This window comes from Spea bombifrons, chromosome 2, assembly GCF_027358695.1.
Source record: "Spea bombifrons isolate aSpeBom1 chromosome 2, aSpeBom1.2.pri, whole genome shotgun sequence".
In the NCBI taxonomy this organism is placed as follows: Eukaryota; Metazoa; Chordata; class Amphibia; order Anura; family Pelobatidae; genus Spea; species Spea bombifrons.
This window is the reverse complement of record NC_071088.1, coordinates 15475722-15619900: the sequence shown is the minus strand read 5'-3', so window position 1 is coordinate 15619900 and position 144179 is coordinate 15475722. Positions and strand designations below refer to the sequence as shown.

Genomic DNA, 144179 nt, shown 5'->3' with positions numbered 1-144179 from the left:
CTCCTAACTCCTCCAGTAAAAACAGATTTGTGGCTGTGCTCTGAGGGTGCTAGGTAAATGGAACAGCCTTCCATCAGAAGAGGTAAAGGCTTATTCTACGTTACTGTGTTTGATGATAATGAGCAACGTTTAAGAAAGCGAGGAAGTATTCCTAAAGTGACAAACAGTCTAGAGTTATTTTATGTCAGAGAGTTTGCGGAATTTCAATCCATCTCCTGCTAGAGGTAACGAGCTGGACACTTTTAACCCTTTATTTTAAAAAGGGGGAAGCCAATGTGGGTTGTGTCCGTTACGCTGGGTGTATGATTTTTAGACATCTCTCGGCACCCTCAGCAGACCCCCCCCCCCTTCTCCCCGGGACTCTGACCTTCTCTGCCGAACACCCGGATCATACGGTTGGTCACCGTCTCCGCTAAGGACAGCACGTCATTAGTATCGAGCTGCTCGAACAGCTGCCGGCAGCCCGCTTTCTCCCGGGCGCTCAATCCCGCCATGCCCGGGTCCTGCCAACTCAAGAACCTCCCGCGCCACTTGACAGCCGAAGTTACAGCAGACACCCGGAAGTAGGCCACTCCGCTTTTGCGTTCCACCAGCAGGAGTTCACTTCCTGTGACGTAGCGGTATCCGGATTCTAGTGTTTGTGAAGAACGGTGTAGATTTATCGTGATAACCGTGAGCCGTTTGGCGGGGAGTAGCGCCAGCACCCGTTATCCGCACCGAATGGGGCCGCTTTGCACATATTGTGTTTATAAATTATTTGAGAATAACCCTGTCCAGGGAAGCGCCTGGAAGCCGGTGTTCGGACCCCAGCCCCGCTTTATATAACATCCGTGCCCCTTCCATACCCTAAAGCGCTGACAGACCGGCGCGTTCTCTGAGGCTTTTGTGCTGTTACCTGTATATCAGTCCGAAAGGGTTAATTACGTCAGTGCCCATCGAGGCCTACAGGGAATGCTTTGTTAAAACTCACGTAATCGGTCTGCGCTTCACTGGCCTTATCAATAATATCTAACACCCCAGACCCTATGAGGAGGAGATCTGTCCTAACTTTGGGAAGACGTCACCTGCCTGCTATTTCCATTTATTTGGTAGTTACAGAGCTAATTGTTTTTCAAACCAGTTTTTTATCAATGTAATATCCTTTGAGTTTGGCCCCAATACAGCTAGAAAAAGCAAAACTGTTAAACAAAAGTATATATTTTTTGGAAAGCTGACAAGATATGCCTTTTAATCCCCTATTTGCCACTAACCCACTATATGCCACTCTGCCTTCAGAAATCAATTAAAGCCCCCCATATGCCACTCTTAACCTCCCCCCCCAGACTTGTCCCCCGTGCTTCAGATTCCCTGGTGTCTAGTGGGGGCAGCCGGTGGAGGTCTGCACTATGCTCGTAGACTACCTCCGCTGCTGCTAGCTGGTACTTCCGCCAGGGCTTTTATGACTGAGCACCGGAAGGTCACGGCACGCCGGTGCTCTGTCATTGAAGCCCCGGCGGAAGTGCCATTAGCAGCGAAGGCTGTCTATGCGCATCCCGCAAAGATATGCCACTCCACCCTACACAGATATGCCATAGTGCCCTCAGATTCAGACTCGTTGACAGAATCGTTCAGAGCACACTGACAATACTTTTATAAATAAATACAGGATTAATCTTCACTGTCCCCAGGATTTAGATTGCCCTTAGTTTGCCCCCTTACCTCTAGTTGCACCTTAAATTAACCTTATTAAACTTTCAGTCCTCAGCATTAAATTAACCCTAAAGACCCCATTAACCATAACTGCCCTTACATTAACCCTGAAGACTCCATTAACCATAACTGCCCCTAAATTAACCCTAAACACCCCATTAACCATAACTGCCCCTAAATTAACCCCCACCTGCCCTAACTTTCAGCAGCCCAAATATTAATTTTATACTTCCTGTTAGATGAGTTGCTAAGCGGTGTGGACGCTATAAGGAAGGGGGCCAATCTTCAGGTGGGCCTGGGAAGCTTAAAGGGGCGTGGCCAATCGTCAGAGGGACTGCAGGGAGGGACTGTAAGTAGTAACTGCTGTAAGTGACATAGAATGAACCGGATTATAAAAACGAGGAGTATTTGCTATGAAAAATACCTCATCTTTTAATCGATAAAATCGATTCAACTAATAATGAAATTCGTTGGCAACGATTTTCATTATCGATTAGTTGTTGCAGCCCTACTTAAATCATCCACATAAGGAACACCAATTGAAGTCAGATTAATACACACCTGATTTCAACAGGAAATATTTTATTGAACAAATCTATTTACAATACAAAACTTCTTTTCAAGAAAACTCTACTGGTTTATTGCAGTTCATGGCTCAGTATGTATTCAAATTTCTATCAAAAGAGGCAATAAAGATCATTGGAGACCATAACGAGGAAGCACAGATGTAATCTGCAGACTCGGAAATATTATACAAACAGTCTAATTGCAAAACGTGCATTTACACACCCAATTATGTACTTACAATAAAAAATAAATTAGTATATTACATAAATTCATCTTTCAACATTTCAAGCGGCTGAATATTACGTTAAAATAAGCACAAAACCAAAAATCACTAGCAGAGGATAACGGGAATAGAAAATGTGCCAAATGTCCCCTTATCCCCAAAATAATTAAAACAAAACAAAAATAATAGAAGAGTAAAGTGGAGATTGCAGTGCCTGTCTCTCTGATCTTTCCTATAAACGCCGTGGTTTTCTTGTTTTGTAGAATTGAATCACTCGGAACGATTCATACTGAGAAAGTACATGCCTTATAGATCCCCCGTGCTATGTAAGCGGGTTTGAGCGCGACCCTCCTTACCTTTTGTTTCCTTAACCCCTTCATTACAAAGCCCATACATGTACGGGCTCACAATGCATTGTTTTTAATGGGTTTAAGGACAACCCACTACCCTTAAGGGGTTAAATCAAAGTTGTAATGTTATGCAGCACTTGTTCTGTCCTGTTCAGTCATTGAGCAGAGCTGCGGAATATGACGGCGCTATATAAATCAATAAATAATACTAGTTTTATTACAGATTATGAACCGTCGCTGTAATATATATTTCTGTATTTTTTTATTTTCTATAATGCTTCTCTGCCGCTGCCCCAAAGAAGCCATTACCTGTTAAAAAAGCATAACTGTGCCTTTTGCGTTTGGATATGTACCATTAATATCGGCCCGTGCCTACAACAGCCTATTTACCAGCATTCACCCACTCTTACTTTCTATTGGATGTAGTTTAAGGTTTTTCCTTTGCAGTATGACTGTAAAAGCCTTAATTAGATGAATTAATCAGAAAAGGGGCACAAAATGGGTTTAATACTATTTTTTCAAACACGGGTTTAAATTATGTTCTTGTTCTGAGTGTGGAACCATCACCTGGCATCATTAAGTGATTTAAGCGACTTATAGCTTGTGCTTTTGTTTTTTTAATCTGTGTGATCGTTCCAATTCTTAGAACAGCAACGAAACTAAGATTTTTTTTTTCTCCCTCCCAGATTAGCGGCAACATGGGACGAGAGCTGTATAACCGACTTTTTACGTGGCCTGAAGTTACCTTCCCCGACGGCTCTCAGAGCCAGTCAGCTTCTACTAGAGTCATTTAAAATCAGGAAAATCCTGCACCCGCTGCCCACTACTAAATACAATTTCTAACGCATTTCAATTAAAAGCCTGATTTGGGAAAGTTCCGCTAAGTGGTTATCTTCTAGTACGTCTCATGAAGGGGCCACTTCATTAAAATGTAAAGAAAATACTAAACAGAATTTGGCATCTCGAAGATCACATTATATAAACGAATGCAACATTTTTGGCCGATGTAGGGGCCGGGGGCTTTAATGAGGAACCCAAAAATTAATACGCTACTGCTTAAAAAAACAAAAAAAAAAAACAACAAAAAAAAAACTTTAATATATTTAAGATTATAAAAAAACATTCAAGTCCAAACGCAAACTTCTGAAACAAATGTTCCTTTTTAGGAATCCCAAGATAGCAAATAGATACAGTTGGTGTGCAAAATGAAAGGTCATCCACGGTGAAAAGTGCTCTGAATTGTAGAAACGTGGAGGAAAGCTTCTAAACGCAGCGGTGATACAGGGAAAGTCCGTAAGTAACATCACACTCAACCGGTACATCCGAATACGGGATTTAATCGTACGTTGTGCTTTAGGAAGTCAACACCGAAGCATCTTAACGGGGAACTGTCGCCGTTAAGTAAATTAATTCACTTGTGCGTTTTGTTTGGAAATGAGTAATTGTTTTGGAGATATTTAGTATAAATAGCATAAAAGTCCACCTTTTAGGGGTTGAGATTCTTTTTCTCCCGTTTCCTCCCCTTCCCTTACAAAGCCTGCCTGCACCAATACAAAGCAATCGGCAACCTAAGAACCTGGCGTGGATACCTCAATACATCAGCCACATTAAAGAAGGGAAATGCCTTCGAATGGGTTTCTAACACACACACACGCTGGTTATTTTAATCTTTATTTACCGTATAGAACTGTATGGATTGTAACCGGCTCTCCCGCCAAAGCACGGCGTTCAGCATACTATACAGTAACGCGAGTAATACGTTTTCCGGTACAATAGAAGAACATTCTCGGGACCCACCATTCATGCCAGGAACATTGTATAACGTAATATAAGGCTTGACGGCAAGCTCCGCAGATGTATATTTGTTATGTGTGTAAACTTTCCTATTTAAATTGTACATCCCTGCGCAATTTGTTGGCGCTTAATAAAAGATAGTTTTAAATAAAGCAGTTTTGGGATAATCATCTAGAAATATTAAATTTTATTGGAAATTACATGATATATATATATATATATTAAAAAAAAGTTGTTATAAAGTGTTAAACTATATTTTCACACAATGTCAAATTAAACACAAAGAAATTGTCTACAACTATTAAATACATATCATTAGTTTCATTTGTATTTATGATTTGCTGTAATTTTACTCTGCTGGGGAATATGGGGTTAAAAAAAGCTAAAAAGACCTGGTTAACAGAGTGCTGTTCCACGTTCTCTGTAAATGAAAGCATTTTTAGAAACAGGAGTGATGGGAGTGATAAAATTATTCCATTAAAATCAGCCCTTTCCAGCTACAATATTCATTAAACAACACGACTGTATTGTTCTACATGATGTCTACGATGTGTTTCTGATCTATTTCATGTTATTTTAATAACATTTTCTCTCTCTACGTTTCTAAGTGACCCCAAACAGATGCACACAACAGACACGAGGAGGAGAAATGATCTGAACGTCTAATTGATTGGCAGGATTATTCCTCCTCAGTGGTACACGAAAATCGTGCTGTCAAGTCTGAGAACGGAGAGATAATGAAACTTCAGTTCAGGAATGAACAGAAACTAAGGGCTTATTCACCAAGTAATGGGTTACTGGGTAAACTACAGTGATGTTTACAGAGATACAGTAACTGTACATTATGTCTGACAGCCTCAGAGCTTCTCAATGGCAGAGTCGACCTGACATCGGTGGAAATTAGATTTTTCATCCCACTGGTTACTAGTGAAAAAAACCCTTAATTGTGGAGGTTTTTGCCAATGAACTCTGCCAAGGTGACATAGCCCCATACATTTACACTAAATATCTCCATACCAATTACTGATGGCAAACAAAAGCCCAAGCCCAATACACGGGGGCCATGATGTATCAGACAGATCCGTTTTAAATATGTAATAAGCAGGTAGTCTTACTTGGATTGCAGGAAACTCCCAACACAGGAAAGATCAGTACTATAGAAAAGTCCTTTATTTGAATTCAATCTTCAAGGCATTGTACATTTTCACATTTGGGTTTTTTTTTTTGGACTCGGTGGTAAAACATGTTTTCCTGGAATCGAAACACACACGCCTAGCACGCATTGAAGAACATGTGAATCTGACAAGTTTTATCCTCTTAAGGCCAATTTTGAACCAGAAATGTGACGATTACGCTTCTTCTAAAAGCTTTCACCAGGCACCTAGAACGAGAATGGATCGCATGTATTAAATCATGTCTGGCTATTTCGAACCATTACAAAGAGACAATATTGTCAAATATTTGTAACACAAAAGTGACCCTGAATGGGGTCTGCAGCTATCTACTGGCTGTATTTACCCTTTTCCCAGCTTCAGCAAAAACTCAACGCAAACAAATGAAAACTATAAAAAAAAACAAACAAACAAAAAAAAAAAAACTCTAAATACTTTTTTCTAAACTCCCGTATGTTTGCCTTAAGTTTAGCAACTCATTGGAAACCAAAAAAAATAATAAAAATCAATGCTTAGAACTGAAACATATTTCATATGCATAAATTACACGGCCATGGTATTTTCTACTTACTTTCATCATCTGAATCAAACCCAAAATATAGTTGACATTTCTTTTGTGCGAGGTGCTCCTCGAGTGCTTCCGAGCTGCAGTAACTTGTTAGGCACTTCCCACATCTGAATCGTTCCACAGATGCTTTGCAAGCAGTATCTTTTTCGGCGGTGTCCCCCTCCTCGATTTTCCTGCGTTTTGGCATGCTTATGTGCCGTTCATCCAGATAACTTGGAGGCAGAGGCCTGAAGAATGGTTTAATCATATTCAGCCCATAAGAGGTCGTACCGGGGTTAGAGTTTGGCTTGGGGACGCTCTCTACGTCATCAGCAGTGCTTACTTTTTGAGGGACCTCTGGTGCAGAACTGGAAAGGTTATTTAAAACTGGGCTATTTTGTGTAGAATCCCCAGAAACTACCTGCGTTACGGTTTGATCACACTCAGCGTGTCCATTAAAAACCTTTTCTACAACAGTAACCTCTTCAGGGTGCGATTCCTGAACGGGAGCCTGGATATCTTTTGGTTCAGGGATCTCTTGAGGGTCCTCATCGCCGTTCCCAACGCCTTCGTTTACATTTTTCTCCAACTGCGTGTAGGTCTTTGGTTTAGGTATATCCTTTCTCGACTTCCAGCCAGGCACCAGCAAGTCTACAATTTCATTGTCATTTACCGACTGTACTTTTTTACCACCGGCCAAAGCTGAGCCGCTGTGTGTGTTTACCGAGTCCTGAGCGTTGCCTGGAGCTTCACTCCGTGTCGGTTGCAATTCCGTCGCAGTCTCTAGTAAAATGGAGTCTACATAGTGCTGTGCTTCGTGCTCGTAAAGACTGGAGAGATTATCAAACACTTGAGTGCAGTTAATAAAGCCGCACTGAGCAGTTAAACACTTGTGGCTCGCCACGTGCTCCGTCAGCTGAGTGGCCAGCTTGAACGACTTATTGCAGTTTAAATGCTGGCAGAAGTAGACGTTGGGATAAACGTGTCTCTTTAGGTGATCAACGAAATGCTTAGAATTGATAAACTTTCTTTGACAGAATCGACACTTGCCCTTATTCCACTTCATTAAATACTGCTGTACGTTCAGGTCGGCCGGGTGGGCTTTCCTCGCATGCTTATTAAGGGCCCTTGGTTTTTGGAAAACACGATGGCATCCTTCAGCAGGGCACGTGTAGCCATCTTCACGGTTTACAATATGGCCTTTATTGGAAGGACATAAAGATCCGTTCAGTTTTACACAGTCAGATGGGTCTTTATTCAAGCCATCCTCAACTTGTTGAACTTCACCTAGTGTAACATCCTCTTCAGAATGATCTATACTTGTTACATGGTTACTCAAGTTTGTTATGTGATTTTCCATCGGGATCTCAGGCTCAGGAACATCATCCTGAGATGTGGAGTTGGCTATCGGAACATCGGCCAATTCTTTGCTGACAGAATTACCAGAATCACCATTTTCTAAACCCAACGATGTTGTGTCTAAGGAAGTGACTTCAGTAGTATCTGACGATACATGCGAGGGGTTATCTGAAGCAGCCGTGCCATCGATGTTAGCAATCGGTTGTCTCTGTATTTTCTTTATGTGATTCTTTAAATGTTTAAGCATGATCACCCGATTTCTGAACTTCCTGGCACATATAACACATGAAAAGCAGCCTTTCTTCTGATGAGCCTGCGCGTGCCGGAAAATATGGCCACCAAGAACTTCCTTATTACACAGGGTACAATGATGTCTTGGAACGTTATGGTTTGTAGCTGGATTGAGCACTGCATGGTTCCTCTTAGAGTCTGCAGGTGCTTCCGATGCAATGTTAGTTGAATTATTGTGCTCTGGTGTTCCATTGCTCAAGTTTGTAACAGAAACCTCCTCGGGCAAATTTTCCTGGGCCACATCATCCAGTTTACTAGAATCAGACAGAACAATGGCGGCCTTTTCGCCGAGCAAGCTTGCGCAGTTTTCCTGGATCATTGAGAAATTCCAGAATTCCGGATCGAACAGTAGCCCCCTTTTCAGGATCGGAAGCAATTCAAACCGCACGCGATTCTCAACACTGCTTGTGAACTCATTGTAATCCTCGTCTGAACATTTGTATAAACGCTCAACAGCAACGTAAGACTCCGCTGTCCTCTCCAAGAAGAAAACGGACAATGCGCAGATTCTGCAGATCTCCAGGTCCGTGGGCAGAAGGTAAGCAATGGTTTTATAAATTAAAGATTTGGTTTCGGGATCGTTGTTAAGATCCAGCTGCAACGCGCAGCCACACAGTTCAACAGACAGCTGGACGCCAGTTTCTCCAATCTGCGGGGGGAAAATAAATTAGAATTTGCCACACACACATATACATATATATATATATATATATATATATATATATATATATTATATATCATATATATATCATATATACATACACACACCAATTTACTATTACTGCACTACAAACAATACAACATTACTAATTTCTGCTTCAATTTTAAAATTTTAGTTACATATAAAGAATAAAAGGGACGGCTAATGTGGAATTACAGCTACAACTGAATGATTCAAAAAGACGCTCAGACAACCCAGCGCTGACAAAATTATTTGTAGATGAGTTTAGATGAAAGCTAAAGTTTTTTCTGCATTGAAAGTATCTCTATATGGGTACAGCGGATCGCTTTGATTTTGCATGAAAAAGACTAACGAATAATCTCCAAAATCATGGGAGACTAAGTTCCCTTCCGCTAGAGATCTAAGGTTCACTTTCCTAATGTATGTCCCACATAGATGACATGGCACATGAAAAAAAGGAGATAAAATTACAAAAAAAAAAAATACATATATATACATATATCCTAAAACATCTATAATGTGTTTGAAACCCGTACCGCAAATAAAACATGGCACATAGTATTTCAAAACTAACAAATACATTTATTAAAAAACATGGATAATGCGTCGCTTATGTAAACAGCACTTACTTCTTCTGTGATTGCTTTCATGAAGGGAAATATGACCTTGACATTGGTGGCAATCCTTAACATTTGGTAACACTGCTCAACAAATACTTGGTTTAAAGGGTTTATTTTCAGCTGAAGTTTACTCCAGACAAAAATGAGATCCCTAAAAAAAAAAAAAAAAAAAAAAAAAAAAAAAAAAGTCAGCGATTACAAATTGTTTAACTACTATTAACAAATCCTTGTTATATACACGTTTCATCATATACATTAACAAGACCCAATGGAAACATTGTAGACACGCCAAACATACAATTCCTCTTTACAAACCAGATAAAGCAAACAGAAAAAAAAGAACGGAAACTACAATCCATAAAAGAAGGAAAAGATATAAAAGGAAATAGACACCCAAACGCAATTATCAATCCGCTTCAAGGGGCTACCGATCTTTATTCCAGTAATGCCCACACAGCAGGAGAACTATTACCACAGGGCACTATTATTCACAGCTTTGATAGCGTCTAGGTATTTTGTACAAAACATTTCAGCTTATATCATCAGCTCCATAATAAACCGCAGTACCTGACCTATTCTTGCAAGTTCTCAATGGTAATGGTGAAGTGTATCAGTAAACCTGATATTGAGTGTTATTTTACCAGCCCTTACCAGATACAGTACATCTCGCCGGACTGCAACTGGGCGACAAGGAAAGCCTCGCTTAGTTGATACGCCAGCTTAGTTTTACCTTCTTTTTCAGTGTCACATATAATTTGTACGCCGTCACTACAGTCTATCCTCCGGACATGCTGCGTGAATAAAAAAAACGTACAACATAATTAGGTGTACATACGTTAAAGAGAAAAAAAAATACATTCCTTTAACCTACAATGTATCCAATAACTGTATCAGAAATCTAACAATGATGGTATTCCCTCAGCAAACATAAGCTGGTGATCGGAGACTCAAGAAGTCGCATATTTGAAGCCCCGTCTTCTGGTAAGTCTTCATTGTAAAGAAAAAAAACATACGTATGACACCTCTAACGTTTACACCTATGCATACATACATACATACATCCGTACACATATGTATACACCACTAATGCTCTGCTTATTCTTTATGCCTTAGGTGAATAGCTCTTCTTTGAGACAGCAGCTGCTACACAATACTACATTTTAAATAACATCCATTTATATTTTTTATATTTAGCGATAAAAAAAAACACATCATACCAACTGCAAACCAAAAGCTCTCCCCCTCCTGGTAACTCGGTACCATCTATGAGCTGTTTTGGGGTATTTTTCCCCCACATTGGTAAAGCAAAAGTAAATTTTTTTTAATCTGCTCCACCGCATCTGTACTGACCCTAAAATCCCCAAATACGAGGAGCAGAAGTATAATCACAAGTCAACATCCAACACTCCAAGTCTGTACTGTTATTAACCGGCAGAATATCACTTGAAAAGGCTACACAGTTAACAACACAATCGTTTGGAGAATCACCAAACTGCAGTGCTACGGTTTGAATATATAAACACCATAAATATTTTAACACATGTAAGTCACTGAAACCAACAAAGAATAGAAATGAAGATAGAGGATAATGATAAGATTGTCAGATTAAAGCTTTAACAGGATGAACCACTGAGCATCGCATAACATTTCTGTTCATTTAAAAAGAGATCTGGTGAAAGGAAAATAAAAGTCACACCTCGTGGAGAAGCTTGTCCGTTAGCTGCGCCATATGCAGACACGTAAAGTAGGCTTGGTGGTAATAGAGGTTTTTACTGACTTCCGCGTGACTTAAGCAGGTCGTGATTAGGGCCATGGCTTCTGGAATGCGCTCGCAGGCTATGAGATATCTCACTCGCAACTCAAAGAACAGCGGATTCTCAGACCGCAAATATCTGTCCACTGCAATCAAGAAAGAAAAAAAAACACATTTCAAAATCAGATTAACATCAACAGGGCTGGAGATGGCAAGACAGCCCCGACCCTCGCAGGCCAGCGCACCCTGGGCCTGATCATCAATACAGACACATGTATCAATATACAAGGTACCAATACCTGCCACTAATTCACACGGTCACTCACCGATATCTGTAGGTTCAGTTTTCCCTTTGAGTACAGCTTGCAATACGGGGTCTTCCCAAGGACCTCCATCTTTAATTACACCAGTAACTAGTGTTAAGTCTGTGCTGTCATATCTGACCAGAAGATCGTGGCACTCCTGGAACAAAAGCAAAACTTCAAACACAACCCGCTTTAGTTCATCCTCATATATCGATGTAAGGAATTGAAAACGAACGCCCCGGCTGATGCCGCAGAAATATCCCTGGTGGAATATATTACATGGAATTCTTAGGTGTCCGTCCACCCCGGTCTCTTAGGCTCTCTTGTAAATGACATCTTTTGTTGGTGTAAGTTTGGGCTTTAATGAAAAGCAGGTACCAACAGCTGTGATGTCATGAGGAACCAATGAGGTCAGCAAACCAGAAACATTTTTAAATGTAAGGAAATTAGGAAGTCTGCCATGTATGGTTCTATAAAAAAAAGATTTCCTGCTTCCGATTAATCTTTGTAACTATGAATTTACAAAAAGAAAACAAATTACCTGGACAGAAGCCAAGATGTCTTTTAAAGGGGCTTCATAAAATTCATCCTTTCCAAAGAACAGCAGCAACTCAAAAAGACTCCTGAAATGCAAACAATGGCTGGAAATATTTTCCTTTGCAAAGACAGACGTATTTATAATAATCAACAGCGTTTAACGAAAACTTTGTGGATTTGTGTCCTTTGTATAAAAAAGCCTGCAAAATGAGATATCGCTAAGCCTACTTTTCCTGAAGAAATTATATTTGCTGGATTGTGCCATCATGAAAGAAAAAAAAAAGTATCATTAATTAGAAAATTCTTAAGAGCGAAATCTTGGAACTAACGAAAGGTAAACATACTATAAACATTGGAGCAAAGAAGAGAAGGACAATGGCTTCAAATAGATAATACAAGGAAGCTTTGCTTTATTTAGAGGGAGATACATAAATGCAACAGCCTCCCATCAGAGGTGGTAGAAGTTAAAACAGTGAGGGACTTTAAACATGGATGGGGTTGACAAATTGCAATCCTGAATCTAAGATAAGACTGAGGACTGATTAAAGTGAGAGTCGTCACATCAGGAAGAATGGGCCGAATCGTTCTTATCGGCCGTTGAATTCGGTTTCAGAATATTACGTTTTCTCTCGCAGTTTTTATACGGTTGGGGGGGCACTTAGGTTCCTGCAAAAAAGTCAACCAGCAGTCACCAATCATCTGATAGATGACAAACAAGAACAAAGCCAGAACAAATACATGTATTTACAAAATGTAATTCAACGCAGCCAATGAAAGGAAGTACTTACAAAGCTAGTCTACTCAAAACATACTGTACGTGCTCACATCGAGCGGGAAACGAGACGCTGGCCGACGTGAAGCAGCACAGGGCGGTCTGGAGCACTTGGAGTTGGGGTAACGGCACCTGCCACTGGGCCGTGTATTCCTCCACAACCTGTCGGGGACACGAGAACGGCGGACGGTTAGAGAAATGCAGCGATAATGTGCGATTATACATACAGCGACGCTAGACGAGGCTCCCCACCACAACCCGTTAAACATTTATTTCAACGGTGACCGGACCCGCTCCCGGGGGAAAACAAAAGGAACCAACGGGTGACAAAGAACAGACCTATGCGGTCCAAACAAACCAATAAATATCAGGACAGAATACAGAATAGAAAGATAATAGAGTTTATAGTTATTCAGAGAATAATTTAACAGGACAGTAATTAAAGTAATTAGATTGAAGATAATGTATTAATCTTAATAGACATGCGTATGTGTTTATCCTAACAGACATCGTAAGAGGGGGCCGGACTCCCCTCAGCGGAGGGAAAGTTAGTTCCCTCTAGATTGTAAGCTCCTTTGAGCCGGGCCCTTCTCACCTGTTGTTTCTGTAAGTCAAATTGTTATGTTATATACTACTTGATATGTCCTGTCTACCCATTGTACAGCGCTACGGAATATGATGGCTCTATATAAAACACTAAATAATAATAACGATGATGCAGAACATTATACAGTAAATACACGTTGGATGGTTAACACACAGGTTGGCAAACCTTGTTATTAAACTACCGCTGAAGAGAAATATACTCAAAACCTGAAAACCCTATAACCACCTTAAACCGAACGGCCACAGAAATAATACCCTCAGCGCCAGATATGCCCCCTTACACGCCAGTGATCTCCAAAGGTATGACCAGCACCTATATAAAAGAGCAGCTTGGTGGGGGAGGGGAGAGGCACACACGTTCTCTTTTTTATTAATCCAATTATTTATACCGGATAATTTATTCCGGCAGAAGCCAATACAGATGAGATCTGACCAGAGTTCGTGAATGAATGCCTCTACTGACCGATACTTACAGACCGCGGGGACAGATCGGGATTAAAACAAACGTCTAGAGAAATAAAAGTCTTACAAACACATAATAGCAAAAACAACTCCATGTAACTCTCCAAGATCAAAGTGCAAGGAGCGTCTTCAGGACGGAATTCCCTTTCTAATGAAGCGTTTCCCGCAGATGCGGCAAAGAAAGGGAAGAACTCCGACAAACTTCACCCCGTTAAAGCGAAGCCCGCGCAGCGCTGGGTATAAGACATGCAGTAACCATGGCATTCCTCCAAACTACACTGGAGTATCGGGGCAGATAGAACGCTATCCTGATTCCAAAGCAAATCCGGTCAGAGTTTCACATCAGGAAAAGTGGGCCGGTTCTTATCGGCCTTTGATTCCTGTTTTCTGCCCCATATAAAAGGGTTTCAAATCCATCCTACTTGGCATAATCTAGCTGTAGAAGGACTGGATCCGGTGCGGTCACTATCACGGAAGGAGCGCGTGAACCGACAAGGGTCATGTGTGCAAAACACAGCGTCCCGGGCAGGAGTGCTGACGCGAGCTTAGTGCAAACGCGCAGAGCCGGGCGATCGGTCGACTCGCGCCCAACCAGCCGGGTATCAGCGCCCAGAGGGGGACTGCTCTTTGGGGTAACGGGTGATGCCAAGGAAGCAGGAAACACACAGCAGGAGTGGAGCTGAGCTCTAGGCGCTCATGTATTGAGTAAACTTTATAAATGTAACTCTGCGTTACGTGCGCCATTCCAGAGACTACAGTGTAACAAAGTACGGGCCACAGGCGTAGTTTTACTTGTCAGGGTGATAGATAAACGGAACAGCCGCCTTCCAGGAAAAGTGGAAGACATTAGTACAGCGAGGGAATTAAGGCATGCATGGGGTAGGGATGAAGCTATCCTAAACCTAAAACGAGATTAAGGACTGATTAAGGTCTCCCGAGTCTTTCCATCAGGAAAAATGGACAGACTAGATGTGTGTGACGGGTCTGATCTGCCTACAGACCACCTCATCATAACTAGCTGGATTTGTCATAGCAACCACTCAACTTCCCCCTGTACTCAGGGCCCTAACACTCTAAACAGCGCTGCTGTTTCTGCTATGTCTCTATAGACAAACCGCTTCCTGTCTGCTTATGAGCAATAAACACAGAGGTGGCCTCAAAACGTGTTCGTCTTAAAGTCTCCGTCAACGTCTTCGGTAAAGGGTTAAAGGAGGTGCTGAGAAACGGCAGTTAATGAGCTTCTTGATAACAGGTGAGTAACTCGCATATATACGCTCGTATATAACGTTGCTTCAAGGGCCCCCAACACACAAGGCCCTCTAAAAGGCAAGGTTTGGCCCCTGCTGGCCCCAGGGTATGATAGGCCTTGCACGGGTGCAGTAAAGCCACTAACCAAAAAGGCGACAACCCCCACCCTCCCGTGTCGGGCTCCGGCTGGCGTACCCGGGGCCCCTGTTGCTCCCCCGGTATCTCTCACCTCACAAAACCGGCGGCAGTATTCCCGGCTCCTCAGCTCGCAAGACGCAATCCCTTGCAATTCGTCCTCTATGATGGCTTCCAGTTCTTCCCCAAGCCTCTCAGACTCCTGATCACTTTCGTCTTCCGCCATGCTGCCGTCCCCGACCTGCGCGTACTGCTACCGCCGGGCAACCGCCCCCTCCCCTTCCTGCCCCGCCTACGCTTCAAAGCGATTGCAGGGAACAAGTGTCAATCGCAAGAAACACAGTCGGAGAGAAGGCGGAAACAAATAAACAAGGAAGTTCACGGGGATCGCTGATTGGACCATTCCAATATCCGTCAACAACTTGTTTCTAGGAGGCATGACGTCAGGTCTCGGCCGCCCTTGATTGGTTGGAAGTGATGTTGTCATTGATAGTTTTTTGTGTACAGAGGTGAGTCATAAACTTACAAAGGGGCGGGGCAGCAGGCCGTGCTATAAAGGTGTAGTGACCTGATCGCTTAGGACAAGAGCTTCCGCCAGTAAAGCAAGCAGGAGGCAGGATTACCGACATGGCAGAAGCATTCGGCCCAACTAGTCTGCCCAGAAATAAAGACCCGGATCTTAATCACTCATTGGTCTTGGCTTATATCCTGGGGAGCTATATGCATACGTGTTTAAATCCCCTCATTGTATTAACCTCTACCACTTCTGCTGGGAGGCTGTTCCACTTTTTTTGTACTGAATAGTCCTACAAAACATTGGTGGGTGGGCTGAGAATGCACTTATTTTTATTATGGGCATCTCTTTTTATATTTTTTATGCTAACAATTTACTATTGTTCTAGGGTGTCTGTGATCACTTTAAAGGGACATTCCAGCCATCATATTTATTTTAATGCCCATGATAGCGGTGAGGTCCCTTTAAATTTTGATGGTGTTCCTTTTGCAGATGCATTGGGGGGGGTCTGGATTCCCCTGTATTATTAACCCATGATTCACCTAAGTGTGCCTCCTAACTTTAGATCACGTGAAGGGTTCTCCAATGTGATAATATAGCAGACCTTTAATGCATTAAATACAGCGTGCATTTTATGGCATTAACCTTAATGAAATAGAGGCTCCAGTCCCTGTTTTTGTAATGCGTGCAGGAGGCCGTTTTCCATGGACTTGAGGCTTCGACTTGTATACGCAGTCAGGCTGTGTACTTAAGTATGCTACCTGCATTAATAGGAGCAGAAAGCGGCAGAGGTCTTGCTTCTAACTCATAGCTTATAGCGCGCTTAAGGTTAAAAATGTCTTTCATATATGAGCATTGATTAAATAATTAGAATAAATCACTGATTTACTAAACAAACAGTAAACGTAAAAAAAAAAAAAGGCACAATCAGATACCAGTAGGTAGCATATTGTGGATAAGGATAAGTGCTGCTGCTGGTAAAACCTTTAATTTTGGCAGAATGCATTCTCAAAGAGTACTTTAATATGCATTCTTCTTTAGAGGGCGTGTCAGGGACATTAGACTAACTCTTTAAATGTAAATTACAAGCACCTTATAGCATCATTTTTAATAGTTTGCTTTATTACTAATATTATTATCTATTATTATTCTAAAGTTACTTGTTACTAGTTATTTGAAATTCTACCACTAGAGGGAGCTCCAATATTAAACCATTTTTAATATTTGCAGGATGAGTGAATTCTGGAGTTAAATGCCATCTGCACTGGTTTAGGGCATGAGCAGGTATACTAATAAAAAATCCGATGCCAAAATGCAATTTTAGGTCTTCGGCGTGACAAAACAAATCAGTGGAGAGGTCCTATATGTATAACTGACCCACCATTACAGAAAGATTAATATGTGATGTAGTAAGTAATATTAGACACAATCCTCACATAGCTTGCATTGGAAAAATGTGATTAAAAATAAAGATGTATTGGCCAAGATTCATTAAAAATGTATAAAATGCATCTTTTATGAAAGCTGTTTTTTTCCCCCTTTTGCAATGTTTTGTGGGATTGTGCGATAGATCTCTGGCAGTGAATCCAGCCAATTGTCCATTTAGATGCAGAGCGGAATGGTAATTGTAACTACAGTACCGCGGGAACCAGTGGACTGAAAATAAAAAGAGCACTTTAAGGGTGAGCTGATATGTAAGCAAGACTACGTATACAAGACTGTTGCTAGATTGTAGCTCTAAAAGAGAGCTCGGCAAGCTAATCAAGTGGAAAGCAAGCGCGGAACAAAGGACACGTAATAACAGTCCAAACCGAAATGACTTGGCACACCTGTTCTGGGTAAAGTATCAAAATGGCTAACAGTATCCAATACAGAAGGTTTAATATTCCAATCAACCATCTTCTGCTCTTACCGGTCAAAACAACATTTAACAAGCAAACTTAAACGAGAAGTCTTATTGCAAATTAAACTCTCCTTGGCTGTAAAATAGTGTTGCAAACAGAAATTTAGATTAGTTTTGACAAAAAGCTTGGTTTTATGCCTTTTTGCAATAATAATAAACATCTGTTATCTGCAGACCTGGAGGCGGCCATTGTTGTCAGTCATGTGATATTTTGGGTGACCTTCAATGCACAAACACCACTCTGAAGATGCTTTATGGCAATGATAATGAAGTAAATTCCTTCATATACTTTTATTAGTCAGAGTATCCAGCTGGGTGATTAGGACAGAGCCATTTTATTATTAACTACAAGGTATTAATGGAGTAAGACTGTTTGTCAGGTAGATTAGGCCAAAATAACAGAGATAGAACACACGTGAAAGGCCAATATTCATCTGCCTAAAAATATTATATTATACAAAACCCGCGTTTAAGAGAAAATTACACAATATTTTTGAAACGGATACTAGAATCAGTACTTGGCAGGAGTTCCCCTTTAACCCCTTCAGACCTGGGGGTTTTCATAAACAAAGGACCAATTTTTTTACCATATGCGTGTTAAAGCATGATTCCCATTTTCTAGATTAGATGAATCCACACAAATTATACATCATTTTGTTCAGGAGATGTAGGGCCTTCTTTTTTAAAAAAAAATAAAAAAGGAATACATAAAATATAATAATTATTAGTGATATTAGATAAATAAACCTGTGCTATACTTTAATGGGAAAAAAAAATCTAATTTTTCCAATCCAATGACCCAATTTATGTTCAGGAACACAGTCATACTGCACATACATATTTTTTTACGTTCTGCAGGGCCACAGCCATGCTTTACATATTACCCCATTTTACATATTTTTTAATATAAGGGGGTTTGGGGTTTTTTGTATATATATTTTTTTACTTATAGCGGTATGTAAATGTATTATTTTACTTTTTTTATAATATTTTTTTGATGTTTTTGCATTGTCCCCAGTGCAGTATGGCTCGGCATCGCTTTAAGGGTCTCATACATTTTTTATGCCGGTGATGTCATGGTGTTTGCCATGATGTCAGCAGGACATCCACTGATGCTGGCGGGAACGCCCACTGACATCAACGGGACCGCCCGCCGACCTGAGAAATAATAGACGGCAGAATCACATTTTTTACCTAAAACTTACTTATGCTTTAACAGTATGTGAATGGCGTTACGGGAAACACCAAGCAAACCTCGTTTCATCTGTCTTTTTAAATGGAATATACTGTAATCCTATCAAAGGCCGTAACTCCTGTTAACTCCTCTCTGACCCTGCTTGTTTTGTGGGGCTGGGAACTGATTGCAAACATTCAGTGCTTCCAGTATGCGGTTTGCAAGGAGCCCAATATATTAATTAAAGGTATTTTTACCTATATCTGGGGCAGTAATAAGATCTTCTAGATTTGCTATGGTTATGAGCAGCCTCGGGGGCTCCCCAGATGGACGTTTAAACTGATCAGAAAAGTAAATTGTTGTCATATCTTGTCTTTTCCAGTTTACTTGTGTCAATATGACAAAAAAGATAAGGTGCTGTGAGATCATACTGCGTGTTATTAGAGTAAATCTATCGGGGAAAAAAAATATTCTTTCTGGAGCAAAGGAGTAAATCAGTAACTGATAGAATGATCTAATCTGTACGAACCACTCCTTGGTTGCTATGGTGATAAGACTGGCTTTCAAACTTTGCACAGAATCAGTTTTTAAACACAAAAAAGCCTCCATTAGGATCAGAAAATACCCCCAGGTAACTATCAATGTACAGCACCTTGCAAAAGTATTCACCCCCTTGGCATTTTTCCTATTTTATTGCATTACAAACTGGAATTGAAATTGATTTTTATTTGGATTTCATGTAATGGACATTCGCAATATAGTCCAAATTGGTGAAGAAAATATTTTTTTTTGTGAAAAAATCTAAAAAATAAAAAATGGAAAATGGTATGTGCATATGTATATCCGAACATCCCACAGAGCACCATTAAATCCTAAATTAAGAAATGGAAAGAATATGGCGCCACAACAAACCTGCCAAGAGAAGGCGCCCACCAAAATTCTAGGGCCAGGCAAAGAGGGCAACAAAGAGACCAAAGCTAACCCTGAAGAAGCTCCACAGCGGAGACTAGAGTATCTGTCCATAGGACCACTTTAAGCCGTACACTCGACAGAGCTGGGCTTTACGGAAGAGTGGCCAGAAAAAAAAGCAAAGCCGTTTGTTGTTTGCCAAAAGGCATGTGTGAGACTTCTCAGACATATGGAAGAAGGTACAGCTTTTTGGCCGTCAAGGAAAAAGCTATGTCAGGCGCAAACCCAACGCCTCTCATCACCCCGAGAGCACCATCCTTTTCATTGGCAGGGACTAGGAAACTGGTGAGGATTGAAGGAATGATGGATGGAGCTTAAATACAGGGAATTCTTGAGGGAAACCTGTTTCAGTGTTCCAGAGATTTGAGACTGGGACGGAGGTTCAGCAGGACAATGACCAGCAGGACAATGACCCAAAGCATACTGCCAAAGCAACACTTGAGGGGTTTAAGGGGAAACATTTAAATGTTTTGGAATGGCCTAGTCAACTATAAAGGACTAAGCCTCCGCCTTATTCAATCCATTTGAAAATCTGTGATACAACTTAAGGATCTCTGTATACCAGCGGAACACGTTCAGCTTGAAGGAGCTGGAGCAGTTTTGCCAGTGGCTAGATGTGCCGAGCTTATAGTGACGTAGCCCAAAAGACTTGCAGCTGTAATTGATGAAAAAGGTGGCTCTACAAAGTATTGACTTTTTCTTGTCTTATTTCTTGTAACATACGTTTAATGCAACACAACAGAAAAAAATGCCAAGGGGGTGAATACTTTTTCAAGGCACTGTACCGGACTAGGAGGTAAATTGACGCTTATTTATTTGAGATAAAGGAGACCTTTGGCACTGCCGTAAGCCTAAACAAACAGCTACCCCCCCCCATGCTGTTGTCCTAACAGCTTGACACCGTATACCGTTACTCCGTCTTTTAAGGAAGTGCACTGGCCGTAAAATAATATGGAGGCTAGGTCCTTTATAGTGTTAATGTGCTAGATGGGGAGATCAGTAATCTACCTTATAACCGGCCCATTCAGCAATGGCACCAAGAGGGTGATTATACTCTGAGGCCTAGGCCGGAATGATGCCCCTTGAACTGCCCCACTTTGCGCGGGACAGTCACGATTTTGCCTCTTGATCCCGCTATCCCACCAAGTTCCAGCTCTGTCTCCAAACCAGGACAGTGGAATTTGGGACCCCCAATCCCACACCCTTTACTTCATTCTCCAGTGTACTAGCACTGCCAGTTTGAGTGACACTCTACTTCCCAAGCTCTGCCCCGGCAGCTCATAACTTGCTTTGTGTGAGGGTAATTTACAATAAATGGTATCATTTTAACTATACTTTTCTCCGGTAATTTACTTAGTCATAGCAATTTTGACCAGCTAAAGAGAGGTGCAGTACAGAGGGTAAAGATTTCTAGAAATAGAAAGACTGTAAGTTGGAATAACATATAACAGCAGGTTTTATTTGTTTCAAGACTGAAAACTTGTCACTCTATGCATTCAGGTAAAACACCTTCAAGAAATCAGTTCTCCTAAGGCCCCATAAGATCAATATTATTTATATTAAGCTTATCAGAACTGATCAGAATACATTGGGTGCCAGGGAAAGAATATGGCTCTGCAACAGGCTGGTAACTATCTTTCCATGGAATAAAATATATTAATATTTACTTCTTAATGTAACTACAGTAATCGCTTCAAGGACTGGTCAGGTAGTGAAGCTTTAAAGGAAACTTTTTATACTATTTTGCGAGATATTAACGCCTACGTTTACAAACACGCAAAGGCATTTAGAATAAAAATAATGTATTTCGTTCACGCTATAAAATTTAAGAACACATTGGATTCAGTTTCTTTGCTCGTTATTGTGACTTTTACGTCTGTAGAACACTTTGATACAATCATACCCACCAAACATTCGGAGCATCGGGGGGCAATAGCAGGACAAAGGCCTTTGTTTCCTAAAGAGGAATATGGGAGAAATGCTTTACCTTTGCCACTTTTTTTTATACTGTATGTACCATTTCTTTGTAAAAATCATAATAATCTTCGTTTCTTCAGTTGCACTACACCTATAGCAACCGCTAGAAGGCACCATTGGCTTTATTAAATAATAAGACAAAAATGTCCTCACCTTTCTATAGTATTCCATATCTTAAAATCATAGTCACACAGCATACCTGGATTTTTTGTGATTAGAAACATTAAGTCCACGGACATATAATCAGGGTTTAGATATTTTCAAGGTCCGCTACCTTATCCATAGGGCTCTTCTGTGCCCCTCTCTCCGCTTCTTCTCTTGTATCTCCTTGAAAGAGACACCTTTCTGTACCTCTGTTTCTCTGCAATTCTTTCTGCAATATCGGGGCGGCTTATGGTACTTCCGAAAAACAAAAAGCAGCCTCTCCCGTTCCTCCAAGTTGGTGCCCAGAAGATCTCCCCTTTTGCGGAGGTTCAACAGGAGTCAAGACAGAACAAACAGAGGATAAGGTAGGGAGACATTAAGAGAATCAGTGAGAGAGTAAGAAAAACTCTTTTAGCTTTCTAGTAATGTTTTTCTTTTAATTAAATTTTATTTACATTAATCAATTTTTATGGGCGTGGCCTATATGCCGTACAATACGGTACCCGCTTTGTCTGAGTTAAAGCCATTAGGCTAGGTTTCCACTTGGTTTTTTTTGCTAAAAACGCCCATAAAAACGCCAATAGCGCCACCTGGCGGTTTTTTAGTGAAAAAACGCTGTAGCCAGATGTTAGCTGTTCTTCAATAGGAAATCGCAAAATGCCATTTCCACTTGGCGTTTTTCTGTTTGGCGTTTTTTCAGTCCTCTTTGGCGTTTTTCTGCTTTTTTGGGCTCTGTGGCAGTTTTTCAAAATCGCAGCATGTTGACACTCTGGCGTTTTTTGCAAGGAAATCTTGGCGTTTTTCTCTATGGGAGAGAAAAAACGTCATGAAAAAGCCATGTGGGTTTATTGCCTTGGCGTTTTTTATGGCGTTTTTTCCACAGTTACAATGCAGAGGATGGACCCAGTATCTGCGTGTCCTACGAGAAATAGGCTGAAAACAAACAGTTTCACACAAAACAAAGTCCTGGACTGGTTCATATTGAATTTTACACCATTTGGAACAAACATGCCATTACAAACAAACATACCCGACGCATCAACTGGATCCTGCGTGCCAAAAGCAACAGCAAACAATTTGCACCATCATTTGGGGCCAATCTTCCCAGAGGAGCACACATTCGGAATAAAGCATGCCTTACAAACCACAGAAAAGAGACAAAAGGGTCTACCATCTAAATGACATTAGGAGAGGGCAGATACTTGCCATTTATCCTAATCCCTTTTAGCTGGGTGAAACTTCTAACTTGTAAAGGCTGGAAAAACTGCCTAAGGTCAAAAAAAGCAATTTCCACAGAAAGGCTAAGACGCCAGAAAAAAACTCCAGAAAAAACTCCAGAAAAAACGCCAAAACGCAGGTAAATGCAGTGGCAGTTTTCTTGGCGTTTTTCATCAAGAAAAAAACGCAGGACAAAAACCCAAGTGGAAACCTAGCCTTAAGCTGTGTTTTCCTGTTTGTTACGCCAAATGGTAATACAATGGGATGCATCCCAGCTTAGATGGGTAACGGAACATTATTTGTCCTATAAGTGTCTACAGGCAATCTGGGTAGCTGTATCCTTTAAGTGGTTAACTTTATGCTAAATGTATTTTAATGCGCAGAAATATTTTACTTCAGTAACAAAAAATGCATTGTGTTGCTTAGCCAATTCAATACTATGGCCCCATGAGTCCGCTGTCTATGCCTATACAGGATAATTATATAAAGATGAGACCTACTGGGTAATTGCTCAATGGGAGCGATGGCTGAATAGACTATTTTACAAGGTAAGGTTATTTTAGGCAGCCATAATTTTCTAGAGGTGGCTGGCAGATTCATCTAACAAGCCTAAAACCAGTAGGTGATTCATTAAATGCCCCAGGTATGAATTGAGTGCGGATCAAACTCGCAGAACAGGAGTAAAAGATTAATGACATCTGTTCTGTGACATCACATGGGCTAACTCACTCCTCAAGTTAATTAAGAACCTAAGGGGATATTTCATAATATCGATTTTGGGATTGTTTAAAAGGGGGATTGACTCTAATTTGTGTAAGAAAGAACTTCTTTTTACTAAAATGAAGACTTTTTTTTCATTATTTCCCATATTCTGTGTAATGAGCTGACAAATACCTAGGTACATAGCTCACTATTTTAAAAATGACACAATTAATACTTTCATATAATACCCTTTATTGTGTGATTAATAGTTTTTCAAGAAAATAAATGTGCTTTTTACCTACTTTGTTGAACGTAAAGAACTCCCACCATCTTAATTATTATTATCAGATTAAAAATACATTGTGCTGGTTTTTTAATATTGAAATTAGTACTTGAAATACCCTGACTTCTTATCATAATGACATGTCATAAACAATAGAACTGCTCTTTGTAAATCACCCGTCCAGACACTCTGACTAATGAAAGTCTATGGAGGAACAGACTTCATCAGCATTGCCATAAAGCATCACCACAGTGTGGTGTTGGAGCAGAGACAAAGTATCTCAAAATATAACATGAATGACAACAATGGCAGCCACCCAGTCTGCAGCTAAAGCAGTTTATTAAAATAATATGAGATAAAACCAGGTTGTTTTTTTTTTTTTTTTTTATTTCTGCAAAGCTGACCTGCATTACTGTATACAGCACTGGATTTTATGTTCAATTCATAGGGCACTTATTGCACATGCTCAGTATCAATTTTGTCAGCTGCGCCAGATGTTCTATAAAATCCACTAGGGGGTGGTCTTCAGTAGGACTTGTATAGTTACATGGAGAAAACAATGTCTCATTAACCCCTTTTTAAAAAAAGAAAAGATGTGACTGTATTGGACAAAAAGAAAATGGATTCGTGAGTCAAATATTATACAATTTATTAAATAGCCACATAAGCTCTCAGAGGGCTCTTTTTTCAGATGGAATAGAAATTTGGGGGTTTTTTTGTACATGCCACATTGAAAAAAAAAGTTTCTTCACACCTAGTGCTTTTTTGGGTTATCCATCAGGCAATGAATATTCAGTAAAGCAAGATGTATGAAGAAGTATTATGGTGCCAAGCTGCTAAGGAAACCAGCGTAGCCCATATATTTAGTTGCTTTTCAAAGCTTGGGCCCGACTGTCAAACTGAGGTTTATTAACTCAAACAGGAGTTAGCAAGAGTTATTATTTCAACTATCTGACTCTGCTCGGTATTACATAGCTCAGCCCTTCTATAATGTATGGTGAATATGGAAGAATTATTTAACATAATTACAGAGCAGACATAAGAAGCTCATTGGGCATTGGGCTTGTCACGGAATGTGTTAATTTATCTTCTCGTGGTCCCACAAATCACCCCATGTTTTCAGTGATGCACTGTACATTGCTCTTGTAATGACAAATCATTACTTTATGGGGGTATTATATATATATATATATATATATATATATATATATATATAATACGTATTTACACACAACCTAAAGTCAACGGTTTTCAAATAAACCGTATCATAGCTTAGTGTGAATTATTTAAAAGCTCACTAGCTTTATCCCTGAGGCTGGCTAGGTTTAAATCAATTTTGATTTTTTTCCCCTTATTTGCTGTTGTATTGATCTGTAAAGTGAGAACACATGCAGTCAAACCTTTTTGCACAATTACGTTTGCACTGCTGTATACTGAGCAAGTTTAACGCGCGGAGTAATTTATTTACGATGGAATAAAAAACACGGAATACTTGTCTATGCACTTCAGTGAGTATGTCCTCCCTGGGGAATGCAGTTTATCCAACTGGAAGTGTTTTCAGCGGTTAATTTCGAGTCAATTGAGATAGCATCCTGTATCCAAATTTGTATGTAATTACAATACACATAAAGAACAGCTCGAGTACATTTGCATATCTTAAACAGGATTATACATCTGCTTTAACTTCATAATGTCACGGCAGAATGAGCTTGCACGACATCCGGGGAATTCAGGTGAGTAGGTAACCTCTGGCACTCCGGCTGATGAAGAATAAAACAACTTTCAACCTTAGCCCATCAACAGCTGCAAGGACAAAGGTTGCTTATCTCAGGTAGAGAACCATGAGCGAATTTGTTTCACATTGGGCTATTCTTTTCATTTTCTGGTATGTTTAAAAGGATTTATGATAAATGTATCAACGTTCAAGACAATGTTGGGAATAGTTGGAGGAATGATAGGCGATATGAAGAAGAAAAGAAGAATGGATGGTTTAATTGCTCTCTCTCTCTCTCTTTCACTCTTTTTTCTCACTCTTTTTTTTCTCACTATCTCTCCCCCCTTCCCCAACATACAATGTTCCTATGTGAAACACTTATCTGGCATGCTAGCCGTACCAGGAGGCAGCTGGAGTGCTAATGGTAAGGATAGGTTGCTGGGTTATTTACTAAGCCTGGCTGCTAGGAGATAATGTTTTGTGAGCAGGAAAAGGTGTATTCAAAACTAATATTCACTTGTGCGTCTTCACTGACATGGAATCGGTCACCGGAAAGGTAAACAACAGGTAAAGTCTCCCCTTTAATGAACAGTATAAACACAGGCGATGACAAACATCTTCCATTTACAGAAAGACCTAATTTGGGATATTATTAGTCTGATCTACCAGGTTGGACAGTGGGGTTTTTTTTTAATAAATGCTATATATTTTATTAAGCATAAACTATGAAATACAATTCTTACTTTTTAAATGTTTGTAAAAACCCCTACTTTGGAAGTAACATTATTTGGTTTATTCACTAAACTAAGGGTAGACAAGCGACTTGAATAATTTTCCAAATTTGCCACTATTTATCATAAAAGTCCATCCCCAGTGAGCTTATCTTGGAAGAAGGGCTGAGCTGACCCAGTATAATGCATATTTAAATTATATGCATAACTTTTAAGATGGTAATTATGCATGGTGCAGGACCTGTTCAGCCTTATAAAGTGAATTGATCTCTCTTTTTTTGAGGGGGGGGTATGAATATGAGGACTTCAAACAGCTGCTTTACCCGCAAATTTGCAATTCACATATGTCATTGGCATCCAAGTCTAATGATTAAGCTTGTGAGATAGAAAGGTGATCTTTACATAGATCACAGTAAATCTGTAAAAATTGTAAAATATATATATATATATATGTGTGTGTGTGTGTGTGTATAATAACTATAAATCATGAATTTGCTAGAAAAAATGTTGCTCTGGGACTAGTAGAACATTTGCCTTTGAAAACAGTTTCTTTCCTCTGCTCTCTCACCCATGATCTGCATCAAAGTTGTTTGTGATAAAAGCATGTATATACTTAAAAAGCAAACATTAAGATAAGTAAAATTCATATTGAATGTTCCAGTAGAAATCAATGAGGACTCAACTATGGGCAGCTTCTTCAAGTCAGGATAAACGGAACAAGATAGTGTAATGAATTCACTAGCCACCTTGACCTAAGCATCCTTCTGACCTAGAACATTACATTTATTTATATAGCGCCAGCAGATTCTGTAGCGCTTTACAATCAGAGTTGATAGGATACATTTGAAAACAAAACAATAACAAACTGGTACAAAAGGAGAAGAGGGCTCTGCCCTTGCGAGCTTACAATCTAGTCGGTTGAGGGGAAGTAAAACGGTAGGAGAAGACGGCTTGGATGAGGATGAGTTGGTCAAGGCTGGATGAGCTGTTGAGGTTGTAGGTTGTTCAGATGGCTTAGACGGGATGCTAGCTGAGAGTGCTATGAGGAAAGAGGTGGGTTTTCATAGAGCTTCTGAAATTTGCTTACAAGGGAGAAAGTCTGACAGAACAAAGAAGGGAATTCCAGAGAAGGGGTGCAGCACGGGTGAAATCCTGAATACGGGAGAGGGAAGAGGTAATAATGGTAGAAGAGAGATGAAGGTCATGAGAGGAACAAAGAGGGCGGCTAGGGGTGTATTTGGATAGGAGGGTAGGGATATAAGGGAGTTTAGAGTTGTTAAGGGCTATGTAAGTCAGGGTCAGGAGTTTGAATTTGAAGGGATATCACAAGGGGGTGGATTAGTATTTTGGTTGTTTCTTGTGTGAGGAATGGGTGAATTCAGGAGATGTTTTGAGGTAAAGGTGGCAGCATGATTTGGTGAGGGTCTGGATGTGAGGGTTGAAGGAGAGTCAAGTGTGACACCAAGGCGACGAACTGGGTCTGTAGGTCAGATAGTGGACAGAGAGGATGGTGGGATTACCATAAACATAATCTTCGAAATGTTGAGCTTCAGGTAATGCAACAACGTCCATGATGCAATTCCAGAAAGACAGATGGTGAGGCGAGTTAGAAGAGGCAGTGAATGGTGGGGAGAGGGTGTTATCTGCATAAAGGTGGTGTTAGAAACCAAAGAAAGATATGAGTTTTCCAAAATAAGAGGTGTAGATGGGAAGAGTAGAGGCCCAAGAACTGAGCCCTGAGGAACACCAACAGATAGTGGTAGAACATTATTTTCCAGCCGTCGAGGTTTTACAGCTGATTTGTATTATGACATCATTATTATTATTATCTTTTATTTATATAGCGCCAACAGTTTACGCAGCGCATACACCAGTACTTCTTTCTGCCAACCATAAGCATATTATTTAAAAGTAGAACCATTCAGCCCATCTAGTCTGCCTATTTTGTTCCGCTGTAAAGACTTAGACCTTAATCTATCATTGTTCTCATCTTGGATTCAGAATATCCATGTGGCCTATCCCCTGCATGCTTAAATTTCCCCACTGTATTATCTTCTACCACTTCGAATAGGAGACTTTTCAGCTGACTTTTACACTAAACCTCTAGTTTTAGATTATGACTCCTTGTCCTGAGATCGCTCCTCTTTTGGGAAAAAAACCCTCCCCTCTTGTACTTTGTTAAACCCCTTTATGTATTTAAATGTTTCTACCATATCTTCTCTTTCTCTCTTACCTCTCTCTCTCTCTCACCATTTTAGTAGCCCTCCCTGAACTCTCCAGAGGGTTCTCCAAAACTCCAAATGATACGTATTTTGTCCTTTTAACAAAGGTATCTAACTTTTTTACAATAAATTGCCGGATCTCAGGACCTGAGGTTTTTAAAAATAAGTTTAAAGGCAAATAAACAGAATTACTGTATATTACAGTCAATAACCATGATATATTCTGCCACTAAATATCAATCAAGCGTCTATTGTCCTTCTTTTAAATTTGCTGTATGTATACTATACGTAACAAACAAAACCCAAACATATGTGTACACAGTCACAGAGTTTGAAACATATTTTTTCTTTGATTTCTGTTAGTTCTGCCTATGAAGCGTAACTGGGTAATGTACCTGGTATATTACTTTAAGGATACACTCATCGACGTGGATATTTTATGTTGCCAGCATTGTTGGGGGAACTAATAATAGATTGATTCTACCTGACATTTAATGCTTCGGCCAGCAACAAAGCAAAAAGCAGAACAGCGAGCAAGAATAATATTGTATAACCAATTCACTTAAAGGAACATTTTTCACATTATCCCCAATCCTAATTCTTGCACCTGTACAGCGTATTAATTATGATTTTTTTTATATTTAGGTAATAGTGTTGATTGTTAATCTAAATGTTATTTTCTGTATAGCTACTATTTTTCTATCAGTTTTTTGTAACATTTCTGAAACAAAGGCAACTCCAGAAAAGATTAGGAAGTCCAAACATTTTATGAAATGTGCCAACAAAACGCCAGGTAAAATACTTAAAAATATGAAAGCTGTAGCGAGAACTAGGTTGTACATCTGGAATGGCGCCTGTGCTCGACATGTTTCGCCGTTATGGCTTCATCAGGGGTTTCATATGCCAGACTGAGCAAGATGTTGGGTTACCCCCTATGCACTTTACTTGCATCCACTTTATTTCCCTTACGCCAGAGGGCAAAGTCGTTTCCTCTAGATTGTAAGCTTGTGAGCCGGGCCCTCTAAGCTTGGTGGCGCTAAATAAATGATAATAATAATTTCCCTTACCTTTCATTTACTTTCATTTGAGTCGTACAATTTATTTAGGTTCAGCCAAATCAGTCTTCACCAATATAACTCATTATAACAAAATATAAAGCTGTGTATACAGATGTGTACAAATCTCCATTTGTGAACCTTGTGTATATATATATATATTTTATGCAGAAGAAAAGAAACCTCTCCAACTGGAAATTATTAAGTATGTACAACGTGTTTTCCATTTGTTTTATATGACTGGAAATCATGTTAAAAAAATCCAGTTATATGAACTGACTCTGTTAAGCTTGGGGCATAACAGTTGATGTTTCGTGTAGGATTCCTACATTCACATTTTCACAGTAAAAAAAAATAAAGGGGGAGAATTACACGCTCTGTTAACTTTAGTTGTTGCCCGTTCAGCCTGCACAGGACAAATCTTTTTCTTGTCGGCCCGTTTCTATGCCCAGATCCGAAAGCGATACATGACAATCGACAATGCACACTCGCCCCCCCCTGTCATTTGAAGGGTTAAAAGTTAAACTATGTTTGTATGTCTCAGGCATACAATTTTTAAATGCCATGTTTAAAGTTAAAGCCTCCATTGATTCATGTCTGGGATTCTCTGCCTGCACAGATGTGGGTTAGTCGTAGATTTGACTTTATGGCAACGACCAAGCACTCATCCATTATTACTAATATGCAAAAAAATAAAAATAAAAATTACCCAGTACTAAAAATCCAAGTAAAAGATCTTCTTTTGAAACAGTTGACTCGTTACGTTTCACATGACTGGCTATGCGGTAATAGTATAATGTGCTCTGACAGGTGCTCTCTGGTTTTCCCGTTTCACCTTCATTAAAACCTTATTTAAAATGCTGCTCATGAAATACATGTATAGGTCAGCGGGGGGAACGTACGTCTCAATATCTTTTTGCTCTTTCTACAGCAATGCTGGTCACTCCGATGCCTTTCTAGAAACCTTTTTTTAAAACTAGGCTTTTTCCTCTTTATGTATTAAAAAGGTCAAAGTGAAACCATGCAATTTGACATTATATACATCATGAAAAATCTAATAATTTTAAAAAAAAACAAACATCAGAAATTGCAAGCATGAAGGACTCAATTCTGTAGAACATACAGTGCTAAAAAACGGAATGCTGCCAGGTATCGTATCCATAATATTCAGCAAAATGAATTTACTTGCAGTGGGAAGCAGGTGGAAATGATATCCAATACCCAATCTCAAGGTGAATAGGCAGATTCTCAAGGTCACAAAGGCTGGAGATAATTCCTCCCTAATCAACACTGCTGTGTTCATATATAAGATTGCCATTTGTGACTTTTGTCCCCAGTATGTTATGGGTGATATCCCTGCTTGAATGCAGGTTAAGTGTACCTTTAGTGGACAGTCAAGGTTTCCCCGAGGGCCGATATTCGAGTCATTTGGTCAGTGGCCATATAGCAGACTTGTGCATTCGGATTCGTACGAATTTAATCTTAACTAAATTTGCCAACAACGCAACAAACGAGCTTCAATTTGTTATTATTTTTTTCACTCTCACTAACACTCTCTCGTATGACCGTGTAACCTCACACTATGTGATCCTGCTGAATTCCAGCCTCCCGGAGCGGGCCATCCTAGTGTTAAGGGTCACGTTGGGTCGTACTTGTGCAAAGAACTTGGACTGGACAACTGATCCTACGCAAAGGATTTGATACGGCCTTGCAGGCCAGCGCATCCCTCCTCCAAGGTGAAAATGAATATAGTTGCGGTAAATAATCTTGTCCTTTTTAGGGATAGGGTAACCAGACAGCACCTGAAATACATCAATGTATTTCCCATGTTCACTGCATTTAATGTGTCACTGATGACAAATAGCTTGATGTTGTCAACCTGCATCACATCCTGATGACAGTATGTAGGTCACTCACATTTTGATACATATCAGCGCTTAATGAAGAGGTAAATGTGGTACCTTCTGTATTTAGAAAATCACCATTGCTGCATGCACACAGTTCTGATGATACAATATGAGAGTTTTTACTACATAAATTCATTGTCTACCTATTGCCAGACACTGTTTTTTTCTTTAAACATTAAACCTGGCATACAGAAGTGTATTATTTTCAATCAGAAGAAATGTGTTAATTAAGATGCTGTTAAACGGTGCGTTTTATTTCAATTTATGAATTTATCCTAAAAATGAGCAAATGTGATCAGGTAAAATATTAAAGACACAATCCTTTTCAAATACTTATAACAAGCATACATGGTCTAAATGAAAATTATTAAAAAATCTACTAATTAATAATAAAAAAACTATGTAAAAAATTGTTTAATTTCAACTGATTATGCAGATGAAATAGATAAGATCGTTATAAAATAGGTATATGATTACGAATATGGTATCAAATGGGTAGATTTCGACTACAGAATGGTGCTTGACTGAAGCTGTTATCCTGGCCCATAGGTAATCCAGGACTTGCAGTGCCGGACACCATAAGGCAAAGATAGCACAGGCAAGCTCTTTGGGGGTTAGGATGGCAATGGTGGCACTGTGGGACATGTTGCTTGATGAAGTTGGGAGGCCCTGGGACAATTCTTTCTTTCGTTTCTCTCACACTTTCTCTTACTCTCTTATGCTCACTGTCGATGTCTCCCTACCTTTTCCACAGCTCAGTTTCTTCTCTTGCTTCTTCTCGTTGTTCTTTCTTCGTCAGTTTCTCCCTGTGTCTTCTTTCTTAGTCTCCTTCTACATTAACCAGGCATCCCAAAGGACTTCCCCAAAAGGGTTGAGCCTCCAGTAACAGCATCTCCCTGAATTAAAGGGAGGGGGTGAAGCTGTCCCAGTTACTCCTCCCTTTTGCGGAAGTACTCCAAGAGGCCAGGATATTGCAGACGGACTCACAGAGAAAAAGAAGCATCTCTGCACCTCACTTTCTCCACAAATTTGTCTGCATTATTCTGCCCTAACAGAGTACTTCCGCAAAAGTACTGGGGGGCAGGAGAGGGTGCCCAGAGAGGCCTGGTTCACGGAGAAGCCTACAAAGAGAGAAGACATCGGGAGAAATGGAAGAAGAAAGAAGACAGAAGAACAAGAAAAGACAAACAAAGAAGGTATGGAGACGATGAGAGAAAGCATGAGAGAGCATGAGTGACCAGCCCCTAGGCTTACTCAGCTGTGCCTCGTCTGAATAAAAAACCTCGATTATGAAATGTTTTTTCAGATGATTTTTTTCTGGAAAAAAAAAATCATCATAGTTGAACAAATATGGTATCTTATATTGACCCGAAACAAAATACTAGATGATACGGCTCTCAGTTTTACAAGCAAAAGCACACATAGACTCAGTGCATGCTCAACTTTACAGTATATTAAATATGTGAAATTAGATTAACACAAATTTAACAATAATATAAAAAGAAGAGCAGTCAAAAGTAACTTTATGTTCTGTAGCCATCGCGACAAACAAAATTAAACAATGCAAAAATGTCAATCATATTTAAACTTTAATTTTCAAGTTGATCAGACATGATGGCGTATTGTAATAAAAAATGCTAGTGGGAGTTTTTACGACTTTTTTTTTCTTTCAGCCAAGTTGGTGTAAAATGCTGACATATGCAGTGACAATGACACAAAGGGAAGAAAAAAGTGACTCTCTCTGCGACACTAAATGATCCATATGTCCCTCTCAATTCGTGACCTTTATGACTCGGTTATTTAACCTGACAGCGGCGTGGCAGTAACAGCCGCAGTCTAGTGATTTATTTTGTCAGACTTTTTTTAATTTTAGGCATCGGGGTAGCCACAGGCGGGTTGTATCTTCTAGTAATATGCAAACAATTATGCAAAACTCTACTTTTATACTAAGGGGTCAGATTCCCCAAGAGGGGTGAATGTTTTTATAAAATATACATATCCAAAGGAGAACTGCCAGATCTTTCATATAAAATGCATTAATATTCATAGCCTGGACATTTTGTTTGTCAACAAGTGAAATTGTTTTAGAGACATTTGGTTAGACAGTTATAGCGATCGTCTTCTTGGTTTTCATCTGCATTCACATTTAAATTTATCTGCTTATTAAAGCAGTTTTCTCAACACAAAAGTATTGGCAAGTATTGAATTGTTAATTACTGTCTATAGTAAAAATTTGTAGTTAGGGGTCACAAAAGTCATAGGGGTGCACACCATAAGTCTATGCCTTCGCTGGCATGCTAAATGTAAAAAAAACCCGACATTATGTGTGTGTAGGGCAACAGGGAGGGTTCTAGCCTTGGGTGCTATTAGGCCGGGGACTGGCCCTCCAAATATGGCTGCCTGCTGAACCGGAATGGCGATGATGGGGTGGCCCTGGCACTTTAAGGCTAGCAGCCGCCTGATGACATTAGTGTGCCAGATGGCTCAATATGCGGGCCACACATACTATGTTTTCCTGCTGAAATAGTGTTCTCATCACCTCTCGTCATTGTCTTATCCTAAACACGAAGCATCCTTACAAAACACAACTAGTCCGGGATTTCATGTAATAGCCATTTAGCTCATTAGGTTATAATTTTCCGACCTTATGATGAACATATCATTTGTTTAACCTGTTGATCATAACCTTCTTTTGTACATACATTTCACATTAACCTTTAACCCCTGTGTTGTAAGGCTAGAGGAACGATCAAACCCTTAATTTTGTGTTTAAGTGGATAGTTTAATAAGTATTGATGTGCCCTAATGTGTAAAAGAGAAAAATATGTCAAGGATGAGCAGGCACTTGAGTTTCATCAACACGTCTCTCCTTTTCTCCAATTGATTGCTAAATATAGGTTGGGAAAGAGGCTGGAAGGTTTTGACCTCATAATCTAGGTCCGGACTAGAAAGAAAGCAAAGAAATAGATCTATGCTGATATATGCGATAAAATGCAGTGTCTAGGCTGCTTGTCAAAATAGGCACCCTAGAACCATACCTGGGCAAGAGCAGGAGGAGCCCGGGCAAGGAGTATGAATATATATATTTAAACATAGCTTTGTATACTGTGTTAATTAAATTATGACTAAAAGAATATTCTAAGAGGATATCATATTGATGATTACTATATATGGATGCTTCGCTAACTTTTCAGACTTATATAGAAATTTTCTTATCCTGCTATCACGGCACAAAACCACTGGATATACAGTTCAATGGCAAGATGCATCGCATGGAATCAATATCTTTAAAAGAATTTTTTTCACTTGAGATATCTGACCACACCAAGCAAGAACGAGCATGTTACTATCTCGTTAAAAATGAGATTGAAGGAAATAAAGATTTTCTTAAACAATAATGGAAGGCACAGCTGGCAATCCTTTTAAAAGACGTGGATTGCAGAGACATCATGCTGTGAAAAATAAGGAATCATAGGTTGTGACACATACTTCAACTAGAGGCAGTAATTCTTACGAATGGCTGAAGGAGTTTCAGAAAAAACAGATTGAGAATATGCTGGGCTTTGCAAGAAGTAATAGTATTTCCTTAAGCAGACTTCACGGAAATCAAATAAATGATGGAACTGGTCACACTGTTGGCTGTATTGTTAGCCTTGTTCGAATTGAAATGTCACACTTAACTTTGCATGGAAGTCACAAGTGATCATAGAAAACACCGAGGAAATCCCGTTGTTATCCAGTCCCGCCACACACTTCTTCTTCCCAGTTTTTGATATCCCTTATATTTTGTGGCAGTATCAACACCCATCCCAAGCAATACTTGAGGATGTTCTTACCAATATAGCTGATATGTGCATGAAATGCTCTTCAAAATCCACAAAGCTTCAACTTTTGCCATCTTGTCATAACAACATTAACTAGATAACCACCTCACCTAAGTTTTACTGATACCTGTTACTGTACATTTCCTTATCAGATTCCTCTGTCACATCAATGGACTGGAGGGTCCATAATATGTGTCAGTTTCATTGTTATATTGTAACATTTCACTTTACATACTTTATCATTATCATATTTATTTATTAAATATGGCCAAACATCACTCTCTTGCCTAGAGATTCACCCGGAGACTCCAGGTCAAACCTAAAATGTCAAGGTATGTCTATAGGGTGAATCGTTATATATAGCAAGGTTTTTAGACAAGCTGAGTCAGTTCCTAATGAGTTAATGGCAGAATCCCTAGATGTGAATAGAAGCATATAGCATAATGGAGTTTTAGGTTGAAACTCTGGGGTTTTAACGCATATCTTAAAAATGTATAGCCTAACTAATGATAATTTCAATACATATTAAGTATTATATTTAAAAAAATTGGTTTGCTTTAATACATTTTATTTTCATTTTTAATTAATATACTTGCTTCAGTTTGTTCCAATATATGATTTTATGTCAGTGCCTTCTGCATATGTATATAATGCATTAAATAAATACAGCTTTGATTGAAGCATTGAATTATTATCTTCTTGATCTTTGTATTTTGATTATTTAGGCAAATTATATTCATGACTTGATTCATTAAAATGGATAGCTCAAGAGCGATTATAAAAACGAATGACACTGGTTCAACTCGAGCTATCTAAATAAAAAGTCAATATCAATAAAGGATGAGAAATGTTTCTATTAAACAGATGAAGGAAAATAATTAAAAAATGCCAAGTATTTCTAAATTGTAGAACTTTAACCCTTTCATAGATTCTTTTATCACGGAAATGTCTCTGATCGACTTTAAGAGAAACTCGAACGTTTAGGAAATGAACTTTGAAATATGATTTTAAAATGCAGAAAAACCTTTTTTTTTATTTTTTTTATTAATATAGAGAAATGTAGTAGCAGTTTCAGTTGGTACCTGGAGAATTTCTGTAGAAAAGGTACAATTGTTACATTAAAAAAAAAAGACTTGGGATGTATGAAAGGAAAGCTGAACAACGGGGCCTCGTGAGGACCATGCAAATCTGAATAAGGGATTTTATTTAAGATTAAAACCCTTAGCGTATGCATGTGTTCGGGAAATGATGACCTATATAGCTGATATCAAGGATTACTGACGTTTCTCAAATTTGCCTTACAATAAAAGGGGGTTCTCATGGGGAATTGTTGTCTCTTCAGACATTCTTTGCAATGAATTGCTCACATTTCTCCAAAATGTCAACAATTATTGCACTAAATACATTCAGCTCTTCTTCAGGCCAGATGTCACATAGGTCTTAGCAACTGGAATATTAAATCTGCTTCCTAGATTTGCATTGCCCTTGGGTCTTGGCTTTCTGCTTTTCATTTATTTCTTAGTAATTATCAATTTCTTGTGAAGCGCACTTCGATTGTGATTGGTAAAAAAAAAATCATATTATACATAGCAAAGCGCTTATCTTCTATTTATAGAGGTGGGAAATGGTTTTAGGCAGATGACTCATTCATAGAACAGAGTAATTGGAACTCAACTGATGAGATAAATTAAAGCCCATTAATGAGGTGAGAAGTCTTCTTGCTTGCATCCTAACTCTAATGGCAAGCTTTGTCGCTTATCTTTTTTTTCCCATTCTGAAAATACATTTTAAGACGATTCATGTCCAGAAGTATGGAGTATGGGAGCGGTGAAGCCAGCTGATGGCACCAGTAGGATCAGAGAGGTGTAGTCTATGTTTAAAATTTACTGTTCACATATTTATGACTTTACTTTGATTAATTTAAATATCATTAACGCTATTTATATGGCTAAATTAATTATTATTAATTATATATTTTATTACTACTATAGGTTGCTATAGGATAGTTATTATTGAGCTGGTAGAGTGCCCAGAATAAGTCGGGGAACTCTGCTGGCAAAGTTCCTATAATTAATTCTGTAGTCAACATTTGCCGTGTCCAGGGAGTACGCTAACCCTTTGTTTTTGTGTCTTTCCTTTCATCTCTTTGGTGGTTTTCCATGTACACAGCACATGTAATATGGCTGTTTCTGTCTTACGCAGATTTTGGCTGAGGATACTGGTTGTTCTGCATGTAGTTAGGAGCGTTGAATTGTTCCCCACATTTTCTCACTATGACTACATCTGGAGTGCACTGAATCGACCCCCAGGTTTGCACAAAATTTGCTGGATTCACCAACAAACTCTTGCCGCTTATTTTAGTTTAGTTATATTGTGACAATATTTTTTACTAAATTACCATGTCTCACAAATAAAAATATTTCCAAATCTCTCCCATTTCAAATGTAATAATAATAAAAAAATCCCTGCTTAGCAACTAAGGTGTTAAAAACTGTAAAATAAAAATAGCGGTTTTGGCCTTCCAGAATGTAGAAAGCCATTGCACGTGGGGTATTACTGTTGTCTGTGGCTGTTGCTGAACATAAATTGGCTTTCTTGTTTGCAGCGGGTGGAAGAAATACTTAATAAAATTGTGAATACCTTTTTTTTCAGTTTTTCTCCAATTTTGTATTTCATTGCTAATAATTAATAGGTTATATGTAGAAATATCATCACAATCAAAAGCCTTAATTGCTTGGTAAAAAAACAATATTGTGTTGAGTCCACTAAATGAGAAATAGGGAAATTACATTTGAAGAAAGACATGGTAAAAACACAGAAACTGACTGCATCCTTGATTGTAAAATAGCATTTGATTTATTTCTGTGTGTATGGTTATTTTATACCTAGGTATAACACTCACCTTCTGAAACGGGGAAAAACATGTATTATATGTAAAATTTCACAGTACTCAACCATGCTGGGTTTTTTTTTTTAAATGAAAATCAATCATTGACCCAGGAGGCAATCTGAGTGAATTTTGCGCAACTGTGGTTTAGTAAATACAGCATTATTTAGCAGAAATTATTTGAAAGCATTAACAAGTCATTTAATCAAATTATATCAAGCAGTGCCGCTTAAGTTATAAAAAAAACCCTCTAATAATAGTACTTAATAAAACTTAAAGAAAGACCATATAGGCATAAAAAGAATAAATTGGTCACCAGGTCTGCCATTTATGTTTAATAGGTCGTTTTTACTTAAAGGAAATGAACACAGCTTCCATTTTTTTGCTACATATAGCTCAGTTTTAATACCTTTACTGCACATTTACTGCAGTTTTACTGCATTTGTACTTCACTGTACTGCAGTTTTACTGCACATTTACCGCACTTTTTTTTTTATATTGCAAACCTACAGTTGTAGTTCAATGTACTGTAGCTTTATTGCATTTGTACTTCCGTACAAAAATAACTGCAGTAAAACTGCAGTACAGTGAAGTACAAATGCAGTAAAACTGCAGTAAATGTGCAGAAATACTGCAGTAAAAGTGCAGTATTGCAGTTTTTTCATGTCCAAAAAATAGCAGTATTACTTCAGAAAAACTGCAGTAATTTTTTTGTAAGGGAGGCTTCTTCTCTTGTCTCAGCTCCATCTCCTACCAGCCTCCATGTGGAGTGGAAGAGGGTGAACTCCAAGATGGGACCAAAAACCTTCCCAGATATGTCTGTGTATCGGTATAGATGTTTATGTCAAAATGAATGATTCTTCCTTTCACAATAAGGATTTTAAATGTGAAACACTAAGAAAACAGTCTCTCATTTAGTTTACAAATCTGAAACTTAAATTTGTTGTGAAATACTAATTTTTGCAAAGCAGCATGTACAGAATGCTCCAAAATATAAACTTTTTTTTTATATGAAAAAAACACAAGGAACTTGGTAAAGAGGACAACTCCTGTTTCTGTGTTTATTGTATTTCGTTACCAAAGTAACTGATTGGTCGAGAAATAAAACATGCTTTTTATGCAAAATATTTGTTCAATAAAAAAGGTTCGCCAATTACTTTAAGGAGGCATTTAAATTAACTATATTTTATAACATTGCCAACATAGGTTCATTTACATTTTTCATCAAATTGTAAAAAATATTTCAAGTATTTTGTCTTCAAAGGTAATGTCTGCATCGCATTAGCTTCTGGAACGCTTTTTTGAAGTCTTCATTGAAGATGGTATAAATGAGAGGGTTGATTAGGGAATTGAGGTATCCAAGCCATGTCAGAAAGTTTGACATATCATCAGATATGTAACATGCCTGACAAATGTTCACAATAACTTCCTTCACAAAGAACGGCAACCAACAGATAACAAAGGCCCCCAAAATTAATCCTAGAGTTGTCGCTGCTTTCCGTTCTCTTGTGCTGGATATTTTCTGTCTTCTCCAAGCTTTTTCCTGTCTCATTTCCGCCCTGGTGTTCCGCACCGTGATATGAATTCTATCGAAGTCAGTCGAATGATCTGAAAAAGACTTCTCCGCTATACACATGGTCGAACTTTTCCCACAGGCTTCCAGAAGCACCTGTCCATTTTGTTCTCGTTCAACTCTGCTTATGCTCCGTTTGTGATATAACGATTTTGCTGCCTTATAGATTTTGTAATAGAGAATAAGTATCAACACCAACGGGATATAAAATGCCCCGAATGTAGAATATATGGTAAAAACAATATGGTCGTGTTTAATGATGCACTCGTCTTCTCTGGTGTCGCTTTGGTGCCGCCAAAACAAAATTGGCAAAGATATAAAAATGGAAAGAATCCAGACCACCGCGATCATGAAGGCAGCGTGTTGAGGCGTTCTTTTTCTTGCGTATTCCACTGCATCGGTAATAGCTCTATAACGATCAAGTGCGATGGCTGACAGATGTAATATAGAACATGTGCAGCACGTTATATCAACACTTAACCAGATGTCACACACAGCTTGGCCCATAAGCCATGTTTCTTTTATGATATATATAATACTGAAAGGCATCACCAATACGGCAACAAGAAAGTCTGTCACCGCAAGGGAGCATATCAAATAGTTGGCAGGATGATGGAGCTTCCGTGTCACAATTATTGCAGCAATTACGAGAGAGTTTATTGCAGTTGTCATCAATGTCAATATAGACAATATAAGTGAAACAAGAATCTTGCTTGTAATCCCTTTTGTTAGTTGTTCCGAAGTGCAATTATGTTCTGTGGAATTTTGGATATCCATTTTTTTCCCCCCTCTTTAAAACGGGAATTCACGAGGTAAAGTAGATATCTAAGTAAAGCAAAAGAAAACATGTATTAATGACCGATCTGGTATTTCACAAACAATACAGAATCGCATGGGAATCCGCCTCTGATGCTTTCAATATAACATTTAGATTAAGCGGGTTAACGTTTCTTGTTTTTCAAATGCTTCACCAGTTCAAGATTTTTAAATAACACATCCAGGCTACAATATTAGTCTTTTGTGTTTAAAACTCAGAATATTCTCCGTTCTATTCATTAACAGTGCTCTCAAGTCAATGCAAGTGCTTGTGGCTTAATATTTACAAGCTTAGTGTTACAGTTGAGGTCATGCTAGCCAGAAGTCCATTTTATCACCGTTTTATAGTTCCGACTGCTGTTTGGACCATACTTTCTATATCCACTATAATATTTTATTATAATTTCCAATTCAACATTATTTTAAATTCAACAAGAAAAACTAAATGATTGCTTTATTGGTCTATGTATACAATGTCATTAGGGTTACAACCTTAGAGTTATTATTATTATTATTATTATTATTATTATCCATGGGCTAAGTCCTCACCTGCTAAGTAGGTGGAAGCCATACATCTAAGCAATGAGCTCTTTTTGTCTGAATTTTTATAATGTGGTTCGAGTAAACGGCTAAAGAAAACAAGTTAAGCTATTGATGAATAAGCAGTTAAAGCTCTCTGAAACCACTGTAGATAAAATAAGCTACGAGAACAGACTCTACAGCTAGATTAATTATCTCATAAAGGTGATTTTGTTTCTAAGACGCTTTTAAGATTCCCATAATGCTACAAAACAACATTTAGAAAACACATTACAATATGCTTCTGGTATTTTATTACATTCCTGGAAGACACAGCAAGGTGGTTTCACAATCGTCAACAGTAAGAATACTCCACAAAATTCTTCATCTTGTTATGAGCAACGAAACAGGCTGTATTAACTAAATGTAACTGCCTCCAGTTACTTCATGGGGAAAGGGTTACAAAAGTTTCCGCTTGGTAAATCTCTGGCCTGTGTGGTTGGCCCAGTTGGAGTTGTCCTCTGCTGATTGTGTCTTACTCTCCGAGCCCAAAGTGAAAACACTTTAGGTTTCTCATCGAAGTGCTCGAAAAGATCTTACATATGAAGGCGGAAAATTGGAGACCTTTCTCACCTCTGTTATTCATCTCGACTACACCGTCATGTCACCAGCCAGCAATTACATGTTTCATTGAATAGACTCCTTCAATGAGTAGGGTATACACTCAGAGCAGTTGAAAGAGAGGGCTTTGGAATTGGTTTTGTAATTTCAGATTGACTGATAAATCCAAACCGCGACGTGAGAAACCATGCATTTTTTAGTGCTAGATATAGAGGATTATCAAAGCATGCCACTCACAATATCCATGCCTGGAATTCTAAGTAAGTTAGTATTGTCGTCTAAATAAACTCATTTTCTTAGCCAAGGATTCAATTCACCTTAGAGATGCAGTTCCGCTACCATAGTTGCATTCATTTTTGTGTCTGTTAGCACTATTGCTGATCACACAAAAGACCATTCTCTTTCACACTTCTAACTTTACAAGATGCGGTTTTATTATCTGCTGAGACACATGCTATATATATACCTCCTCCGTATCCCTAAATAATTGGAGTCATACAATTTACACATGGCTTACTATTACCAATGACAAACTCACACCCATGCTCTATCTACAATATAATGATCACTCGATCTTGTACACATACTAATCAAGGGATTTCCTCCAAATAATTTTTATGTTAAAACCTACCCAAAATAGTGTATGTTGCATTTATATCTTAAAACATAACACAAATTAACTTAATTAAACAACATTGAGCTTGTGTTTAATACATGTAAATCCTATATACTGTATATAGTAATCCAACTAATTGCACATTTTGTCTCTGTTATTAGCATATCATATAAATCATCTTTCTGATGACTACAGACATAACGAGGTATTCACTATCGTACGTTCTAGCTTGAGAAAGGTACAGCGAGGCTAAAATGCGTTGCATTTGGACATAGATGGTTTTTTTAACTCTCCCGGCCCGGTCCTTATTTTTCTCCATACCTATTCAAGTAAGTTATTCAAATTTACACTCCATCTAAGACAACATTGTCTTCTAAGGTAAAGTTTTTTTTTCCCCCCTCTACTTGCTATGACACTTAAGCAAGCGTTAACATTAAGGTATTGAATAATTTGTTAATTAAGATATTGTAGATATTCTATATACCAATTGGTATTCTTATTATTGACTTACCCACTTCTAATGTTTTATTTATTATTATTATGTGTTTGTTTATTGATTTATGGGTAATAAGATATTTATTTTTATCAAAATATTGGAGAACCTACATATTTGTTTTAATTATTTTATATTTAGCTCTGTCCATTTTTTATATATTTTTTTCTTCTTTGTCAGATCCATTATTAGGAGTTTAGCAGTGGCTGCTAAGTTTGTTTTCAATGTATTTAAATATTGAGGGCCTGGCCCCTTGTGAAGGATATGTCGCTGTGGGGATCTGTAAGGTTTGTATTTTATTAACTTACTTCATTTATTTATCACAGTGGGGTGTATTTAGCGATGTACACTCAGAGGCGTATCTACCGAAAATAGCGCCTATGGCAAGCGCTGAAATTGCGCCCCTGTCCAAATATCTAATCCCTCTCCCTCCCTTATCCCTCCCTAACCCTTCTCCCTCCCTTATCACTCCCTAACCCCTCTCCCCCTTTGTAGTTCTCACCTTGAGGTCCAGCGACGAGAGCACGAGGCTTCTGCCTTCTTGCACTGCTGCGGTGCCTGCTGCTTCACTGCTGAGCGCCTTAATATGACATCATATTTCGGCGCTCAGCACTGAAGCAGCGGGCACCGGGACGGAGGCAGAGGCCTCGTGGAGGAGAATGAGGGGCGCCGAGCGGTTGCTAGGCGCCCCTCTCTCTCCTCCGCATCAACAAAAAAAAAAAAGCCGCCATTTAAAAGCCGCTCGCTGGTGCCGCACCGGGACGGAGGCAGAGGCCTCGTGGAGGAGAATGAGGGGCGCCAAGCGGTTGCTAGGCGCCCCTCTCTCTCCTCCGCATCAAAAAAAAAGACGGCATTTGAAAGCTGCTCACTGGCGCCCCTTTCAAATGGCGCCTATGGCAGGAGCCATAGGTGCCATACCCTAGATACGCCTCTGTATACACTATTATATTTATATATACACACGGTGTTGCATTTAGTATTTAAATACATTCACAGACGTGTGTTAACAAATGTCACGTTGTATTAGTTGAACAGTCACTAAGCACTGTTCAATATCCAAGTGACTTCTAACATTTAGATGAGGTTATTAGACAAGTCATGTGCTTACTATGGGGTGTTAAAGATTTTTCGTTAGTGTTCTTGATGTACTTTCTATCCATCAAATAACTGTGTCCAGTAACATACTGTACAAATCCATACGCATGCTGAATTTATGATATGATGACATAACCCTGAGGTTCAAAGATGAATCCTTCACAAGCTATTATTCAGTTTTCATTATGGCTGATTTGCTTTCTTCAAGCTTGTAATTACGCTGTAACATCTAATGAAGCAATGATTAGCATAGCGTAACTCTTTCTATTTCAAACAAAGTCTGTTTGTTGATGTCATGTTGCATTATTGGAAAATAATGTTTGTACATTGTGTTTAATTTTTGCAACATGAAGGACACTTCAAGGTGATAGAGCGTAGGTGGTCTACCCCGAATCCTCCCCCACAGTTCAAACCCATTCTCAAGAAGGCACGGGTTCTAGAATCAAAAAGCATACAGTTAAAGAACGACTTCTTTGTTTTAATGTGTGGATGCTTGCAGGGCAAAGATATGCACATATTATACTGTATATGTTTATAAATTAAATATACTTTAGTGCATATTAACTATTTTTCCCCAATAAGTGGTATGCATCTCAAAAATGTGGATACAAATTAAATATTTTTTTCACTTACTTCTTTCACACGTTGAAAACCTTTTCCAGGATTGGAGATCGTGGATCATTTATGGAAATAAAGAGATGTTTTTATTCTAATTGTACTATTTATGTATTTCACTCAATCTAGAAAAGTGTGACATTTTCATAATGTGTAGTTAAGTTGGTTCGTTCTAACTGCTACTATTCTATTATTCAAACTTGTTTTATTAACTAAAATAAAAAAATGTTTTTGAGCTTATTATTATACTTTATTGTATTTTTAGGTTTCCTATTAATAAAATGACACTTATAATAGTCAGTTAATTTCTTATTTCATGAGATTTGAAATGCCTCTTTGTGGTTGAAGATGAATAACTAGTGTTCCTTATTTTTTTTTTAAAAAACATTTGAATTTTATTTAAGTAAATAGCGATATTTTGGAGGTGTATAGTCTGGTTGTTTTTTCCCAATGTAACGTATAACAAAAATACACAGATATGGTGTAGTGAACTGCAAGTTTAATTGGAATAATCAGAGCCTCGGTAATCATGTTGTCAACTCGTTAACTCATATTCCATCTAGGTAACAAGTTCATTCTACCATGTCAACTAAAAGCAAACAATTTTCTCTATCACGATGTCAATCTGTCATGCTTAATGCGCCATTATACGAGTGTTTGTATAGAATATATGCTTGACTTAATAATAGTTTTCAGATAAAAAAACCTAGCTTGTTTCATATGATCCTGTCTTATGTAGTGCAGATAAATAAATCATTAACATTTACTAAGGTTAATTAAGTGCCTTTTCCCAGTAGATTACACGCAGCAGGAGTTTTCACTTCTCTGAAGAGTGGATATGCCCTTCTAATATACTGAACAGAATAAAAGTGGATAGCAGGAAGATATATAGGATTACACTGGCTTTTCTAAATTTCATTTAAATAACAGACATGGAAAGACAGTATAACATTATTTTACATTTGTATATCTCTCTTGCTTTCACAGTGGGGTTGTGTGTGTGATTGTCCATCTACACCAGCTAAAGATTGCCTGTTCGCTCCTTTAGTGACTAAAGACAAATGTTCTTGTAGCCTTTCTTCTTCCCCAGCCTGCCATACTCCGTTCTGCAAGGCAGCTTAAGCTCCCCGTGCTTACCATACCTGGTTTGACCTGGAGATTGATGGACGAGCACTGCTTGTCCGGTTCTCCGGGTCAAGACCCGAATCCCCGCCCATTTTTCTTTAAATTGGGGTGGTCCCCCGACATCAGCGGGACCGCCCCCAATGTAAGCGGGAACGCCCATTAACATCAGCGGGATCGCCCACCAACATTGGCGGGAACTCCCATTAACGTGAGCGGGACCTCCCACCGACGTCATGGGACCGCCCGCTGACGTCAGTTGGCATTGCTGGCTGTGTCCCGCAAGGGAAGGCTCCGAGTAGCCGGAGCCCATAAGTTTTGTAAATGTTTGAAAATATACTTTGAATCTGATACTAGTAATACATTTGGTGAATGTTTCCCTTTATTGTAAAGGAACAGTCATAAATGTTCGGACATACCTTTCCTTAAAATACAAATTTACCAGTGACAATATCACCAGTTAGGCGATGGCTATGGATCTATGTATTATATTGTATATATATCAACACAGAGACAGGTCTTGTTTTAAGCACTCGTGATATATAATATACATGATGTATATGAATACCCATTTTGAAAACTAAATGAGGAAGTCTGAATAAAATGGCAATTCCATTTGCACATTTGACAGCTGTTTACGATTATCAACTCATATGATCCGGGGTCTCCTTACTTAATTATTACATTTATATGTGAAATTGTTCATTTTTCATGCATTCTAGCTGCTTTGGATATGCAGCTGCAGTGAACTGTGAGTGCCTCATTCCATCATACTAAATTTATTTGCATATCTTACGTATGTAAAGAATGAAATATGCAGTCGGGGAAAGCAATTTTTCTTATTTTGCTATTAACAGAGTCAGTAAAGAAAACGGGTCCAAGATAAGACACCAGGAGCAGGTATGGTTAGTTATCTGGCGACATCTGTCTATCTATTACATTAATCACGTAAGATAAAACCCATTGCTTTTAGGGGTGACAGCCACAGAAAACAACTGACACGCAGAGAGCTAGCCATACGGAAATGTACCTCGTGCCTGTTATCTCCTGGATCTTTCAGCAGGACAATAATCCAAAACATACAAAATGATTAACTGACCACAAAATTAAGGTGCTACCATGGTCATCGCAGTCCCCACGACCTGAACCTCATAGAAAAACTGCGGGGAGAACTGCAGGTGCACCAGCATCGACCTTGAAATTTGAAGGATCTGGAGACATTGTGTACGGCGGAATGGTCTCAGATCCCTTGCCATGTATTCTCCAACCTCATCAGACATTATAGGAGATGATTCAAAGCTGTTATCTTCGCAAAGGGAGATAACACAAAGTATTGACTTAAGGGTGCCTAGAACCGTGCCATATATATCATATCATATTAACAATCTTTTTTTTTTTTTATAAACCTGTGTTGTGTTTTCAATTGTTTGATATCCAGTTGTTTGGAATTGTTTGATATATTGTTTGATAAAAGGGTGCCGAGAGAGAGAGAGAGATAGAGAGAGAGAGAGAGAGAGAGAGAGAGAGAGAGCCCCCTCTTCTAATATTGGCCCCTTTGGTAAACATATATAATAGGTGAATTTAATTATATACTTATTTTTATTCTTATTTTGAGTGTTAGCCCTATGCATCATTTTCTGAATATCTATTATTTTAAAACAACAAATCATACCTTCATAATAATGACATCCAAATGAATTGATTTTTCTTCTGCTATCGGTGAAAGTTTTTTCTTTTTGGTCTTTTTTTGCTTCATTTCAGGAAAATAATAACCAATTCAAATGTCCTTCAGTTTTCAATTGTCCATCTATATTTACTAACCTACAAAAACAAAAATAATGAAATCATTTCAGTCCTCCGTTGAGGCATACCTCATATTATGTTTCTGCTTGATTCTTACTAGTTTTCAATAACTGAATATTATACACCAGTTCTGAAGAAAAAGTACACAGAAAATATAAATGTACTATAAATACAAAATAATCTAAAAGCACCTAATGAAAAAGTAGTATCTTAATAAAATTATTTTTACTAGTTGAAGTATTATTAAAAATATACAGAATAAATATCCAGATTGTGATTATCATACACAGCTATATAAACTTGATCGAAATCTATATATTCATTAAATATTAACAGGAAAAAAGCAAAGCAATTGCAGCAATCAAGCACAATCCTATGTGTAATAAATGATATCTTAGGTGCAGCTTAAACATTCCTATTCATATGCTAATCATACATTCTTTTACCATTCTCAGAGAGCTGAAACATTTCCTCTCTATAAAACAGTTAAGAGATTACTTAACTAAAACGAGAATCAGAGACCAATATCTAATAGATTTGTGCGTAAGGCCCCAAATCATTTCAGACAATTTTTTTGTAAAATGTATTCCTTATTCATTATTGGACAACAAATTGCTTTTCCTGCCATTTCATCCACATAAATTATTTTTTTGGGGGGGTTAATTGGAACAGAATTTGTTGCCCCAAAAAGTCTCTCTCCCTGTGTCCCCAAGTTCTGTCTGTGCCCTCCCTTGCCAGTTGTTTTCTGGTCTCCTCTGATCTTGCTTTGCAGATGCAGAGACCATACTGACAGGGAGGGGGGTCAGTATGTGAGACAATGCTGCTAAGAAAAGAATGACAGGAGAAAGGGGAGAGGGTGTGTAGTGCACACACATTGCCTGCAATAGAAGCTTCTCTAATTATAATATAATAATACTAAATGTGTGAGAGGGAGAGATGACTATAGCAGGCAAACCAATGAACAAAACTTAATGAAATAGGATCCCAGAAATGTTCTTCCGTTTTTTGGATATAAGCTGCCAGGGGCTTAATGGATAAGATATACAATTATGTCGATCGTTGGCAGCCATGCCTTGTCTCATTGGTTATCCCGAACCAATCCGAATCAAGACTATTACCTACAATTTTCTCTTGTGGCGATGTATATAACCTTAATATAAAATCTTTACATAATCCTGTAAAAACAGATGCCATTAAGACTTCAAAAAGGAAATTCCACCCACTCTACTGAATGCTGTTTCTTCATCAAGAGCTTTATAGAGAGAGGGGGTGGAATTCCTACTTACTTCTATGGACATATTGGACAGTCTGCATATATTGTTGCTCCGTGATCGTCCTTATACAAACCCTGCCAGACCTGAATAAATTAGATCTGAAATAATCCCCTTCAACCTATCAGTACTTTCAAAAATATCTTAATGTCAAATTTTTTTCTCTGGTTTGGGAATTGGAAATATCACTGCCCTCAACATCTCAGTAAGAATGCTACCATTATTACCCATATTGCTGGCTGGTTTAAAGTATAAAGAGATTATTACTGGCTCAAAAGATATCTTCTAAAGTGATAGGGCGATTAAACGTATTCATTTTTTTCTTGTAATTTTGGAAGCTTAAGACATTTTTTTTTAAAAATTGAATTTCAATCAAATTTTTTTTTATCTGGTAAGTTATGAAAGAGATTTATAATAAAAGTAGGACTTGTCTCCAAAGATAATTCTTCTTATCATCTGATTTTGATGTCTAAATTTGAGTTTATCTTTTAGAGACTTGCGAGTTCTATTATTACTCGAATATCATCTTTAGTTTTGTACTAAGATAGTGTTTTTAACTTTTCCAACTATTTTCTTATTTATCTGTACTTGTGTTTCTTTACTTGGATCTGAGAGAGAAGTCAACACATTCTGCTTATTTTCTTTTTTCCAAAATAGCGAAAATTTATGTAAAGGTCTGACAAATCTTTTCCTTTTTTTCTTTTTAATATTAGCTCCAAGTTTAATCAGATTGCTTCGCATGAAGCTTTTAAAACCCAGAACCATTATTATCATTTTTACTACAAAATTCTGCTTGCTTATGGAGATATTCTTTGTTATTATCAGAAGATAGAAGGGTCTCATTTAATCTTTAATGGGGCCATTCTCTAAACTCCGGATTCCTCATAACTTTGAAGCAAACTGGTCCATGATCGGATCAGGAAATGTTATCAACATGTTTTAAATTGTTCAAATTGGTTAGAAACAAATCTATTCTAACTTTTGAAAATACCAAAACTTACTGGTCTTTCTTTAGGATGTTGTACCCTCCATACATCAAATAAATTAAACTCTGAAATAATTTATTGAGCAGCAGCAACATTCACATCGCCCACTACCAGAAGAATACCCTTTTGAGTCTTCTGGAGTCTATCCAAGGTTTTCGTAAGGAACCTCTCAGATAATTCATTTGACCCAGAGATTGTTGACTCCGGGTTCCCCACCCATTTCTCCTTTAAATGGGTGTCTTCCCTGCGATGCCAGTGGGAACGCCCACTGACATCAATAGGAATGCCCAATGATCTCAGCAGGAACGCCCCTGACGTCAGCGGGGCCACCCACCGATGTCAGTGGGCAGTCCTGTGGGAGCCAGACCCCCAAACGTTCCCAGGCATGTTCATTGGGAGCATATATATTTACAAGCGTATAAATCAAATCATTGATCTTGTTCATTAGGATCTTTCACCTCCACGATAAGCTGAAACTTTACCCTGTTTGAACATATTATTGCAACTACTCATGTTTTACATCTGCTAAGCCCACACTTAACATTACTGGATATTTCAGAAATTTTCACAGACTGGGATTATCCCTTTTCCAGTGTGTTTCCTGCACAAAGCATAAACAAATATTAAGGGAATCCTCTTTTTGTGGGTGTTTGTGAATATTGAAGGAGATAACTTTAAAAGGCATAATCAAACACAGATCTATCAAGGTCTCTGTCTCCTCTTACTCAAGTCTATTTCCCTGAAGTGCTTTCATAAACTTTATTCCCTGAGCGTCTCATAGATAGCATCACACATACAAAAACAACAAATAAATCCTCATCAATTCTTTCTCCTGCCATATGGATGATTGTACCTTAGGCTAATTCCCTAGAGCAATGCTGGCATTAGCATCTGGGGGTTCTAATATTCATAAACATATAGTTTCTATAAAGTGCATCTACTAACATCTACTGACTAACTAAATGTATATTTCATTGCAAATCATAACAACAAATATATCACAGCCCTCTTTTCAGATTTTTTCCTCTGGGTTTATACCCATTGTACAGCGCTATGGAATTTGATGGCGCTATATAAAACAATAAATAATAATAATATAGATTTATACCACATGTGTATCTGTAGAAAAAAAACCTCAAACAAACTTAATTTTATATATATATAGTTAATATTGATACCATTCCTTTTCTTTTCCTTTATCCACAACTTTCTCTTCCTTATCCTTATATTAATACAAATAGAATATATACACTCACTGACCACTTTATTAGGTACACCTTGCTGGTACCGGCTGGACCCCCTTTTGACTTCAGAACTGCCTTTATTCTTCATGGCATATTTTCTACAAAGGTGCTGGAAACATTATTTAGAGATTTTGGTCCATATGGACATGAAGGCATTACACAGCTGCTGCGGATTTGTCAGCTGCACATCCATGATGCAAATTTCCCGTTCTACCACATCCCAAAGGTGTTCTATTGGATTTAGATCTGGCGACTGTGGAGGCCATTGGAGTTCAGTGAACTCATTGTCATGTTTAAGAAACCAGTTTGAGATGATGTGAGCTTTGTGACATGGTGCACTATCCTGCTGGAAGTAGCCATCAGAAGATGGGTACACTGTGGTCATAAATGGATGGACATGGTCAGCAACAATACTCAGGTAGGCATTTAAACGATGCTCAATTGGTACTAAGGGCCCAAAATGTGCCTGAACCGCTGATGCAAGGCAGGATGGATCCATGCTTTCTGAATGTCGCAGCTGGAATCGAGAATCATCAGACCAGGCAACGTTCTTCCAGTCTTCCATTGTCTAATTTTGGTGAGCTTGTGCGAATTGTAGCCTCAGTTTCCTGTTTTTAGCTGACAGGAGTGGCACCTGGTGTGTTCTTCTGCTGCTGTAGCCCATCTGCTCCAAGGTTCGACGTGTTGTGCATTCAGAGATGGTATTCTGCATACCTTGGTTGTAACGAGTGGTTATTTGAGTTTCTGTTGCCTTTCTGTCATCTCGAACCAGACTTCCCATTCTCCTCTAATCTCTGACATCAACAAGGCATTTTCATCCACACAACTGCCGCTCACTGGATATTTTCTCTTTGTTGGACCATTCTCTGTAAACTCTAGACATGGTTGTGCGTGAAAATCTCAGTAGATCAGCAGTTTCTGAAATACTCAGACCAGCCTGTCTGGCTCCAACAACCATGCCACGTTCAAAGTCACTTAAATCCCCTTTCTTCATCGTTCTGATGCTCGGTTTGAACTTCAGCAAGTTGTCTTGACCACGTCGACATACCTAAATGCATTGAGTTGCTGCCATGTTAACAAGCAATTAAACAGGTGTACCTAATAAAGTGGCCAGTGAGTGTTTAAATAAATAAATTACATATTATGTTATTTTAATGAGGTATCCGTAAATCCTTGTACAGATTTGAGGTATACAGAGTGTTTCTATTTCCGCTTCTCTATATAGGGGAAAAATCCTAATTCAAGAATAAAAACTCTAAGGTGGCAACAAGAAATCTTTAGAGGCTGTGATCTTAGCACATGGGGACCACTGGTCTAGATTAATTAATAATAATAATAATAATAATAAAATAAACACATTAAGGCATTCTGGTAATGAACAAGAAGAGAGTCCTGCCCTTGAGGTTCAAAAAAATAAGTGAGACAAAACAGCATGAACTAAACATACACATTATTGTATTATTATATATTTATTAGAACATATTTATTATAACTGTGTAAAGTAAGAATTATGTGAAATAAATTTAAATATCTTAGAAGCAACACTATTTTTGAAAGGGTACGTACAGCGATGTGATGAATCATAATTGTATACACCTAACATACTATGCCACGTTATGCTGCAGGAACAAACAGTGACAACAAAAAATTGTTTAGATGAAAAGTTTTTGAGGGATTTCTAATCTCTAAAGTCAGCTTTTCCTCTGTTTAGATCTTGACTTAAACTGACTCCCAAGAATAGCTTATCAGGTATTTTTGTTGTGCTTTTTGCTCTAATGTAAAACTGTCCATGGACTGTGACACAAGATCACAAGTCAGTGAACAAATCCTATCTTTATGACTGAGCCTATTTCAAACGAAGCTTGTCGGGAGGCCATCATATTACAAGGAAGTGTCATGTCCATATCTTCTTGTACTTGTAAGTTTAGCTGTCAGCACAAGTCATCCAACATGAAAAACTCTCTGTGGCTCTTCATCATTAATTATTTTCTTTAGACGGGGAAGATCTAGGAGCTTTCAGGTACAAGGCATGAGTCCAGTCAAAGGTAATAGAGAAGTCCACAACACATCAAAGGGGGACAGCATGCTGAATGTACACATCCTATCCATCACACACATTGAAAGAGGGAGCAGAAGAGGGCTGGCATGGTCACTAGGGATATGCCGTGTAAGAAATGCATTTACACATTGACTGGATCTCTTTGGTGATCCTCATTGAATTTCCATGCTGTCCCTTTTGATGGATGTATGTTGGATATGACTGATTTTTTGTGTGTACTAATGTCTGCTAAATTTTGGTTACTATTATAGTTGGCTTTTGGCCGCATTGCCCTCCTAGGCTAAAATCTGCCGGTCCTCCATGAGAGGGACTGCCACAGATACCCCATCAAAGAAAAAGAGAAGTTCTGGTCATGGTATAAATTCTACCTAAAATATACCTGACAGCTAATCAAGATTAAGATCATTGTGATATGTTTATGAAGAAACACCACTACCATCATAACAATTATAATGGAGTCCAGCCTAAAAAAAACAATTTTATCATATAACAGAATATACTGTACTTGCTATATAACTTTATTCACATACAAATTCATGGCAGATGTCCTGACAACTTGTCCTTGAAGCTTAGACGTGGACAGTCACTGCACAGATGTATTTGTGTGTAAGATCCCCGTCCATATGAGATCTTTCTGAGGCTGAATCTACGCCGGAGTTTACCATCTGGTGCAGAGTCTGTTTTCTCTTAAACAATTAAGAGGGAATTCTCTTTTAATGTAAATGACTAATTCTGATTTAATTATCCCACAGATAAGGATTAATTGTGTAATGACAGAGTATTTCTGAGTATTGCAGGAGAGGGACTGGGGAAGTCATATGGGAGGGCGTTAATGTGTAAGCCTCCTTATGGTAGAAAATGTACACCTACCTGTTTACTGCAGGATGTTACCTTGTGAAATGGTAAAAAATGTTTTTTCTTTATTTACTTTTTATTTCAGACAATTAGAAAAATATGAGAAATTCACAATATTCACAAATATATATCCTAATTAAACCCCCCCCCCCAAAGTCTGCTAGGGAAAGAAAGGAAGAGAAGGAAAAAAAACCAAAAAAACAAACAAACCAAAACCAAAAAAAAACACCGCAAAATTATTACCATAAACCCCACGTGAGTTGGAACTCCTTCTTTTTCTTTTTTGATTCAGCACTTCTATATTGTTCGTATTTTTTCATTTGTTCCGTCATGTTTAACCACTGAGCAAATACGGGGGCTCCCTTATCAAACCATTTCCTCAGAATCAGTAGTCTCCCTAGGAAGAATATTTTTCTAAAAAGTTTGTTTAGCCTGCCAAACTGTTCCACATCGCCTAAGATCCCAACCTTTGGATCCATTTCGCCATACAACAAGGTACGGTTTTTAATTCCTTGACCAAAAATAATTAATAAATATTATCTTCTATTTATATGGCGCCAACAATTTATGTAGCGCTTCTCCCAATACCTATATTGAAGGTGTCTGACAAACTGATACATTATGTGGAGAGAGCCCGGCTCGCAAGTTTACAATCTTGAGATTCATGGTTGAAATATCTTTTTGTCTACTGTTAATTCCCCATTTAAATTGTTATTATTACACTTTTTGTGATTGGTGTAACTGAAGGATTCCACTTTTAACAGATACTGTATGATCATATACTTTGCATCTTCACGTGGTGCATAAACATTAGGCCACTTAGTGTAAGATTTCAACTTGTCTTTTATTTCAACATAAAAAAATTTTGTTCAATTTGAAAACCACTTCAGCTATCGGAGCAATCAGGGATGGAAGAAACAAACCAAGTAAAAAAAAAAGACAGCTTTGGCATTTTGCAATGTGTTAATTCCTACTGAAATTACTTGATGAGCTTAAAAAGGCCACCTTTATACTTATATTATATGCAATTCACAAATGTTCTCTGAACGAGAACACAGAGTGAGTTAAAGAGAAAGTGCTGTAATTCGCTTTCAGATCGCTCTTCCTTTTTAGTTACTATAGAAATGTTTTATGTTTTATATGAGGTGTGGTGTAAAAAGCAAACCAATGATGCTTCACAAAAATAGCTCTTGAGATATTACCGGTATATCAGATCGGAATAACGAGGAAACATCCTCGTCCACGTGTGTTTTCAAAAGAAAAAGGGTTTGTATAACGCAGATGTCAAAACAAAACCGTCAGCACGAAACATCTACTTCTAGGTAATTTGTAAATGTCATAGAAGCAGCCAGTGCATATCTTTTAGATCTTAACCTCAGCCATAAATGCAGCATTCACCAGAGCCGGTGGAAGTGAATACATCGCGTGAATTTATTCTCCTGCACAGGATTTAGCTTGGCAGTGAAAAAATGGCAAATGCATTTTAGGGGATTCTGCAGAATCCCCCTCCATGCAATTGCAAAACAGACCATATGGGAATTTAAAGGGACCACACAGCTATCATATGCATTATGGATGGAAATAAATTATTATTTCATCAGCCATGTCCTTGCACTTCTATTACACTGTTTTGTTCTTTTATCTCCTTTCTTTATCCTCTGCTTCTTGTGTCTTCTTTCTTCGTCCGCTTCTACGTGGACATGGCCTCCTGGTGAACGTCCAGAGCAGAGCCCCTTGGCAAAGCTTGTCCCTCGCAGAACCTTTGGCAGAAGTGCTCAGAGAGGCCAGAATAATGCACACCCTCATGATTGGAGGAATGGAGAGAGGGTGTGCCAGGAGGCTCCGCCATTTTGTGAGACAGTAAATGAGGGTGAATGAAGAATTTTATTTCCGAATGTCTGAAATGAAATGAACAGAAAGGGCAGGAAACTAAATTCGTTGTTCAAAAACGAGTGGTCCAAAACTGAAACAAAAAATGTGTCCCTATGCTTTTTGGTCAATTTGCACAAGTCTAGTAATTATTGATAGAAAAGTGCCCCATTCTGCCCCCTGTTCTACCAGTTGTAAAACCTCGGCCATGTTTTTTATTCAGTTTAGTCTTACACCTACCCCATTAATGTTTATATTCCCTCTGCTTATTTACCTATATTTCTTCTGTTGGAGGGACTTCCTAACATTGCATCCCATACTTTGACCCTATATTTTTTGTGCTGTGGTCTCTCATCCTAACATTTCAATTCCATTAACATTTCTTCTCATTTTACACAATCTACACTTAATGGATTCGTAATGAAAATGTACTGTAAATCTCTTCATTTCTAACTACAGTGGCATTTGAGTTTATTCTCTTGAGTCATATCACTTAATCATGGCACACTTCGATATAATTGCTGTAAGGCCATATGCGCTAAAGAATCCCAAAAGGCATAATAAAAGTATCAGAATCTCTGTGACTAGATAAAAATGTAGCTCACAGAACCTTCACATTGGTTCAATTAAAGCCAAATTTGCCTGAAGTACCGTAACACAGAGGCGGCTTTATCAAGGTGCCAAAGTAAAATACACCCACGTCTGCTTTTCAATTGGCCCATGTGGTTCCTCCAGAGATTTTAGCGCGCACCCTGAGGTCCCTGCCAAATGACATAAACCTGCAATTTCGCTGTGCAACCCCCTTGATATTTCTGAGACTTATTAACCCTTTAATAGACTGTCACAAATATTATGTTGTAGTAACTATAGTGATTGTATTGATGAAAACTTTGACTTGCCTGCAGATAGAAACATAGAAACAGAATTTAATGGCAGATAAGCGCCTATCCTGTATGCCTGGTTTTTTTCTGATACCTTGATACCCAAGGGCCAATAATAAGCTATGATTTCCAGAGCTTCTAGAGAAATCTTGAGAGTTTCTAGGCATGCTTACAAGTACCCAAGACCACAGCTGCTTCCTCAACACCTACAAATGGCTGTTGGAAATGACGAGCCTATCTTATACTCACATAACTTAGTTAATTGTTTGAATGGACTCTTTAACCAGTAACCGTAATTTATAGTTCAGTTGTCATTATTGGACAGGATATGAAATTAACCCGGAAAAGTTCATTTTTAACTATTTTTTCTAGTATTGTAGTACAGATTAAAACTGCCCACATCTAAACCTTCTTAAATGACATATTTTAAAGCATATCGACTATACAACAAGACATGAAAAACACTGACATTGTCTGAACACGTGGATCAGATGTTACTTTGAAAAAGGCCCACACTGGCCATCTGGCACACCAGGCGAAAGATGTACTCGTCCAATCTGCTGCTCCACATATTCCTGGACACGTGCTACGTGAGCATAAAAACATAACGTGAAGCCTATCATACCCAGCTGTCAGCAACACTTACATCATTAGGTGGCCCCTGGCCTTAAAGTGTCAGGACCACCATGCTTTCCCAAGTCCGGCCCTGCTTTCAACTCTCATGGTATAAACTGTGATTTCTTATTTCACTTAAACAGAGACAACTCATTACTAGCAATAGCAATACATTTGCAAATCACTGTCAGTTCATTTGCACATATAATAAACACAATTAGGACGTCATTTATTTGAAGAGAGTGAATCTGCCACTTGTCCAGCATTAAAACCTCTCACCAAGGCAATTTAGTGAATATCGTCCCACAATCACAGGTGCATCTGATGAAATCTGAAGAGATGAGTCATTTGTTCTTATATAATAACCTCACAGAACTAAGATAACCTTTAAAAAGCCTTCTGAAAATTGTTTTATATATGTAGATGCTTTCGCATAAACATTTTGTACTAATATTGGGCTGTATTCAGGAATTTGCATTTGTTGCACCCTACTCTGATTTCAGCAATTGAAAAATGTACCTGGAACTTTACACACTTCCCCGAGGTACAACATAAATCGCATGGCAACAGCTTACATGATGGCCTGCATCAACTGCATGCTTTTGTGAGGATATGCCTATATCTTGCAACCCCCTCCAATACATGTAATAAAAATAATAATTAAAAAATACAATTTTTAAAAATTAAATGAGTATCCAGGACTCTCTATTAACCAAGGAGTATGAGACTGCCACCTATGCACAAGTGGAGTAGGTTAATACAATAAACACAACTGACTTGAATGAGGCCTATGGAACATGCAGGCAACTTGCTGCTTAAATCATTTGTGAGTTGTCTCTCCTGCATGGAGCATATGTCAGTTGCGGTCCTGCTAATGTCAGTGGCCGGTCCCGCTGACGTTGCAGGAGTGTGCCGTTTAAGGGAGAAATAGTCATTTTTTTCAGTCCCTGAGCCCTGAGCGTTCCCAGGTATGTATACAAGGATATTAAGTTGAGAAAGTTCTCAGGTATGCCCATACCGCCTATACTAAAAAAAAATGTTCCTCCAGATTTCCTATTCACTGATTGTGATATTTCCCCTGACTATAACATATAATGCTTTTGGTAATATGTATTTAGAAAAAATATAATGTCCACAGCGGCCTTTCTATTTTATATCAATATCTGGAACCCCTGGGTTTGTCTATTAGTTGTAGTTACTGGGGAGATGTATTGTTTTCTACAAGTTTTTCCCATCTTTGGCAGTAGATTACCAGGATCTATGCATTTATTATTTTATTTAATGATGTTAATGATATTTTTAATGATATTTTATAAAATAATGTCAATAAACATATGAAATAATTGAGCCTGGCATTAATAGGGTGATCACATTAGCCATCGGTTCATCCCACATCTTCCAGGGTGGCAATTTACATATGTTGGTCAGCAACATTTTATGTCACCATAATGGGTTTGAAATTCAAGGGGTTGAACAAATATATTGTATGAATTGTAGTGACCCAGTGCCATTGGAAGCCATCACAATGCCTCCACCGTGTTTTACAGATGATGAGGAATGCTTTGGATCATAAGCCGTTCCAAGCCTTCTCCATACTTTTTTTCTTCCCATTATTCTGGTACAGGTAGATCTTAGTTTCATCTGTCCAAAGGATGCTGTTCCAGAACTAGGCTAACTTTTTAGATGTTTTTTTGGCAAAGTTTAATCTGGCCTTTCTATTTTTGAGGCTTTTGAATGGTTTGCACCTTGTGGTAAACCCTCTGTATTTGCTCGTGTGAGGTCTTTTCTTTATGGTAGACATGGATAATGATATGCCTACCTCCTGGTGAGTGTTCTTTACTTGGCTGGACGTTATGAAGGGGTTTTTCTTTACCATGGAAAGGATCCTATGATCATCTACCACTGTTATCTTGCATGACATCTAGGATTTTTTGTGTTGCAGAGCTCACCAGTGCGTTCGTTTTTCTCAGAATGTACCAAACGGTTGATTTGGCCAATCCTACCATCTCTCTGATGGATTTTTTTATTTTTTGGAGCCTAAGAATGGCCTGTTTCACTTGCATTGAGAGCTCCTTTGACCGCATGTTATGGGTTCACAGCAACAGCTTCCAAATGCGAATACCACACCTCGAATGAACTCCAAACCTTTTATCTGCTTAATTGATGAAGAAATAATGACAGAATAGCCCACACCTGTCTGTGAAACAGCTTTTGATTGAATAGTCCAATTACTTTTGGCTCCTTGAAGAAGAGGAGGCTACATATTAACGATATGTAACTCCTAAACCTTTCCTCCAATTTTAAAGTGAATACTCTTAAATTAAAGCTAGAAAACTGCACTTTAAGCCCATTTTCATTATTTAACTGTAACTTGAATTTATTTTAGTAAACATCCGAAATAACAAAACTTGTGCCAGTGTCCAAATACTTACAGACCTAACTTTATATAACTATTATTAAACCCATCATTTTCATATAAATTTCTAGTTTATAAAGCTTTGTTTTGACCATTATGATGAAAGGCCAGAATCACTGCTTACCTCATGTAATTCTTATCCACACATAAGTCAAAGATGCATATCAAATGCAAGAACCGAATATTTATCTTTGCAATTCAATCCAAGGGTTCTTAACATTCATAGGAAGAAAGCTGTCTAGTCCTATATTAAACGTATATAACACATTATTCTGTGAAAGTATATTTTTGATTAAACATGTTTACAGAATATAATGGTTTTATAGATACAAAAAATCCACCCAGAATATTATTTATATTGTGGGGTTTTGTTAAAAATTTAATTCTGATGGAAAAGGTGATAAGTGCCCTTATCACCATAGCAACCAAGAGGATATTTTTGCTAACAACTAACTTTGTTTCTTTGTAGAACAAAATCACTTTGTATACATTGCTCCATTGCACTGGTATTATATACAGTAATGTGCACACATGTAAGGTAAGAAACCTTTCAAAAATGGACATGTTAATAGTTTATTTTAATCATTTAACAAATTGCAAAGTGAGTTATTTAGACTCTGAAAACAAGCAACTAAGAGGAAAGCGTTAATAATCAGGCCCCAATGTTCAGTATAAGATAAGATAAAAATAATTTTAAATATTCAAAAGTTTAATAGTAAAAAATGAAGTCTAAGCCAAACTGGCTTAGTCCACTGGTAAGGAAGAAACTTTAGCATCAGGATTTTTAATGTCTAGATATAGATAATGTCTAGATACATATTATCACCATGGCAACCAGTGAAACGGTCCAATCAGCAGTAGCACTTCATGGGTTATGATAGAAATAAGACTATTTTTGTTACTTGTATTTCCATACAAAACCTCAGTTGTTTGAATGGAAGAAAGGGAATAATTTTGGGAGCTCATTTCCCTCTCCTTCTCGTTCTTTTCTTAAATACCCCTCTTCTTGTCTTGAAACTTAGAATGATTGTTTGGTACAATTGTCCTACAGCTTTAAAAGTCATTTTAATGTTACAAATGTACATTATAACACACATTTTAATGTACAAATAACACAAAAAGGTACATAATGTATATATTAAATTGTGTAAGTAAGATACATAGTTATTGTTCCATTTCTCACTTGGTTCCATACACTGCCGTAACTACAGGGGCGGCCGAGCCCAAGCCTCTAGGGGGCCCGGTGCGACCCCTTCTTCCTGTCTCCTCGTACTGTTGGAAGGGGGCAAAGGAGGCACAGACCAGTTGTGTGGGGGCAATGATGGCACAGACTAGCTGTTGAAGTTGGGGGGGCCTGGGGGGATTTTTCACACCAGGGCCCCGTGGTTTCTAATTACTCCTCTGATTCCATACACATCACTCAATGCGTCACAAAGCCACACATTAAGTCTTGGTCTAAAGGTCTCCTTCTTTAGCCATCAGAAATGCTGGGAGGTACTATATGTAATAACAGTTTGGGATAACTAGTGTAATTCTTATAGCACATCCTTACAAAGAAGATCTTTTTTTTTAGAGATTTGGTCCTTTACACATGTCAGTTTTCATTAACATCACTGATATTCCACAAAAAGTCCTTCAACGGTACAAAATGTGTCTTTATTAGCATGCACCGCTCCAGGATATCACTTAAGATTTTCTGCCACTTTGAATAGGAAACAAGTTAAAGCTTGCTCTATATTTTATAGTTCTTTTGGCTATATTTCAATGCTAGGAGACTTTGCTTATGTGTTTGCTTTTTTACTTTACAGTTTATGCAACATGCATTACTCATGTATGAATTCCATCCTTTAAATGGTGGAAGAGTTTTTCTTTAAAAAAAATGTCATTTTTTTTAATAATATTACTGAGGGGCCCAGGAGGGTCACCTAACACACATGACGTGACCCTGCTGTTGTAGTGTGGCTGCTTACAATCTCTTTGAAGCTCTGTGGGAGCTAAGAGAGGAAGGAGACCTGTGCAAGCACTGAAGATGTCGAAGAGAGAATAAGAGTGTGTTTAAATGTTTGTATGTGTAAGTGTATGGGGTTTATGTGTAAATTTATGGTGTTAGCGTGTGTGTTAGTGTTAACATGAACGTGTATGGTGTTACATTGTGTTACTGTATGGCATTACTGTGGGTGTTAGTGTATGGTGCAAAGAATAAATGTGTGTTCGTATCTGTTGTTATAGTGTGTGTTAAAATGAGTGTGTCACTGTATGGTTTTAGTGTGTCAGGGGTGATCCTAGGGTTAGTGGAGTATTGGAGAGTAGAAGAGAGAGGACGAAGCGTGGGATAGAGTATGTGTGTGTATGTGTATTGGTATGGTGAGTGGGTGTTAGAACAAGTAGACAGAACCCATCACTGAACCCAGCCCGGGCTCACCCTATCGTACAGTGGAACAAAGGACACCAATCTGTGGGTGAGTGGGCATTTTAACTCCTCTCTTCCATTTGCACAGTTCACTGCAAAGAAATGGACACCCAGGTACTCCTGCAGGCTGCCCATGACACAAGTGGCACAGCTTAAATACTAGGAGGGAGGCCAGAAGCATGTAAATACGTTGCAAAATGTATAAGTAAAGTTATATAAAGCATAGTGAATATCGTTTCTGCTTTTATTTTAGGCCTCATCATTTTTAGATGCAGAATAGAAATACATTATATATGAAATAATATGTACTATTATACAGTGCATTGGTAATATTCACATGTTCAATTATGAAACATGCCTTCATATTTTTCTACAAAAAACCCACCAAGTTATGCTACTGTGATATAGAGGACTCCAGTTCTTTAGTGTGGTTCTGTCACCAAAAATATACTCTATTTTCAAAATCCTACGTTGTGCCATTTAGTACACTAAATAAGCTCATGCGATGCTGTTTTCATGTTAGAACAAGCAATATAAATGAGAAATCCATCCTATGAGTGCACCTTGGATGCAGTTGATGGTTCTGGCAGCCTTTACAAGTGAGTGAAGACAAGGTTAATGAAGTCAGGATAAGACATTGATTAGATATGCGAGTCCTGCTAGAATGTGTTAGGATTTCTGTTTTCAAAATCCTACATTTCACAATTTAGTGCACTGAATAAGCTTATGTGATGCTGTTTTCAGGTTCATGCGTTGATGGCTCCAAACCTTTCGGTTTAGATGAAATTCAGAGGGTTTTTCCATTTGGGAACTACATTTGTTGTCACTCACCCTTTTTCACTGAGAATGGAAAAACAAGAAAATGAAAATTCGGAGCTCTCTGCTTTGTTTTTCATGGTTTTGTTGCGGCCCCTACTCCTTTTCGGTCATTCATACAAATTAACAAAATTAGCAAATTTTGTTAAAATTCTAATTTGTAATAATCCAAATGCACAAGTTTAGTGAACATCTTTTAAAAAAATGACATTGCTTTAAAAGCCCAAACTACAACTTCTACTAAAGATAACTTACTCATGTTTAAGCTCTGAATCTGAGTTTCTTCTTTAGCATTGATTATTGCATTAAAACTGCGTAGATATTGCATTAACATTTTTGACTCATCAAAATATTAAAATAATTGAACTTACATGACTGTTTCTTCTGCTGAGAGCACAATGTGTCTTCCCTCATCCCGAATGGTTGGTCTTTTAACTTTTTAAACCTTTATTTTAGAACTGGCAAAGAAGAACAAGAAACAGGAAAGATTTAGCGCAATGCCTATCATCCCAAAAGCTTCACAGCATGTAGGATGAAAACATGTATTACACTTACACTATATGAGCAAAAGTACACGGACACCTGACTATCACTCTATATCAGCTTGTTGGACATACCATTTCATAACCATGGACATTAATATGAAGTTGGCCCCCACTTTGCAGTTATAACAGCCTCCATTCTTCTGGGAAGGCTTTCCACAAGATTTTGGAGTGTTTCTGTGGGGATTTGTGCCCATTCACCCAAAGGTAAGGGCAGGCACTGATGGATGAGAAGGCCTGGCTCGTAATCAGTGTTCCAACTGATCCCAAAGGAGTTTGATGGGGTTGAGGTCAGGGCTCTGTGCGGTCAGGTTTTTTTGTATCAAACTCACCAAACCATGTCTTAGGTGCATGGGGTGACAGTATCTATAATGTTTTTGTTTCTCCCCTAGTTATAAATGCACATGTATGTATGTATTTAATATGCATTAATTGTTGTTGAGGCTGTTTGGGGCAGTAGATGTTCCTTCTAATTGTACACTTTTTTGTTATCCACCAAGTATTATAAAGAGCCTTAGGCCCATCTTTAAAAATAATGGGGCCTGGGCAATCCTTCACTAGTGTCCCCTACAGTGTCACACATGCCATAGACCCCTCTACTAGCGATCCTTTATGTTATATCCTAGTGCTCTACAATATTAGGTGGTGCACAGTCCACAAATGATTCTTGACAGCTTTGTGCCAGTGGCTGCAGAGACCTCCATTGTCATACACAGCCGTACTGCACACCTGACAGCTGTTGATGGGGTCTCGTAAGGTAAGGTCAGACCTGCTGTGCCTTCAATGTAAGAATGGGCCCTGAAGAGCAAGTAGGTTCTCCTTAGCAGCTGTGCTACTAAAAAGGCTACATTATACCAAACGCAGCCTTGAAGCATAGTGTATATGTTTTTACAAACACTACATCTTTGATTAAATCAGCAATGAGACAACCCTAATGTTACCTTCCCATGTAGGCTAAATCCATATTTTAATAAATGAGTAAAGCTTTGGATAACATGAATACAGCTACTCTTATGTCTCTCCTACAACTCTTGCGTTAACGAAACAAAGAACAAGGAACTCATACCTAGGTCACAGAATTGTTGTCATAATGTAGAAATTAATTGTTGTTACAAATAGAAACAGACAGTCTCTGAAAAATGGGCACAACACAAGTGGGCTGTTAATGGCACTTACTTAATTTGCTAATGGAGTACAACAATTTTATGGAACACAGGAATCTAGTGTTACTTTTCATACAAAATCGTTAATGAGGCAAAATAACAAATGTTGTATGAGTCATGGCTCCTAAGGCAACATTAAGTGTCTTATTATATTTATACATTAAGATGCTGGTGTGAAAATTAATGCAATTACTTTCATGAAACCAATGTAAAGTACTCATTACTTTGATTGTCCCTGTTGTGAACGCCTTCTTGCTGTGAGTGAGCACTAACATATGCAAACACATCTTAACAGCCAAATCAGACCGTGGCTACACAGAGAGCATTTCTACAGCTTCATCTCAAAGTTGACTATGTGCACCGGCGTCAACATAGTTACATGCCGAAAAAAGACATGCATCCATCAAGTTCAGCCTTTCCCATATCTGTTTATTTCTTGCTGTTGATCCAAAAGAAGGCATAAAAAACATGATTGAATATCTTTCCGATTTAAATAAATGTCATAGTCATTAATGTCCCAAGCTCCATTTAGTGGTGTAACTAGGGTTGCAACCTGCACCCACTTATTCCTTTCTCTTTGTGTCAGTTCAAAATTGTTCAGAAAGGGCCCGTTCCACATGCACCGGGCCGGTACAGGTCGTAAGGGTCCTTTCTAAACAATTTTAAACTGGCGCTGGTAGACGCAGAGGGGGCACGTTACTTGATCCCGCGGTAAAACCAAGGCTGCTCATGCATTGTGCAAGCACTGGACCAAAAGCTGCAGGAGAGGTAAGGGGGTACAGGTGGTAGAAGAGTGTATGTTTGCATGTATGTGAGCATAGATGTGTGTGTCTAAGTGTATGTGAGCATGAATGTGTTTGTATAAGTGTATGTGAGCATGAATGTGTATGTGCCCGGCTGGGAAAATCATAGATCTCCCTCTAACCGGCTCCAAATTAATGCCAAGCACAGCGTTATGACTCTATCACTCTATATTCATGTAGAAGGGGGTGCTCTGTCCTGATAGAGATAATGAGAGATGATGGTGAGAAAAGGGCAAGATAATAAAAAGTAAGAGAGATAATGAGAAGTGGAGATAATAAGAAAGTGGGGAAAATAGGGAGAAAAGGGTGAGATTACCAGGTATGATGATTAATAAAAGAGTTGACCAGATGCCCCATATTATATGGAAAAGTTATACTGCAAGGTAGCATCATAATCATTTCATGCTACATTTAGTATATGTGCCCTGGTTAAAGGAGACATCTGCACAGCCTATTTAAAAAATGTATGAGGCACCAATAATTTTACATTAACTCCTTTTACATTAACTTAGCTATATATATATATATATAGGATAATGGTGGGAATGCTTGGGAACATTCAGGCCCTTGGAGACCCTTTTCTTTGGGGGGCAGTGGCTTTGTGAGGGTTGGGACTAATGACATCTGGGCATCACTACTAGCCTAAAACTCCTCACATTCCTATAGGGGCGGGAAGGGAAATGGCGTGCCTAAACACCACTCCCGTGCCGATACCACAAATATACTGCATTTAATCTTGCATTGTCTAGCATTTTCATGTGAGTGCTGTTTACCATTTAACTTAAGGGCCAGGAGTAGATGGCCATTTGAAAGAAGAATGTGTTGCATTAAAAACTTTGTAAGTTAATTATCTTGATGAATATGATCTTTCTATGGGTCCAAAGGACATACCATGCACCCACCAACATACTTTACGACCACAGACCAGAGGCATTAAATTATACATATTTTTTAAAAAAACTGCATTTTTTAAAAAAGGAACTTATTTTTATATGGGCTATTCCATAATATTAGATATGCTATGCATCTTGACCCTGTTAATAGTCACAACACGTAAATATCCGATAACCATTAACAATTCTGCCTTCCAGCAGACAATATGTTAACGCTGCAAGATCTAATCTCTACAGATTTCCATTACACACAGAATCTAAGGCCTGTGTTCTGTGCATTTGGTATAATGCTGAAGGGCATATGGCTCCTTCGGTACTTTGGAAAATCATCTAATCTTAGTCCTGAGATGTATGGCGATTAGTCACCAGGGGATAAAGATGTATGTTCCCTGATGGGGTGTGACAGCAGGGAGGATACACTAATCCTAGCATGTAATCATGACAGGGTGCTCCTAAATTGATTGTGACACCTCTGCTGTAACACACTGGGTGAAATAATGTCAGTTTAGTGATGGAACAAACATTACAATACAAAGAAACTTTCACTGTGTACTGTAGTATATATTCCTTTGCATGTTGAACAATGGCGGTAAAGAGGTGATATTTTACTGGAGGCATACTTCCCTTTTCAAGATTCCTATAATAGGAAAATTACATTTTTCAAAATTTTCTGGGGGAATTTATTGGAAAAGTAACATCCACTATTAGTCCGAACTAAAGAGGCTAACAGTTGTGGAAGTTGAGATTTTTGTAAGGCTCAATTCATGCTTTTGCAGCATAAAAAAAAATGAAATACCAGTAATTATGCAAGGTCAAAAAAAGTATGGAGAACATCATTCTGGCTTTGTGAACAAATATATTTTTTTTAGGTCTGCAGAATTCTCCCATATGGATTTGCCCCTTCCTCACCTCCCACCACGCAGGAGATGGTTTCAACCAAATAAATCTCCCTGGACATGATATGTTTGCCACCAGTCAGCTCAAGCAATGGCTATGTGAATGCTGCACGAAGCCTCTGAACATGCACAGCCAGCGCTCCCATTGACTTCAATGAGAGCACTTTCCTGCCACTGATTGACTTCTTCAAGCATTTGTAATAGGGATACCACAGCAATTTAAAGGGACCACATAGCAGCCAAAAAATGGGTTAAGCTGAGTATTGACCAAGGGCCAAGTTGGCCTGAGAGTAGCCCCATCTTATGATGCTCAATAAATGTCTAAAGGGAAGACTAGGGAATAATCTTCTGCCTATAACAGTCATGTTCTCCTTCGGTTGGGCTCCTAGGTACAGTGACCACCTGAAAAGAAAACATAACCTACAAAATATAAATGTTAGTCAAAGAACAGGACAGAGGTGCAAAATGGCATCCGCGACTGAAGCTTTGTGAAAGCCTTGTGATGGGATGTCATAAAAGACACCAGACACAGTTGCATGTTTGGGAGACGTGCCGGAGGATGGGATGGCAGGGGACAAACCAGCAACCGGTTGTAAAACTGGATTTTTTTTCAGAAGAAACGTCTTGACTGAGATAAATTTATTTCCAAATAATGTTAAGGGGGCATCGAAGGTCAACACTGACCTCATCGACTTTTCCAGTGTGGCATACTGAATCCAGCTATCCCTCACCAAGAGTGGCCTCTCCATTGGCACTGGATGCAAACTCAAACTTCTGGCAACTAATAAGTACCTTAAGGCTCAACCTATGAAGAAGGGGATTGTCGGAAATATGCAGGTTATGCAATTGATTTCTTCATTTATCCCAGGAGTGTTCATAAGAAGTATAAAATGTTGACAGTGCATCTGACGTTATTTTAAGGCTACCAGATAGCATTTAAAATTTGGCAGTTTAAATAAATGCTTAATCGTATAAATGGATCAAATAGCTGGGGTTTAAAAAGACACATTAAATCATTTTATTGAAGCAATTATTATGTAACACAATTCACAAAAATTCCATACAGATTATTATTAATCCTGGAAATTAAGCTCTGTATTATGTCAAAATTAATAAGGAATAAATGATTTTGTATAATCCGTATAATTTTGGTCATTCATAGCAAATGAATAATTCTAATTGCTATGGTATACAGAAACAGACGTATAATAATTCAGCTACAGTATAATGCAAAGATAATGACACACTGACTTTAGTTTAAACTTTCTGCATGCAATGAAAATGTAAATTACCTTTCAATTAAGGTCCATTCTCTGCCTGCTAAGCAGATTTATCTAAATAGGTCACCAAAGAAAGGAATTCTGTCACTATCTGTTATAGATTACTAAAACCACAATTACTCATTAAGGAACTATAATATATATCAAAACCTTCCTTACTAAACATGGATAGGATAGATACACGATGGATAGTAGACATGTGCAAATGGACCAAACATTATTTGGACATTTTTCATTTTGTTTTTGGTCCATTCGCTTTCAGACGGCAAACCTAGTTGTAGGGGACTGATGGACCTTTGTGGGGTAACAACCAGAGAATCAGCCTGTGAAAGGCCAATAAATAGATTTTCATGTGTTTGTTACCAACAAGCAAACACAAGAAAAATACATATCTTCTGCATTTTGCTGTTGTAGTGATGTTTGTTTAAATAGTTTGAACACAACATTGATAATTGTTATTTTATGTGCATTTTTTCACTGGCATAACCAATGCTTAATATTTGCATTAATCCAACATATGCATTTTTTTTGGGGGGGGGGCAATGCTAAGAAGAAGTATTTTATCTGTTGCCTTTTCTTGCTTAGAGGCATTTTTTGCCTTTGTGAAATCTTAATTAAAAATCTTTGCATCGTTCATAACAATTGCATTGTCACGGTGCAGACATAACAGAAGGTAAACAGCATAAACATAAAGTTAAATCATTTCGGCTGCACATTACAAAGGGTGAAATAAATAGTAATTGTGCATCTGAGAAGTATCAATATTTCTCGGTGAAATACAAAAAACAATACAAGAAAAAAGGCATCATGAAAGGAAAGGAAAAACAATACGAAAAACAATAATAAAATATTTTGACAGTTATAGAAACCCCTAATTTACCAATAGTATGACAGCAAAGAGTATATCAAGGCAACGGAAAGTCAATACATCATTTTTCTTTGCTGCTTCCAAATATATTGCTTTTTTGAACATTACATGTCTGTTAGTGTATATGGTCAAACTGTAATAAATAAATACATGTGTTTATTTTATTGGGTCATTTACAACTGATTCTCTGTTGATTTTTTTTTTATTTCTATTGTGTTTTCTATTTACCATTTGTTATTTGGTTTATGCGCTCCTTTCGTTGATTCTGAGCGTGCTGTTGGCTTCGGGGAGTTGCTGCTCAGTTTCTAAATCAGTCTCCAAGGCTCTGAAGTCAGCTATGTCAGTCATGGCAGAGAAAATTACACGGTTTCAATGGCTTTACGCAATTCTGATTTACCCAAAAGAGGAAATACATTTGGTCCCCAGTCCCCTGTTCGTACAATTACTGGGGATAATCTCAGAGATGTGGTTAAGTCAGGTAAAGACTTGCAAAAAAGGCATCATTGTGATGTACCGACAGCCCTATAAAAGAGAACGTCAGGCTCAATCTATTGACAGCCTCTCAGGCCCAGGGAATGATTGAATTGCTGTAATCTTTGATCAGTATTGATCAGTTGTTACTAATGTCAAAAGACCTAGAAAGAAACCTCACTAGTTTTGCAGTTCATCTGACGGCAATTTCCGATGAATAGAAAAATACTAATAATTCTGAAAACTCAGATAACGAGTCAAACACCTCATCCGATGACAAAAGAAATTTATATACAGGACCTCTATGAAAGAGGAGATGCAGAGGGTTTTTTTTAAACATTTTTTGTAAAAGAACTTTGGAAATATGTGCGCATATTCAAATGGTAACCACTAAAAAGCTTTTCCCAGTATGGCTGATCGGTGTGCAATAACACTGCCAATATACCAATTGCTAGGCAGCTATCAAGAACAGGTGGGGGTCTGAAGCTAGTTTATAAAACAAAAGACACATTAAATTATTTCATTAGAAATTATTTCACAGTTTGATATCACTGACTTGTGTATCAATAAAAAAAAAAAAAACTTGATTCACGCCTGTCTGTTATACTGACTCAAATTAAATATGTGAAAACAATATACATTTTTCTGTGATTATTATACAAACAGATTAGGTTTTGTACTTTACCTACTGCTTTGGTACGTGCGTGTACATACACAGCAAGGTATGACAGACCAAGACATAAAGCTGTGAGAGCACTGCTCAGAAGTCTAACCTGCGTGACCTCTCCATCCTCTTCGTGTGTTTGCTGTGACTAATTGAAACATTAGTAAGCAGAGCCCCTAAGTTTCAAAGCTCAGAGACAGGTTTAAAGTGATTTGTTACAGTTTTACCGTGCTGCGACTGATCACATCAGACGTGAGAACTGACATTTTGCATATTCAAAAAACCTTAAAATAGATATTTGAGGTGAAATGCAGTGAATTGGAGACTAGCTTTAAGTGTGAATCATCAACCCTTGCACAAGCTTTAAAGAATATATTTGAACTTCAAAAGGATGATTCCCTACTTAAGTAATCAACTTAGAAACAAGGGGGATCTAATTGCATTTTTATAAGAAGCCAACAAAGCACCGTATTTGCTCGATTATAAGACAAGGTTTTTTCAGAGCAAATGCTCTGAAAAATACCTCTCGTCTTATAATCAAGGTCGTCTTCCAATTGGACCTCAAATAGAGGTCTGGCTATGAGACTAAGATCCAGATCCCCCGCAGTGCTGCAGGGGACCTGGATCCTCCTGTCTGGTAACCTCAGCTGCTGGGCACCGAGTGCCTGCAAAAGCAGGGGGCAGCAGCGGAGGATGTCTACGCGCATTGCGCATACCTTCCCTGCCAGCCAGAGAGGAGATTTCCCCGCAGCGCTGCTGGGAATTCTCTTCTCTGGCAGCCGCCGAACGTCCGCTCGATGGACGCAGACAACCCCTGCTACTCCTGGCACTTTCGCCGGGGCTTCTATGACAGAGCACTGGCGTCACATGACCTTCCAGTGCTCAGTCATAGAATGCCGAACTCCACTTGCTGCCCCCACCAGACACCAGGGAGTCAGAAGCACTGCTAAGTCGGGGGGGGGAGTGTTATATGGGGGGCATAAGGCTTTTCTGGAGGCAGAGTGCCCCATGATATGCCATTTAACCCCCTTTATGCCACTCTGCCTCCAGAAATGCCTTTTAACCCCCTTTATGCCACTCTGCATCCAGAAATGCCTTTTAACCCCCTATATGCCACTCTGCCTCCAGAAATGTCTTATATATATGTAACTGGGGGCATAGTGGCAAGCCTGGGGGTCATCTTATATTCAGGCTTTTTCTTTTTTTCCCTAAATTAATATTCAGCTTTTGTGAGTGGCTGTGTGCATGCATTAGTGCAGTGTCTGGATGTGTGTGTTACATCCAATTACAACCATGTCCCCTTGCCATTCCTTTCCTGTCAATGTCCTTGTGGGTTAAATATCTTGATAAAACCCTCTCAAGAAAAATAGGGAAAAGGAGGTATCCTTAAATATTACATTCTGTATTAGGTATAGGCTGTAAAGTGTCGTTATTAATAGATGTTAATGTCACACTAACACCTGTCATGAATCACACACATATGGAACAGGAAATAACACTCAATGATCTATGAATATGTAAGACCGTGATTCTGCATAGTGTTGTATACTATTTCATTGACAATTGCGTGGATATGTAAAAAGTAACACATTTGTTTTAAATATTATTTAGTAAAAAGTGGAATACGTTCATTTTACAATTGCTTGGGTACAAGGGGCAAATGAACATCAGAGTGAAATGCTTATCCCAAAAGAAAAAAAGGAATACAAAAGGTAAAAGCAAAAATAAATAAAAAACAAACGAAAAGAAACTAATCTGAAATGCATAATGAATAGCACCTCATGTTTAATAAAATAGCAGAGGGGTTTATTCATTAAAAAGAGAGTTGGAAGGAGAGTTTGCAAGTGTTTTTCATTACAAAGGGCCAACCCTAGAACGTTTTTCCAGCAAGAGGAGCTTTAACTATGCATTACACAGGGCCACCCAGCAGTTTCGGCAGCAGAAGCTCACTTGGCTAGGTCCTTCATAGTGTGTGGTGAAATCAGGGAGCAGAAATCACTGCTCTCCTTCAAACTCTGCCATCTACATTCTCTTTAGTGAATAGACCCAAATGTGATTATAAAATCAGATTGTATTAACTTTACTTTACAGATATTGTTACAGTGTTTTATGCTTTATATGCTTTGTTTTTACTAATTTGTGTATGAGAGTATACCTGTAGGTAATGTGCTCAACAGTGATGGTAACAGAAATGACACTGAGATTTTTCGGGGAACCACTTCTCAGGAACAAGCTTGCGTCCATAGGCAAGCTCAATGCCTGGTACTTGTGCATTCAAATTTGTATCAATTGTAAATTTGGTGATTCGTATGAAGCCACAAAAACGAGGCCAGATCCCCCACGAATTGGACGAAAGCGAAGCAAAAAGCTCAGAATTTTCATTTGAAATATGTGGGCCCCCATACACTCACACTCTCATTCACTCTCTCATGCTCTCTAAATAATACCTTCTATGCCGCCCACTTCCCCTTCTATATCGTCTATCTTCTCCCTTCTCTTCTTCTTTTTCTTCTTTCCTTAATCTGCTATCTTTAATCTTCCATTTTTGTCTGCATGTCTGCGTATATAACCCAGAAGGTAATGACATCCTCTCATCCAATTGAGGGAAGAGGACATCACTTAAAGGGCTGTAATTTTTCCCTTAGATGAATTCATGGCAACATGACAGTGCTTCCGGTGACATCCTCGTCCATCATCCAATCATGCGAGAGGTCGTCACTGAAAGCACAGATGTTTCGGCCTGAAGTTCTCGGGTTATGTTTGCAAACATGTGGACAAAGATAGAAAATTGGAGATAGCAGATTGAAGAGATAAGAAAAGAGAGATGATAAAATATAGAAGATAGAAGAAAATGTAGAAGTGGTCAGCAGAAGCGGAAGTGGTCAGCAGAGAAGGTAGGGAACATTTAGAGAATGTGAGAGAGAAAGAGTGAATGAGAATGAGAGTGTGAGAGACTGAATCCCAGAATTAAAAATGCCTCCTATTTTTCTGTCGAACTGAACGGGCTGGGAACCTAATTCATTTTCGACACATTTGCACATGTTTCGTTATTAGTCAGGTCCATCAAGCAAAAGCAAGGAAATTAGACTTTATTCTAAAAACCCGCCCCAAACTGTTACTGGCAATCCTTCTTGTGAATACCATAGTACCATGTTTAGTGCTAAACACACCGACTCTAACTATATACACCAGGGACGTAACTAGGAACCACAGGGCCATGGTGCAAAAACTGCCCCAGGGCCCCCAACTTCTCCAAGAAACACAGTGCCACCTAAACAGAATGTGCCACCTTTGCCCCAATCAGCTTATCAGTGCCATCTTTGCCCCAAACAGCCCGCCTGTGCCCCCAGCTTGTCAGTGCCCCCAAGCAGTTTGTCTGTGTCATCTTTGCCCCAAACAGCTGGTCTATGCCATCATTGCCCTCAAACAGCTTATCTGTGACATTACGTAAATTAAAAAAACATTTCTCACTTAGTCTAATGTATATATTAGGATGTCACAGGATATAATGGTTCTCTGGCTACTAGTACATAACCCCCTAAAACCTGTTATACTTGTGCATAAAGGGCTCTTTATATAAATCACTTTAAGCACAGCATGCATATTGATTGATCTACAAAGAAACGTAGCAATACTTAGTAAATATTAACAGCGTGTGGCATCCTGTGTATTGTTTTTGCATTGCAGCCTTGGACAATTTAATCACAGAGGCACTGAAGCCAAATATGCCAAGGATTGAAATAAAATAAAGGTAGAATTCAGCCAGTGGTTCTGTTGATGATATTCCAAGGCTACAAAGTTGTTTTGGATCTGGATCTTAGTCTTTTAGCCAGACCTCTGTTTGAGGTCTGATTTAAAGACGACCTAGAATATAAGACAATGGTTATTTTTCAAAGCATTTGCTCTGAAAAAACCCTCTTCTTATAATTGAGCAAATAAGGTACTTTACAAAAGGAACAATGCTAAAAATGATGTTTTAAAGTATTTTCTTTCTTTTTTTTACTGTTCTCCACAATTTTGAGGACACATAAGACTTTACTATAATTATAAAACTGTTTGTTAGTTTTCCTTGTTTGTTCCAGATTTGTTTATTGTGGTAAAGTCAATTAAGATCCACAAATTCTCATGTGAACTAAGAAATTTCTGTTGATATATTACCCTCTACAGAGTAAACGGATTGATTGACTGTCATTTTTGACAAGGCCAATGAAATCAGTTATAATATATTTCCTTCCTCAGAGGGTCAAGGCGATCATACTGCTGAAGGTAATAATTTGACAGAAGGACCTTCATACAATTCATAACCATGTGGCACTGGGAAGTTTGAATGTATAATATAATCATTATCATTATTATTATACGTTATTTATATAGGGCCAACAATTTACGCGGTGCTTCATACAATATATATTCAAGGGGTATGACAAAACTAGAACTGACAGACTAAGACAAACCGATACATTACGTTAAAAGAGAATGGTGCGTAGAGTAACAAAAGGCATAGTATAATGTATAATATAACTATAATATTTTAGGACTCTGGTCTAGGAGGGACAAAATTATGTTTATAAAAACACTTTTTATGATCATAAAGGATACCTTGGCTGGGAAGACAATCCCTGAGGTTCACAAACTACCTACATATACTCATTTACTGAGTCTGAAACATAAGCACCACACTTTTATGTTCATTTTTATATTCACTTCATTAGAGGATCAAGATAATCAGACTCTTGAGCTTATAATCCAATAGACACACATATATACAAACACATATACATACATCCTGCCCCAGCTTACGTTTTACCACTCCTTTAGCTTGCTGTCCGGTTGCTCACACACTGGAGGAGCGGTGAGAAGTAAGCAGGGGTGGGAGGTGGGATGTATGTACATGGGTATATGTGTTTGTATATATTTATGTATGTATATATGTATGAGTGCAAGCATAGGTGTGTCATTTTGTGTGTCAGTATGGATGTGTAATTTTGTGTGTGTGAGCAAGGATGTGTAATTTTTTGTGTGTGTGTGAGCATGGATGTGTAAGTGTGTGAGCATGAATGTGTAATTTTGTGTGTGTGTGTGTGTGTGTGTGTGTGTGTGAGCATGGATGTGTAATTGTGTGTGAGCATGGATGTGTAATTTTGTTTGTGTGAGCATGGATGTGTAATTTTGTTTGTGTGTGAGCATGTATATGTAAGTGGGTAAGATGGAGTGTGTGTTAGAATGAATATGATTGTGTGTTAGTGAGTATGAGTAAGTGTGTGTATTTTGTGTTTACAAATGTGCTCCAGAGTGTGTGTTGGAAGTGGGGCAAGGGGCAAAGAAGGCACAGACAAGTTGTTTGGGGAAAATGATGGCACAGGCCAGCTGTGAAGTTAGGGGGGCCCCGGGGCAATTTCTGTACCAGGGCCCTGTGGTTTGTAGTGACGCCCGTGCATCTGCCTAACTATAGATTTTCAGTATTTTTTACATATGAATTGAAATGGTTTTCTTCATAAATGAAAATTCTCTATATACAAGTTTGCCCTTTAAAACACACACTTTTTATTTGATTAATAAAATTCTATATTTATTTAGAGAGCAGTAAGAAGCAGCCTTAGCTTGCTGCCACGTAAAACCACACAGAGAGATCAAACAAAATATATTCCACAATTATATTTGCCTACTGGCAAAGGGAATGCGAGAAAACCGAAATATACTAATTCCAATGAAAAATACAGGTCAATTCAATCAGTTATCAATTATAGGTTATTCTGTTTGCTGGAAGGCTTTGTATATTACATTACATTTTATTTATAGAGTGCCAGCAGATTTCATAGAACTATTACAAAAAGGGAAACTGAACAATACCAATAGCATTAAAACTGACAATCTAGAAAATTAAATGTTAAGACATACGGGTGGAAAAAGAGGACCTAGTTTTATGGTAACCTCCAATATGTTAACTCATTGATTTTGATCAAATTGCTCCAACAATCATCCAAAAAATCAAACTTCTTTCAACAGCATTTATATATATATATATATATATGTATATATATGTGTGTGTAATAAAAATAAACCTACCTGTTAAATTATTCTTATCTTTACCTTGTTCTTGTAAAGAATTTAGCCGTTCATTAAATCCATGGTGGCCCGATGGCCTAGATCCAGTGGATGATCTTTGTTCATTTGTCTTTTTGTTTTAGCAGTATTTCATTATTATCCCCCTTCATAAAAGCTTCAGCAGTAAGTCCGCTGGTCTGGTTAACCTATGACCTGCATGTTTTGCATTTGCCAGTTGAAGTCTTTTAAGCCTTTCTAGTTCTATTTAGAATGCAGAGTGTGTGTCTTCTATCTTTTAAAGTCAAACCTAGAATAAAGAAGTAATATAAATTTTTTATCTTGGATTCATAAAATCTATGGGTGCGCTAACAAAAAAAACCATGCATGTGTGTATATAAATTCTAGTTAAACAACTTAGCTTGATTCATTAATAGTTATACAATACAAACCATAATGTATAACTTCATGACTTTCACATTCACTGTAGTCCCACAAAGCTATGTGAAAGGTATGGAACAAGGATTATATAGACTTGTGGACATGGACCAAAAATGATTTGGACACATTTTACGTTTTATTTGTCTTTGGAAAATTCAAAGAGCTTTTTCCATTTGGAAACGGAATCTGATGTCACTCCCCATCACGCTCTCTCACGCTTTCTTATCTCATTCACTCTCTCTCACACTCTCCTTCACTCTATGTCTCCCTACCTTTTCCGCTGTCAGCTTCCGTATCTCTGTCTCTATTTTTAGCTGTTTGCTTAGGTACTCCAAGAGGCCGTAGTAATTCAGATAGATTCGCGAAGAAAGAGAGGTGCAGGAACTCTGTGAATCAATCTGCAGCATTCTAGCCTCTTGGAGTACTTGCAGCAAAAAGGCAGAGCCACTGCAAGCCACACGGGGACAGCCTCTCCCCCATTTCACCAATGAGGGGAGAGGCTGGGTATGCAGGCTCCACCTCTTTTTGTAGAGAATAAGCGGAGCTGCGTTAAAGGAGACAGAGACACGGAAGCAGTCAACTGGAAAGGTGGGGAGACATTGAGAAAGAGTCTGTGAGAGAGAGTGAGAGTAACGAAATGCAAATTATAATACGGAGCTCTCTGCTTTGTTCATTTTGGACTTTAAAAATTAACTAAATAGGTACATTTTGTTACAATGAAATTGTGTACAAATCCAAATACAAAGGTCTATATTATATATATATACATACAGTATATATATATATATATATATATATATATATATATATATATATATATATATATATATATACGTATGTATCAGGTTTAAAAGAAAATAACCAAATAGTATCAGCATTCTGGGGCAATTTGTACACCACAAGCATATGTTGTTATTTGTTATGCATGGATTCATTTCTGACACATCCTAGATTTTATCAGTTAGACTAAGATTAAATGTAATTTTGCATTACGTTAAACTGTCTCTCGGTATGCGCCATAATGGGATCTGTCAAACACGATTTTCCACAAAGTTTTCTAATATTATACAGTGCTAAGGACAGAATCATTCACGTTGTAAATACTTTATGCAGTAATCACCTACTTAATTCAGTTTATAAACTTCTCTTATCCCCCAACCTGAAGGCTGCCATTGTTTTCGGTCTTGTAATATTTTGGGTGACTTTCCCTGCTCAAACAATATATAGTATTAAATGATAACATATATTTGTATATTATTTTTTATCACTTAAAAAATGCGAGTGAACAGAAGAAAAGTCTAAATCAAATCAATATTTGGTGTGACCACCCTTTACTTCAAAACAGCATTGATTCTAAACAAACTATTAAACACAGTAGATGTTATTGCCACTAAGAGTGCCAGTCAAGGACATTAATAATAAGTTCCCTCACCCACCTGCATCTGTATACATAAAAAGGATATCTCACAATGCAAGAAACCTCTGATGGAACAAAACCAGTGTCTGTTCTAACTGCATACAGAAACTTCCAAGGGATCACCCATTAAAGTGCATTTAATGGCTGGAGTGTCCCTTTAATCATACCTTGACAAGTACTTCCTCCAATTGGGCATCACATCATGCACTGTAGAGTCCGGAACACTTATAGCACCATGGAATCTTTTGCCGATCAATAAATAAAATCTTATAATAAAGAAGCTGCCCAGGCATTTCCTTTCTGTTGGCCTCAGCAGCCTCTGATGACCCCAACCACCCATTACACATAGTGTGATCAAAAAATGCAGAGCTGCAAATCCATTCATCCCGATCATTATGTGTTGTGCTTTATTAAGAAGAGGGTGAAACAGAAAAAGCTCTGGTCTTTTAGGGTATAAAATACCCTCGTTCATGAAGGGCATTTACAAGACATTTGAGCAGGTCCAGACTGGCCATCTGGCACATCCGACAAATAACCAGTGTGCTACTGACTAACATAGCTCCATATATACCATGTGCTGTAGCACGTTGCCACTGACTGGATATGCCCGGCCACACAATTTGTAAGCATTATAACTGGCTGTGCAACCCTTGGCAGCAACAACTGAGGTCCAACGTTTGTGATAACTGGCATCAACTCTTTTACATCCCTGTGAAAGAATTCCGGTCCTCTTGAGCATGGACTCCCTTTTTAAGGTCATGCCACAGCATTTCATTCAAGGTTTAGGCCACTCCACAACCTTCATTTGGTTTCTTTTGAGTCATTCAGAGTTGGACTTGCTTGTGTGTTTAGGATCATTGCCCTGCTGTATAATCCAACTGCACGTGAGTTTAAGGTCATAAACTGATGATATTCTTCTGGATTATCTAGCAGAGAGCAGAAATGATGTTTCCAAAAATTATGACAAGCCATCCTGAAGCAGAAACGCAGCCGCAGACTATCACACTACCACCGCTGTGTTTGGCTGGTGGTAGAATGTTCTTATTGTGGAATGTTGTGTTAGCTTTATGCCAGTGAAGGGACCTATGTGTCCCAAAACAATTCAACTTTTAATCAGTCTTCAGAATATGATCCCAAATGTCTTGGGGGTCATCAAGATGTTGTTTGACAAATTTGAGACCAACGTGGAATGCTCACCATTATTCCAAGTTTTCTCCATTTGTAGATGATAAGAGTCCCAGAGCCTTAGAAGCGGCTTTTTAACCCTTTCCAGACTGATAGATGTCAATGACTTTAGATTTCATCTGTAGTTCTTTAGATCATGTTATCATGTGGTGCTTTTTGAGACCTTTTTGCCTTACTTCACATAGCAAGGCAGGTTCTATTTAATTGATGTTCAGATTCAACAGGGCTGGTGATAACCATGCCCGGGCATGTCTAATGAAATTGAACCCAATTATTAATTACATTTGGTTAATTGGTTCAATTTTGTAACTAAGGGGGCAAATACTTTTTCACATAGGGCCAGGTAGGGTTGGATATCTTTTTTCCATCTACATAAAATCATTATTTAAAAACTGCATTTTTGTTCAGTCACTTTGTCTCATATAAAAATGAGCTTGATGAGTATGACAAATCGAAAAAAATAGAAACAAAATTGTGAAGATGGTTAATACTCTTTCACTGCACTGTAAATATGCTTTATTAATGATTTTTTGTATGGTTGAGGTTGCTGTTCTGTCACATTAATTTTTTACAGTTTCAAAATGAATTATTGCTGTTTACTACTTTTTGTGCAGTAATAATAATATTACTGAGGATAAAGGATTTTAAACTTGATCTTACTGTTTCTGTTTCCTATTGTTTAGAGTTTTAATTACTGTGAAGTTTATCCTGTCAAGGATTTAAAGAATGCATTTATCCAATTAAAGAACGCAACAGGAGAGAACATTTTACATGATCGTTCTTTAAAGCTCCCCTTTAACAGAGCTCAAAGTACATTTGCTCCACAGGGGTACAAACAGGGTACATTTTATGTTTTTTTCTGTATCTGAGAACAATTCTGGATTTCATACAACAGTCTTGCCAACCTAGTTTAAGTGCTGGTTTTGTTGGACTACCAGCCCCTTATAATGCACAGGCAGGACTGGAAATGATTTGCTCTTGGGTGCAGGTCTAATTTTTGGTCCTGCACTTTTCCACTGCTGGTTCTTGCAGCAGTTATTCCATCCACCATTAGCCTAGTTCGCACCCAAGGATGCGTGTTTTATGTATATGGTTATAAAGTGTCACCTTTTTGTTTGAACTCTGATTGCTACATATTTTCATTGCCAATTTTCTTTCCTGTTCACATTCTATCATGTGGCTCCTACTCGTTAGCTAATTATTTTTGCCCTTTCCTTGACTTCTCACTACACACCCGCTGGCTTCAACCAATGGGTTCAACGGAACAATTTAAGGCTTCTACCTCTTTTGAAATGTATTGCTAGAGTGATCATTAAATAAGGAGTCAGAGGAATGAATCATGAAGCTAGCAATCAAGACAGGCAAACATAATGCTCTTTCTTATAAAAGGTTTTATAGATTCAATATTTACTTAGATGTAATAATATATACACAGTGCATACTATATAATATTAGACATAATATACTAGACATATTAGACATGTGCAAATTTTTGGCCCCTTAGTTTCGGCCAAAAATTTGGGGGCATTTTTGATTCGGGAATGAAATTCGTTGCCCGGTGCTCACTCTCTCAAACTCTCATTCTAGTTCACTCTCTCACACTCTCTTAATGGTTCCCTACTTTCTCTGCTGACCACTTCCACTTCTGCCGACCACTTTGGCTTCCACATCTTCTATCTTCTCCCTTCTCTATTCTTTCTTCAATCTTCAATCCTTCATCTGCTATCTTCTTTTCTGGTCCGCATCTCTGAGGACATAACCCGAAGACAACTTCTGCCAAAATGGCCTCTTTACGTGAGGGTAATATGGCAGCGTTTGCAGTGACTCCATCTTCCTGATTCTCCAATCGGGAGGGGGGTCACCAAGAGCACCTTCATTTTGCACTCATGTGAACCAAGGGCATCTCAGCGAACATAACTCAACATCAAGTTCTGCCAAAATCGAGGAGCTACGGTAACATCCTTCCTGATCCTCCATTGGGGGTGACCTCAACCCAAGCACCGTCATTTGCCCTCACGTAAACAGAGGAAAATATATGGTGGCAGCACCATTTTGGCAGAAGTTAGCTCCGGGTTATGTCCATGGAGATGTGGACAATGATAGAAGATAGCAGATTAAGGATTGAAGAGAAGGGAGACGATGAGAAGAGAAGGGAGACAATGAAGGAGATCCGGAAGAAGATGAGGAAGCGGAAGTAGTTGGCAGAAGCGGTCAGCAAGGAAGGTTGGGAAACATTTTGAGAGCGTGAGAGAGAGTGCAGAAGAATGAGAGTGTGACAGCTGTTAATTTAGTTTTTGTCCAAAGTTCTGTACATTTGCAATTCTTATGAATCCCAATGCACAAGTCTAAGGTGTTTATATGTATTGGAAGCGTTGTGCAGAAGAAAACATGGCAGATGTGGATCGAGTTCAAGTGTTCTTATTTTCAGCAGCAAGTGAAACAAAATACACAGTCTTTGCTATTTTAAAACCATTCCTGAATAAATATTCACACTAAATATTAAAAGTGTAAATGTGTTATAATGTTATTGTGAGGTACGTTAAATAAAAGCTCATGCACTTATCTCAACAACTAATCACCAGGAAACTAACCTGTTTGAAGTAAAGAAAAGGAAAATTAAGGAAGCATAAAACTACTAATTTAAAGCAATTTTAGAACAATTAGTGAAATGCAAAAAGCAGCACAACAGTGGAGCACCATTAGTTTGCTTCACTGATTGCTGAAGAAATATTCTACTTAAAGCCTGTACAGTATTTATACTTAAATATTTAAATGTTACAAGGTAGCTATTTCAGCTATTAATAAAAGTGACATTATAACGATCTAATTTACATGAGTAAAAAAGCTAGTTGTAACTAAAACGGTAAAACCAGGGTTTTTTTTTATTATTAAAGGGACACTCCAAACATCGTATGCACTTTAATTCATATTATAGGCGCATGGCCGAATTCAATTTTTTGTGGTCCATTTTGGAAATGCATTTGCCTCTTTCCCTATCTAAATGCCCTGCAGGGAATCTCCCTTCCAGTCAGATCCAGTGCTGGTTCTGGTAAATCCAGCGTGCAGGGGTCTGTTTAGACCCCAGAGCTTATGTGTAAAATCTTCTGATTGATTTCAATAGAAGTACTCGCCTGCCACAGAGATTTCGGACAGTCAGATAATGGAAAGTGCTCACTAAAATACTCACAGTGGGTTAGGGTTACTCACAGAGTACTTTAACTTGCATTCTTCTATAGTAGGGGTGTCAGGGACATTAGACTGACCCTTTACGTTCCCTTATTAGGAATTGCTTTTGAGAATGAATTATTCTCATGTTGGGAGACACAATAAACGTATTTATAAAAAGCCACAATGCGCATGATTACATACAGTATGGGTGCCACAGGAATTATTATTTATTGTTTTATATAGTGCCATCAAATTCTGCGGCGCTGTACAATGGGATGGCATGTGCATGTATAGAACCATGTTAGCAGTGGGAATGCTGTGCCTACAGCTTCTCATATGGCTGTTCTGGTGACCACACCAGGGATCTTCCCAAGGTAGGCTATCTGGAGCTCTTTATTTCTTGAGGGCTTTGTGTAGGTGCGGGGCTAACCCCAGACAGCCTTTAGTGTTAGGGAGGGGGAAATGGGCAGGGAGTAGGCATTAAATGGGTGGGGAATGGGCAGGGAGTAGGCATTAAGTGGGTGGGGAATGGGCATATCTAGGTACTTCAGGAAGCAGGAAACCCAGAGCTTGTCCCCTTCTGAGGGGGTAGTTTAGCAAAGGGACAAGACCTGCCACTTGAGGTGTATGGAGAGCTGTGGGATTAAGTTCAATTAAATGGGTAGGGAGTGGGAGGAAATAGGGCAGGAAGTGGGTGTGGCTAAACACCAATCCCCTACCCTGGGGAACACAAATAGTGAGCGGGTGACCCAGGGAAGCAGCACTTCACTATGAGACTCCATGGAGGCCATACCTGGAGATTTAAGTGTGGGAATGGGGATGGCTCCAGGTCAAACCCAGAGGGTTCCCAGGTATGCTGGGGAACCAAAAACATTCATATTGTGTCAAATTATTATAAAATTACCCTTGTTTTGGGGGCTATTTAGACATTTCAACCAACACCTGAGGAAAGTATTGGGCCATCTAACCAAAACTCAATTTTTTTTTGTAAAAATGCAATCAATGCAACAAAAATGTATCCCAAGATTCACACTTCCATTACGAACATTTTACATAATATCACATGGTGCTAGTAAATATTTAAAATAAGAGTATTCCTTTTAGTCATCTAAGAAGCACTGATGCTATGACTTCAGTATGAGTCCCACTGGGAATCAGTGCTATTTAATTTGCTATTCCTATTTAAAAATTGGTTATTTGAAAAAGAAAAAAAATATGAATATGTTTGATTCATATGCACAATTCACAATGAATGAACCTTACTAATTAAATAAGGCAATTTCTTTAATCAAGTATTTTGTGCGTCTACATGTTAAAAATCATTTGAAAATGCTTTATTAGGCCTGGAAATTGTTATTTTCCTTTTGTTTAGTAGAGATTATGCATATTAAAAAGCTTTTTAGAAGTTTTTATTTTGTTTATTCATTTCAACTAGGTGTAATAAGCCTTATAAACACATTTCTGTGGGAGGCTTATTTCCATGCAAATTGTATGTATGACTTTCAGGAACAGGAGCAGAAGGTAATGTTTTTGCTTCTAAGCTTTTACTAGTTTCAACATGCTCTATAAAAAAAAGAGTTTTAAATGTATAATAAAATACATACATAAAAATATAATTAAATCAGTTTCAGTTACTTTCCCAGGTAGCTGCTCTACTCTTCCATTTTTGTCGGTAGTGGGAATCATGGGCCAGTTGGGGAGATCCTAATAGGAATCCACCTGGCATGATGGATAGATAATGCCTCTGGTCTTGAAATCACACTATATACTGGATAATTCGACTTATGAAGACTTTCATAGTCACGTTTTTTAAAAGGGGAAGGTAGCATCAACTATTGTACTTTCAATTATCATCTACTTTTTATTAATCCCCTATAATAATAACAAGGTTACCTGTTATTTTATGGAGTTAAATTGTGATTGAATAGCCAAAGTGGATTTATTATGGGAAAGAATGAACAGGAGCCAAATCTGGTTCTCCAAAGACTGTCGGCAACCAGCTTGTTGTCATTGCCAGTAAAAATCAACCAACAGGCAAAACATGTATGAAACAGTCATATATAACACCAGTTATAATGTAATTACATATTCATACAATTATGTATCTGCCCCTGGTGAAGACATCTAGTCTGCCCTAAACATCTCCGCTTCATGACTTCATGATTCATGCAACAAAACTTTACATTTATATATAGGTTAAATGTGCTTCCTATCTTAAATTGACTGGTTACGCACAGAACAAAAGTGTATTTCTGTATGTACTGTGGAGTCTTCAGGATTGAAAAGGGTAATATTAGTCGCAGCATTTAACATTTACAATGTGTATCAAATAACATGGCAAACTGTTAAGAATCAATATTTCAATAGTCTCTGTGGTTTTTAATCATTTAATGCAATCTAGATCTGGTGTATCTAGGGGAACAAAAGTGACATTCGTAACGTTTAATTGGTCTACTGTGCAGGAGAAACAGCTCTGCATGGTGTGGTTTGACTGGCCATTTAAAGGAACAGTTTACTAGATACACACTACCGTGAGAATGTAATAACGTATATCCAGACAACGGCCTCTTTGGAATCCCCAGTTTGGCCTTGGATGTGAATGACCAAACCTAGTGAGCTCCAGCTCTAAGAATAGCTTAGATGGCTCTGTGTAAGCATAAATCAGTGAGACTTCTCGTCATCTTACTTACTGAATTATGCTCATCTCTTCTTTCAGAGAAATGTGCCAGGAATGGCCCTTCATAATGTAGAGTGTACTTAGGGAGTTAAAACCACAACTTTCCTGCCAAATCCCACTTAGAACCTTAGATAAAACCTACTGAGAAATCATGTGAAAGGTACAGCAGTAGATGTAACAAACACTCTGTAATATGGATGTAGAATGCAATATAAAATACTCATTCAGCCTTACATCTATGAATTTAAAGAATTTTGGGGACTTTAACAAGTTCCATCTAGAACATTTGCTCTTGGCTAAAATCGTTATGGCATAGCGTTATTGAGTGAGTATTTATGCAATGTCACTCCTGTTTACATCTTAAATATGCTTACAGTGCTTGTCAAGAATATTAATTTTGTCACAGAGGTCAGCTGCAGGGGATATTGGCTTTCATAAAGAGCTGCTCTTAGTGATTTACATTTTTCAAAAGCAATATTCTGCTATGGTAATTTTACAATATGGTACAACATTGACAAAAAAAACCCTGGTGAAGAGGAAGAGGGTTACAAGTCCATAGAGGAAGCACTCACCAGAACTAGCATACATTATAAAGGGGTGCTGTTGAAGATCAAATAGTTATATACAGTCTGAAATCCCTTTTGGACTTGTTTGTAGAAGAAGCTTTGACCTGGCTTTGTGTTTTGCACCTCTCCCCATCACAGGTGCTCCCTGATCTGAAAAATCAAATCAACGTTTCGGACCACATCATGGTTCTTGCTGGATAAAGGACCATGATGTAGTCCAAAATGTTATTATCATGCAGCTTGTTTGTGGAATAAAGTGCCCGCGATTACAATTCTCCATTTCTGGAGCCCAGAATGGAAATATGTAAAAAGAGTCAGGCGTAATGATTTCACCACTGTTTGAGAAATACAAACTTTGATGAATAGGTCATGTAATGTATGTAATTTAACCCTACAAACAAGAAACATAATGTAATGTGACCATTTTAGCGATATGAAAAAAATGTACATATATATATAATGTCAGGGTTGACTCTGACGCCTGCAGTATTTCGCAGAGCGCTCCCCCCAAACGCGCTGTCATGACTGTGGGTACTGGGTGACGGGGGGGGCTCTGTGTAGGGACAGACCCTCCATAGGAATGGTGGTAGATTCTGGATAGCAGATGGCTGTCTGCTGCAACCTTTGTCCTCTTTATGGACACCATCTACAGACAATAACCTCCTCCACACCGAGTTTTGGAGCCACCCTGATTGCATCACAGACTTTCTAGAAAATATTAAAATTTAGAGGAATCCCATGACTCTGTTGGGACAATTCTTAAAGAGTGCTGCATTTTTGTTTCAAATGATGATTTAATATAGTCATAAAGCTCTTTGGTTGTTTAGGACAGTCTAGACTCTCTCCCGGTCTGGTCCCAATTACTAAATAAGATATTGCTTGGCATTATACAATACAGGGTTATGTTGCTCTGTGACCACAAAGCAATGAGCTTTTCCGGATTCCGAACGCACCATGCATTGTTAAGCACCTTTCCTGTGCATGCTATACAAACAAGCTTTCTTTTCTCTGAAAATAATCAGGCCATATTTTTATCACATCTACCCTTTAATGAGTTAGTGAAAGGGGAATTTATTTTCAGTAATGTTTTCTTTCAGTAAGTCATGCGGAATGACATTCTACGGGGAGACACTTTTGAAGCTACAATATTATAGAGTTGTGAAATGACATGTTATTCCTTACAAATAAAACGTATTTCAGCAGAACCTAATGCTTTGAAGCTTGAACCAAGCCAGTAGTAGGCAAAAATCTCTTCTGGAAATGATTTTATATATGCAAACGAAGATACATATTATGTTTATGCCTAAAGTCTATTCAGCATTTTTTGGATGTGTCGTCGAAATGAAAAGAGTACAGAGAAGGACCAGGGAAAAGAATAAAATCAGGAAACAAGTCACTTGATTTGTTTACTGTATATGCAGTAGAAGCAGTATTAGTCAACTCAGGGAATAAGATAAAAACAAGAGCAGATTTTTAAAAAATTTACCTTAAAATTCCAGGTTTCTGTTTTTTATATGCCATTACAGGCGCTCTCCAGCCATCATATGGACTTTAATGCTATCTTTCACTGCCGAATGACATTCTACGGGGAGACACTTTTGATCTGTGTTGTCCATTTACATTTTGTGTTGTTCCTTCCAGGAAGAGGGATGTGAGCATTCATATGTACCTACAATGTATTTCGTAAGCATTGTGTGGGGTGTATGGGAACCACATTGACAATGTTTTCCAAGACACCTATACATGTCATTGACCTGCTCATGTAAAATTCTGCCCCCTGCAGTTTGTGAGATGTATAAATAAACTCACAGAAACCAATCATTTGCAGAGTTATACATCACACATACCGCAGGGCAAAACATGATCTGGTCAGTGAAGTAAGACGTATAGCCGTCCTTCAAAATATGGCTGATGTGTTCACCTTAATGTGTTCTGTACGTGATAACGGTCTTGTGTTTGAAATTGCATGAATTATTTAAAAAAAAAAACATCACATATACACACACATAGGGATTATTTTTTTCCATGACAGTACTTACCAATTAATATGTGTATTATATTATACTCAGATTCAAAGTACTATAGTAGATTATTTGGTGGCATAGCAAATCATTAGCATCATCATTTTTAAGAATTAGGCAAGAATTTTTTAACATATTTTAATTCAAATTGAGTCCCATTAGTCTTTTTTTGCATTTGCCTATAGTATTGAAGAAATGTAAAGTATATGAATCAGCTTTTTTTGCTATTTTTTTCTTTTCTATATTATCACTGGGCATTCAGTGAATATATTACACAACATACTGATATACTATATATAAAATCAAAGTTACATATTCCTCTTTTACTTAATTTTGTTTACTCAATGCAGCACAATGAAATCCTCATGCACTTAAGTCAAAGTTCACCCTACTTATGTGTTTATATAGACCTCTACGACAATAAATTACATGTACATTCATCACTGTATGACATAGTAATCAAATTGTCATAATAAATATATATTTGTATCTGATAACAAATATGGTAATGAAGAGAAAATATTTCAACTGCCAACATCTAAGGAAAAATAGGTGATCTAGAAAGCACATGTATAATATATATAATAATATTTTTAAAATGTTGAATACATTTTATATATAGAGAACCAGCTGATTCTGCGCCAGTATAAAAGTGGAGAATACAAAGCATTACAAATAAAAATACACAGAACTGACAATAACAAACAAATGTTACCACGTTAGATACAGAATACAGTTTGAGCAGGGCCCTACCCCTACCTGTTATTTCTGTTAGTTAAATTGTTAATAATAATAATAATAATAAATTGTAAATTGTTAATAATAATAGAAGAAGTTCTGCTTTTCAAAGTTTACAGTCTATTAGGTTGAGGGGGGGTGGGACAGAATGCGAGGGGGGAACTTGGTTGAGGATCATTATAAGGAGGGTCATTTGAAGGAGTCAATGGCCTAGAGATCTAGAGGGTGGAAGAGAACAAATGGTTTCTTCCCCAATACAAGTTGTGGATAGATTATACATGTCTCTGTACGAGTAGGTTTTTAGTAAAATTACAATATGGGTAAAATCCTCGAGAAGCAAGTGTAAAAAATTGGTCTAATTTGAGGCGAGAAAAAATGTTGCGAACAGAGAGAAGAGGGTGGTTAAAAGAGTGTTTGGAGACAAGAGCAGAGATACGGGGGTGCAGTGTTGTTTAACACAGTTTAACTTTTAGTATGGAAAGTATAGGGAGTCAGAGAAGGGACTGGCCCAAATGTAGGGCGATGGGATAAGAAAATCAGCCTGACAGAGGTGTTCAGAATAGAATGGTGAAAACGGGAAGAGCGGAAAGAAATTTAGTAAGGATTCAAAGAGGATATCACGCAGGAATTAAATGGTTTTTAAGTTGTATCTAGTCTGGATAAAAGATAATTTAAGAGATATTTCTCTGGCGAGCCATATCACAGATTCCATGAAAGGAATTTGAACAGGTTTGGCCCTAACAAGCTTCAGAAAATTATCTGATCCAGGATCCTCATCTCCTATGCATCTTAAAGATGAAATTTTACATTTTGTCTAAGGAAATAAATGCCTTATTTGTCACAAAGATTTTATTGTATTCAGTTAGTTTAAAGTCTAGCCATGCTATTTTTGAGTAATTGCAAAGTATTGAAAACACAATACTGAGCTATTCGTAATCCTTCAGACATCAAGTGTAATTAGAAAACATAAACTCTCTAGTAACTGTTCTCTACGGTTTCAAAGCACTTTACACCTTTCCCTGTTGTGTGAATTAATTTTTTTGTGAGAAGTTGCATTTGGCACTGGGCTGCATCTAACCTAGGAACATAAATTGTTTAAAAATTGTATATAGGCTGAATGTCTTCAGATAAGCCCATCACTATGCAGAAAAGCCAGACAAAAGCTACACAAATTCCAGTTAGGAACTAAACACACCCTGAGCCACAGAGCCCCCAAGTTTGAGCTGAAGAGCTGTGTTCCAGTGTTCAGGGTATCCAGTACATGTGGACTGCTAGGGAGGAGAAGACCTGAGAGCAGAGCCGGCCTTAGGCGTTGTGGCGCCCTGTGCGGACTACTCCTCTGGCGCCCCCCCCACTACCCCCCCTCTCTGCCCCTTTAAACTACCCCCCCTCAAACTACCCCTCCCCTCTACCCCTTCAAACTACCCCTCCCCTCTGCCCCTTCAAACTACCCCTCCCCTCTGCCCCTTCAAACTACCCCCCCCTCTGCCCCTTCAAACTACCCCCCCTCTGCCCCTTCAAACTACCCCCCCCTCTGCCCCTTCAAACTACCCCCCCCCCACTTACCTTGTTGCCGGAGTCCTGCGGTAAGAGCGGGAGGCATCCGTCTTCTCGCTCTGCCGGCATTTCATGTTGAGCGCCGGTATAGTCCGGCGCTCAACATGAAATGCTGGCACCGCGACGGAGTCACTGAGAGTAAGGGGCGCCGAGCGGTTGCCGAGAACTTCACGAGCAACCGCTCGGCGCCCCTGACCGGGACTTAGATTAAAGCATCGTTTTTTTTTTTTTAAACTTTATTTAACATCAATGATGTTAAATAAAGTTTAAAAAAAAAACAAAAAAAAAACGATGCTTTAATCTAAGTCCCGGTCAGGCGCCCCTGCAACCATGGCGCCCTGTGCGGTCGCACAGGTCGCACACCCCAAAGGCCGGCCCTGCCTGAGAGGCTGTCAGAGACAAGCTTACACTAAAGGTTTACATTGTATAAGAGCAGAAGGGTTAGAGACTGGTATACAGACACAGAGAACCCCCCTTGCTGTCCTGCAGGGAAGGGCACTACACCCAAGTGACAGGTACTGTCTCATCACCACAGACTAGTTTCAGCCAAGATCACCACCACTTTCTTTAAGCATACTTCCCAAGTATGACAGCTTTTGTGAGCAGTAAGGATCAAGGGCTGGTTGAGAAGATCCTCCGATCGCCCCTGACCAGCCCGGGAAGCTGTAAAGTCAATGGGAGTCTGTACAAACTCTAATTTTCTTTTGCCATGGGAGACTTCCATGAACACTGCAAAGGGTGGAGAGACTCATATCTTTCAGTGAAGCTAGTGACTGTCAGTGTTTCCTACCTACGCTCATTCATTTCCTTCGCTGAGTGTTAGGCATCATTTTTAGGTGCCTCTGTCTCCTTAATAGTGTTGATGTCTATTCTTTGACCCAGGAACTTCTAAAGGCAATGTGGGTCTGTACAAACACTCATCTTCTTTTGCCATGGGAGACTGTCATGAACAACACAGATAGTAGAAAAATTAATATCTTTCAGTGAAGCTAGTGGCTGTCAAAGTTCCCCCCCTTCGCTTGTTTATTTACTTCGCTCGATGCCACACATAACTTATGAGCCTTTGCCTCCTCCATAGTGTTGATGCCCACCCCAAAAAATAGCATTGATGTTGCTGACAAAATAATCAGAGGAAGCCTATATATATATATATTTTTTTTAAATGATGATCCTTAGGTTGTGTTAGTAGGTACAACATCACTGGCTGTGTGCTGTTTGAATGCCAGATGAGGATTCCCTTCCAGACAAGTATTTGGGAGCACATAGTCTGTCCAGAGCCTACTAGGATCTCTGATCACTCCCCCTGCTGGCTGATTGCACAAATTGCAATCAGCAATGTAGAGCTATGGGGCCCTGCTTCTTAATCACAGTGTAGTCGGAGACACGATCATTATAACATGACACAACTGAGTTCGAGAACCATGTGTGGAATTTGGCATTAATCTAATGAAAAATATTGTAATAATATTACATATGGTCTCCTGTAACTATGTAACTAGTAGCAGTTGACTGGATGACTACTCTGACAGGAGAAACTGTGAAGTACTGGAAAGGACTATTATGCACCCTGTCTGTTTGTAGATTCAGTTCACAGTACATGAGATTAAATAAAGTGTGTGAAACTCACATTTATGCATGATTTAATATATTTACCTTTAATTAGATAGAGGTGAAACAATGTAGAGCATGACATATGGAATTTACTCTAAACAGTAAGCTAATATAAAATGACTGCACCATCTCACAAAACAAATATTATCAGAAATGCAATTTACCAGCTACTGTATAACCATAAAGCACTAAGTACATCTGTTAGGTCTAAATAAATAAATATATACATACATACATACAACTTATTTCCAATGCAAATTGAAAAAAACGTGTTACTAGTGTCTTGACGCAGTCACTAGACAATACTTTGCCAGCAGATGGTAAAACAAATTTAAATTATGGCCATGAAACATACATATAGCCAATATTTTTCATAAAACGGAACAATCTATTAACAAACATGTGGCATTATATCTTAATGTGTCAGGGGAATTTGAAACGAAAACTGCTATTCTGCAATCTCCCAGCCAGCTTGGTATCTAGTTGTATTTGAATTCATTATAACTATGGAATAAGGTTGTTTTAATGAAATTAGTAAAAGAGAACATGGGGAAATCTGCTTCATTGATATAAAATAGAGATTTAATTGTGATCATTTCAAAATGTAAATGGCATTATGTCATTTTTGTTTCTTTATTAATTTATTTTATTAATTTACAAAGACTATTTAACCATGCCTGGGAACTCTTAGCATTTGATCATGAGTCTTAGGGTTCTTTATCCAATCTAAGGGTGAATAAGAATATCTGCAGGGTCATACGTTTTGGAATAGAAGATTACCAGTTGGTGCTCTTGCCCCAATATGTTATGGTTGACATCCCTCTTGAATGCAAGTCACTCAGTTAAGTGTACCTTTAAATAATAACAGTCAGGGTTTCCATGAGGACCGGTATTAAAGCCATTTGGTTAGGACATTTGAGGAGTTACTACATAGAATCTTCACAATTTGCTATTAAAGGGTTAATACTTAAATCATTTCAGTGTAAGCTCATTTAGAAATTTCCCAGGTATGAATGCAACTTAATCAAGTATTTATTATGCATTTATGAAACATGTATAAATACCCCATGCAGAGGGGACACTTTTTCATTTGCCTCATTTAATTAGAGTCATACATAATTAATAACTTTCTCATAACTCAAAAATATTTTAATTGCCATCTCCATTGTATACTTGTAAATAATTAAACAACATGTTGTATTTAGCGCTATGACTGATATACATTTAGATGTCTGATTAGGAACTATCAGAGCATTGCTATTTACTTGATTATGCCATATTAAACTTTACTGAGCCAATTGGCTTGGCAACGGGTTATTTCATTAGTTTTTCTACACCAAAAACCTTCAAAAACCTTGGTCGTACCATCGCACCACAAAGTATTGGAAGAACAAATATTTATTTTTGTTGCACCTACTTCTATTTTATTTGTTTACCTAGCTACATTTCAATGTTGCCATCTTATCCTACTGATTATCTTATCACTATAGTATAGCCAAGCTTTACTTTCCAAAAACCAAAAAAGTAATAAGCTTAGATATTTGCCATGCCTTTGAAGTATAATTTAACATTTTTGTGAGTATCTCTTCATTACTGAAACATGCTTGTAAGCAAGTATACATCAAACAAAGCTCAGAAGATCTTATCTTAATGTAAGCAGATTGGTGGTAAATGCAATTAGAAGTTTAGGATACTGAGTGTTGCCTAATATTACATGATACCGATCAGCCATAACATTATGACCACCTGCCTAATGTTGTATAAGCCCCATTTTTGCCCCCAAAACAGCCCTGACCTGTCAAGGCATGGACTCCACTAGACCTCTGAAGGTGTGCTGTGGTATCTGGCACCAAGATGTCAGCAGCAGGTCCTTTAAGTCCAGTAAGTTGTGAGGTGGGGCTTCCATGCATGCATCCTGGCGCCATGTGTTCTCCAGGTAAGTGACGCACCTGGCCTTCCACATGAAGGCCACCTTCCACTGCTCTGTGGTCCAGTTCTTATGCTCATGTTCCCATTCTAGGCACTTTCAGCAGTGGACAGGGGTCAGCATGGTCACCCTGACTGGTCGTTGGATACGCAGCCCCATACACAACAAAATGCGATACACTGTGTGTTCTAACACCTTTCTATCAGAATCAGCATTAACTTCCACATGGCCGCCCATGACCCTGTTGCCAGTTCACCGCTTTTCTTTTCTTGGACCACTTTTAATAGGTACTGACCATTGCAGACTGGGAACACCCCACAAGATGATGGAGATGCCCTGACCTGTAGCCATCACAATTTGGCCCTCGTCAAAGTCACTTGGATCCTGCTTCTAACACATCAACTTTGAGGACATTTTTGCCTAATGTATCCCCCCCCCCACTAACAAGATTATCAGTGTTATTCACTTCACCTGTCAGTGGTCATAATGTTATGGCTGATCGGTATATGTTGGTACATAAACCAGAAACAGGGTCTAGGTTTGTATGGCCCATGATTACAAGTGAACAAAAGTGATACTTTTGTGTTAAACTGGTGGAGGTTGTGTGGTATTTACGAAAACTTTTTAGTCAACATACTGATTTTAAAAGAGCTGAGTAATTTACATAAACATTTTATTTGCCCAAACTAATTTAGAAATGTTTCCTTGAGCTGTCACATCTAAGATAAAACCACAAAAACGAATTATACACTTAAAATAATCTATCATTTGTGTTATTATCATTTATAGTGTTCCGTTTTTAAATTATTCAGATTTATATATTCCAGATCTGATGTCTGCCAAAGGCATAGTCACTGCACTTAATGAAAATTTCCTTTCATTTCACACAATCCTTGTTTGCAAGCACACCAGCTCCTACTCCCAAACTAAGCGGAGCGATGTTACAAGCATGGCCAGTCCGGGACCAAATGGCATCCCAGGCACCCATTGCTACAAAATCCCCATTTCCTCAATGTTAATAGATAAATAGCAACATGTTCCACGAAAATGGTTTTGCAGACTGACAAGAAGCGCAGCATAATATGCAAGCTGAGCTAGGCCAAAGTACTCAGATGATTTATAAGCCAATATATATAAAGCAATTGATTTATTTTGCGGTTTAGGATGAGTACTAAGAGGCGTGTGATTTATATATACACTCAGTGAGGTAACTCTAGGCCTGAAGGTCTACTTATATACAGAAGAAGCAGCTCATTGAGGTTAGAAAATATTAAATAAGGGGTTTATTCTAAAAAAGGGACGTATTAGGTATGCAGCCCTTTATTAACCTGTAAATTCTGTAAAGCTCCTTGCTCTGTTGGCTTGGAGCCAAAATATCTAAAATATAACCGTGATACATATAAAAAGAAAAGACCAGCGCAGGGAACTTTTAATGTCTGCATTTTGTCTTAATACACATTACAAATCTTCGGTGTATACGTCAACCTCGTTTGGCCTGGATCTAAAAAGATTTATATAGAGCTGGTTAAGCCACATGCATCGTTATTGAGCTCTACGAAAATATTTTGTAATATTTGATTGCCCCCCTTACATAATTTTGATCTTATGTTAAGCCATCTGATTGGGACTTTACAGAGACACAGGGTGATAAAGGTCATCATTTTAAAACATATGGACTTATGGACCCATTTGATTCCAAGCACAAACTATGATGACCTTAGGTTGAACTGAAAAGTAGAACTAAATTTATGTGTCCACGCCACAGTAGCCTTTCAGCTTAAAGACAGGTGTCAATAAAATTCATTAGAATGCTGCTAAATGGAGACAGCTAATATAAATCATTACTTTGTGTGGATTGTGGGTGGCTGGGAGTCGCCACCACAATCATTCAAAGTGTCTGACCTTTCCTACACAATCATTAAGCTCAGATTTATGCGTACATCCGAAATATAAATTGTAATCCATAGTTAAAGATTTCTACACAAGAGTTAAACTTTTTATTGCAGTGGGCTGGACATTTATGATTAAAATGCCAACGGTGAAGAATTTAATTCTATGCTTACAGAGATCATTTTCACAACTTGTAATAAAGCATTTAAATTAATCGTCCAAGCTTAGTGCCAAAGAATGCAAGTTCTGGGTATGAAAAATAAATTGTACTGTACTTATATTAATTATTATGATCTGGAGGAATCCATGGACCATACATAACTTAACCTGTTTGCACTCCTGGGTCTCCGGGTCACTTTTTTTCTCCGGCCTGGGGGAGCTTTGTTTAGGCATGTTCACTGCTCCATCTTCCCTCTTACCCAAAACTGAAAGTCTCACAGAAATAACTTTGTGTTCCACAGACCAACTGGGGCCTTCATGCGGGAAGAAGTTTGATGAATGACCTCCTAAGGCTTGAAGACACAAGGGCTTTTATAAGGGAAAAAACACTATGTAGTGGTGGTACAAAAAATGTCATATTTGTTTTAAAAGTTGCTTTATTCTACCTTGTTTGAGAGCATTGCACCTATAGTGAATGTACTTTCAAAGGGATAGTCTGGTGTCTCTAAGAACCCCCTAAACAAACAAATAAACACATGCAAATGAAATAAAGTAAATTCAAACAAAAGCAAAAGAAGGAAGTACAGATTCCTACACCTCTGTGTCCCAATGTTTTATGTCACTGATTGGCTGCTTGGAGCTGCCAATCAGACGCAGGAAGGGACTCCAGTTGAAATCAGAACAGACCCCCACACAAAGAATTTAGTGAGCAAGAGCTGGAAATGATTGGAGGTAAATATGTCGCATGCACAGTGCGTGTTCTGCTGAACAAATCTTGTGCATGGAAAAAAGCATGAAAAGGGAAAATGCAAATTGGGGAATTCTCCCTTTTTAAAAGGGGCACATTTAAATTTATAGGGACCGTCCAGTTTCCATATGCATTAAAGTGCATATAATGACTTGTGTCCCTTAAAGTACTTTCTGAATTCCCAAGTAATATATATGGCAAATGCTATAAATCACCCTGCAAAACAATGCTCTCCATAAGGAATATCACATTACATTTTCAAAAAATATCACAATGTAAAATTTTTACATTTAAACAAAGTCAGCTAATAAAAGAACATATTTCACAAGAGTAATCACATTCCCCTGGTATTAGGTCCCTATATTTTATAATATAATTTGTTTATCTATGTACATTTGCATTATGTTATTGATTAAGACAATTTCAAACAGATGCTCATCGAAGTACAGAGATAAGCAGAGTTTCAAAAAACTAGGCCCAAAATATACAATCCCCATTGTTTTCCTGCTTTGTTTCAAAATTTTAAACGGATCTAATTAAGGAAGCCAAATTAAAAAATAAACACTCTTAATAATGGAAAAATGGATAGTGAAGGAAAAGGTTATTCAAAAATCAATACTTTGGCCTGCTGCACGGTTTGTGAGGCACCACGATGCCAGACTTCATGGCATCCATAATAATCTGTTGCTAGCTATGTGTATATCACTGTGCAATGATTTACAGTATGTGGAAGGAAGCATTCTGATGTTCCAAGTACAGTTATATATCACACATTTATAAAAGGAAAGCACTACCACTGAAATCAATGGTAGCACTTAACACACATGCCCACGCAATTCTCACCAAGCCAGCACTGAAGCTGACTCGCGGTACCGCGTGCCAGCAGGTGCCGAACACATCTCCTCCACAGCAAACAGCTGGAAGTGGGGAAAGGTGTAGATGCTTAAAAGAAAACCTCCATGCATTCGCAAAGGGGGCTTCACGAACATGTAAATGAACATCTCAGATATCAATAGTTAGTTATGCAATGTACAGGCCATGAGGTCCCTGCATATATAAAAGATAGCAAACATTAAAAAAAAATAATTCTGTAATTAAAATACATTCTTCTTCAAGTGTCTACCTCTGTTACACACAGCTATCAATAGGTCACAAAGCCTAATAAACCACGCATCTTATCCCCCCCCCCCTCTTGGAATATTTGAACTGTCGTAAGTTATGAACTGCTCTAGAAATACAAACACCCATCACACATTTCTCATAAGAGGCTACTTCCTATGGAAGCAGTAAGGGTGTTCTTAGTTTTTCACACATGGCTTCTCCATTTTGGCTTTTATTTTTCTTAAATAAATCATGAAACAGTGTAATATGTCATGTGTTGTTGTTCATCTGAGGTTGTAGTTACCTAATTTTTAGACCTGCTAGGAACAGATGATTGTTAATATGTCCTGATATGTAAAGCCATAGAATTCAAAGAGGGCATACTTTCTTTTTCACACAACTGTAGATACTGCCATAATAGTTTCTGTATAATTAAGTTTTTGCTCAGGGGCTCTTAAAAACCTAGAGCCACCTCTGACATTATCATTCCTTCTAAAAAGATAAATGTTCTCTGAAAGAACATTTGCGTGAAAGTACAATAACATGTTTCACAGCAAAACAGTTTGCCGGAGTAATGTGCAGTAAAGCACTATATAACATACCGTATTGGCTCGGCTATAGGCCGCCCCCGTATATAGGCCGCACCCTAAATGTTTGGTGCTTTTTTAAAGAAAAAGTTTTTTTCTTTAAAAAAGCACCAAAAAAACATGCTGCCACTCTGGCCTTCCCCCCCCCCGATATATGCTGCCACTCTGTCCCCCCCCCCCGAGATATGCTGCCACTCTGTCCTCCCCCCCCCGAGATATGCTGCCACTCTGTCCCCCCCCGAGATATGCTGCCACTTTGTCCCCCCCAACCTATGCGGCCACTCTGTCCCCCCCCGAGATATGCTGCCACTTTGTCCCCCCCAACCTATGCTGCCACTCTGTCCCCCCCGAGATATGCTGCCACTCTGTCCCCCCCCGACTTACCAGAGCAGACTCCCGGGTGTCTTGCGGGGCAGGAGGGGGACATCTATGCACATTGTGTATACAACTCCCGGTGCCAGCACTCAGCGGAAGTGCCGGCACCGGAAGTTGTATACGCGTATTGCGTAGATGTCCCCCTCCGGCCCCGCAAGACACCCGGGAGTCTGCTCTGGTAAGTCGGGGGGGGACGACAGAGTGGCAGCATATCTCGGGGGGGAGGACAGAGTGGCAGCATAGGTTGGGGGGGACAGAGTGGCAGCATGTGGCAGAGTGGCGGCCCTGCAAGACACCCGGGAGTCTGCTCTGGTAAGTCGGGGAGGGGGGATGTAAAATGCATCATGCGGACGTTCACCGGCAGCGACGCATCGCCGCTGCCGGTGAACGTCCACGCGATGCGCTTAGACAACCTCCCGTGCCGGCACTCCCCCCGTGGGAAGTGCTGGCAGGGGAGGCTGTCTGAGCGTATCAGACAGTAGGATACAGGTCCCTTGCACCGCTGCGGGGGATCTGTATCCTAACCCCGCTGCCTGCCTGGCGCCCGGGACTGCATGTCCCGGGCGTCGGGCGCTAGACCCCGAATATAGGCCGCACCCCCCCTTTAAAGACTTAAAGTGGGGGGAAAAAGTGCGGCCTATATTCGGGCCAATACGGTAATTATGTTTAAGCTTTTTTATTGTGGTAAATAAAGATGCAATTTTTTAGCACCAGGTCCCATCCTTGCCACACATAATTTATGTTTTGTTTTGCCATTTCTTCTATGCGTTTTTTTAAAAAACATTAAAAAATAGGTCTATTACTACCTCTATCTCTATACATTATCTGGGATATCTCCTGCAAGAAGGGCTGAGCTGTCCCTGAATAATGCATAGGTAATGTGGGACATTTGTTAACGCTTTCATCTCTGATTTAACAATATGCATTATGCAGGGCCAACTTGGCCTCTCTTGCGGGAGAATGTCACTGGTGTTTATCCTTGAGAATGCATTGTAACAACAGGGAGTTGAAATATTCAGATCTCCTGCATACTCCCTCTGTAGTGAGTAAACCATAGTAGATGGGTAATATTGCCTGTATATAAACTTTTCCTGCAATTTTGTTTGAAATGTAACAAGCGTATTATATGTGGGTGTATTATACCCAAGAGCTCATGGTAAATGAAGCTGCCATTTAACACAATTGATCAATGGTCAGTGAATCTGTACGTGGAAATACTGGACTCTGTAAACCATCTGTCAAACAGTAGCATAATGAGTGTCTCAATCTGATAGAGACAGTGTGCCGCTGAAATCCTGTTATCAGGATCAAAGAACCGAAAGAAATGGCTTATGTAATACAGATCTTGCCGAAGCGCAGACGATGGTTACGCAGAGGAATGAAGCGTGTGAGTTTAAGTACAGATGCGGAAATAGAGAGATTAACTCTTCAGCTGTCTGATGGCAAAAAAAGAAGGCAAATAATCGAATGTAGGAGGTGGAAACCAAATATATTATAGGTGTGCAAGAACTCATAATACATATGAAATACATTTCATTGGAGTGTTTTGGTAGATCTTGCATTATGGAAAAGGAAGAAAATTCCAAGGTGTCTTCAGTCCTTTATAGCAAAATAATCTAAAAATTAAATAATTTCTGGTATACTTAAAACGTATTTCTTTAAAAGTAAAATTTAAATTTTTATGCTTTACATTTCAGGTTTCAGGTCAACATTATTGCTGTATTACTCCTGTATGAGCATTGAAACTTGACATTAAATGTAAATGTGGAGGCTATCGAATGGTTTTGTAGGTATCTGTATTTACGGTGGGTTAATATGGCATCGGGGCTGGACAGTTACTTAATATGAGCCTAGCAGCAGTGGTTTAATTGGAACAAGGAAAGGCAATAAAGAAAGATATTCTTACTAAGAAGGGTACCATCATTAATCATGGCTAACTGTGATAGACAATGGACCAAAGTGGCAACCATTTGTGGTGGTGGGGTGTAATAAAAAAGGAGTACGATACAATGTTTGAAATGTTTTCCTATCACCAGAGTCACCATCATACAGTTCCTGCAGACTGGAGAATTCAATTGTTTGTCAGAGTGATAAAACCACTTTTCATCTTTGATCCAGAATTATTACTTTTTATATATAACATCCAATATGTGGAGTAAAAATTGCTTAGAGTTAATATTAGCTAAGAGTGAGGTTGTGTAGATGAGAGGGTCGTTGAGCCAATGAGCAATAGTGAATTTCATATAGGTGAAGTGTATGGAGTTTACTTTAGGTAGAGATGCTTAGAACTGAAAGATGACCAAGAGGGACATGGTAGGGTGGCTCAGAATTGAAGATGACAGTGACCACTCTCCTTGAACCTGTGCCGTTGTTTAGCCACAGGCAAAGCTGCCATGGGAGATAGATGTGCCAGACCTGAGAGTGTCGGAGGACTGGCATCATTTGCAGATGATAAGAAAATGACAAAGCTTGAGGTGAACATGTCACCCCACATAGGCAGGTCTTCAAAAGTTAAGCAGTTAGTGGGGAGAAGGAAAATGTGAGTTAGGATGTAGGAATGAATGTATTTCTAGAAGGTAGTAGTATTATATTTTCTAGTCCTTTCATACAAATGTTTCCTCTTCTGATTTTTTTTATAGGTAAAGAAAGAGCAATACTAAACTCGGGGCCGGCCCGACAATGTAGACCCGAGTGGGGCAACCGCTCAAAGCGGCACTTTTGAAGGGGCGGCACTTTGCCACCCCAAGCCCTTTTTTTTTTTTTAAAGCGAAAGAGAGAGAAAGGGGCGCCGAGTGGTTTTCGCTTACCAAGCTGTCAGTACCCGCTCGGTGCCCCTTTCTCTCTCCTCTGCGGCGAGTCTCCCTGTTCGGTCTCGGTGCCGGCTTGTAATGCTGAGTGCCGAACAGGGAGACTCGCCGCAGGACTGCTGAAAGCAAGGTAAGTACAAGGGGGGGGGAGAGGAAGGGTAGATAATGGGGGGGCGGCAGGGATGGAGGGAGAGGAAGGGTAGATAATGGGGGGGGCATGGACAGAGGGAGAGGAAGGGTAGATAAGGGGGGGGCGGCATTTTAAAATTCGCCCCTGGCGGCATTTTGCCTTGGGCCGGCCCTGACTAAACTGTAATGTATTTAAGAAACAAGAACTAAGCTGAGCAGTTAAATTGTGCAGTTTGATACCCACATTCCCTATATTGTACAAATTTAGGAAAAGGAAGCTTTTCTTAATAGAGAAATCCATGCCAAGAAGATCTATAATGAGAAGGGATGATAACAGAAAGGCAACTAAAGTGGATACAGTATACATAAACACAAATTATTTAACTATATTTCTCGTAAATCTTCTATTGATAAATAACATAATAATCAACCAGGAGCTTTGCTAAAACGACCTACTGTTGATTTTTGTTGCATTTTTATTATTTTTCTTAAAAATAGCTAAGAGACCTAAATAAGTTCAGTGATTTATGATTCAGGCCTACGATTCCTGGAACTCAAACAGTGAGATATGAATTTGCTGTTAAAGGAATGAAGGATTGTGTATTGCTCTGCAATTCCATGATTCTCTCCTAGATAAAACCCCCTCTTAATACATAAAATAAATCTGCTCCTCACTGCTGAAATCTGCTAATCAGATTTCTCCATGGATCGATGGTCTCCCTATTGTGCATTTTAATTTGATTGGCATGTGTGCATCTACAAATCTTTCTCTTCCAAAACGATACCTGACTTTTTAACTCCTAACAGACAAGATATAAAATAGGACTGGCTTATATTTATCTATGTTTATAGAGGGCCCATCTTTAATCATTGTAATATTTATAAATATATTACAGTAATTACAGAACTAGTATTTCTTCCTACACAAACTCACTGTCAAGGTCGTACTTAACAACTGTCCCACACCAGAGGCATGTGTGGCTCCACTAATATGTGATGTTATGCAAAGCTATGGGTGGCTTATCTCTATTTCATCTCTGTATGACCAAAGGTATGTGGACACCTGACCATCACACCTATAGGAGGTTGTTGGATATCCCATTTCAAAACCCTGGGCAAGAACTTGTGGAAAGCCTTCCCAGAAGAGTGGAGGATATAACAGAGCTAACTAAGAACTTAGGAGCCTAGCCCAAACCCTGTGATATAGCTCTAAACCATTATCGACCAAACTTTACAGTAGGCACTAAGCATTCCGGTAGGTAGCGTTCCCCTGGCTTCCACCAAACACAGATTAATCAATCAGACTTCCAAATAGTGAAGCGTGATTCATCACTCCAGAGATTACATTTCCACTGCCCCAGAGTCTAGTGGCGGTGTACTTTACATCATTCCAGCCAACGCTTGGCATTGTGCATAGTGATCTTTGGCTTGTGTGTAGCTGCTCGGCCATGGAAACCCATTTCATGAATTTGGAATTCTGTAGTGAGCGATGCTACAGAGGACAGGAAACTTGTTCCCGCTACATGCTTCAATAATCGGTGCCCCCCCCCTTTGTGAGTGTGCATGGTCTACTGTTTCAAGGCAATGCCGCTTCACAATATAAGGGCTTACAGTGGACCATGGCAGATCTAGCAGGACAGCAATTTCATGAACTGAATTTTGCAAAGGTGGTAACCTATGATGAATACAGTACCACGTTTGAAGTCACTGACCCATTCTACTGCCAATGTTTGTCTATAGAGATGGCTGCCAATCTCTATACACCTGTTAGTAATGGGTAGGGCTGAAAAAACACCTAAAGTCAATAATTAGGAGGGGGTGTCAACATACTTTTGGTCACTTAGTGTATTTAATGTGTCCATAGAGCTCATCTTTTGTTATCAATATACTACATTACCCTAATAATGCTAGGGTAATAAGATCACATTCTTGAACTTTGCACCAAAATCTCTTTTTATTCTTATCCCCTCATTGAGAATCATTTCTCAGCTCATTAAACCTTTTGTTTAAAACCTCTAAGTAGATAAATCTATAAAATGACATGTAATATTTTGTACTGATAAATAATAATAATGCTTGTGATAATAATAGTTGTAATAGAAACCAAGTTTCCTTTCTTGTTTGGCTTGTTTTCTTTCTCTTTATCTATTCTTTTCTCTTAGTAGTTTCCTAAACAGAACAGTATTCAATAACATCTGCACAATTATTTTAATATTGTGTTATAATCACAGGAAAACAAATTACGTTTTATTTTGTTATAAAAATGGACACATTATTTTTTCGTGAATATCCGTTATTGAAAGCATCTGCCACATGCTGTCAATAAATGCTTCTTCAATCTCTTTATAAAGAAAAATAAATAATGGAGTCAGGATATACTTCCTGCCATCTGAGTTTGTAGGTCACCTCATTACATGTAAATATCAATTCCTTTTAAATGATTTATCCTTTTCCCATCAGACCTACGTCTGAACATATCAAACATTTCAAAGCCGGCTAGTGCTCCTCAAATCGAAACTGCGGTGAGTCAAGGATTTAAAAATAGCAAATACCGTAACAGCACTAATAACCAAACATTCAACAATCAGAATTAGGAAATAATTCAAATCTGAGTAATGTGAATCATTTTAAATCAAATTAAACCAATTTGAATCATCAGCCTAGTAAGCAATATATTTTCTGATAGTCCTTTTTTTCTTAAAGGAACACACATTAATGCACATGATAGCTGAAAGGTCCCTTTAAATTTATGTGGAATCTGCCATATGCATTTGGTCCTTTCCCCAATCCCCGGCTATTTTCAGTGCAGAGAGCCAATCACTCTCTGTGTGTAGTCATTGCAGTTTTTCAACTTTTAAAGTTCTCATTGGCAGTAGATTTAACATAAAATGTCAGCTTCTTCTAAAGTTTAGTGGCACTTTAAAGAAATCTTGATACCACTGTGCCATTTTTATTTGACTCTTTATAATGTGGGGGTTAGGATTCTATTCATGTGTTTTCATATAGAGGTGGCACAGCTGGCTAAGCAGAAGGTGGCTCTAGAGTTTTACTACACTTGAGAATATGCAAAGCCTGACCACAGCCACTGATCTTTGAGAATGTACAGCCTATGACCTAGCTTTATTTGATTTCACAGATGTGAAAAGCTACTGGTGGTAACCTTTCTTTCTCACCACCCATAGGTTTAAAAGTAGAGGATCCAGCCCCAGGAATAACTTGTTGAATAACTCTCCACTATGTATGGGCTTAGCTTATGATACCCAAGACCCCTGTGCATATGCCCTACATCATTTGTGCTTTTTTCTGATTAAGTTTAGTTCGAGTTCAAATAATTTTACTTATGTTAAAAACATTTTTTTTAAAAAAAGCTGATCAGGTTTTGAAAAGTCCTCCTATCACCTTACCTAATGGAATCTCTCTGTTGCCAGGTCCATTCCAAGCTTTTTGTGGATACATATTCCTGGGAACTTGTCAGGTTTGATCTGGAGTGTCCAGGGGAAGATTTTTTTAATCAGTTTCTTTAATCTCACCCAGTCAGTTTCGGTCTACCTCTTGCCCGCTACCTGTTACCCTCGCCTACTTCCTACCCTATAAAGTCCAACAGGCACCCACAGTACATGTAACTAACCATACCTCATACAAGAGGGGGCTCTGGGTAGTCATCCCTGGGACGTTCCCAGCTATGGTGATCAGATCAATTTTAAGACTTTGCAGGTTTTTATACAACCTCAACATCTTAACCTTATCTGGGTAATGGTAAGAACCATGCATCATGCTGCCATATGACAGCTGCTAAGCAAGCCTTATGGTGTATTATTGTATACCAGATGTCCCATAGGCACCAATGACTTGCACAACACACTAGGGTTCTTCATTGATCCCTCATTGATCATTGGGATCCCAGATCGGTGTAAGAGACCTGTGTAAGTGTGACCTGTATTTCTAAAAAGATCATGATGATATCACATCAATGTAGCTTTTTCCTAAGGGCTTTTATTATATGTCTTCCTCTCCTTAATGCTTTGCTTCTGGGTTCTTTAAAGGGATTCTCAAGTGTCCCAGGCATGAGCCTCACCAAGTAAAGCATGTATAAATACTTTTTAAGTACTTCAAATCGCATTTGCTTAAATGAAATAATTAAAAATAAACTACTTACCTTATGGAGAACTTGCAGCAACACGCCACATCCGTGATCTGATGTTTTGCTCCACTGATTTAGTGGGAATAAACGGAAGCACATTCTGCACATGCGTGACTTGACTGGCGGTAAGTATACTGTATGCCAGGAGATGTATTCAGCCAACGGGGACCACATGAAAATTTAAAGAGACCACTCAACTATCATATGCATTAAATGGCATTTGATGGCTGGACTGTCCCCTTTGAAACTAGACTTGAACCACCTAAGAAACATTTCCCACTACAACATATAATTCTATCTATCATCTGAAGCAATTTCCGCAGGATTTTAATCTGCTACTTCCCAGTGATTATGGTTAAAAGAAAATCTGCTGTGAAAAACACTGCACTAAATTTTACCCCCCCCATCCAGCTGATTTCCATGGAAATGTTATTGTTAATAATACATAAATCCGATGGTTTACTTACTTGTAGACAAAGAAACGTTAATAAATGGAGCAAACATGACATAAAAAATAAGGAAAGGAATGTGGTTTTCGTTATCAGCCTGGCAGCTGGGATTCAAAAAGTAAATTAATCAAAGTAATAATGGAGTGGATAACCAAACAAACCATGCAACCTCTTCCCAGTAGCTCTGCACCTGATGTCAATAAAAAATGAATACATGCAGATAATTTAGTCTATTTTTAACTGGCCAATCCCAGTTTAAACAGTTCTAGAAAAGCCAAGATTCCCCTTCAAACGTTATTAAGCAACCATAATAAAATATATTAGAATTTAGAACATGCCAGCATACAGAGCAGCACGTAAGCGTAGCACGGTTTATTAACCCTTTGTATAATAGACTGAAGAGCAACTCTGGCATTTAAACTGTAAAAAGACGACTATTTAGAATGATTTGAATGGGATTTCGTCCAAACACAAAATATTCCAGAATCTAAAATTCAAATGCGGAAGACATTCAGCCTCTTAAAAGATCATATAAAAAAAAGCAAAAAAAAATCTTTAATCATATGAGTGCCAAGGGAGTTAGCAACACATTACTTTAAAGCTGCTGTACTTTACCCGCCAGACGCTCACACCAATGGGCGATAAATGAATTAAAGTGTATTTGATATTATAAGTTCTAGGATGCTCTTTGCACCTTCTGACCTCAAATGCACAACAGGACATCCGATTGCCAGCGTTTTCACTGCTACCATGGCTGGAAGCAATAACTGTCACCATGTCACATTGGTATCTATCACAACTTGATGATTGACATATTAAGTAGTAACGTCATTCATCACATTGCAACCAAACAATATTAACTGTAGGGTGATAGCTTTAGTTTCGACCTTTGTAAATAGGCTCCATAGAGTTATTTTATTTTGCAAAATCACATACTCCTATACACAATAAAAAGAGTTGACTTGTACCCCCTAGGCAAACAATCAAGTGTGGGCGATAAAAAGTCACACTAACACATCTCATGTGAAGACATTGCATATATTTTGTACATAAATGTATTGCTTATGTATTTGAATGTAGTTGGAAAATCATTCTGCATGTGTCTTTAAAATAGTAACAATACCATTACTACTAATGCTGAGGACAGTAAAAATAATAATACTAATAATAGTAATAACACAAAGTCAATTACCTTTGTTCATAATCCAGGTGATGTCAAAAGATAGCTTGATACAACTTTGTTGCTGCACATCCAAAGCAAAATGATAAAATATGAAAATACTGTCTGCGTTGAACTCCAATGCAAGGTTTGTTATTTCTTGTGTGTGTTCAGAGGCTAGAGTACATCAGTGTGGCAGGCCTCCAAGTGTATGAGAAGACAAGGCAAGAGACTGTTGGTTAATAAGGCATGTACTATATAGAATGACTAGCAGCCAGCCCAAAAGCTTATTGCTCTGAATGGGATGTTACAGCATTCCAGGAGCTATCTCACAGCAGGTTCTCTGCTGCCACCTACTGGAGAGCAACAGTATTACTAGGAATGTAGGTTATGTCCTCAAAGAAAGATAGTGTTACCCTTTTCACTATAAACTGACACTTTCTTTATTTTATTTAGTTAGTAAATACATGTCATATTTAGTAATTAGCCAAAACTAAACACACTCATCTCTGTTTGTTGTTACAAAAGATGACCTACATTATTTTATTATAACTGCTATTTTGTATTGGTTTTGAAATCATGATTATTATTATTATTATTATCATCTTTTATTTATACAGCACCAACTATTTACCCAGCACTTCTTACAGTAAGTATTAAGAGAGTATGACAAATACCAGAACTGACAGACTAAGACAAACCGATAGGTAAGGAGAGCCCTGCTCACAAGCTTACAGTATAGATCATTATTTCTATACATGAAAAAAATCTAGAAAGGAGTTTTCAACAGAAAATGATAGTAATTGCCTTGAAGTAATAATAAAGCATTGTTTTTGAATAAACTTCTGGAAACTATGAGACAGGCATTTAAACACTCATGACAACATGTCAGAGCTAAGCAAATTGTCTCCACCAGCCTTTTCCAATGGCATTTAATCTCCTTAACCATAGGTTACTGATGCAATGTCAGCAGCATTAAGGGGGTTTATGGTGTCGGTGTGGATCCATGAATATCACTTTGCTATAGAAAATAAGATAATATTAGAACCCCAGCTTTCCTTTTTTCAAGGGTAGTCCTTTGAGTCCTTTGAGGACTATAGGTGTTCATCTGGAACAGTGTGAGCTGTAGTAGCAGGAATAATAATACATACGCTAATAATATTAGTAATAGAATAATAGAATATGTTTACATATACAATATTGGTCACAGATAATACATGTGCATCTACACCATCTAAAAATGGAATAAAAAATGATAAATTAAATGTAGGTTTTGTATTAGTGGAAGAGAGGTGTAAAGGAGGTGTAATAGAGAGAGATGCTCCTTGTGAGATGCATTGCACATGCAAAGCTGTACAGATGTTTCTGCATAGGCATCTATGCATAGCAGTTGGATATTTTTCATAAAATAAATAATTTAAAATTCCAGGTAAAACAAGGCTTGCCACATATCTTTAGTAATATTTTTGATTGGTTTTCTGTATTATATACTTTTTGTCAGACCCTGTATTTTGGTAAATACATAGCTTTTTTGGTAAGACAGTTCACACATGCATGTGTTATGTTTAATTATTAACAATCTTCTGTGTATATATATATATATATATATATATATATATATATATATATATATATATATATATATCATGTCCTGAGGAAAGTCAGAAATGACTGAAACGTTGACTTTGTTTGAATAAAGAAAAATTGTTGATTTAAAGACCTGCTGACCATCTCTTGAAAGTGCTTTATATATATATATATATATGTATAATTTTTTAGTCCTTCCTACAGCTATATTTAGCTGTTTTCTGTATATTTCCAATTTTTCATTTTAGATTTAATTTTGCATTTTACCAATTTATGTGACTATTTTAGTTATTTTTAAGTAGTATGTGACTATTTTAGTTAGTTTAAAAGTAGTATGTTCACCAATACTTGATCATTAATTGTGACAATAGACTCCAAGCCAACACATGGTGACCTTATTCTGAGTATGATAAAGTGCAATGGAACAAAAGGGACATCGAAATACAGTCATCGAGTAGATACATATTAAAGAAGACATGCTTCTTGTGCTCTTTCTATGCTGCTCTCATCCAGAAGTATAAGTCATGACTGGTTTTATCTTCTCCTTGCTATCAAGTAAATATCTCAATAAGCCCGCACAATCAGCATATAACAAAAAGCAAATGGGCTCTCTGTAGTCTTCAGATCTGGATTTAAATTTAGAACAAGTGACCCAGAGAGAAGAACAAAGTAACCACTAGACTGCACTCAGAATGTTCTCTTCCGCTGTGTCCTATTATACCCCACTGTACAGCTTTGGAAGAGATATACTGGTAATCTTTCAATACAGAATAATAATATTAAGTGAGATGCCTCTACAGAAGGTGGTTCTTTGAACATCAGTTCAGCAGTTATTAAATCTATGTTTCAAAGCAAAAGACAATAACATGAAAACGTAGATTAAAATATTACATTTTAAAGTAAATTATAGAGCATTTTTGTTGCTTTCGTTTGTTATCGTCACCATTTTAAAACAAGGACAGTGTCCTTATGATATAAGAATGACTAATATATATCATTATGGACCCTCATATGTTCAATGAAGATATTGTAGACATCTATACAGTGAGCTTTATTTAACCCCTTAATGACAAAATGCATTGTTTTCAATAGGTTTTGGGACCGCCCATTGTCCTTAAGGGGTTAAGATCAATTCCATCTATTTTTCCTATATTAATGAATCAAACTTAATCAGTTTTTGATCTTGTCTTACATTCAGCCATACGCCTATCCCATGCATGTTTATATTCTCTGACTATATTAGCCTCTATCACTGACATAATTTGCAGGCACGCAGAACCGAGAGAGAGCTTCTGGTCACGAAAGACATGTGGGAGAAGGCAATGGCGAGCAAGAGGGGCAATTTTTTCTATCTGATTCAGGGCCCCAAGTGCCTTAATATGCCATTGACTATACTTAGTGTGGCATTCATGAGACCCGCTTGCAGCTGCCAATTTAGGGCTAGCTGAAGCGTAGTCTCCTCTAACAGCTCGCTTATCTTATGGCCGTTTCATGTGCAGTCTCGATGAGTTGCGAGCAGATTAGGTATCTCCTCCTGTTGCTGTTGCCCCCATTGATGGGTATCCGTTGCATCCTGCTGTTATCACCCAGCAAACGAATCCTCTCTTTCACAGTGCGGGCCCGCTTCATCAAGTATCAAGAAATCTTGGAAATCATTTTGGCTAATCATTTGTAGGAGGCGGCTAGGAATTATGTTACTATTCTCATTGACCACAAAAACTCAGCAAGGCCAAAAGGTTGATCCATAGACAAGCCAGATGGTCCCTGTTCCTTTCCAAGTTTGACTTTGTCATCTCCTACTGTCCTGGTTTAAAACAGATGTCAAACCTGACACAAAAGACAAAACCAATCCTGAACCTATTGTTCCTCCTCCTCACATCACAGCCTCTGTGTTCACTTATTCGTTATCTCCTTTATTTCACCGCATTTAACCTTCTCAGGCTGTGACTCCTATCCGCTGTCCTCATCGTCAGCCAGTGTTGGTGGATTGTCATCTGGAATATGAAATTGAGGACATTCTAGAAGGGCTCAGAATTCGCTTCAATGGCCTGATACAGGCATATTGTGGCAATTATCTTGTTTGCACAGAAGTACTTTGTTCCCAAAACTTTAATTTACTGTGTAAAGTTTTCCCATAATTTTGAGTATATCTGCATAAAGGTTTAAAAGTATAATTTTGTGTGTAATAATTTGTAAAGATTTTGGTTAGACTGAAGGTTAAGGTCACTATTAAAATGTGCAAGAAGGCCTCATTTACATAAGCATCTGTAATTTTAATTGATACAGTAACTTTTTCTCTAGATATGAAGAGAAAAGCATAGGAATGGAACAAATTACCAAATTTTATGAATGTCATTTTAAATTGCCAGTGCATAATTTTAAGTAATTATGAATTATGAATGATTTTGAATGCCAGTTTTAACTATTACATTTTAAATATACTCAAAGTCCTTTAAAAAAAAACCTTACCGTTTACCTGGAAAAACACAAATCATTTTCCACAGGACAACTTCCTGTTTACATTTATAATCATTTTAAAGCATACCTTTGCCTTTTCCATATATTACATTTTAGAGATTTTTACACTATAAACCTACTTAGATTAGAAAGGAAGACAACATCAGGAAAGACAATAAATTAATATGCTAGTTCTGCCACATTGTTGGCTACTTTTTTTCCACAGGCACCTTTGGTCCATAGGCACCTATGAACTCCAAAAGCCTTGTCCTGGACTATATCCCTACCTTTGCTTTGGGATCACAGACATAACTATTGACATGATGTATAGCTATATACACTATTATATAAAAACTATATAACCTGGAAATGCCCCAGGATAGGCTACTGGGGGAGTGCGTTCACATAAGAGCAGGTTTAGCCACATGTAGGGGTGACATTAACCGCAGACTGTCAGTTCCCTGTGTGTCTGTGCCTTAGCATATATTTCTGTTTCTTATATTTAACCTGCCCCAATTTGTACATCTGTTTTCTGTGTGTTGGACCGTAGTTCTGTTTCCGCTGTTTTCGTTTAGGAATTCTGTTTTTGTAGCGTAGGGCTAGTGTTAGGACTTGCCTAATGTGAGGTACTGTGAAGCTTCCACCTTATGGCCAGATGATTAACTAAATCTTGACATCATTTGCATTGGTGTCAGATCCTAGAGTTTACCCGTATGCTTCTTTTCTACTTTTGTTTGTTTTATGTTTACCTGTATCCATGTCCTTCCCTTGGGTTTGCCTTGCCTGCTTTCCATCTGGATTTGCCTTGGCACCTGTACCATTGGACCAGGCCTGAACACGGATCCTGCAGGTATGGCATGCACATATCCATGTCTTTGTACTGGATGCCTACTACCGCGACCCCTCCGCATACTGCACAGTCACAACTGCAGACTGCTGTACCTTTCAAAGACATCTTTTAGTGAGTGGGGAGTGAGTGGGAAGTAGGCAGGGAGTGAGTATGACTAAACTCAACTCAACTACCTTGAGAAAGAAGACACTGACTCAGAGACTAGAGAAAGTTAGGCATCACCAGGAGACTCTTGGTCAAACACTGAAACTTCTCATGTATGACTATAGCATGTACCTTTTTCAATGTAACCTAACTAAATATAGTTTACACATTATATTTTAAAGTTTCTTTTCTCTTACCGAAAGTACACATTTCTCCTACTATACTGAACTTTTTTTTCATAGGATTTACAAAACAATATGTAAACATTTTCATACGTACATAAAATGTATTAAACCTAATTGGAAATCTACATCTAGAAGAAAGTTATATACTTTGTACAATGTTAAGAAAAATGTGCTAAGTGCATTACCAGAGCCATTTTCTTTTGCTTCACATGCTATAATGTACACTAAGTAGCATGTACACCGAAGGAAGAAGAAAATAATTTCAAAACACAAGCTTGTATAAAAAAGCAACATAATATTGAAAAGGTAGTAATGTTATTTCCCCCCTGTTAAATAAATGCCTAATGGCAATGCTATTTTATATTCACTTACCACTTACCTTTTATAATAGATGAGAAGATAAAACATTTCCCTTGCTTCTACTTCCTAGGTAATGATAGAAAGAAACACAGAAAGACAAAAGAGGTGAAGTTTGCAACCCTAATGTAAACCCTTGTGTAACTCTGCTATATCTTTATATTTTTTTTTATACCAGGAACAAGATCAGAACAGAGAGACCACACATAAAATTTGGTATCATCGAAGCAAAATACTTTGAATGGGTTATCAAGTCAACCGAACTTCCAAATGTTTTGGAACAAGAACTGTAGAAGCAGAAATTTCTGCGTTGCAATTACATTTAGTAATTTATTTTAACTACTAGTTCTTTCATTAAGCTTTTTGCAGAAATTAAATGTGCTTCAATAAATGAAACGCTATTTCCTGCTATTCAAATTTATGGACAGCCTAAAGGGACCTTGGCTCAAGTTAGCTGATTCCCCATATGTTTTCTAATTGCGTTTAGTTTAACTGCTGTTAATGTTGTAATTATTTTATACAGTTTGATGTTTCAATATTAGATGGGATTTTGATCAGCCTCTTAAGTTAGGGTTTAAATATAAAAATAATTTCCGGCGTCCATATTTAAAGGAACCTATTTTTGATGCACATACATATTTATGTGTTGATCCAATTATCGAAGTTTGTGTTTGGCCTATATTTTCTTACAAACCTAACATATCTTTTTCCTCCTTGTATGTGGATACATTATGGATGGTGTATATTATCGCTGAGTGATATAGATCTGAACATTGAAGTTGTAACACTTTTTCCCACAAACCTGTAAGACATTAAGTGTTGTGCTGTGTCTTCTCTTCCCATCCCACCAAAGTCATTGAGTAGTATCCAAAGGGTAAACAATATCACATATATCATAACAGCTTCTTAGCTTAACAAAGTCCTCCATACTTTGCCTCCCTTCTAACTCCCTTTCACTCTTTTTATATCCTTATCCTTTTATCCATTTTTTTTTAACCATACGTTTCCAAGATCGGCTCCTTGTTACCAGTTTCTAATTCTGTTTAGCTGTTACAGCTTGAAATGAATACCTGGTACTGTTTTTAATACTGGCATATAGTCATCAGTGTATTCTTCGACTTTATGTTGTGTTTCAAATTTTTCATCATTATCGGAATTTTCACTCCTGTTTCTCACCCGGTTTGTTTTGCGCTGTATTCATACATGTTTATTATACTGGGAATTTAATAAACAAATTGTAAAAAAAGAATGCTCTTCGGTCTCAAAGAGACACCCTAGCCCTTTTTTTCTATAAAATAACATATATTTTCATGCATTTTGGAGTTTATTTTAAGCAGATTCCTTTGTATTATTTAGATTAGAATCCTGTGTTATTTTCCTCCTCTTCTTGCTGCTTCTAATAAGGTTAATGTCTCTTACTATATGGTTCGGTCGACCATTTCTGATTGTTCCAGTAAATCATTCATTAGTGATGTATTTTCTTTATCGCACTGGGTGGACTGAATTTGAAAATGGAGCCTAGCGCTTTGAAGCTAGAGGCTGATAAATTGCAATCATGCTCCCCTTGGTGCCTGTATACAGCAGCATACTACTATTTTATACCCATTGCCTACATTTTGCATTCAGTGTATATACCATGTATTAGTTACTCTGATATCAGAGTCAGATATCAAAAAACATATTTAGAAAATTATAATATAAATTGCTAAAAATCCAGCTAAGTGCATTTTAAAAATGCCCCTAATTTTTTGTTTTTATTTGGTTTGTTCTGTCTTTCTTTTCTTGCTGCCAGCTTATCAGTATTGTACAGGACTGTCAATGCAAGTTAATTCATTTATCATTTTATTTTAAGATTACTGCTTACACATTGTTTGATCTTATGTGGTATAACAATGCGATGGCAGCATAGTAATAAGTTCTTTTTTTTTATGATTTATGTTTGTGTTATAAAATTTTGGCCCTTTTTAATGTTCTCACTAACAGCTAATTAGCTTTGACAGAAGAGAAATAGCCAAGCAAATCCAACAGACAAAAACAAAATACATCTGAATATTTCACATTTCGTTTCATAAAATATTCAGTGTGAATGTGTGATTAATGTGTATTTGAAAATTTCCATCTACATGTTCTTAGATTATATGAAAAGTTTTTCTTTCGGGGATAGTTTTAAAACTTATTGAGGTAGGAAAATTAGATCGATAAGACAATTTTAAAAGAACTTAATGACATACTTAAGAATTTACTGGGTTTCACGTAAAGTCTCCAGGTGTTGCTCTCGGTTTGTATCTTAAATCTTAGCAGGAATCAGTGTTTAGCCTACTCCCTGACCATGGTCCATCAACCACTGCTCTTCACCCACTTCTATATGTTTTTAACCTATTCCCCATTCTCTTAATGTCCAACTGGGACTAGCCCCATGCCTACGTGCATCCAGCCCCAGCCTTTGATAACATCAAAACCCCTAGGACCCCCCAACACTGCAAAGTTCCTTCTATGACATTCAAGCAGGAACCTCCTAACTCTATAATGATAATAATAAGGAAGGGCCATAACTGCCCCAGGTGCCAAAAGTTAAGGAGAGAACTTGAACTGTTCAGCGGCAATACCCCAGCACCTCCACAAACGCTGCACTAGCCTTGTGTCGTAAACTTACCTCCCAAGTATTCCTCCTTCGATACATATGCATACTTTTATTAAGTAAATACAAACAGATGTAGTTGGTAGTTTATAGCTCACAGTATACTAAAAGGAGCAGTACATTATGTGTGGTTTTCAAATAAGTATAATATAGTCTACAGATATTTTGATCAGGGTATAAGAGATATAAAAACATTAGGTAAGAAGTGCTTGCCACATAGGGCTTATAGTCTAAGTAAGGAAGGGATAGTTTGTTTTGTGTTAATTAGAGATATTATTCAAAAGAGAGTGTTTACCAAAACTGTAAAATAGAGCCATATCGCGTTTATTCATTCATTGTGTTGCATGCATATAAATACATTGATCCCCCATAGCTTTCTTTGCCATGCAGGCGCTAGGATATCTCCTTTTTATGTACTAATTGGTTCTCTGAAACAAAAATTACAAGGAAAGACACAGTTGTGGGCTTTTCAGTTTTTATGAATTCACTTTTCTTTTGCACCGTATTAAATCCTTACATGTTCACCTTTTCATGAGCTTTCAACACCCTTTCACTTAATTACAACTGTATATTTCTGATTTTTCATTTTCCCTAAGATCCACTGACCTTTCTGAAATGTTTTAAGTCTATGAGTGCAAAACTACCCACAGATACAAACCATGATTCATACCATGATCTTTTGCGTATTTCACTAATTTTCCTGGTTGAAACAGCCTGCAGTAGAATATCTGTTAGACTGTCATTGTATTACACAATTCTAAACACCTACATACAACATTTTATGCTGTTTAACACTTGTATCCAACTGTTTTGTGATTCTAATACCTACGGGTTCTTAACAACCACATCATTAGTGGATTCGCATTTTGATACTATTTTAACGGTGGCAATTATAGCCAATTTGAAAAAATATTTTTGAGGCTATGTTAGAGATAATGAGCCTATTCATACAGTACTTATGGTATAATATATTTCAACTACAGCCTGTGGTGTTCTTAACTTAAGAAGTTTGATACTTCCATACAGTATTTGGCAATGGAAACTCTTGAAGCCGAGGCATTATGTTACTCTTACCATGTTTTCAGTTGGACATTGATGCTCAACACATTCCAGATGTAAACTTAATGGGCTAGATTCTACATTTAAGATAACTCTATCACAAGTACCATATATGACCAAGAGTATGCAGAACCTATTTCATGAAGCTCCTGATGCACAGTGCTTGTGCTGATGTTGCACTCTGTTGTGAGTGATGCTACAGAGGACAGGCAAGGTTTACATGCTTCAGGACTTGACAGCACTGCTCTGTGAGCATTTGTGTCAGGACCCGGGCGAGCAGGTCGGGTAGGAGTCCATGTGCAGGGGATACTGGAGAGTCTGTCTGTACCCCTTTATGCATATTAACGGAGAGGTAGGTGCAGACAGAGTAGCAGAACTGGTAAACGGATAGAAGAGAGCTGAGGCAGAGACACAGGAGCTGAGGCAGAGACATGGGAGCTGAGGCAGAGACACGGGGGCGGACGGCAATTACAGGCTCGGGTTCAGGTACAGGCTCGGGTTCAGGTACAGGCTCGGGTTCGGGTACAAGCTCGGGTTCGGGTACAGGCTCGGGTTCGGGTACAGGCTCGGGTTCGGGTACAGGCTGAGGTACGGGTACAGGCTCAGGTACGGGTACAGGCTCAGACACGGGTGCAGGCTCAGACACGGGTGCAGGCTCAGACACGGGTGCAGGCTCAGACACGGGTACAGGCTCAGACACGGGTACAGGCTCAGGTATAGGCTCAAGTACAGGAAGGGCTGAAGGGCAGGGCAGGTCTTATAAAGGCAGGGCTTCACTCAGGTAATTAGGTGCAGCTGTACCTGATAATGAGCTTCTGAGCACTCCAGAGGGAGGAGAGTGGCCACTACTGGTAGCAGAGGATATGCCTGAAGTATGATTCAGCCATGGTTCAGGCAGTGAAAAGTGGACCCTGACAGTTTGTGATCTACTGCTTCATGGCTGAACTGTTGTTAATCCTAGACTCCACGCAACAATAATAGCACTTATAGTGGACCAGGGTAGATCTAGCAGGGCAGAAACATCACTAACTGACTTGTGAAGGTGGCAACTTATGGCAGTGCCACATTTTAAGTCACTGAGCTCTTCTAATGTCAATGGTTGACTATGGAGATGGCATGCATATGTGCTTGATATTAACAGGGCATATATCGGCCCAGATACATCACTGTTTTTACTTTATGGCTTCATTCCAATCGATATATTAAAGCTTTATTTTCTATGGTTCGCTTTCTAATGAGACATGATCTGTATGTGTACCTTAGTGCAGAATGGCACTTACAAGAGGTTTTTAAGTTTTCCTGATTTAGTATTTAGCCTGCGTTCTTTTGAATGTATGCAGACAAGCACAGATAAAGTTTTCCAGTAAATTGTGTTCTGTTTAATCTTTGTAAATTACCCCAGAAGTAAGTTACTAGTGTATGAAATTTAAACGTTTCTATAGCAGAAGTGAAAGAGATTAAAGAACGAGGCATTTTTAACATGCTCGAGATAGGCAAAAAGTGATCCAGAATATAAGATAAGACCAAGGACTAAATAAAAACACAGGAAAATAGGCAGGCTAGATGGGTGAAATAAATCTTATCTGCCAACATATTTTATTGTTCTCTGTTTCTTTAAGCACCTGCAATCATTCATTAGATATAGCACAGACTATGTTATGCCACGTTATGTCACATTAGAGGTAGATCAGTTGAAAGACTTTCAACAAATAATTAAAGTCTTAAGAAGTGGCATGAAAAAAGCCATCACAGTTCTCCCAAGAAACATAATAGAGACATGATACAAGGACATTAAACATAAATTGGTTTGAAGGACACACGCCAGTAGGTTATGACAGGCTGGCAGCAAAGTCAAAAACAATGTCTACTCAAACTAGGAGCACTACAGCTTCCATAAACCATGACTTACTTTAAAATGTAATGCCTGCCCAAATGTAGTAGATGTAGTATAACTAAATTCACTCATTGAAACTACCTACAGTATATTTGATTCAAAGTAAAGGAATACGAAAAGTGACAGATCTGCTTGAAAATGTGCAGCTCCCCAAATCACAACCACTCATACTAAATATGTCTGTCTGTACCCCTCTTTACCTGGCCTTTGGTTCTTGGAGTAATAAATGCTACTTATAAATGATGTGCCTTACTCATCTAATATGGAGGAAGTCAACTGGCAGGTCTTTAGTTAGACTTAGATATAACTCCCACTACTGCTAGATTTGCCAAGTTATTTACACTATTATGTGACAGTAGAATGGGAATACAATGTACATCATTTGCGGTTTACTTTGTACCATCCCAATCTTCTTGTGTTTTTCTATGCTTTCCACCATTAATCTTGTAGAGATCTGCCCCCATCAGGCCTGCAGGCTGTGTCTATCTCCTCTATAGTGAAATAAGAGACAGAGTGCCTTAGTGTCCCAGAGCAGGTATAAAGGAATTAAAGGACATATCACAGTCCCTGGTCTGCTGGATTTTGTATGTATAAAGCGTAATTCTAGCACAAAGCACAAAGATTCTCTGCTTGCTGCACTGAACCCCAATGAATCAATTTTCACTGAAAGCCTGACACCGACTCAGAGTAGAGGGCTCTGTGTGTTTCTTTACCGAGTAGAAAATATCATTAATATCCAAATTCTGCATTATACAAAAAAAACACATCACTGGGACATTGCTCTAGCCAATTACTTAATATTGCTTAGACAAGGTGTGCTCCTGAAAATGATGGGCTCATCCAAAACAGCAGATTGCTGAAAGTGATATTCTAACATATGTAATGGATAAAACACAATTCTATGCCATGTATTGCATAATGGAGTATTGAAATGTAAGGTAAAGTAGATGAGATCAGTGAAGTTTGACATATTCTGGAACAAGAAGTCAGAGCACCATGTAAACCTGAGGAAGAGATGAATCTCCATAAAAATAATTAGCCTGAGAGATATACAGCAGAAGACAGAATTCACAGCAGTTCGTCGGATGTGCTTTCCGAAATAAAAAGAAATACTACAACTATTATAGTCAGTTCCATTATGAAAATATAATCTTAAACAGGCATGGACTGGCCCTCTGGTACACCGGTGGGCCATTGGCGGACGGAATCACTCACTCACCTGATCTGATGCTGCTGCATGCGACTGGGCATTTCCATACATGAGCATTAAAACATAGCTTGTGGCCGCACATATCCAACCGCCAGACGCACTTCATCAGGAGGTCCCTTTCCTTAAAGTCTGGAAAAGTACAGTTTAATAACACAGATTTTTCCAATCCAGTGCTATTGGACAAAGGTTATTTTTACTCTTTCTCCAGGTTATTTCTCTTCTTGTAGGCTTTTTTAACATTCTTGTTTTTGGATCATTCTTTTCCTGGGACAAAAACTAAAGATTAAAGGTTTTCGTTGATCATCAAGTCATTATTAACCTGCAAGTGCTTGGATGGACTTAATGGTGGGGGGTAGGTACAGTTTCATTGTTTTCAGCCTAACCCAATCCATCACAGAAGGCAGGCACAGAGAGAGGGTATGGTATGGGCTCCATGCCCCTTCAAATGGAATTTTATTTATTTTATCCCCTTTGACCCTAATAGGCAAGGGGAGTCTGATGGGAAAATGCCCCTAGGGCTCATTTATTTTACTTTAACCCCTTTGGGTGGATGGAGGGTGAGAAAAAAAATGATTTTTTTTTTGTATATTTAACCGCCCATCTCCTTGATCAGTGTATAGGACAATATAGCCCCAGGTTGTTTTATTATCATGCACTGTGTGGAGAGAGAAGGGGGCATAACCTGCCTTGGTTAACAAGAAGACCTTAAAAGACCCCATTTTATTATAATTATTTTTTTAAATATAGCAAGGGATGTAATTTTATGAGTTTCAGGTGAGAATGTGCATAGTGTCAGCATGGAAGAGTACTCAACTGGAGTTTGGTCAATCAAGTCAATTCTTAATGCAACTGACTACTTGACTCCTAAGCGAATAGACCCAAAAGTACCCAGATAAAACATATTGAAATCAGAACTGTATGAAATAAGAAAAAAGAATATCATAAAAAAAATGTTTGGCATAGTAATGATTAGAGCCTGAAGAAGTTTATATATATTTTGCACCTTACTGTCTGTTTTTGCTAGTTATTTGAGCTATCCCCATTGCCAAGATGTCCTCCATGTTTGACAATGCGGTCAGGTGTACATCTTGCTCAATGTATGCAATCCTTGATCAGCGCTTCGAGGGTGCATATTGCTGTGCGAGATGTGTGCAGGTTGCTCATTTGGAAGCACAAATCCTGAGTCTAGAGGAGCAACTGGCAACACTGAGATCTATTGACAACTTGGAGAGGAGTCTGCTGCTCACTGAGCAAGCTCTCTCGCGGGTAGAGGTGGGGGAGGATAGCGGGATGGAGGTACAGGACAGTCAGGCAGCTAGCTGGGTTACAGTTAGAAGGCGGGGTAGGGGGAAAAGCGCCAGGGAGGCTAGTCCTGATCTAGCACACCCCAACAAGTTTGCCCGGTTGGCAGATGAGGGGGATGTTAGTTCAGAGTTAGCAATACTGCAGCAAGTCACTGCCTCTGACCTCCAGAGCGGTGTCTGCTCCAGTAAGGAGGGAAGGACGAGCACAGGGCAGGCCAGACAGGTGCTGGTAGTAGGGGACTCTATTATTAGGGGGACAGACAGGGCAATCTGTCACAAAGACCGGGATCGCCGAACAGTGTGTTGTCTGCCTGGCGCTCGAGTTCGGCACATCGCGGATCGGGTTGACAGATTACTGGGAGGGGCTGGAGAAGACCCAGCTGTCATGGTGCACATTGGCACCAATGACAAAGTAAGAGGTAGGCGGAGTGTCCTTAAAAATGATTTCAGGGACTTAGGTAGCAAGCTCAAGGCAAGGACCTCCAAGGTAGTATTTTCTGAAATATTACCTGTACCACGTGCCACACCAGAGAGGCAGCGGGAGATTAGGGAGCTAAACAAGTGGCTCAGAAGCTGGTGTAGGAAGGAGGGGTTTGGGTTCATGGAGAACTGGGCCGACTTCTCTGTCGGATACAGGCTCTACGGTAGGGACGGGCTGCACCTCAATGGGGAGGGTGCAGCTGTACTCGGGGAGAAGATGGCCAGAAGGGTGGAGGAGTGTTTAAACTAGGGAAAGGGGGGGAGGGAAACTACAATATAGAAGGGGAAGATAGTATAGATAGAGAGCTGGGGCATATAAATGTACCTGGGGGTGGAGCGGAGGGAGGGGTTAGAATAGTTAATAGGGATAGGCTTGATAGGAGAAAAAACCATACACCTCTAAATTGTATGCTTACTAATGCCAGAAGTCTGACCAATAAAACTGGCGAACTGGAGTTAATAATGTCTGCAGAAAATTATGACATAGTGGGTATAACAGAGACATGGTTGGATGATAGCTATGACTGGGCGGTTAACATACAGGGTTATAGTCTATTCAGGAAGGATCGAAAAAAACGAAAAGGGGGAGGAGTTTGCCTTTATGTAAAGTCCAGCCTAAAGGCCACACTGCGGGAGAATATATGTGAGGGAAATGATGATGTGGAGTCATTATGGGTAGAAATATATGGAAAGAAAAATAATAAAATACTGATCGGGGTTTGCTATAAGCCACCAAATATAATTGAAGCAGCAGAAGATCAATTATTAAAGCAAATAAACAAGGCAGCAAATCACAATGAGGTGGTTATTATGGGGGACTTTAACTATCCCGACATAAACTGGGAAACCGAGACCTGGGAATCTCATAAAGGAAACCGCTTTCTGACTATAAGTAAAGATAATTATCTGTCCCAAATGGTACAGGACCCAACCAGAGGGGGCGCTCTACTGGACTTAATATTAACCAACAGACCTGACAGAGTAACTAATGTGCAGGTCAGAGGGCACCTAGGAAATAGTGATCACAATATAATACATTATAACTTGTCGTTCAATAAGGGAACTCTTAGAGGAGCCACAAGAACTATGAACTTTAGGAAGGCAAAGTTTGATCAACTAAGAGAAGCCCTTAACACTGTAAATTGGGAAAATGTCCTCAAAAACAAAAGCACAGATACTAAATGGGAGATTTTTCAAAATATCTTAAATTCTCACTGTGAAAAGTACATACCGTATGGGAATAAAAGTGTCAGGAGCAAGAGAAAACCAATGTGGATAAATAAAAATGTAAAGGTGGCAATAAATGGCAAAAAAAAGGCATTTAAGCTACTAAAACAGGAAGGCAGTGAGGAAGCACTAAGAAGCTATCGGGAAAAAAATAAAATATGTAAAAATCAGATAAAAGCAGCAAAAGTGGCGACAGAAAGACTCATTGCCAAAGAGAGTAAAACAAACCCCAAAATGTTCTTTAACTATATAAATAGTAAAAAGGTTAAAAATGAAAGCGTCGGCCCCTTAAAAAGTAATGAGGGAGACGTTATAGACGGGGATCAGGAAAAAGCGAATCTATTAAATATATTCTTCTCTGCTGTATTCACAGAGGAAAATGAAATGCCAGGTAATATACAGCAGGATGAGATAAATGCCCCAGTACATGTCGCCTGTCTAACCCGGGAAGAAGTGCAGTGCCGCCTAAAAAAAATCAAAATAGACAAATCACCAGGTCCAGATGGCATTCACCCCCGCGTTCTAAGGGAGTTAAGTAATGTAATAGACAGACCCCTATTTCTAATATTCAAGGACTCTATAGTGACCGGGTCTGTTCCCCAGGACTGGCGCATTGCAAATGTTGTGCCAATATTCAAAAAGGGGACAAAAAGTGACCCGGGGAATTATAGGCCTGTTAGTTTAACTTCTGTTGTATGTAAACTGTTTGAGGGTTTCCTAAGAGATGCTATTTTGGAGTATCTCAATGAAAATAAATGTATGACTCCATATCAGCATGGGTTTACAAGGGATCGGTCCTGTCAAACTAACCTGATCAGCTTTTATGAGGAGGTGAGCTCAAGACTGGATCGGGGAGAATCGCTGGATGTCGTATATCTTGATTTTTCCAAAGCATTTGATACGGTGCCACATAAAAGGCTGGTACATAAAATGAGAATGCTTGGGCTGGGGGAGAATGTGTGTATGTGGGTAAGTAACTGGCTCAGTGATAGGAAACAGAGGGTGGTTATTAATGGTACATACTCTGAGTGGGTGACTGTTACTAGTGGGGTACCACAGGGGTCAGTTTTGGGTCCTATTCTTTTTAATATATTTATTAATGACCTTGTAGAGGGATTGTATAGTAAAGTATCAATCTTTGCAGACGATACTAAGCTCTGTAGCGTGGTTAACACAATAGAGGACAGTGCACGATTACAAATGGATCTGCATAGGTTGGAGGCTTGGGCTGGGATGTGGCAGATGAGGTTCAACACGGATAAATGTAAGGTTATGCACATGGGGAAGAAAAATCCAGGCTGGGAATATGTATTAAATGGGAAAACACTGGGGACGACTGACATGGAAAAGGACTTAGGAGTCTTGGTTAACAGTAAATTTACCTGTAGCGACCAGTGTCGGGCAGCTGCTGCTAAGGCAAATAAAATCATGGGGTGCATCAAAAGGGGCATGGATGCCCATGACAAGGAAATAATTCTACCATTGTACAAGTCACTAGTCAGACCACACATGGAATACTGTGTACAGTACTGGGCACCAGTGTACAAGAAAGATATAGTGGAACTGGAGAGGGTTCAAAGACGGGCAACCAGAGTAATAAGGGGAATGGAAGGACTGCAGTACCCAGAAAGATTATCAGAATTAGGGTTATTTAGTTTGGAGAAAAGACGGCTTAGGGGGGACTTAATAACTATGTATAAATATATAAGGGGGCAGTACAGAAATCACTCCCAGGACCTATTTATACCCAGGACTGTATCTATAACAAGGGGACATCCTCTACGGCTGGAGGAAAGAAGGTTTCTACACCAGCACAGACGGGGGTTCTTTACAGTAAGAGCGGTGAGACTATGGAACTCTCTGCCAGAGGAAGTGGTAATGGTAAACTCAATAAAAGAGTTTAAAAGGAGCCTGGACGTGTTTCTTGAAAGCAATAATATCACAAGTTATGGATAGTAGATTAATAGGGACAGAACGTTGATCCAGGGATTTATTCTGATTGCCACATTTGGAGTCGGGAAGGAATTTTCCCCCTGGTATGGGGCAATTGGCATCTGCTTCATAAGGGTTTTTTGCCTTCCTCTGGATCAACACGGTAGGGACACAATATGTATATAGGTTGAACTTGATGGACTTTGGTCTTTTTTCAACCTTATGAACTATGTTACTATGTGTACATATTCTATAGGACTATGGAGTAAGTGAAAATAAGACATTTATAATGACAAATGTGGGTACAGCTAGTATCGGGGTTGTACAAACTTAAAGCACACTGTTCTGCATGGCTAAGCACTGTTAGTAATGACATTTCTATAAATGTACTTTACATAACATTCTATGCTAAAGAAAAATCATTATATAAATCCTGTCTTTCTTGAACAAATTATAAAACCACACCATGTCGTAGTATGCTGTACCAGATAATAAATGATTGCAAAATTCAAGAATTTGCAGTAGATTAGTTGCTCTGTTCATGATAACCGATTACTTGGTGAGGAGGTGGAATTTAAATGGCTAAGTCAGTCTGAAATTATAATAAATATTGCAGTTAAATTCTTAAGTATATGCAGTAGTGTGTTGGAGTCCCCCCCCCTGTGATGTATGTCTGTTCAGGGTAACTTTGTGGCTGTGATACATAAATCAGTGTCGGTGTTTAATATGTTGGAACACAATCATATTTAATATGCAGGGATAGCTCTGCTGGTTATTATAAAAATACTAAATTATTTTAAACAGCAAATTCCATTTATGGTATGCGGATCTGTAAATTGTACAACAGGGCTACTTTAAATTTTAAAGAAAATCATTTCATGGGTTCCCCCCCGCATATTAATTAAAAAAAAAAGATATATTTGCTCTGAATAGAAATGCTTGGAATATAATGAGTAACATTTTAAAGGTGATTCTTTTGAACTGTGTGAGTTAACCCCTTAAGGACAATGGGCGGTCCCTAAACCCATTGAAAACAATGCATCATTAAGGGGTTAATAAAGCGTTGGTAAGGAATACAACTGCTGATTGATGTGCTGAACCCTGCTAGCTTCTCACATGTTTTAGACCTTATCGCTACATTTACTCATGCAAAGTCAGGGAAATACTCTCTACCCTGTTAAAATAGTATATGCACTGATATTAATAATAATAATCATTTATATTTTACTGTGTCATTTAAATAATAGACATAATCAAGTATTTTTGATGGGTACAAATTTGTGGCAACAAGCTTGTGGTTTATTCACAAAGATCCAAGTCATATTGGGTTGAAAGTCAAGTAATTTAATGGAAAAAAGATGAGGAAGCCATAAGGCACTGCAAATATGAATCAACGAAGGCCAGCAAATAACTATATCAGTTTTATTAATCCATCAATGAAATAAGTATATAGAATATGAACAAAAATGTCAGATCCTTTTTTGTGCTTCCCGGTTGCTAAAACACTTCAGTGCAACCTTTTGTCCCCAATTGCTCATTCATTTTCCTCATCATCTTTACTAACAGCTTTACTGAGTTGGCTGAAATCGAACTACTAATTTATTCACTAAAGTGAACTTGACTCCTAGCTTGGCTGCTATGAAAAGTGGAGTAACCTGATTTGTTAAAATCAACAGAACTGTTTAACTTGATGACACCATTGGCAGTTGTATAATGACTCAACTAACATATTCAACCTCTAACTCGCAGAACATACTTCAATGACTCAACTGCTGTCAAGTTGAAAGTCAAAGCAAACCTGACGGGAGACTCATGATGTTTATATCAACATTAGACCTAGGTGGTTTTTATGTGATTACCAAAGTTATTTCAAGATGCCTCTGTAACCCACCAGACAACTTCAGTCTTTATCACCTAACCTGCCTTACTAAGTAAAAGGTTTTAAAAAATGTTTACTTTTAAATGACCAAAATGTTTTTTTTGTTTTCTGTTCATTAAATAACTACTAAATAAAAAAAAAATACATTATGCTGCACTCATAGCATCACATTATTTGACAATGTCATTGCCTTTTTAAAAATCACCTTTTGTTATATCTAGTTTCATTAAATGACATTTTTGTTGGTTTTAAATCTGTAATTATCCATGTCTACTGGCTCAGTAAGCTACTTAATCTCCAGGCTTATCAAATAAAAAGGCACCGTCAAGGTTAAGAACCAACAATTCCATCGAACTGTGAAAATGTGTCCTAAAACTGAGTAGAAGAAAGTCTTGCAGTTGAGCTGGCAGCAGGTTTTATGATATATTTTAATAACAATAATATAAATAATAATAAGACTTGTGCACAAAATCATTTCAGACAATTTATTTGTTTTCTTTCTTACTAATTATTTTTTGGGCAACAATTTTGTTTCCTGCCCTTTCATTTTGGATGAAATTGGGAGGCTTATTTTAATTTGGAAATTAAATTCGGCGACCAAAAACACTTCACTCTCTCTATCTCCCAGTTCTGTCTGTGCCCCTGCACCCTCCCCATACCTTGTATCTGCCGCCCCACCTGCTTACTTACCTTTTCCAGCCATTTTCCGATCTCCACTGATTTATTGGAGAGAGCAGAGACCATGCTGACAAGGAGAGGAGAGGAAGGGGGAGTCAGTATGTCAGACAGTGTCCTGCTGCTTGAGATTTTTAAAGATGTAAAAGTTTAATTTTAGAGTGATCTGAGATTTTTCAGTATAGATATCTCTGTCCTTTCAATGGCCCTTTTATTTGTTTGCTGTGGGTAACCTTTGCACCCTGTCCTTGATTGTTTCCTATTTAGCTTACGTTTGCTAATACTTAATAAGCAACACCTTTTAGATTTATTGGGCTGCGAATGCTTAACACACGTACCCACTTTGAAACGTAACCACATTTTCCAGGAATGTTACCAAAAATGCTAATCATAGCTTGTTTACGTCTGTATGACCCAAGATAAAGCAACATTTTCAGAGATTTATATGAATCCAAATGCATAAGTCTAATAATAATGACATTGCATCCAAAGTATACTAACACATTTTATTACAGAATCATCAGATATGTGTAGGATTAAGCAAAAAATCATTGTGGTGATTAATAATGGTGTCAAAAGCCAACATTTCTGTCAAAGAGACAAGCTTCAGACAATAAAATCACACATGGCAGAATTATTTGATTAGCGGCAGCATGCTCCAACCTGCTATAACTGTCAGATATGTGTACCTGTATCTACTACTCAGGTTACTTATTTAAAAAAAAAAATTGTTTATTTGTTAAGTACTTCCAAGTCAGCTGTCTTAATACATTTGAATCTGGCAGTTGTGCTAATGGGAAACGGTGCCCTTTTTGAACCCCCACTGTACTGAAACTGAAGTTTATGTACACTTTGGAATCTTACAGATTCTAAATTTACATAAAAAATATCAATTTTGTTCATCTTTTTTAAATTACATATACAGAAGACATCTTTTTAGCTGAATGCTTGTTACAAAGCTAGAAGGGAACTTCTGATCCGTCCTTGTAATGTAGTACTAGAAAGTGTTTTTTCCCATTAATTTATCTATTTTTTTTCATTAAGAATGGGGCATCATTTTTTTCTCTTTAATGATGCCAAGGGTCACCACATATGCTTTGGTAAACTAAATATGGCATATTCTTGTTAGCACATTATGTATACAAAGCTTGAAAAGTGTATTAGTTTCCTTCACCTCATCACCATGTGTTTATCATATCAGGTGACATCATACTCGTAAATAAATCTCAGTGGCGTGCAGTGAGTTATTTATGTTAGGGGTTTTTTTTTCTTTTTTTGCTATTTTGTGGCATATTTTAAAAAAATGTTTGGAAAACTGAGAAGAAACATTAAAATCACCTTGGAATGAAAAGCCAGCTAAAATGCCATGAAACATACAATACAGGCCGGGTGGAAGGTAAGGCTTGATTGCCAAGTGATTAACATTGTGTGCTCGGTCTGAAGTGCTAGAGCAGATTTCAATTGGTATCCAGGCCTTTGACTAAATTGGCTTTGGAGAGCTGCTCTAAGCACTGTTGTTATGACAACAAAGAGCATGTGAAAATCAACATATGATTGAGCTACTCACATTCTGCTGTACTTAAGAAGAGGTTTGGAAACAGAAGGAAATGGGGCAATGTAAATTTGGTTTTCTCAATAAAAAGTAATTTTGTTTTTTCAGATGTTTGCATAATAGGTTGTATGTGACACCCGTTTTCTTCATGTTTATGTTCATGTTCATCATATGTGTTTCTATCATGATTTAATACATTGGAGGATATAAGTCCTTCTACCTATTTTTGGTTTGAACTTCATATTAAACATTAAATGTGCAAGCCATATAAAGCCTACCTTCTTTTTTTGAAAACAGACAATAGGCAACTATTTTGTCTTAGTTCAGTAACGCTGTATTTCAGTTAGGACTCACCGGTGATGTGGCGGGTGAGATTATGTGCTTTGGCCAACTACAGTACTAAAGCTTTAAAGTATATATTTATTAGAATTGTGCATTCGAATTCATATGAATTTTCATCAATCTCGTACAAATGTCCAAAAATGACGAGGAACCCCCCCCCCAACGAAACAAACAAAAACGAAGCAGAGAGCTCTGAATGTTTGTCTGCATTTCACTGCTTTTCACTCTCACTTGCACTTATGCTCTCTCACACTCTCACTCACACTTTCTCCTTTCATACTGTCTCTTAACGTCCTCACATTCTCCACCGACTGCATCCGTGTCCCTGTTCACTTTTTTCCAAAGTTCCACTTCTTCTCTTGCCTCTTCTTGTTCTTCTTTCTTCATCTGCTTCTCCCAGTATCAGGTCTGTTAACAAGTCCTCCTGGAGCGCTCTCGCAAAAGGGCGATGCCTCTGTGCACTCCTTCTCTTCTGATTTGATGACTGGCGGAGAGGATGTCTCTATGCGGTGGCTCTGCACTTTTTGGCGGAAGTACTCCAAGATATCAGAATAATGCAAATGGATTCTTGTCTCAAAGATTGAGCCCTATTTTAGCAAGGGTTACACTTCCAGCCCAGGTCAGTTTTATTTACCAAAAAGAATCCCCAAATATTGGATATTAGAGTTTTAACTTAATCTGTCAGGCTAAGGTCAAGGGGTTACAGCTATGTTATTATCTTTAGACGCTGAAAAGGCATTCAGCTGAGTAGACCGGGGTATAATGAAAGTGATGTTGGAAGCTTTTGGGTTTAGAGGGGAATTTCTCACTGCAATATATGCACTTTATTCCTCCTCTTTATGCCTTTCTGCGTTTGGCCTCTGGGTTAAGCCTCTCTTTCTGCTATTGGCTCGTTATTGATTTCTGCTTTTATGTGTGGAACCAATAAAATGAAAATGTTCACTGAAAAAAAGAGAGTGGTGCAAATTTATAATGTAAGAGAAAGCTGTGCTTTTCTTGAATATATTTACTTCTATTCTGTTATTCTGTAAACATAATCTTGCTATGGCAATTTCATTAAACAAATACATACAAGGCAATCTACAGAGCAGCATTTATGGGGTAAGCAGCAATTTTGATAATAAAGCAATATTGTTTTTCCTTGTATGGATTTTTTTTCCTTATCGTCAACAGAATTTTTGGCGCAATTTATTCATCATCACCTAACAAAGGAAAATACTTAACAGAATACTAAATAAGTAAACCTGTGCTTCTACGCTATGTTTACAAAGGTAATACGTTTACTTGCTGTAGACAGAGTGCAAGTAATTTCAAGAGAGAAACAAATGAAGGTCAGGGGGTGTCCTGTTGGAAACCTATACTGTACATGTTGTAGAGCACACACATTGAGTATACAAATAAGACCAGACATAATCATATACACTTTAAAAAGTAGAAAATTTTAATGTTGTCTTTTTTGTTCAAACAAAGTAGTGACCTTGGCTTGCTCTCCAACCTTTCTTCAGCTTGTCTCTTGTGGTCCTACCTTGCATCATATCTCCACCATATGCTGTGTGTGACAGGAGGGCGAGGAAACCTATATTTTTTTCTGGAAAAACCATTTTTCCCACATAATATTATCATGTGTGCCAAATAAATAGTAAAAGTAACCAAAAAATAATTATTTTCTCAAAAACCTAGGGTCCATCCACCTTAGTAAATTTACTCAAGAGATATGGTGGACTGCAGATTATGAGAAAATACAGAGCTTCACAAGTTGCTCTTTTTAACGTTGCTCTTGTTAAACTCTTTCTATTTACAATGAAAACAAATCCATTCATTTTTATTATATAAATACATGTGCCTCTGTGTTTTATTTATTTAGATTTTCTAAGGTGGGTTTTGACAATGGGGCCACCTGTGAAACCATGGTGTCTTATTACTGCAAGTTAGCAGGGGTTTGGTACACTAAGCAGGTAGTCAGACGCAGCCAAGTTTGGTACCCAGAGCCAGGAAAGCCGGGAATGGTACACAGATGAACACAGCACAGGCAGACAGTAGTCTAGCAGGCTAGGAATCAACAGTCCCAAGTTTTTTAATCTGGGGCAGTACAGCCTGAAGCTCGACATGACTGAGCAGAAGACAGCCGTCAGGCAGGCGCTTGCCTGCACGGAGATCTTCCTTCGGCTAGTTGCACTTTGGCTGGGTCTCCGAATCGTGACACTTACGTTTAAATTCTTACTTTATTGAATAAACCATTCAGGTTTATATCTGAGCAACCAGCTCCATAAAACAGAAAGCGTGATTAATATTGTAAATCAGAAAAGGTTTTATAGCTAAATAATAAGTTAAACAGCCAGTACTATAAATTTAACCTGATGTTATTTATTAAGTATTCTTCAATTTAACCATCTAAAAAAAAAAATATCAATTAGACTTGTGTGAATTGACCACAACACATTTTTCATTTGATTGTTTTGGTCCATTCGATTTCCAAAAACAAATGTACTTTCCTGTCCTTTGGGTTGGATGAAATTCGAAGGGCTTTTCCCATTCAGAAGTTAAATTTGTTCTAACACTTACAAAAACAACAAATTTCAAAGAAAATTTGCTTCACTTTCATTTGTTTGTTTGGCAGTCCCTCCCTCCGGACATTCATGGGAATTGATGAAATGGACATGTTTTGTTCAAATTTAAATTTAGATAAATCGAAACAAGTCTAATATCAATTTATCACATCAATCATACAAAACAGCTAATCTATCGAATAAAAATAAGAAGACATTTAGAAAATCATGATACAATTTTACAGCCAAACAATTACACTTGTGCACATTAAGACTTAAGAATGTGAATGTAATGTCATATATCTCGTATGTTAATAGCATTATAACATAAAAAAGACATACTTATATAGTTTATGTTTTATGAAAATGACTTGTGCCTTGAGGATGTATAGGTTATCGTAGCTGCACTAAACAATGGATAGATTTCACACTGCCTTTTTTTATATAATCTGCATGGAAATGAAGAGGTATGTTCTCCTCTAATCACAATGATATGCTTTAAAGTGAGTCATCAGCATATAAATATGTATCATTAATATTGCCACATGTGTGGAGAGCTAGTTGATGAATAAACATGAAGGTGACATTTTATGCCAAACGCTCACAATCTTCAAATGATCAAAACAAAAATGGTTTGTTTTATGTTAAGACTTCTGTTGTATTTTAGAATAAGAAAACTAAATATAAGAATCACATTGATACATTTTACAGCCATATAACTGAGAAATGTGTGATGAAATAAAAACTACTATTACTACCAGATGTTTTTGCAATACACTTTTCAGACAGAAGGGTAGTTTCTCAGAGTTGTCTAAATTCTATAAGGATTTACCTGTACAGTCGCAGAAGCTCTCCATAATCCTTCATGTTAGTGTGGCGGGATCCAGGTGCCCTTGCTGGAAGACCCATAACATGGTCATCCTCTTACAACTGCTATTGCAGTAATGGTACCAAACATGCGCACTCACAGAGGACGTCCCATGCCCACGGACATCAGCATGCAGTATTTTCCGTGACTTTGATCAGTGACCCCTCTGTGACCTCAGCCATCCCGCCATACTAAAGGGAAGAACTCTCTTTCCAAGGTGTATCGTTTGGTGGTGTTAGTGGTCTGAGCCTATTCATAAGATTCTTTTTCTATACTCTGGTGTCCTGATTCAGCCTGCTTCTGACAAAGCTGAATTCTGGTATCCTGACCTGGCTTTCCCAATATTCCGAACATTATTTTTTCGGCATAAGGGGATACTGCATACCAATGCCGGTACGTGATCCTGTCAGCTTCAGGATATGTAATATGCAATTAAGCAAATAACAATTCAGTTGGAATAAAACTATTTATTAATGTGAGAAATAGTTAAATGATGAGGGATGTGAATATGCTGGTTTTCGTAGCCTAATTTACTAGGAAAATCAGAATTACAAATTAAGATGTCTGTTTAGCGAAATCTTTTAGAGTACATTTTATATTGTAAAGGTAATCCAGTCAAAGATAGGAACGGCCTTCTTGTGCATAAACTTCCATCTTAACCCAGTCTTCAAAGTAGGATTTAGTACTAAACAAATTTTATTCCAAGAGGGAGATTCATAAACCTGGATCATTGGTGTGCCTTGAGGACTGTTTGGTCAGCACTTCTTTAGAACATAGTCTTATTGGTTAGAGCTTTTTTTAAGCAGTTATGTTTCAAGCATTTGATGTACTGGTGGCAGCTGTGCGTGTATGTGCAACGCATATTCCCCAAGTGGCACTGAATGGAACCTGCGGGCTGCCATATGTGCCAATGCCATACTAGCCTGCTAAACAGGTTAACGTGACCCCTTCAAGCTTTCACTGTAACATAACACGCATCTCCTAGCCAAAAGCTTTCCATAAGCTCTTTGCATGATAGAAAAGCTTTTCCTGTAAAATCTAACATTTCTGCAAGCCACCGTCTTGCCGCAAGCTTCTTGTTATAGGGAAAGGTATCCAACCACATTTGGACTACTTTACCAGAACTTTGCACAATTTGTTGATTTATTGATTCTCCTGTTATATTATACATTCCCATAACGCACAGTGAAGTCAGTGAGTTAAACCTGCACCTTTATTAAATAAACACCCACAGCTTATAACAAAACATAGTATTCAATGGCAGATAAGAACCATTTGGCCCATCAAGTCTGCCTATTTTTCCTGGTCTATTTTCTTAGTTACCCAGTCAAAAAAAAAAAAAACAAAGCACCTTCCTGTAGTAAACCTGTGCTTTTTTTTATCATTCCAACCACATGCTTTCAGATATTAAACAATGCTAACCTTTTCCCAACTACTAGGCTTACTGGTCTATAGTTGGCAGAGTCTACCTACTACCTTTTTTGTGTATATTATATAAATATATAATATTTTATATATTATATAAATATCTTTAGCATAATAATAATAGGCTAGACTCATGAGTAACCTCTCCATGAAATCACTCATTGTAACAATAATTACATAGAGCAAGCCAAACAATGTGCAGAGATACTAATAATTACTGCTTTGCTTTTTAGATGACCTTCTGCTCGCTTAAGTCACATTGGACAAATAATAACACAATACTAGGAAAATAATAGGCTAGACTCAAAACAGGTAAAACAAGAAACAAATACTAGACAAGAATGGACCAAAAATGATTTGGACAAGTTTTTTGCTTTGTTTTTGGTCCATTTGTTTTCAGACAGCAAATTTTGTTTCCTGCCCTCTAGGTTCAAACAAAATTCAGAGGGCTTTTTCAATTTGTAACCCCTTATTCATTCTCTCACACTCATTCTCTCACACTCTAACCCACTCTCTCACACTCTCGCATGCTCTCTCTATGTCTCCCGAACAATTGCTTACATGCCTTTTCCATAGTTCCGCTTCTTGTCTTGCCTCTTCTTGTTTTTAGCATCTTCTTTCTTCTCTATTCTAACTTCTTTATTGGTCTCTTCTCCCCACTATCCAGAGCTTTCCAACTGTGAGATAAAACCTTAGGAAAACTTTCCAGAAAACCTGACATATAACTGCTGTCCTTTGTATTTTGCATATTTGAATGCCAATGCAATTATTGGAAATGGTCAGCACTACTTAATCCTTTTGTATTTAAGTTTCTTCATATGTAACCTTGTAACTATACTTACCTGAAAATGAGAGAAATCTCAATGTCTTCTCCTAATTCAATATTTTCTAAAAAAAAATAAAAATGAAAGCCTCAAGCAAGGAGCAATGGAATACAATACAGCATCAAAAGGACAGAAACAGTAAGCAGAACATTTGTGTTATTCCTTCCTTACTAGTTCTGTGGATGAGTAACCTCTCCATGAAATCACTCATTGTAACAATAATTACATACAGCAAGCCAAACAATGTGCAGAGATACTAATAATTACTGCTTTGCTTTTTAGATGACCTTCTGCTCGCTTAAGTCACATTGGACAAATAATAACACAATACTAGGAAAATAATTGGCGTTCTGGTGCAGGATTATAGAAAAACTAGTTTAAAGTATGAATCATAATTATTACCCTATGCCAAAGTCTGTGTGGGAATGAGATATTAAATCACATTGTTAAAGGAGATTAATCATTAAAGCAATTTTCATATTTTGAAATCGCTATACCAGGGGCGTCCAACCTGCGGCCCTCCAGCTGCTGCAGGACTACATCTCCCATCCTCCTCAGCCAGCCCCTTAGCTGAAAGAGCATTGTGGGAGATGTAGTCCTGCAGCAGCTGGAGGGCCGCAGGCTGGACACCACTGCACTATACTGTCACATCAGCTTTACCTTAGCCTTACACACTGCAGAAATGATTTGCCCTAAATCACTTAGTGAGTGCATGAGCCCTAAGATAAGCGGACAGGGACTTGGATGATCCCAACAGTTTGGAGGCTTCAGTTTAGGCAGGTGTATTATAGGCACTGGATGTAAATAGCAAAGCTCCAAAGGATAGCTGGACACCTGTATAGGTAAACTGCAGGTAGAATTCCTAGACAGGTAACACAGTGTGCAAGGGGTTAACGCAGGTCGGGTGGTCAGACACACCAGGGTTCAGTTCACTAAACCGGTAATCATACAAGCCAGTGGTCCACTCACAGAGGGTCAGAAGGGTCAATTCCGAATCTGGAACAAAACACAAATCCAATACAGCAAATAGAAGGACCCACTAGGGTATCTTCGCAGAACAGTTCTGGACCTTTAAATCCGCCGCCTGTACGCCTCATATTAACAACAAGCATTGAGCTCTTGCTATGCAGGTAAATCTATAATTACACAACAGCAGGTAAGCAGTAAAAAAGGTGCCCTGGAGCAAATGCCTTATTCTCACCCTACCTTAATGCTAAGTTCTTATCTTCCTGCTCCATACTTTAAGCAGTGATGTATCCTGGCCTAGGCTGAGGGGGTGGCAGTGCCAAACCTGCCAAACGGATGGGGAGTAGATCTTGGGTGATCAGGCACCCATATATATCCTGAATGGGCCGATTTGGGAGATCGATGATTGCATTATGATTTGGTTTGGAATTTCTCGGGGAAGTAATGGTAAAGTTATGGTTTTTTTTTGTAGAAGATATTTTTTTTTAGAATTATATAGTTTGATGGTAAGTACCAGCTACCCTAATCTAACTCGCATAACTATAGCAAAACTACGACAATTGTCTTGGTTTCCCATATGGAAAAAATGTGAACTGACACCCCGACACAGAAAGGGTTAAGATATTGAATCCTGCATTATTTTTTTAGTTAAGTTAATTTAGTATTGGTTACGAAAAACTACAGTTTGTCAGAAAATGTTACAAAAATGCAGTAGAACAGATGGCTCCATGTGCCATTGGGATATGTCTGTCCTGCTTATTGAATTCCCAATGCAATGCTCTCTGATTCTTCTAGTATGAGATTGAGCTAAGAAAAATCTGAATTATAAGTAGTAGAATGAATTGGGATGAACACTATGACAAATTAGACTGTTAAACATATCCCAATGTTTACAGAGCCATCTGCTCAACCTGAGCCTATGTTCATTTCAAAGTCCTTTTGATTTTTCTCATTGCCTTTGGTTACTGTGAATTTAGACTAAATATATGTTAAACAGACAAAGAGGATTTATTTCTTCACTGTGCTAAGGAAAATACAACTTTTTGGAATATTTATATAAAAAATAGGGATACCATTATGTCATATCCTATATATGAACTTTGTTAAGAACTCTTTCACAATATAATATAATAATATAAAATATAATATAACAAGGGAATTATTTAGAAAAAAACTCCATAACTGGACACACACACATACACATTATATATATATATATATATATATATATATATATATATATTTTATTTATTTTTTAATATAAACTTCATTTTTCTCCTGTACTCATGGTATACAACCGTGTTATTTTAATACAATCTAATATGTTTATATAAGACGTATTGTGTTATTGTATTTAATCACTGTATTGTATTATCATTAATATGTATTCATGCTTATGTTTGATCGATGGAGACTACAGTACCCTTTCCCTTCCCCTCCCCTGGTTAGTCTTGTTGACCCCCTTTATTTTATTATTGTTGTATATTGCAAACTTTAATAAAATATACGGTATTTGAAAAAAATATATAATATATTTATAACATAAAAATGCATCTTGTTAGTTCCGTACATACCAACACAGCCAAGTGCAACCATATATAATTCTAATTATGAAATATAAATGTAATCTTGTTAGTTGTTGATCATCATATTGGCAACCAAGTATCTCATCCAAACAACAGCAACATTCAATTGGTTGCTAAGGTGACCACGTGACCACCTTTTAATTGTTCTGGTTTATAGTACAGAAATTAAGAAAATATAAAAATCTCACGTAGAATAATAACTCCCCTTACCATTTTTAGTGGGTACCAGGGCTGGACTGGGAATGACAAAGCCATCTGGCAGATCGGGTGAGTGTGTGGCCCAGCTGGCATTTGGCTGGTATGCCAGATGGCCAGTCCATGGTTGGTGGGTATGCATTATACACAAGTAGAAAAGAACATGATATCTAGGTAAGGTAAGCTTACATTCTAAAATGACACATACCGCCCAACAGGCTCAGACTCAGGCTGTTTGAAATGTTGGGATGTATGATATTATACATGGTTGGGATATATGATATTATACATGGTATTGGGTATTATACCTGGGTACATCGTGTATACGAGACTTAAAGATGCGGATAAGCTTTTTTATCTAATGCCCATAAGTTTGACATATAAAAGATACTGTAATTCAAATTTCAGAAGAGAAACACAAATGGCAAGTGTGTATTTAATATTACATGTATTACAGAAATATCTTGCATGCCTCGCTTTTACTATTTGTATCTCCTTAGTCTTTCCATATCCAGCTAATCCTTCTTTAATTGTGTTGTGTATGAAATATCCTTTAAGATTATTTTACTCTGAAAACCCATGACGGAATGGATTCGTTAGATAATGTAGCAACATTTTACATCTGAAAATATAATTTTACTGGGACATTACATTAATTAAAAAATACATTTTCTGTGATATTTAAGAGCAAAAACAATATACGTTCGGTAAAAAACACACGCATAAGAATAAATACATTTTGTTGGACATGCGGATAACATACACTAAAAAAAAAAGGAAATATTGTAATACGTAAGATTTTACTGTGATTAATTTTTTTCTTGCTAAAGCATCTGTCATTTGTATAGGGAAAGAGAAGGCTTGACATAGCACCCACACGTCAGGTGCTTCAATGATCTGCACTACATCATGAAACGGATAGTGATTAATACGTGCGTTCCAAAATAATGAGAGGATCAAAGGCACTAAAGTTGAAGCAGGTGCAACAGCTGTTTACAATCTGTACTGAAAAATACTATTGCCATGGTTGTATTTAATGTTTTTATGGCATTTGAACCACTGCTATGGCTACCATGGCCCTATAACAAGTCACATACTTTAGAACAGGTCTAATCCCTAAAATTAGGTTTGAAGAACATGTAAATCAGACAAAAAACCCATAATCTCATTGATTTACCCCTTCTAATGACTTGTGTGACACTGACCAAAAGAAGCAGCGTGGTTGGTCCTTAGCAGCTACCTATTCCTGTATGGTAATTTTATACAATTATCATTCACAGCACTGTACCATGGGTAAACATGACTTAAAAGTAGGGAATTGCGTTCAGTAAAAGACATATCCAATGTATTATATTATTTTTAATTAGTTTTTTTTTTCTTTTTCCAATTAGATGTATGATTAAATGACTTCTTCTAAATCATGTAAAACAGGGCACTCATTAATCTGACATTCATTTAGGCTCTATGAATAAATTGGCTTTTTATATCCGGAGCAAAAATGTCATAGTTTATAAATGTTCAAACAGCACGTATTTGCTGGTTAATTAATCATTATAGTATATATATATAGAACTAAGGATGAAACCAAAAAATTAAGGAAAATGAATTCCTCTTTATTCCTCATTTTGGAGATACTAATTACTAGAAATCATTATATAGGTCACAAATAACCCTGGGGTAAAACTGTGAACGAAGTGACAACATTGATGGCATATTTACCAACATATCTAATTAATTTGCTAATTTTATCACGCTGTGGAAGAAAATTTAATTATTTATGTATAAGCATTTTTTATTGAAATTATATGTAGAGAAGCCCTATTTAAAACAAAAACCCTTTTTATTAGACATTTTAAAAGCCAGCTGGAAATTAATGTTTTTTTACAAGGAACATCAGCTGCAATATGGTAGAAAATGTAGTAAATAATGAAAGAAAATAAATTGTATAAATGGTTGCTCATTTATTTCTGCTCTGTTCCATTTATCAAATGGAACATCATCTCATGTTGGCGGGTCACTGTTAATTATTAAAGTTCATGTTACTTAATATCTGTCTTCCGAATACATCAAATTATCTTAAATGACACATTTATATCCTCTAAGTAATTATTCCTCATATATTCCTATGTTATTTTTTGTGAAAACTTCTTAATCCCATTTATATTCTCATTATTGATTTGGGAAACAAGAACGGACTTTTATATACCATATGACACATTTTCATGAGCTATTAGACGTCCCATTTAAAAACCATGGCCGTTGATAAGGAGTTGACTTTCTCTTTGTGGCTATAACAGCCTCCATTGTAGTGGGTAGTTCTGTTAGTACTGTTTTAATACCCATCCCTGAAAATATATATAGATTGTTTTGATGTATTGCATCATGAAAATATTTTCTTGGGAACACTTTATTTTCATAGAATGCAACCACGAGTGTTGATAGGTTGGGGCCATAGAAACTCAAAAGGATATGTCAGCTAATACACAATGTAAGAAACCACTATGAATACGTTGCTTTGCTATGACAGAGGCATGGCCGATCATTAATCACCCAATGAAGACCAGAGACCTGCTGGATTTTAAGAGTTACAGATTTTATTAAACACCTGCGACATACATAAAACGTAAACTTCAAATATGTAAACATATACTCATAACCCTAATAGCATCATATTTAAGTGTATGACAAATGAACGCCCTAGCTTCATTCATTAGGACGGGGTCCCCTGGGAATGCGGACGAAGGCATAAATGATGTTAAGAACGCTTACCGGCATCCTCTGTGCACGGTAGCGAAACCGATGCGAACTCCCAGCAGGGCCACCAAGGGTGTGCTTTGTTTTGGAGACCAGGGAAGCAGAGGGGTCTTGCCTCCCTGATATTTTACATGCCACCATCGTGACCTACAGGCTTTGGAGTCCAGATGGCCCCTTTGACCACATTAAATGTCAAGTGGAAAAGTTGCAGTGGATGATGGCTGAACGGACGCAGGTAAATATATGGTATATATGGTATATGTATATATATTGGGCCTTTAAACTTGTCAACTTTAACCCCTTAATGACAAAGCCCGTACATGTACGGGCTCAAAATGCATTGTTTTCAATGGGTTTAGTGACCGCCCATTGTCCTTAAGGGGTTAAGGTTCTCTCCAAATACATTTTCTGTGCTGAACTATATACGTGTGAATAAATGGTTAAATTAAAAATGTACTTCGACTAACCAGTTAAATAATTTAAAGGATAAGCTTGTTCTAATAAAACTTGGCGATCCACCGAAAGCAACTTTTTTTTTTCAACGAAGTGTTAAAAATCAGATTTTCTAATTATTGGTGATCAGAGATCAGTGAGCCAGAAAACTTTCATTTAGACTTAAACAAGAGACGGAATGAGCTCTAGGCTTGTCATAGATCCGTTTGAATTTTAATTACAAATTAGACTGCACAGATCTCAACGTTACGCTCCATATACAGTTCCAAAGTACAAGCAAACATAAAGGAATAGCTGAATTTTGGAAAATTATACATCTATTTTAAGGTTTATGGTTCCTCATCAGTGATTATGAATGTTTTTCATCTACCTGACAACTAGCTTATGTTCATACCATTATAATGACATGAATTCTCTCACACACTATTTTCTTCTACTCTCAACACTCCTCTTTTTCCTCTTCTTTCCTCTCTCCCTGCTTCCTATTCTCTCCTTACTCTCTCTCTCTCTCTCTTGCTTCTATTTCTTTCATTCTTCTTTGTCTTTTCTTCTTATTTGTCATTCCTATCTTTTCTTCCTTTTCTCTGTTCTCTCTTCTTCATCTTCTCTTCTGTCTCTTCTTCCTTTTCTCTGCTCTTTCTCTCTTATTCCCCTTGTCCCTTAATCTTCTTCTTACTTCTCTTCTCCTCTCTCTTCTTGCCTGCTTTTTCCTCTCTTCTCTCTCTTTTTTCCTCTATAAACTATTCTTCCTTAGTGAAGATGCCAACCTTATACATTATGCAATAGTGCAAAGCAGCGCAAAACTGAACATAATTATTCTGATTTGCATCTAAAGATATGAATATGATTAGAATAGTCAAACCAACAGATGCTACTATACTACAAGTACACGTGGAAACCTATACTAGAATGTACAAGGAGCTTAGAGAGGTGGAATCTACAGCAGCTTTGAATTATAGAAAAAAAATCACTGACAAGGAAAAGTAAATAATCCCTTTTTAATTAAAGAGCAATCAAGCTCTCTAGTATGCTGCTACTCAATGGACCAGTTCAAATGTATAATCTCCCCAATCAGCCCATATACACTTGCATAGACTACATAGAGGCTAGGCTATATATTTATAGTTTTAACAAAGTTTGTGTGTCTCCAGCCAGGGCCGGCCCAAGAAAAAATGCCGCCTGGGTCGAATTTTAAAATTCCGCCCCCCCCTATCTACCCTTTCTCTCCCTCCGTCCCTGCCGCCCCCCCCCCATTATCTACCCTTACCCCCCGCCCCTTGTACTTACCTTTCAGCAGTCCTGCGGCGAGTCTCCCTGTTCGGTCTCGGTGCCGGCTTGTGATGCTGAGCGCCGGAAATGAGGTAATCTTTCGGCACTCAGCATTACAAGCCGGCACCGAGACCGAACAGGGAGACTCGCCGCAGAGGAGAAAGAGAGAGGGGCGCCCTTTCTCTCTCTTTCGCTTTAAAAAAAAAAAAGGGCTTGGGGCGGCAGAGTGCCGCCCCTTCAAAAGTGCCGCCTGGAGCGGTTGCCCCACTCGGCTCCATTGTCGGGCCGGCCCTGTCTCCAGCGCTGAGTCCTGTCCATATGTGTGGAATGTGCTCCCATTGATTTCTTTAACCCCTTAATGACATAAGTGTCAAAATGTATTATGTTTTCAATGGGTTTAGGGACCGCCCATAGTCCATAAGGGGTTAATATGCATTATTCTATAATAGGGAGTGTCAGGGACATTAAACTGTCCAAAAGACTGGGTGTAGGTTAGGTTCAAACATCATGCATGGTTTCTTAAGTGATGGCAAATTGTCCTGTGCGTCCTGATGCTCCAAAGCATCCCTGGAGTTTGTCATTCTGCTCAATGCCGAATGCCGTACTTGCTTTTTGGGGACAGGTAGCATGGTGGGTGCATGCCTTTCCAATGCATTTAGTACAAGTTCAACACTGCCCTTCTTCAACTGGCCATGGGATGGGGAAAGAATGTTTTACCCCCTCCCCCCGGCGGTATCTTTTTTTATACCCCCGAACCCTCATCAGCATCTCCAGCTTGCATGAGGGCCACGAGACCCCGCTTCTTTTTTATAAAAACAAGCTATTAGAAAATGGATATTGCTGCATAAGCCCAAGAGAAATCGCATTACTTTTAGGACCTAACAGGTTGTTTCTTTAGATGGAAATGTGTTCGCATACAAGTGGATGAGACTTAGCGGAGTCTAACCTCTAATTTGACTGGCTACTCTACATTCTAACAAAGAACCCCCATAGATTGTTGTGTTGTTTAGATATTAATCATCCAAAGGTTTTTATTTAAGACAGAGGCTAATGCAGATGTCACAAGCGTATCCAATATTTTATCACTGCCATATTGACCCTTAGTGAACATTTATTGGCTAATGGAAGCTAAATGGACAAGAAATATAATAATTGGTTTCTGGAATATAGGGTAAAGTGCATGAAATGGACAATGAGTCTGTCAATATAAGAGCTGATAATGAGATAGCAAAGGTTATTGGAAATGTTATACCCCGTGTGTTTTATTGTTCATTGCAACTGATATATATTCTTTCATGTTTGCAGGCAGAAAACACAGGTGACTCATGGGGTTTTAAAATCGTTTTCATACATGCTGTAACACTAATTGACACCATAGTAGGCAACACCGAAAACTAATTAACCTGCTGTCATATAAAGCTTAATGATGAATGACACCAGTTGGAATAACATTTAATAAATGTTCCATTTATTGGGGTTCCCATTCCAAATTGTAATACATTAAGGTGTATAACATTTTCCACAACACTAATGTTTTTAAGTTATTAGAATAAAATCTGGTGCACATTAGGGCAATCTCAAAAACAGTTAATGGAATATTTGTGTTACTTTGCACCATGCTACTTTGTTCTGTACATAATTTGTATTCAGTATGACGAGGCACTGCAATTTTTGAAAACAAACACTGTTTATTAATTTTTTTCTCATATAAGAAAGTGTTTTGTATATAGCTAATGTTTTATATGAATAGTCATTTTTGTGCCACCCTATTGGCCTAAAAAATATAGTGTCATTTAAACCATAAGCACCGCAATGAAATAGATCAGTAGACTATTGGATATTTTCTCCTTAATATATTTTGTTTTATAGAAATTAAATGTAGTCATTGTGCCCTAATTGCCCCATTAGCTAATTTTTTGATCATGATCAGTCTTAATATACTGTAATAGGATGAGCAAATTTTATTTGAATGTACTGTATACTAGCAAATGTATGGGTGAAATGTTATGTTTAAT

The 144179-nt window shown here is 38.2% G+C and overlaps 3 protein-coding genes across 6 annotated transcripts in view; all 3 read right to left on the bottom strand.

The window, feature by feature from the left end:
- The window catches only part of C2H3orf38 (chromosome 2 C3orf38 homolog), a 136201-nt gene extending 135635 nt beyond the window's left edge, over window positions 1–566 (bottom strand). For both annotated transcript variants that reach the window (XM_053456906.1, XM_053456905.1), the window contains exon 1: window positions 368–566. In XM_053456906.1, the coding sequence (XP_053312881.1) occupies window positions 368–494 (127 nt within the window). In that variant the 5' untranslated portion in view covers window positions 495–566. The remainder of the gene's footprint in view (window positions 1–367) is intronic.
- A 5211-nt stretch (window positions 567–5777) lies between these two features.
- On the bottom strand, window positions 5778–15349 carry ZNF654 (zinc finger protein 654). Its single transcript, XM_053457195.1, has 9 exons — window positions 15207–15349; window positions 12678–12823; window positions 11894–11975; window positions 11374–11509; window positions 10991–11193; window positions 9946–10085; window positions 9304–9445; window positions 6367–8641; window positions 5778–6004 (listed from the first exon to the last, which is right to left on the bottom strand). Exons 1-9 carry the CDS (start codon window positions 15336–15338, stop codon window positions 5994–5996), a joined length of 3267 nt encoding a protein of 1088 aa, XP_053313170.1. The 5' UTR covers window positions 15339–15349; the 3' UTR covers window positions 5778–5993.
- Window positions 15350–39366: 24017 nt separating this feature from the next.
- Window positions 39367–107726, bottom strand: HTR1F (5-hydroxytryptamine receptor 1F). Of its 3 annotated transcripts, XM_053457378.1 has the most exons (5): window positions 107540–107726; window positions 76678–76963; window positions 63403–63489; window positions 47479–47627; window positions 39367–40734 (listed from the first exon to the last, which is right to left on the bottom strand). In XM_053457378.1, exon 5 carries the CDS (start codon window positions 40684–40686, stop codon window positions 39595–39597), a length of 1092 nt encoding a protein of 363 aa, XP_053313353.1. In that variant the 5' UTR covers window positions 40687–40734; window positions 47479–47627; window positions 63403–63489; window positions 76678–76963; window positions 107540–107726; the 3' UTR covers window positions 39367–39594. The 3 variants fall into 3 exon arrangements, with proteins under 3 accessions (XP_053313353.1, XP_053313354.1, XP_053313355.1); XM_053457379.1 differs by lacking the exon at window positions 63403–63489; XM_053457380.1 differs by lacking the exons at window positions 63403–63489; window positions 76678–76963.
- Between the last annotated feature and the right edge of the window lie 36453 nt (window positions 107727–144179).

Excerpts from the sequence above, each read along its gene's own strand:
- ZNF654 (XM_053457195.1), bottom strand. The coding sequence starts at position 15,338 with ATGGCGGAAGACGAAAGTGATCAGGAGTCTGAGAGGCTTGGGGAAGAA. Across the intron at positions 12,824-15,206 it reads ACTGCCGCCGGTTTTGTGAG|GTTGTGGAGGAATACACGGC; the intron begins GTGAGAGATACC and ends TGTCCCCGACAG. Across the intron at positions 11,194-11,373 it reads AACTGAACCTACAGATATCG|TGGACAGATATTTGCGGTCT; the intron begins GTGAGTGACCGT and ends TCTTGATTGCAG.
- HTR1F (XM_053457378.1), bottom strand. The coding sequence starts at position 40,686 with ATGGATATCCAAAATTCCACAGAACATAATTGCACTTCGGAACAACTA.